Below are 137,819 nucleotides of genomic sequence, written 5' to 3'. Positions count from 1 at the left end.
AATATTATGGTAAGTGAATTAAGACAGACAGCGAAAGACTGGTATTATATGTCCTTCCATTATATGGAATGTAAAAAAAAAAAAAAAAAGAAACTCACTAGTACCAGAGGGTAGGATGGTGGTCATCTGGGGCTGGAAGGTCGGGAAGATGGCGAGATGTTGGTCAAAAGCTACAGACTTTGAGTTGTGAAATGAGTGCGTCCTGGGGAGGTGTGTGCAGCACGCTGACCGTGGTTAATCCTGTTCTGTTACCGCCTGCTGGGAATGTGTCAGGAGAGTACGTCGTCAGTGTTGTCACCACACACAGAACATGGGGATTTGGACGTGATGGACGTGTTGCTTAGTGGTTTGTTATAAATATTTCATGGTGTACACGTGTCACAGGGTGTATGGTATATGTACACATAACCCTTTCATTAGTCGGTTCTCCCCCATCAGACACTCTCCTCCCCCATCAGACACGCTCCTCAGGTTCTTGTGTGGGGCCTCGCCCCAAGAATGTGCACAGGCCCCAGATGATTCCGATCTGGATCCTGCATTGAGCACCAGGGCTCTTAGCCTCCACTTCTGAGACTCAGATCACGCCCTGGGAGATGGGAGGGCGCTCTGCTCTCAATGGGGCTGGACCAGGGCCTGCTGTGTGACCTGAAGGGCATCGTGTGGTCATCGGAGGTGACCCTGCTGCTGTGTGCATGATGCCTCACCAGGAGGGGAGTGTTATCTGAGGGAAAGTGTGGGAAAGTCCCGTGTTGGTCTCTGTGCGGGAGTTGGCTGTCCTGAGTACCTCCTGAGACAGTGGGCACAGAGGACTGTCTGTTCCCCATGGTGGGGGCTTCCCTGTGTGTGTGGTTGGGGCTCAGGAAGGGGATTTGTTGGGTCTAAACATTAAATAGCATGTTTTCCACCTTCTTGATACCCCATTAAGACTCGTGTTACTTGAGGAAGCCCAGAAGAGGAGGAAGAGGAAAGAATAGGAGTCAGGCATGGCTCTTTCTCAGGTAAGGTCATATTCTTAGTGGATTCTCAGTTTGTCCTTCCTGAAATGCCCTTCCCTGGACTCGCTAATCGTGTCTGACTCTGAAGTATCCTGTTTGAGTCCTATATATGCACACTCACCCGGGGCCTTTCCCTCAGGCTTTGTCATCTCCACTTAGATCTCATCTCCCCATGACCCGGTGACCTGGCCCTTGTGAGGAGGCTCCCCTGGGCACCGTCCTGGGCAGGGCTTCACACCCATGGGTTGGAGATGGAGTTTCAGTGCTGTTGGGCAGCAGGGATTGCTTAGGGCCCATCTCGATTCCCTGTCTGCCTTCTGTCAACCAGGATAAGGAAGCTGCACGCTAGACATAAGGTATTAACATGCACAGTACCTGCTAAAATCTGGAAAAGAGGCCAACAAGGGGAAATCAGATCTGAATTTTTATAGGACATTTAAAACTAAATGAGGACCTCCGTGAAAATCTGAAGTGTTTGGAAATGGAATGGAAAGTTCAGAAACAAACCTCAGGTCTAGAGAGTGTTTTATTACAGCGTCTACTTTAAACTATGAAATATAGTTTGCTAATTATTTTTTCTTCTTTTTTGGCCATACGATGCAGGGTCTTAGTTTCCTGAGGAGGCATTAAACCCGAAACCCAGTGGTGGAAGTGTGGGATCTTAACCAGTGAACTGACAGGGAATTCCCCCAACTTTCCCAATCTTCATGCAATATTTGGTCATGGAGTAAAAAGATACACATTGGATTTTGTTAATAACTACATCCCTTACGTTAAGGATAAAATCATATTACTATTTTTTTTAATATATTTAAAAATATATATATCGGCTGTACTGATCTTCAATGCAGCAGTGGCTTTTATCTAGTTCTGGTGTGTGGTGGCCACTCTTTAGCTGCAGTGTATGAGTTTCTCATTACGGTGGCTTTTCTTATCTTGCAACACAGACTGTAGAGCGTGCTGGCTTCAGTAATTTCACCAGCTGGGCTCTACAGCTCTTGCTCAGAAATTGAGGCTCATGGGCTTAGTTGCCCCTCAGCATGTGGGATCTTATCAGATCAGGCGCCACTCATATTATTTTTTAAATCTGTATATTATTTTCTGTTTGTATTAATTTTTTTTTTTTTGAGCTAGTATAAGATAATGTTGAGGACTTCCCTGGTGGTACAGTGACTAAGAATGTGCCTGCCAATGTAGGGTGCATGGGTTCCACCGCAGGGCCAGGAAGATGCCTCAGAGCAACTAAGCCCATGCGCCACAACTACTGACTGTGTTCTACAGCCCGGGAGCCATAACTCCTGAAGCCCACACACTGTAGAGCATGTGCTCAAAAACAAGAGAAGCCACTGCAATGAGAAGTCCGGGCATTGCAGCCGTAAGTACAGAAAGCGTGCTCACAGCAACAAAGACCCAGCAAAACCAAAATAAATAAGCTTTAAAAAAGACAGAGAATGCTGACAAATTACTGAAGTGCAATTGATTCCTTTTTAATGTCCCAAAGATGCTGAAATACACATGAATAAAAGAAGACAGGAGTATCATCCCAGAATGTGTCAAAAGGCATCTTTTTGGAGAAGGGAACGGCCACCCACTCCAGTATTCTTGCCTGAAAATCCCATGAACAGAGGAGCATAGCAGACTACCATGAGGTCGCAAAGAGTCTGAACTGACTGAGTATCTAAACAATAAAAACCTCCACACACTGGAGAGTGAGCTCTGAAAAACAAATCTAAACCTCTGATTTACCTCCTGCAGATTCTTCCAAGTGACTTCCAGGTACTTTTGGAATAAAGTCCTAAATCCAAAGACCTTGTAGAAAGCAGCCTCTACCTGGCATCACCCCTCTTTTTGCCATGTCCCAGTCAGACTGACTGGCTTTCTGTTCACTAAATATCTTCCTGCCTCAGAGCCAGCACTCAGGCTGTACTACCTGGTTGCATCACTCTTCCACTTCCCACCTTGCCAATCCACGTGTTTCTTCTTCACAGATACCTTGTCTGATTTATCAATGTAGGTCAAGACTTTCTGTTGAATCTTCTCTTAGCACCAGGCCTGTTTCAGAGCACATATAACGATAGTGATGTTAAAATTATGGATGTAATTGGCTGGCTGGCTGCTAGATGGTAAGCTCCATCATGTTCACTGCTATATTCCCACTTTGGGGTCCAGAGTTGACGCTCAGTAAATTTTGATTGAAAGAAAAAAGTAAAGACAACTCTTCCTTGTTTCAACCAGTTGTGTGTTTATGTGTGCATGTGTGAGTGCATGGATCTGTAATTCCGTGGTTTTATTACAGAACATCATCTCATAAATACGTTTTATGCTTTGTAGCAGTTGAAATTGTATCTTAAGTGTTTTCCATGGCCTTAAGTTTTTTCTACTTCAGCACATGAGTGATGGAAATAGTGGTAAGATTATTGACATTGTGTGGGTTGGTGGGGAGAGGGGGTGACCCTATACAGTAACCATTTATCTGATAGTCATGTCTGCCTCTTTGTGATCCAGTAGACCATAGCCCTTCAGGCTCCTCTGTCCCTGAAATTCTCCAGGCAAGAATACAGGAGTGGATTGCAATGCCCTCCTCGAGGGGGATCTTCCCCATGCAGATATCAGCCCCATGTCACCTCCATTGCAGGCAGATTCTTTACTGCTGAGCCTCTGGGGAAGCCCAGATACCTACATATTATACTGTATATTATACTCTTCCCTGGCATTCAGAAGGAGGCAGATAGTAAATTAATTTGTGAATATTTTTCTCTCTGTCTATAATGTCCATCATTTCTTGGCTGACAAAAGATCTGGGATTCTACACCTTCATTGCTCTTCAGCTTTCTTGAACTTGTTTCAGGTATTCTCAGAAAACTCTCTGTGGATGCACTTTCCTGCTCTGGTACTTAACTCATTGGTTCCTTAGGTTCAGTTGTCTCTCCCAACCACCTGACCTCAGGTGCTGTTGCCTCATTTCTTAACTGTTTGATCTGAGCAATTCCTTAGAATGGCAAAGTTTTCTCCCCAGTAAGATGGACATGCATCTTTCTCTAATATGCTGTCATGTTGATGATAAGTTCCTCCGTATAAAGTCTTAGAGTAATGCTTCGTGTGTAGGACGTGCTGAAACACTGTCATCAGTGTGATGATGTCATAATCATCACAGTGTGTGTTCTTTTAAAGCCACTGTGGACTTTGTCGTCTCTGAGGACACCAGTCTTGTTATAACTCATCTAGATAGTGAATATCACTTAGTGTGTAGAGTGTAACAATTCTGCCTAGACAACTCACTGATTGAATTTTATTTGTATATTCTTCATGTATTGTCCACACAAGTAACAAATTCATATTGATTGGAAGATGTCATACTCTTATGAAACAACCTGGAGGCCCACAGTTTGTTCCAAATAGCTTTTAATGAATCTGTCATAATATTACAGTACCTGAATTAACCCTTATCCCACTCACCTTTTCTCATTTCATGTGAAAATAAGAATCCTCCTCAGCGCCTGTTAGTGAAATGTGCTTTCATTTCAGACACAGTTGACCATCAAGGATGTGGACATCAAGTTCACTCCAGAGGAGTGGGAATGCCTGGACCCTGCTCAGAGGGCCTTGTACTGGGACGTGATGGTGGAGACCTACAGGAACTTGCTGTCTGTGGGTGAGGATCACATCCCTGTGAAGTTGGAATCTGGTTTGGGGTATCTCTGTATTTTCCCTCTGTGTCTCTTGGGAGCCCCTGTTTTGCTTGACTGAGTTCGTAGCCTTGTTGATTCAGACTTCAAAAAATTTCGTGATTGGCATCAGGAATTTAAGCTTGTCCTTTCTTCAGGTAATCTGCCCACTGTATGATACACAGTTTTCCACAGATTGAGTATTTATAAAGCTGATTTTGATCTTTGAAATATCCAATTCCCTATTTTCTACTCCTGTGTTCTTGGTTCAGTAGTTCTTGGAAAGGAACTAGATACATGGATGCCTGTGTGCTCAGTTGGTACAGTCGTGCCTGACTCTTTGCAACCCAGTGGACTGTAGCCCTCCAGGCTCCTCTGTCCATGAGATTCTCCCAGCAAGAATGCTGGAGTGAGTTGCCATGCCCTCTTCCAGGGAATCTTCCCCACATGGGGATGGAACCCACATCTCCTGCATGGCAGGTGGATACTTTACCTTTGAGCCTCAGGGAAGCCCAGGTATCTGCATATTATACTTTATATTATACTGTTTCCTGTGCATTCAGAAGGACGCCGATAGTAAATTAATTTGTGAATATTTTTCTGTCCATCTGTAATGTCCATCACTTCTTGGCTGATGAAAGAGGTGGGATTTTACACCTGGCAATGCAGGAGGCACAGGGTCTAGGTCCTCTCTAAAGCAGGCCTCTGAGCTTGCTTCTAACCTGGCTGGACACTGCCCTGACTGTGAGTGTCCTGACTGCCTGCTGTGAGTGCAAGGCTTGCAGCACCAGAGATAAGACAGGGGACAAATATTGAGATTGTCGAGCCCTTGGGGGGCCCTGGCCTACTCAGCTGCAGGCTTAACAATATTGTAAGTTTTATAAGACAAACAAATAGCATTAACATGCAACCAGAGCTGCTATTTGCTCACAGGTTCCTGATGATATCAGTTAGCATCCTGGGATTATAAATGGAAACCCAAAACTGCAATCTTTGAAGTCTCACCCATGGCTGTAACAGGCTGCCTGGGATCTTTTCTTCACTTGGTCTCTAGTTGCGCTGTACCGCAGGACTTCCCAGCGCTGTTTGAGTCTGGATGTTGGTCAGAACCCAATTTGGTGTTGTATCTTCTGCTGTTTCTACTTCTCTTTGCTTTTATTGTTAGCATATTGAAAGTTAGCTAGATGATTCTATAATAAGAATTTGTGTTATTTATTTCTACAGAATGAATGGCTTATTTTGTTAACAAATCTTTGAACCTGAGACGAAAGTGACAACTTCTGCAAAACTTTGATTGGCCCTGTGAGCAGTATTTGTGTGACAAAATGCCACTCTGTAAGAATAAAGAGGTTAAGGTTGATGAAGTTTTTGTTCCCTAATGCAAAGATTTGCCTTTCTACTAGTTAGCTAATACATGGGACGTCTTCACTGGATGGTGTGAGAATTGGAACCTTAAATTAAAGAGGGCTGTACCCTTAGAAGTTACTGAATAAACATTCTGCTTTGCTGGATGAGAGGCTAAATCCTTCTCTCTCCTACCATGAGGTACATAAAATGAAAGTGAAAGTCACTCAGTCGTGTTGGACTCCTTGCGACCCCATGGACTATAGAGTCCATGGAATTCTCCAGGCCAGAATACTGGAATGAGTCACCTTTCCCTTCTCTATGGGATCTTCCCAACCCAGGAATCGAACCCAGACTTCCAAATTGCAGGAGGATTCTTCTCCAGCTGAGCCTCTGTCATCCCCTTCTCCTCCTACCTTCAATCTTTCCCAACATCAGGGTCTTTTCCAATGAGTCGGTTGTTTGCATCAGGTGGCCAAAGTATTGGAATTTCAGCTTCGGCATAAGTTATAAGGGCTACTCTCTAGTTGCACATGCGGGCCCCTCATGCCAGTACTTTCTCTTTTTGTGGTATGTAGGCTCTGTGCGTGTGCTCAGGAGTTGTGAATCCTGAACTTGAGAGTACAGGATCTTCAGTTGGGGCCCACAGGCTTAGTTGCTCCGAGGCATGTGGGAACTTCCTGGATCAGGTGTGTGCCTTGCATCAGCAGGCAGATTATTCACCTCTGAGCCACAGGGAGGCCCCAAAACTTGTTCCTTTACATGTATCTTGGAGCCAATGAACTGAGTAAATTAAGGTTACTGTATAGAACGGCAATTGCAATATTGAATGGCCATTATTTAAGCAGAGAATGTTTCATTTATTAATTCTTTGTTATTTAAAGATGAAGGTCTTTATGTTTTACACAGTATAACTGACATAAAACGCTTCTAGTTATAAAATGCCTGTATGTGTATCTACGAATAGATTTATAGGAGGTATTTAGAAAAGTGTTCTTTCTTTCTTTTTTTTTTTTTAATTGGGAATTCCCTGACAGTCCAGTGGATAGGATTCAGCACTTTCACTGCAATGATTTTGGTTTTAATCCATGGTCAGGGAACTAAGATCTCATAAGCCCCATGATGTGGGGGGGCAGGGAGACTTTTTTTTTTTTTAACAAATTCTTTATTTTCACTATGCAGTATTTGTTGAACAGTTGTCAACTGCCATTTATCTTTTACAATATTCATTAGAATACTTCTTTTGGATTATTTACCATTACACTGTATTTCCTCTTTGATCCTTGCTTACTTAGTCCTGTCTGACTCTTTGTGATCTCATGGACTGTAGCCCTCCAGTCTCCCTGTCAATGGATTTTTACTGTTTTTTTTCTCCTCAGTTATGAGACAGAAGAGTATTTACTACCAAGTAGAATGAGCTTTGAGGTCATGGTGGGAAAATAACTTTTTCTATGAGGCCTGACACGAGTTTGCATAAAATGAATGTTTTCCTGATTCTGTCTTTGAAACTTGGCTACCCTAAAATTAATTTGAATTCTATGTGATTGCTGTTTTTTTTTTTTTAGAATTCTATTCCTTTAGTGTTCCTTATATTTTTAAGTTAATAATTGGGAAAATTAATAATTCTGTTCAGGATGGGTATGACTTTTGGTATAATATCATGTGCTCAACATAAAAGAATTTATTTATGAATTGTAATTAATAGGATACCTATGGTTCTTTATATCTTGTAGGTTTGTCTCGTATACATATGACCAAGAAATTACAAGCAAAAGGAAACAGTGGGAAAGGAGAAATTTTGCAAAGAGTGATGTTTGGAAGAGCTGAAACCTATGAAACCAAAGATTATTTCCTCAGGAAGATACAGGAAACTGTGCATGGTTTTGAGAGTCTCTGGACAGCTGCTGAAAGAAATGACAAAGGAATGTCTATATCCCATAACAGAAACCTCACTGGTGGAAGAGATCATCAGAGTAGAAATGATGTAGGAGATAAGCCTATTGAAATGCACAAATCAAGCTTTCATGATGAATTGCAGATGCTTCAGTCTGAAGAGACACTTTTTGAATGTAGTCAAGTTGTGATGAATATCAACAGTAGTGCCTCAGGTTTGCCACCTCAGAGAACATGTAGTGTCCATAAAGGCATTTCTCATAAACATGAGAGTGCTGTTATGCATTCCTCGGAACTGGCACCAGACCAGGAATCACACAAGAAAAAATCTTACAAATGTAATGAGTGTGATATAATGTTTCTTCAGGACTCAGAACTCACTAGACATCAAAGAATCCATACAGGAAGAAAACCATATAAAGGTGACGTGTGTGGCAAGGCCCTTAATGATAATGTGAGCCTTGCAGTTCATCAGAGAAATCATACTGGAGTGAAGCCATATACATGTGATGTGTGTGGAAAGGCCTTTACTCGCAGAGAAAGCTGTGCACTTCATCAGATCCTTCATACTGGAGAGAAACCATATAAATGTGATGTGTGTGGAAAGGCCTTTACTTACAAAAAAAGCCATGCACTTCATCAGACCCTTCATACTGGAGAGAAACCATATAAATGTGATGTGTGTGGAAAGACTTTTACTCGCAAAGAAAGCCGTGCAGTTCATCAGATCCTTCATACTGGAGAGAAACCATATAAATGTGAAGTATGTGGCCGTGGCTATACTTGAAGCACACATCTTGCAATTCATCAGAGGGTTCATACCAGAGAGAAACCATATACGTGTGATGTATGTGGCAAGGCCTTTAGTGTAAATGGAAGCCTTACATCTCATCGGAAAATTCATTCTGGAGAGAAACCATATAAATGTGATGTATGTGGTAAGGCCTTTAAGGTAAATGGAAGCCTTACATCTCATCGGAAAATTCATTCTGGAGAAAAACCATATAAATGTGATGTATGTGGCAAGGCCTTTAGTGTAAATGGAAGCCTTACATATCATCGGAAAATTCATTCTGGACAGAAACCATATAAATGTGATGTATGTGGCAAGGCCTTTAGTGTAAATGGAAGCTTTACATATCATCGGAAAATTCATACTGGAGAGAAACCATATAAATGTGATGTATGTGGTAAGGCCTTTAAGGTAAATGGAAGCCTTACATATCATCGGAAAATTCATTCTGGAGAAAAACCATATAAATGTGATGTATGTGGCAAGGCCTTTAGTGTAAATGGAAGCCTTACATATCATCAGAAAATTCATTCTGGACAGAAACCATATAAATGTGATGTATGTGGCAAGGCCTTTAGTGTAAATGGAAGCTTTACATATCATCGGAAAATTCATTCTGGAGAGAAACCATATAAATGTGATGTATGTGGCAAGGCCTTTAGTGTAAATGGAAGCCTTACATATCATCAAAGAATTCATACTGGAGAGAAACCATATAAATGTGATTGTGGTAAGGCCTTTAGTTTCAGTGCAAGCCTTGCAGTTCATCGAAGAATTCATACTGGAGAGAAACCATATAAATGTGATGTATGTGGTAAGGCCTTTAGTGTAAATGGAAGCTTTACATATCATCAGAAAATTCATACTGGAGAGAAACCATATAAATGTGATGTATGTGGTAAGGCCTTTAGTGTAAATGGAAGACTTAAATCTCATCGGAATATTCATACTGGAGAGAAACCATATAAATGTGATGTATGTGGTAAGGCCTTTAGTGTAAATGGACGCCTTACATATCATCGGAAAATTCATACTGGAGAGAAACCAGATAAATGTGATGTATGTGGTAAGGCCTTTAAGGTAAATGGAAGCCTTACATATCATCGGAAAATTCATTCTGGACAGAAACCATATAAATGTGATGTATGTGGTAAGGGCTTTAGTGTAAATGGAAGCCTTACATATCATCGAAGAATTCATACTGGAGAGAAACCATATAAATGTGATGTATGTGGTAAGGCCTTTAAGGTAAATGGAAGCCTTACATCTCATCGGAAAATTCATTCTGGAGAGAAACCATATAAATGTGATGTATGTGGCAAGGCCTTTAGTTTCAATGCAAGCCTTGCAGTTCATCGAAGAATTCATACTGGAGAGAAACCATATAAGTGTGTTGTGTGTGGAAAGGCCTTTAGACAAACTGCATCCTTTGCAGTTCATCGAAGAATTCATTCTGGAGAGAAGCTGAAAGGGTAACATGCAGGAAGGACAGGGGTCTCCAAACAGAGGAAATAGGCTGCAAGTGTCTCTTAAAATTCTGTGTTGCTATGATGACACCTGGTTCCACCTGAACTTAACTTTTCTCTAACCTCGAGCTAAACCTCAAGCATTTTTCTTACAGAAATGTTTTTCTTAAGCTATGTTAATTAAACTATATATTTGCTTTGGTATTGGCCTTTCTTCAAAATGATTCCTCCTAAGACTATCATCAAACCATGGGCTGATGATAGCTCAACAAAACAGTATTCGTATCAGTTTTATGGCTGGGGGATGACATGTCTCTTGCCATCCTATCTCAAAAATGCATATTGCGGGAGAGGGGCCTGCTGAAACTCCCTCAGCCTTGAGGTGTCTCTCTTATCTGATGAATAACTTTCTAACCGACATAAAACAGCTTGCTAAAACTAGCAGGGGGGCACTCTCCATCCCCCTTCTGATGTATATGTCAGAAGCTTTCTCTGTCCCCTTTTCACTTTAATAAAACTCTGCTACACAAAAGCTCTTGATTGATCAAGCCTGGTCCCTGGTCCCAAAGCTAAATCTTCTTGGGAGATCACGAATCCCACACTATTCATGAAAAGTTATCAGAACCTTACAAATGTAAGAATTGTGACAAAGGTTTTAGTGCACAGCCAGCCTTAACTCACCATCAGGCAGTTCATTCAGGAGAGAAAGCATAGAAATGTGATGTATGGCTGGTGCTTGAAATGACCATCATAGGAAGCATTAGATAATTCATAGTAGAGAAAAACAATTCATCAGAGTATTCATACTGTATAGAAAGCATACAAATGAAATGAATGTGGCAAAGCTTCCATTTCATGTTCAGCCTTAACTGACCATTGGGCCGTTCATACAGGAGAGAAACTGAAGAGGAAAAGTTAAAATTTTACCTCCTCCTTCTGCCTCTGTAATTCAGCTTGCTTCTTGCAAAGTCTAAATCACGTAGGTCTCAGAAAGTGGGGACTCACAATACTAGTAACTGGAGCTTATCCCATTCACCCTTGTCCTGCTGTTTGCAATCACCCTAGCCCCTGCAAACCAGCTTAATCATGCCTGTCCATGTAGAAAAACTAACCTCTTTGTTCGGGGCTCAGAGCTTAGAGTGTTAACTCCTCTGGGCACAGCAGCAAAATAAACCTGAGTTCTCCAACCCCCCAAGTGTGGTGCTTGGTTTCTCGAGTACTGGTTTGTGCAGCATTTCTGGAGGCCCCAGCTAGATTCCACCCACACTGGCCCCTTGAGTTGCTGGACTGGTGGCTTGGTTGAGTCAGAGCAGAGGAGCCCCGAGTCAAATGAGGAGGTGCATCACCTGATAGTATTCCAGGTTCTCTTTCAGACCGTCATTCCGACTCTCCAGATGGCCAAACCCAACCAGACTCACCAGGAATGGCCACAGCATAAGGTAAGGCCCCAGGGCCGGTCCCCAGTTAGGAGGTCCTACCCCAATGGGTAGAAGAGGAGACTGATCACATCCTTGGGAAGGGAGCATCAGATAGGGAGACCTGGAGACTTGGGAAAAGGGACATATTGTGATAAAGTGAGTGATTGTGTATGTATGATTGCTGACTGAAGGAAGTAAAAGTGAGTTTCACTGTCCTCAGAGTACAGAGCCTGAGAGGGTCCAAAACCTGTGGTTCCATGACGACCTCATAAGGCTGAAAGGTGGTGCCAGTCTCTGGGGGATTTGATCCCTCCCTGTGAGGCTGGTCCAGGTCAGGGATTTATACCGACCTGCCAGTGATAAGAGGCGTCTTAAGTCTCCCTCAGGAGAGCGGCCAGGTGGACAAAAAATGAAGGTGAACGACTGTGCGACCTGATTTGCTGGCGCTTCAGGCTCGATTGTGTGGCTTCACGGCCTTCATGGCTATGGAGTCCGAGTTGGCCCTAGCTTGCAGTTCCGTGGCGACCTCATATGGCTCAAGAGTGTGTCAGCCTGCGAGACACATCCAGATCAAGGGTTTATACTGATCTGCCAATGCTATGAGGCACCTAAGTTCCCCCTGGGGACGCAGCCAAATGGGCATCCAAATGGTCTCCTCTTTTGAGAGGGCACCCACCCTTGTTTGTTTCTGTGCCACCAACTCAGGGTGGGATACACAGGGAGGAAAAAATTATTGGTTACCGGTTAGTCTGTCGACTGACTCCTTGAGCCAACATCTAAGAGATTAGGTTTTCCTCAAAACACTGCCAGGTAGATTAGATTTGTCAACATGGATGGAAGTTCCTTGAAGCCAACTGTTTTAGATTGCATGATAAAGAATTTTAAGAAGGGCTTCTTAGGAGATTACGGAGTCAAGATGACCCTCAGGAAGCTCAATAACATGTGAACTTGATTGACCATCCTTTGACATTGGATGGCTGCCAGAGAACACTCTCGACCTGCCCACTGTCTAAGCAGTGCACCAGGTAGTCACTGGGACTCCAGGACATCCAGATCAGTTTCCATACACAGACTCTTGGCTTCTAATAGCACAGACCCTGGCCCCATGGGCAAGATTTTGCATAAACGTACAGGAATAGAGTAGGATATTTGTGGCCCAACCACTCAGAAAAAAGAAGCAGCAAAAACCCCCTATATTCCAGGGAGATCCAGTGGAACACCCACTACTGCCCCCACCATATTTTCCCCTGACTCCACAAGCCCTGGCACAACTAGTGCCGGGCCCATTGCCAGACAGTCCACCTCCCTCCGTGTCCCCCTGCATCACCTCATGAGCAAGACTCCAGCCCCGAGCCAGCAGGGAAGCAGCTCTGCTCAGCCGAACAATCTAACCAGCTGGCCATGGCCCGTCAGATGCTGCTGCGAGAAACTCAAGGTCCTCAACAAGTGAACGAGGATGGCTTAGTCCAGCCTGGCCGCTCCATCTTCTATTACCAGCCCTTCAGCACTACTGATCTCCTAAACTGGAAACACCATAACCCAGTGTACTCTGATAAACCACAGGCTATGGTTGACCTCCTGGAGTCCATTTTCCACACTAATCAGTCTACATGGGATGACTGTTATCAGCTCCTTATGTCTCTCCACCACTGAGGAAAGGTGGTGCATTTTGACAGAAGCCCGAAAATGGCTCCAAAGACAAGCCCCCGCAGAGGGCTTAGATGTAGAAGGATGGGCATAAGAAGTGATGCCAGAGATGAGACTTAATTGGGATTTCAATACCAGGGAAGGACAAGAAACCCTGGGTTGCTACTGTGATGCCCTTCTACATGGACTTCAAGCAGGAGCCAAAAAGCCCACCAATATGTCCAAAATTACAACGATAATCCTAAAAGTGGATGAGACCCCCACAGATTTCTGTGAAAGACTGTGTGAAGTGTTCCAGACATAGACCCCGTTCGACGCTGAGACAGCTGAGAATCAATGAATGATTGACCCTGGCTTTGTGGCTCAATCCTGTGCAGACATCCAACGAAAGCTCCCAAAACTGGAAGGGTTTGGCTGGTATGAATGCCATACAGCTCCTGGAGGTAACAAATAAAGTCTTTGTGAATCGAGACTGTGAAGCCCAACAAGAAGCAGATAAAAGAATGAACCAGAAAGCAGCCCTGCTAGCAGTGGCACTGAGGAGGTCAGATCAAGTGAAACAGTTTCCTCATGGAAAGGGGAAACTAAGAAGGGACTACCTCTATGCCACGACCAGTGTGCCTATTGCAAAGAGACCGGACACTGGAGGAATGAGTGCCCCCATAGCAGAGGGACATCTAAAGGGTCGAAGAAGTTCAGTCGACCCAGCACAGAGAGGTACCAGCCTGAGCCAACTGTCCAAAACCTTTTCGGCCTGACTGGAGCAGAATCAGACCAGGGAAGACCAGGCTGTCTGATCCTGGGCCCCCGGGAGCCCACGGTCACAATGAAATTAGGGGGCCAATCAGTGACTTTTATGGTGGATACTAGAGCTGAACACTGTGGTGATCACACCTGTGGCTCCCCTCACAGGCCAAACAGCAACTATTGTTGGGACCACAGGGAACATAGCAGCCTGCTCATTTTGCAGGGCCCGTTCGTATCAGGTAGGGGGCCATCTGGTGACTCATGAATTTCTCTACTTACCGGAATGCCCCATTCCCCTGCTGGGTAGAGACTTGCTGACAAAACTGAGGGCAGAAATCACCTTTGCCTCCAGAAAGTCTGTAAGCCTGACCTTGGGGAGACAGTCGGCTCTGATGATGGCCGTGACCATGCCCAGGGAAGATGAATGGCATCTCTATTGCTCAGGGAGGGAACAAATAAATCCCCCCAGACTGCTAAAAGAATTCCCTGATGTCTGGGCAGCAGGGGCTCAGGTTTGGCCAGAAAGTATATGCCCATTGTAGTGGACCTGAGGCCAGGAGCCACTCCTGTTAGAAACAATATCCAGTACCACGGGAGGCATGCCTGGGAATTTGGGACCACGTCCAGCGCCTATGAGATGCCAAGATCCTAATCGAATGTCAGTCTCCCTGGAACACTCCGCTCTTACCAATCAAAAAGTCTGGAGGGAACGACTACCACCACCCCCACCACCCCCACTGTTGACCTTTGCGCTGTCAACAATGCAGTCATCACCAAATCGCTACACTCTCCTGAGTCTCTTACAGGCTCAGACAAGCTGGTTCCCCTGCCTGGATCTCAAGGATGCATTCTTCTGCCTCCGACCAACCAACCAACCAGCACTTGTTTGCCTTTGAATGGGAAGATCCACACACTGGGAGAAAGACACAGCTGACTTGGACCCGACTGCCACAAGGCTTCAAAAACTCACCTACCCTATTTGATGAAGCCCTGGCTATGGACCTTGCTGCATTTCTCAGAAAAACTTTCAACTGCACCCCACTCCAATACGTGGATGAGCCGTTGCTAGCCAGTCCCACCCAGGGGACTGCTGGAGGCACCAAAGGCCTGCAGGCTCTACTCTCCACCACAGGGTACAAGGTTTCATGGGAAAAGGGCATCGGGTGCTGGGACATGAGAGGAAGCAAGCCATCTGTTCAATAGCTCAGCCAAACACCAAGAAAGAAATCAGTGAGTTCCTTGGGACTGCTGGATTCTGCCAGGTCTGGATACTGGGTTTCTCTGAAATTGCCAAGCCTTTGTTTAAAGCCACAGCAGGGTCTGATATGGACCCCCTGGAGTGGGGACCTGAACAGGAAAAGGTCTTTAAGAAGATAAAGAGAGTCTTGACCAGTGCTCCAGCATTAGGGCTACTGGATGTGACACAGAACTTTAACCTCTTTGTACATGAAAAAGTCACACTGCACTGGGGGGGTCCTCACACAAACAGTTGGGCCATGGCAGCGCCTAGTCACATACTTGTCCAAACCACTGGATCCAGTGGCTGCAGGATGGCTGCTATGCCTCTGGGCATTAGCTGTCACTGTGGTTTTGATCAGAGAAGCAGATAAGCTTACTCTAGGACAAAATATAAATGTAAAGGTTCCTCATGCTGTTACTGCCCTGATGAATAGCCAGGGGCATAAGTGGCTGACCAACTCCAGGATGACTCACTCTGAAGAACTGCTTTGCAAAAGCCCACAGGTCCAACTCGAGACTGTGCAGACACTGAACCCTGCCACCTTTTAACCTACAGAAGCAGGAATCTCCAATTGTAACTGTGAGGAGCTCATAGATGAAATTTACTCGAGCAGGCCAGACCTGACGGACACTCCCCTCCAGAACCCAGAACTGGAACAGTTCACTGACGGAAGCAGTTTCATCCAAGACGGGCAGCACAAAGCAGGCTCTGCCATAACAACAACTGACGAGGTAGTGAAGGCCAAGGCCTTGCCACAAGGGTGGTCACCACAGCAGGCTGAGCTATGGGCACCCACCCAGGCACTACAGCATGCCAAAGGGAAAGGAGTCAACTTCTATACCGAGGCAAGGTATGCCTTTGCTACTTTACATGTACATGGAGCCATTTATAAAGAAAGGGGACTATTGGCAGTGGGAGGAAAGGAGATTAAAAAACAAAAAAGAAATCCCTCAGCTGTTAGAAATAGTCTGGAAGCCTTCACAAGTGGCAGTCATCCATTGTAAAGGCCATCAGCGAGGAACTGATCCAATCAGCAATGGGAATCGGTTGGCGACCAGGCAGCCAAGGAGGCAGCAACCCATCCGAGCCCCACAGTGGGCCCCGAGTCAATCTTTAAGGTCCTCTTGGCACCAGAATTGCCTCCATCCCCGAGATAAACCAAGGAAGAAGATCAATGGGCTCTAAATGAGGGAGGAATAAAAGAAAAGGAGGGCTGATGGAAGCTCCCACACCAAAGACTGTTTGTCTCCAGCAATACAGAAATTCAGCTGGAAAAACATCATGAGAAAATGCGTTTAGGAGAAACTGCGCTGGAGAGCTTACCGAGCCACTACTATTTCTTTCCAAAGCTCCCAACCCTGTGTGCCCAGATCAGTGCTAGATGTGTGACTTGTGTGCAAAACAACGCCAGGCAACAACACTTCCGTTTGAAGATCTAGAAGTGGACTTTACTGAATCAAGCCCTATAGGGGCCTTAAGTATTTCATTTCCTTGTGGTAGTCTGCACCTACTTGGGATTGGCTGAGGCCTTCCCCACGTGCACTGAACGGGCACGAGAAGTGGCCAAGGCCCTGTGAAGAGACATGATCCCGAGGTATGGGCTGCCTCTCTCCATAGAGTCTGACAATGGGCCAGTTTTTGTGTCTGGGATAATCCGAACTCTATCCAGGACACTGGGAATCAAATGGAAGCTTCACACTGCTTACAGGCCACAAAGCTCAGGGAAAGTTGAACGCATGAATTATACCCTCGGGACTACATTACCTAAACTCTTTCAGGAGACCAGTTATCTTGGATCGACATGTTACCCCCTCAGCCTTACTCCAAGCCCGATGCACCCTGAGTCCTCAGGCTATTCTCCCTTTGAGATCTTATATGGGAGAAAACCCCCAGGGATAGGAAGACTCAAGGGAAACCCCCAACAACTAGCTGACCTGGAAATGTCCCAATACCTCTGGATCCTGGGAAAAGTCTTGCACCGTATTGCCTGAGAAACCTTAGAAAGGACACCCATTCCTTGGGGCAACTGGGTTCATCCCAATCAGCCAGGAGATGAGGTATGGATTAAAGACAGGAAAAAACAACCACGTCAGCAAGTTGGGACAGGCCCTCACACGGTTGTCCTGGCAACCCCTACTGCTGTTAAAGTTACGGGCATCATCCCTTGGATCCACCACATCAGAGTCAAGAAGGCAGTGGCTTCCTGTAATGAGTACACCTAGAAAATAGTTCGGGACCCTGAAAATCCCCTCAAGGTCTGGTTCCAAAAGCAATGGTCCTCACTTATGAAAGATGCTGATCCCTGCTCTAGTCACTCCAGAAGCTGAGTAGTCCACGCAAGGCAGAAGCTTGAGGCTTCTTCAGCCTTGCTCCAGCCACACTCCAGCAGCTGTTTGGTCAACGCATGGCAGAAGCTTAAGGATCTGGCTATCAAAATATCAATGGATATTTATTGTCAACCCTGGCCTCTATCTCTGATTGGTATTATTGCTGTGCTCTTTGCTACAGGACTGGCTTCAGTCACAGCCCAGGACTGGGATTTGGATCAGAAGCTGCAGTTAGCGCTCTGTTATCTCATCATAGTGGGAAGCCTCATTCTTATTAGATGTCTCTTATGATCAATTCTCCAAACTAAATTGCTCCACGGTATAACTGACCCCCCCTTCACAATAGGTTCAGTTGCTATAGCCATGACAACCCAAAGATGCGGAGAAAACCTTTTTCTCATGTTCAGTTATCTGTTATGGGCAGGTTGCTTTGCAGCCTTTTGATGTCCCTTGCTGTAACAGATGGTGCCGTTCCTTATCCATCATGCACCTGTCAACATTACAGACAACCCTTGGAAAATCGCTTACTTAACCATCAGCTAAAACAATGTATAGATAGCCAATCCCATAGGCTGATCACCTACTGCCTTCATAACCATGCGATGTTTATCCAGGGCCCTGGTGCCAAAAATGTTTTCCAGTTATGCCACCGCTGCTGCTACCTTTCCCCCACTAGAGGATCCAAACCCTGGGTGGTATTCTGACACTATGGCATTGCCACCATGCCCCCGCACCTCCATCTACCCCCAAATGCCACTAAGATGTTACACACAGAACAGCTGTCTGTCTCCCAAATAAATGGAAAAACCTACTGGACAGGGACAATAATGCAGACAAATGAAATCACAGACCAACTTTGCCCTAAAAATCAGCCTCTGCCTGTTGGCAGTATGATGCAAGTTACAGAGCTAACTCCCCCTTAGACCCTTGTCTGTACCAGGTTCTCAATGCAACTCATCACCTTCTTAATGACACCAACCCCCAGCTGGCCAGGGATTGCTGGCTTTGCTTGTCCTTAGGAGCTCCACAGTATTTAGCTAAACCAGTACCATTAAATATTGCAACAGCCATGGGAACTCCTATAGATCCACCCTTACAAGGGCCAGTCTTTTTTTTTTTTAATATAAATTTATTTATTTTAATTGGAGGCTAATTACTTTACAATATTGTATTGGTTTTGCCATACATCAACATGAATCCACCACGGGTGTACATGTGTTCCCCATCCTGAACCCCCCACCCACTCCCCTCCCTGTACCATCCCTCTGGGTCATCCCGGTGCACCAGCCCCAAGCATCCTGTATCATGCATCGAACCTGGACTGGTGATTCATTTCATATATGATATTATACATGTTTCAATGCCATTCTCCCAAATCATCCCACCCTCTCCATCTCCCACAGAGTCCAAAAGACTGTTCTATACATCTGTGTCTCTTTTGCTGTCTCGCATACAGGGTTATCATTAAGGGCAATGGAGTTAACTCAAAAGGTTCCAGAATGCTTTAAATGATGGAGGAATTGAACCTGTAGGCAGTTTAGCCACGGACCAATGTAATCATGGATGAGTGGCCAACTGGTCCTCCCACAAACACAATATGGTGCCTCCCCATCAAGGCCTTTTCTTTGTTTGTGGGACAGATGCTTATGTCTACCAATCAACTGGATGGGTATCTGCACCTTAGCTTTCCTCACTCCCCAGATGAATATTGTCCCTAACAACCAGACTCTCATCGTACCTCTGACAGCACATCTGTGGTCAAAAAGAGCCATCCAGTTTATACCCCTACTAGTTGGTTGGGAAATTATGGCTGGGATAGGTATGGGAATAGGAGGAATTGCTTCATCAACCACCTTCTACCATACACTGTCCAAGGACTTCACAGAAGACATTGAGAGAGTGGCCACATCTTTAGTGGCTTTACAAGACCAACTAGATTCCCTGGCTGAGGTGGTTTTACAGAATAGGAGAGGGCTTGACCTACTGACAGCCGAACAGGGAGGACTCTGCTTCTTCTTGAATGAAGAATGCTGCTTTTATGTAAACCAATCAGGAATGATCAGGGACATAGCCCAACAGCTAAGGGAATGAATCATAAAAAGGAGACAGGAACTAGCGAATTCTTAGGCTAACTGGAACAATATCTGGAGCTGGGCCATCGTGGCTTCTCCCTTTACCCAGTCCTCTCTTCATGTTCATTGTGGTGCTCTTGTTTGGCCCTTGTATTCTCAATGCAATTACACAGTTCATAGGCTCTCGGAAAGAATCCATAAAGTTACAAATAGCAATAGCTCAGTATAGCCCCCCTAAACAATGGAGAGCTCTGAATGTCCTACCAAACCTGAGATGATGCTTTGTACAATGAGTTATAGAAGCATCAAGAAGGGGCAATGAAGAGGAAAAGTTAAAATTTTACCCCTTTCTCCTCCTGCCTTTGTAACTCAGCTTGCTCCTTGCAAAATCTACATCATGTAGGTCTCAGAAAGTGGGGACTCACAGTTCTAGGAACTGAAGCTTATCTCTCTCACCCTTGTCCTGCTCTTTGCAATTGCCATAGCCCCTGCAAACCTACTTAATCATGCCTGTCTGTGTAGAAAAACTCTAATCCCTTTGTTCAGGGCTCAGAGCTTAGAGTGTTACAACCTCTGGGCCCGCCAACGTAATAAACTTGAGTTCTCCAACTCTCTGAATGTGGTGCTTGGTATGTTGAGTACTGGCTTCTGCAACAAAACCACACAAATGGAATTTATATGACAAAGCCTGCAGTCACAAAGAATGACTTTGCAGATTATCTGAAAATCAACACTGCAGTGAAAACTTACAAATGTAGTGAATACAGTAAGGTATATGAAGTTTTGGGCCTTCAGAGAAGTCAAACTGGAGGAAAACTGTGGTAGATGTGGCAAAGCCTTGATTCTGTATTCAGACCTAACTAATCCTCAGGTAATTCTGAATTGAAATCTTACCCTCGTAATGCATGTAGTAAGGCTTTTGGAAGGCATTCACTTTTTTACAAAACATGAGAAAATACATACTGGTGAGAATCCATACATTCAGAGCACAGTCAATCACATCAGTGGAGGAAATCATATAATGTGTGTGGCTAGGATTTCAGTAATGGGCTAATCATTCCCATCATCAGAGAATTAATAATGCAAATAAACCTTAAAAATATAAGAGTGTGGCAAATCCTTCAGGTGGCATTCAGGCCTAAAAAGACATCAGGTGACCCATACTCCAGAGACCTTTCAAATGTAATCAATGTGGCCAGATTTCTTGTTTACACCTTAGGCTTCTTGAGAATATTCACACTAGATAAAAATTGTATCAATGTAATAAGCGTGTCAGGGTTTTTAGGCAACAATCTGAAGTCAGGCTTCAGTAAAGAAGTCATTTTGCAGAGAAAGCTTACAAGTGACATGAGTATGTAAAAGCTTTACTCGGGATCACGTCTCACCATCCACCAGATCATCCATCTAGAGAGAACCTTACCAGTGTAGAACATGCGGCAAGGCTTTTAGGTGCCCCCTGCGTCTCAGTGTTCACCAAATGCCTTATACTTAGAAATGCAACTGTTATGGCAGTTGGCACAATTATTGCTCAGTCTTTAGGCTTCTAAGAATAAATATCCTGGAGATAAACCACACTAATACAATATTTGTGGAAAGAATTTTACCCAAACATCAAAGTTGGGGAACATTCTGGAGCAGTGCTTTACAAATGCAATGGAGGTGGAGAAAGTTTCAGCTTGAGTTGAAGTATTAGACAACAAGACTCCACAGTAAAAAGGAGTCTTGGAATTGGGTGGGGAAGGGCTTTCTGCAGGCTTCAGAGTGCACTAGACTTCAGAATGTATGTCTTTCAGACAAACCACACAGAAGTAATATGCACGCTAAAGCTGTAACACAAAGATCAAAATGATGGAACATGAGAGGTTTTATATGGAGGGCAACCTTACACAGATAATGAATTTTTTCATGAGATATTCACGCCTTGGGCATAATGAGGTGATTTATGCAGGTCAGAAATTACAGATACGCTGAATTTGGAAACACATTTAAGAAAATGTATTTCCTCAAGATTCCACCCAAGATTCATATTGGGGAGAATCCTTAGAATTGTAATGACTTTTGTAAAATTTTGGGACAGTTCTTACAACAGATCACACGAGACGATTCATTTAGGAATAAATAAATCTAATTTTCCAACAATTAACCTACTGTGTTCTGGCAGTATAATTATGTTAAGTATGTTGAAACTTCATGACCTGTGGAAATGACCCTTAATCTTTAGTACGTATTTAATTACTTGAGTTTTCTTGAGAAGGCAGCATTATTTTTCATGCCATTTCAACAAGGTTTGAAAACTTAGAGAATTTCATGATGGTTTCTGCAAATAAATCAGTAAAATGAGAGGCAGACTTCATTAGATGTGGATCATTAATATCCATCTTTCATGGGTAAACAGGGACACTAAAATGTCAAATTCAATGGAGTGTGAATTAGGATCAGTGAGGGACAGTGAACCATGTCAAACCATGACATGGCTCAGCATGATCATTATGTTCAGGATGCCCTTCTGTACACGGGCCACCGTGGTTATAGGACTGAGTGCTGTACCATCTGACCATGTAAAGAGCAAACTGTACATTAAGGGAGTTCGGCTTTTCATGGGAGGAGAGTTGACAGCAGAGTGGGGACTGGTTACATGGGAGAAATTGTACCAGGGAAATGTTGGTCATTTTCTCCCTTGACTGGCAATTGCTGTTGCATATAAATAATTAATGGAAACTTATTCTTGGAATCAAGATTGCCGGGAGAAATAGCAATAACCTCAGATATGCAGATGACACCACCCTTATGGCAGAAAATGAAGAGGAACTGAAAAGCCTCTTGATGAAAGTAAAAGTGGAGAGTGAAAAATTGGCTTAAAGCTCAACATTCAGAAAACGAAGATCATGGCATCTGGTCCCATCACTTCATGGGAAATAGATGGGCAAACAGTAGAAACCGTGTCAGACTTTATTTTTGGGGGCTCCAAAATCACTGCAGGTGGTATTGCAGCCATGAAATTAAAAGACGCTTACTACTTGGAAGGAAAGTTATGACCAACCTAGATAGCATATTGAAAAGCAGAGACATTACTTTGCCAACAAAGGTCCATCTAGTCAAGGCTATGGTTTTTCCAGTGGTCATGTATGGATGTGAAAGTTGGACTGTGAAGAAAGCTGAGCGCCGAAGAATTAATGCTTTTGAACTGTGGTGTTGGAGAAGACTCTTGAGAGTCCCTTGGACTGCAAGGAGATCCAACCAGTCCATCCTTAAGGAGATCAGTCCTGGGTGTTCGTTGGAAGGACTGATGCTGAAGCTGAAACTCCAATACTTTGGCCACCTCATGCGAAGTGTTGACACATTGGAAAAGACTCTGATCCTGGGAGGGATTGGGGGCAGGAGGAGAAGGGGACGACAGAAGATGAGATGGCTGGATGGCATCACCAACTCGATGGACATGAGTTTGAGTGAACTCTGGGAGTTGGTGATAGACAGGGAGGCATGGCGTGCTGCAATTCATGGGGTCACAAAGAGTCGGACACGACTGAGCAACTGAACTGAACTAAACTGAACTGATTCTTGGAAATTGAAGAGAGAAGTTTTTTTGAAAAAAATTGAGTCAAAACAAACAGAAAAGTACGAGTGTGTATCTGCTTCAACATTAACTGCTGCCATTTATGTTGTGCCTCTGTTTTGTTCAGAATGTAGCTTAAGTCTTGTGTCCTAATAAAATTTGTATCATTTTTCCATAACCCTGAATAGATTTAAGTGATATCTCTTTTTGAACTTGGAGCATTCTGAAATAAATTATTTATTTTGTATTATTCATTTATTATTGGTTGAATAGTTGTGGCTCATGGGATAATGCCACAGCATGTAGGAATTTCCCAGACCAGGGATCTCTCCCATGCCTCCTTCTTAGCAGGCGGATTCCTTACCACTGAGCCACCAGGGAAGCCCCAGAAATAGTTTAGAATCCACACTATATGATGAGAATTCTTTTTGCTTGATCAACTAGAAATTTCATATATTCAGTCCCCAACATGTTGGTTCTTGTTACTTTACAGTCACCGAAAGAACAAAATGAAACCAAATCCAAAGTTTGGTTTGGATATTGAGACAGATGAAGGCATATGCTGAAATGTTATGAGAAGGTTTATTAACTGCTGAAGCTTTCCAGTGGGAGCACAGTAGACTTCCAAGCTGTTGGGGAAAAAAACTTGACTAATGAGGAATGGTGACATTCTCAGAGTGCTAAGATGATTACTGGATGGCAAGGAGGGGAGGGTTCCTGCTCTGGTGAACTACTGGTTGATATCAAAGGAAGGAGGGCTTAGTCTTTTGTCTCAGCCTGCCCAGAGAGGCAGCACAGGAAGTGGTTGTTTTTGAAGTCTAAAGGAGTCAGGAGTCAAACATGGAAAAACCACAGTGAGACTGTGTAAGAAAGCACTGAATATTTACTCATGCTATGAATTTATAACACTCCCTTATGGTACACATATGTTCCATTGTTCATACAGTTGTTGCAAATGGTAGTGGCTTAATATTTATCTATCTTACTAAATAGATAAATTACTATTTACTATCTATTGCCTAAGGTATTTTTACAGTAGCCTAATGAACATTATATATCTCTATAAAAAAGATCTTCATGACCCATAAAACCACGATGGTGTGCTCACTCACCTACAGCCAGACATCCTGGAATGCAAAGTCAAGTGGGCCTTAGGAAGCATCACTATGAATAAAGCTAGCAGATGTGATGGAATTCCAGTTGACCTGTTTCAAATTCTAAAAGATGATGCTATTAACTCTGTGGGAGAGGGCGAGGGTGGGATGATTTTAGAGAATGGCATTGAAACGTATAATATCATATGTGAAACAGATCACCAGTCCAGGTTCGATGCATGATACAGGATGCTCGGGCCTGGTGCACTGGGATGACCCAGAGGGATGGTATGGAGAGGGAGAAGGGAGGGGGGTTCAAAATGGGGAACACGTGTACACCCGTGGCGGATTCATGTTGATGTATGGCAAAACCAATACAACATTGTAATTAGCCCACAATTAAAATAAATAAATTTATATTAAAAGAAAGACTATGCTGTTATAGTGTTGCACTCAATATGCCAGGAAATTTGGGAAACTCAGCAGTGTTCACAGGACTGGAAAAGGTCAGTTTTTATTCCAACCCCAAAGAAAGGCAATACCAAAGAATGCTCAAAATACCGCAAAATTTCTCTCATCTCACAGGCTAGAAAAGAAATGCTCAAAATTCTTGAAGTCAGGCTTCAACAGTATGTGAATTTCAAGATGTTCAAGCTGGATTTAGCAAAGGCAGAGGTACCAGAGATCAAATTGCCAACATCTGTTGGATCATGGAAAAAGCAAGACAGTTTCAGAAAATCATCTACTTTTGCTTTATTGACAATGAGAAAGCCTTTGACTGTGTGGATCACATCAAAATGGAAAATTCTTCAGGAGATGGGAATACCAAAACACCTGACCTGCCTCCTGAGAAATCTGTATGCAGGTTAAGAAGCAACAGTTAGAACTGGACATGGAACAACAGACTGGTTCCAAATCGGGAAAGAAGTACATCAAGGCTACATATTGTCACCCTGCTTATTTTATGTATATGCAGATACATCATGCAAAATGCCAGGCTGGATGAAGCACAAGCTGGAATCAAGATTGCTGGGAGAAATATCAACAATCTCAGATATACAGATGACACCACCCTTATGACAGAAAGCAAAGAACTAAAGAGTTTCTTGATGAAAGTGAAAGAGGAGAGTGAAAAAGTTGGCTTAAAACTCAACATTCAGAAAACTAAGATCTGGTCCCATCACTTCATGGCAATTAGAAGGGGAAACAATGGAAACAGTGACAGACTTTATTTTTGGCGGTTCCAGAATCACTACATACGGTGATTGCAGCCATCAAATTGAAAGATGCTTGCTCCTTGGAAGAAAAGTTATGACCAACATAGAAAGCATATTAAAGATCAGCGACATTACTTCTCCAACAACAGTCCATCTAGTCAAAGCTATGGTTTTTCCAATGGTCATGTATGGAAGTGAGAGTTGGACTATAAAGAAAGCTGAGCGCCAAAGAATTGATACTTTTGAACTGTGGTGTTGGAAAAGACTCTTGAGAGTCCCTTGGACTGCAAGGAGATCCAACCAATCTATTCTAAAGGAAATCAGTCCTGAATATGCATTGGAAGGACTGATGCTGAAGCTGAAACTCCAATGCTTTGGCCACCTGATGCGAAGAACTGACTCATTTGAAAAGACCCTGATGCTGGGAAAGATTGAAGGCAGGAGGAGAAGGGGACGACAGAGGTCGGATGGCATTACCGACTCTATACACATGAGTTTGAGTGAAACTCTGGGCGTTGATGATGGACAGTGAAGCCTGGCATTCTGCAGTCCATGGGGTCGCAGAAAGTCAGAGGTCATTAAGTGAATGAACTGAACTGAATGAACATTATATGTCTGGAAATGTTTCAGATCAGATCAGATCAGTCACTCAGTTGTGTTTATTAGATAATAAATACTAAATAGAAGTCTAGTTTTCCAGAGGATACTAAAGTGTTGATGTCACATTATAGAAATAAATATGTTCCTTGGTTCATTGTCAGTTGTAATAAATTTTTTCTTTCTTTCTTTTTTTTTTTTTTTAATTTTGTGATGGTTTTGCTGTACAGGAACGTGAATCGGCCATAGGCATACATATGTTCCTTCCCACTGAACCCACCTCCCTCCCCACCCTATCCCTCCAGGTCTTCACAGACCAGTGGCTCTCAGTGCCCTGTGTCATACATCAAACTCCTTCTGGCTATTTTACATACGGTAATATACATGTTCCAGTGCTATTCTCTCAAATCATGCCACCCTATTTCTATTTATTTATTTATTTATTTTTCAATAGTTTTTCTTTCAGTTCAATTCAGTTCAGTTCAGTCACTTAGTCGTGTCCTGCTCTTTGGGATCCCATGAATTGCAGCATGTCAAGCCTCCCTGTCCATCACCAACTGCCAGAGACTGCTCAAACCCATGTCCATTGAGTCGGTGATGCCATCCAACCATCTCATCCTGTCCCCTTCTCCTCCTGCCCTCAATTTTCCCCAGCATCAGGGTCTTCTTAAATGAGTAAGCTCTTTGCATCAGGTGCCCAAAGTATTGCAGTTTCAGCTTCAACATCAGTCCTTCCAATGAACACCCAGGACTGATTTCCTTTAGGATGGACTGGTTGGATCTTCTTTCAGTCCAAGGGAATCTCAAGAGTCTTCTCCAACACCACAGTTCAAAAGCATCAATTCGTCAGTGCTCAGCTTTCTTTATAGTCCAACTCTCACATCCATACATGACTACTGCAAAAACCATAGCCTTGACCAGACGGACCTTTGTTGACAAAGTAATGTCTCTGCTTTTTAATATGCTGTCTAAGGTTGGTCATAACTTTTCTTCCAAGGAGTAAGCATCTTTTAATTTCATGGCTGCAGTCACCATCTGCAATGATTTGGGAGCCCCAAAAAATAAAGTCAGCTGCTGTTTCCACTGTTTCTTCATCTATTTGCCATAAAGTGGTGGGACCAGATGCCATGATCTTAGATTTCTGAATGGTCATAGCAAACACCCTCTTCCAACAACACAAGAGAAGACTCTACACATGGACATCACCAGATGGTCAACATTGAAATCAGTTTGATTATATTCTTTGCAGCCAAAGATGGAGAAGCTCTATACAGTCAGCAAAAACAAGACCAGGATCTGACTGTGGCTCAGATCATGAACTCCTTATTGCCAAATTCAGACTTAAATTGAAGTGTTAGGTAGGTAGACTAGGGAAAAGGAGTCCAAAATGGCGGTGGCTAAAAGACAAGGAAGGTCCGAGGACCAGAGTGAAGACTTCAGGCAGAACAAACAGAACAAACAGCACTCCTGGCTAAGCCCAATTTGCATAGGGCAGGCCCAGGTGGAGGAAAAAACATATAAAAGGAGGAGCCAAAGCGCTTTCTCTCGGACTCTCTCTCCCTCGTGCATGCGCTCTATCTCTCTCTCACTCTCTCTCTCTCTCACTCTCTCTCCCTCCCTCCCCACGCACTCCTCCACTCTCTTCTCTTCAAGTCTTGGATTCTCCTGCTATCTTCTAAATAAAATAGAGCTGTAACACTGATTTGCCTAAGAGCTGTAGCACGATTTGTCCAAGACCCAAGAGTTGTGACGTGCTGAGGGCTTTAATGTCCGTTGCTCCAAATCTTTCTTGTGTCGAGACAAAGAACCAAGGAACATACACTCACGTGACAGAAGAATGTGGGAAAACCACTAGACACCATTCAGGTATGACCTCAATCAAATCCCTTATGACTATACAGTGGAAGTGAGAAATAGATTTAAGGGACTAGATCTGATAGACAGAGTACCTGATGAACTATGGATGGAGGTTCATGACATTGTACAGGAGACAGGAATCAAGACCATCCCCAAGGGAAAAAAATGCAAAAAGCAAAATGGCTGTCTCAGGAGGCCTGACAAATAGCTGTGAAAAGAAGAGAAACAAAAAGCAAAGGAGAAAAGGAAAGATATACCCATTTGAATGCAGAGTTCCAAAGAATAGCAAGGAGAGATAAGGAAGCCTTCCTCAATGATCAATGCAAAGAAATAGAGGAAAACAATAGAATGGGAAAGACTAGAGATATCTTCAAGAAAATTAGATACCAAGGGAAGATTTCATGTAAAGATGGGCTCAATAAAGGACAGAAATGGTCTGGACCTAACAGAAGCAGAAGATATTAAGAAGAGGTGGCAAGAATACACAGAAGAACTGTACAAAAAAAGATTTTCCTGACCCAGATAATCATGATGGTGTGATCACTGACACTCACCTAGAGCCAGACATCCTATAATGTGAAGTCAAGTGGGCCTTAGCAAGCATCACTACGAACAAAGCTAATGGAGGTGATGGAATTCCTGTTGAGCTATTTCAAATCCTGAAAGATGATACTGTGAAAGTGCTGCACTTTATATGTCAGCAAATTTGGAAAACTCAGCAGTGGCAACAGGACTGGAAAAGGTCAGTTTTCATTCCAACCCCAAAGAAAGGCAATGCCAAAGTGTGCTCAAACTACCGCACAATTGCACTCATCTCACACGCTAGTAAAGTAATGCTCAAAATTCTCCAAGCCAGGCTTCAGCAATATGTGAACTGTGAACTTCCAGATGTTCAAGCTGATTTTAGGAAAGACAGAGTAACCAGAGATCAAATTGCCAACGTCCACTGGATCATTGAAAAAGCAAGAGAGTTTCAGAAAAACATCTATTTCTGCTTTATTGACTATGCCAAAGCCTGTGACTGTGTGGGTCACAATAAACTGTGGAAAGTTCTTCAAGAGATGGGAATACCAGACCACCTGACCTGCCTGAGAAACCTGTATGCAGGTCAAGAAGCAACAGTTAGAACCGGACATGGAACAACAGACTGGTTCCAAATAGGAAAAGGAGTACGTCAAGGCTGTATATTGCCACCCTGCTTATTTAACTTATATGCAGCGTATGTCATGAGAAACGCTGGGCTGGAAGAAGCACAAGCTGGAATCAATATTTGCTGGGAGAAATATCAATAACCTCAGATATGCAGATGACACCACCCTTATGGCAGAAAGTGAAGAAGAACTAAAGAGTCTCTTGATGAAAATGAAAGAGGACAGTGAAAAAGTTTTTCCTTACCTTTCTTTTTCTGTCCACATGTTATTGAGAAAGTCAGTTCCTAGGCAGGTTGATAAGAAGTCTGGGGTCCACGAGGAGAAAGGGATTTGGGGTTCTCAACGAGAAGCTAGGGATCTGGAATTCTCAAGGAGGAGGAAAGGACAAACTTTTTTTTTTCCTCTCTGCTTTCCTCAGTCTTAGTCACATAAAACAGTTTTGTTGTTGTTGTTGTTGTTGTTGTTTTTCTTCTTCAAGCCTGGAACTGATGATCATACAACTCAGTTTAAACTCTGTACTAGGGATTATATAACAACAAAGTATCCTGCTTGAGGACAGTTTCTTCTTCCTCAAAACCTTCTGACTAATCCTGATATCTTAGAATGTATATTATGCGAGTGGGTCTGGTAGGATCTTTCTATTGTTAAGTTCTAATCCTATTATCCTAAAATGTAAATTGTGGGTGTGGGTCTGGTGAAATTTTCACAAACTTGGTTTTTTATTTATTGTAATAACTAATTAAAAACACCCAGTTTCCCCATCAGTCATTCTCTCCCATCAGGAATATTCCATAAGCCTCTTATCCTTCTCCATCAGAAGGCAGACAGACTGCAAACCACAATCACAGAAAACTAACCAATCTGATCACACGGACCACAGCCTTGTCTAACTCAATGAAACTATGAGCCATCCTGTGTAGGGCCACCCAAGATGGACGGGTAATGGTGGAGAGTTTTGACAAAACGTGGTCCAATGGATAAAGGAATGGCAAACCACTTCAGTATTCTTGCCTTGAGAACCCCATGAACCATATGAAAAGGCAAAAAGATAGGACACTGAAAGTTGAACTCCCCAGGTCGGTAGGTACCCAATATGCTACTAGAGATCAGTGGAGAACTAACTCCAGAAAGAATGAAGAGATGGAACCAAAGCAAATACAACACTAAGTTGTGGATGTGACTGGCGATGGAAGTAAAGTTCGAGGCTATAAAGAGCAATATTGCAGAGGAACCTGGAATGAATCAAGGAATGAACCTGCAGTGAGTCCATGAATCAAGGCAAATTGGAAGTGGTCAAATGGGAGATGGCCAGAGTGAGCATCGATATTTCAGGTATCAGTGAACTAAAATAGACTGGGATGGGTGAAATTAACTCAGATGACCATTATATCTACTACTGTGGGCGGGAATCCCTTAGAAGAAATGGAGTAGCCATCATAGTCAACAAAAGAGTCCAAAATGCAGTACTTGGATGCAGTCTCAAAAAAGACATAATGATCTGTGTTCGTTTCTAAGGCAACCCTTCAATATCACAGTAATCCAAGTCTGTGCCCTGACGAATAATGTTGAAGAAGCTGAAGATGAACAGTTCTATGAAGACCTAAAAGACCTTCTAGAACTAACACCCCCAAAAGATGTTCTTTTCATTATAAGGGACTGGAATGCAAAAGTAGAAAGTCAAGAAATACCTGGAGTAACAGGCAAATTTGGACTTGGAGTACAGAATAAAGCAGGGCAAAGGCTAACAGAGTTTTGCCAAGAGAACACACTGGTCATAGCAAACACCCTCTTCTAAAAACACAAGAGAAGACTCTAAACATGGACATCACCAGATGGTCAATACTAAAATCAGGTTGATTATATTCTTGTGCAGCCAAAGATGGAGAAGCTCTATACAGTCAGCAAAAACAAGACCGACAGCTGACTGTGGCTCAGATTAAGAATTCCTTATTGCCAAATTCAGACTGAAATGGAAAAAAAGGAGGGAAAACCATTAGAGCCTTCAGGTATGACCTAAATAAAATCCTTTATGATTATACAGTGGAAGTGAGAAATAGTTTTAAGGGACTAGATCTAATAGAGTGCCTGAAGATTTATGGATGGAGGTTCATTACATTGAACTGGAGGCAGGTATCAGGACCATCCCCAAGAAAAAGAAATGCGAAAAGCCAAAATGGTTGTCTGAGGAGGCCTTACAAACAGCTGTTAAAAGAAAAGAAGCAAAAGGCAAAGGAGAAAAGGAAAGATATACCCATTTGAATGCAAGTTTGAAAGAATAACAAGATAAGGAAGCCATCCTCAGTGATCAATGCAAAGAAATAGAGGAAAACAATAGAATGGGAAAGACTAGAGATCTTTTCAAGAAAATTAGAGATACCAAGGAATATTGTCATGCAAAGATGGGCACAATAAAGACAGAAATGATACGGACCTAACAGATGCAGAAGATATTAAGAAGTGGCAAGAATACACAGAAGTATACAAAAAAGATCTTCATGACCCACGATGGTGTGATCACTCACCTAGAGGCAGACATCCTGGAATGTAAAGTCACATGGGCCTTAGGAAGCATCACTACAAACAAAGCTAGTGGAGGTGATGGAGTTCCAGTTGAGCTATTTCAAGTTCTAAAAGACGATGCTGTGAAAGTGCTGCACTCAATATGCCAGCAAATTTGGAAAACTCAGCAGTGGCCACAGGACTGGAAAAGATTTGTTCTCATTCCAATCCCAAAGAAAGGCAATTCCAAAGAATGCTCAAAACTACCGCACAATTTATTTCATCTCACATGCTAGCAAAGTAATGCTCAAAATTCTCCTAGCCAGGCTTCAACAGTATGCGAACCGTGAACTTCCAGACATTCAAGCTGGATTTAGAAAAGGCAGAGGAACCAGAGGTCAAATTGCTAATATCTGTTGGATCATGGAAAAGGCAAGACAGTTCCAGAAAAACACTTATTTTGCTTTATTGACAATGCCAAGGCCTTTGACTGTATGGATCACAACAAACTGGAAAATTCTTCAAGAGATGGGACTACCAACCACCTGACCTGCCTCCTGAGAAATCTGTATGCAGGTTAAGAAGCAACAGTTAGAACTGGACATGGAACAAAAGACTGTTCCAAATTGGGAAAGGAGTACATCAAGGCTGCATATTGTCACCCTGGTCATTTAACGTATGTGCAGAGTACATCATGTGAAATGCCAGGCTGGATGAAACACAAGCTGGAACCAAGATTGCCAGGAGAAATATCAATACCCTCAGATATGCAGATAACACCACCCTTATGGAAAAAAGTGAAGAAGAACTAAAGAGTCTCTTGATGAAAGTGAAAGAGGAGAGTGAAAAAGTTGGCTTAAGGCTCAACATTCAGAAAACTAAGATCATGGCATCCGGTACCATCACTTCATCTCAAATAGATGGGGAAACAATGGAATTAGTGACAGACTTTATGTTTTTGGGCTCCAAAACAACTGCAGATGGTGACTGCAGCCATGAAATTAAAAGACGCTTGCTCCTTGGAAGAAAAGCTGTGTCAACCTAGACAGCTTATTAAAAAGCAGAGACATTATTTTGCCAACAAAAGTCTGTCTAGTCAAAGCTATGGTTTTTGCAGTAGTAATGTATGGATGTGAGCTGAGTGTCAAAGAATTGATGGTTTTGAACTGTGGTGTTGGAGAAGCCTCTTGAGAGTCCCTTGGACTGCAAGGAGATCCAACCAGTCCATCCTAAAGGAAATCAGTCCTGAATATTCATTGGAAGGACTGATGCTGAAGCTGAAACTCCAATACTTTGGCCACCTGTTGAGAATAACTGACTTATTGGAGAATACCCTGATGGTCGGAAAGATTGAAGGCGGGTGGAGAATGGAACGACGGAGGATGAATTGGTTGGATGGCATCACCGACTTGATGCACATGAGTTTGGGTAAGCTCCAGGAGTTGGTGATGGACAGGGAAGCCTGGCGTTCTGCAGTCCACGGGGTTGCAAAGAGTTGGACACAACTGAGCGACTGAACTGTACCGAAAAAGTAAATAATTTCCTTGCTAAAGACTGTCAAGGGGGACACTCTCTACCCCCTTCCGATGTCTATGTCAGAGGCTTTCTCTGTCCCTGTTTATCCTTTAATAAAACTCTGCTACACAAAAGCTCTTGAGTGAATAAGCCTGGTCCCTGTTCTCAAAGCTAAATCTTCTTCAGAGATCGAGAATCCAACACCGTTCACAGTAAGCTATCATCCTGCAGGCTTGTCTGGAATCTTCAGGAAAAGGTAAGAACGTTCAGAGCTTTAGCCTGTCTGCTTATCAATATACACATTTTCTGCCTTACCTTACTAACTCTACGATGTGCTTGTGTGAATGAATGACACACCCTGCACGAAGAGTGATGAGCCCTGCTCTGTGGTTTCGCAGTGCCTCGTAATGACTGAAGGCAGCCCCCAAAAGGGAAGCCTTGTCGGGGGTTTGTATCGACCTGCCAATGCCAAGAGACAACCAACATCCCTGGGAGGGGAGAGGCCAGAGATGGGCAAAGCGTGTGGACTGAACTTTCGTTTCTCAGTCTTTTCCTGGTCTCTTTGACCATTTTGTAATTGCTTGGGGAATTAGAACAACTGTCGGATCATAGACTTTCAAGGGACTTGTGATCCATGCTGTTACTATGTACTTTTACTTAGACCCCAAGTATGGAAGCGCCTAGCCTTGCTAGGAGCCAAAAATTACTAGGAGCACGTATGGAGCAAGGTGGAACTCTAGCTTCAGGAATGTCTCTCAAGCTAGAGGTCTCTCTTGCCTGCCTGCCTAAGGGGCCAGCGACCTGAAAATGAGTCTTTGTCATGGCTGTGCCTCCTATCTATATGGACAGAAGCACTGCTGGTGACCGTGAGGTTTTTGAGGATGCAGATCGGTAATTGCAGGATCTGAACGGATTGGAAGTACAGTGGGCTTCTTCCTTTGGTAGTGTTGACTGTTAGTGGATCAGAGGAGGCTCTCTAGTGGCTTTTGTCTCAACTCCCTAGATATTTCTTTTGTGGAATCTGGGAATGAACTGGAAGGATTGGCCCTAGTAGCTTGAGGACAAAAATCACTTTTTCCTCACTGGCAAACCCTCCACCACCTCTTTTGCTATCACATATACTGGCGTGGTGACACTCAGAAGGGACATCTTGGTTGCTGTTCATCCCTTTATGACTCATGCCTTCTACTGCGGTCAGGACTGTACTCGGGAATGTGCCCAGGCACACGTAAGATGGATGCTTTCCCTAGTAGTCCTAGCTTGGGAAACATTGTGGGAAACTACTCTGGCAAATCAAAGAAAGGTCTTGGTGGTAAGGAACTGAAAAATCAATCTGGGATGCCATCAGGTCTACCCCTGGTGCATCTCCAGTCCATCTCGGTGGTAAAACTGGGAGGGACGAGTAAGACGCCTGTGTCAGTAAGGGACAGACTAAGTCCCACCAGGGAAGGAAAGCTTCAGTGGAGAGTTTGTCTGCACCCCCATCTAGACCAGGGAGGGACGCTTCCGGTGGAAAGAAGCCATGGCTGTGGATGCTGCTTTTTTCTCTCTCACAGATGGGAGCTAACAGTTCCATAACCACTCATTTAAAATGTATTTTTAAAAGTGGGACAAGTTTGATCCCCAGAGTTTAAATAGACATGCCTGATCTTCTTCTGTGATACCGAATGGCCACGGTATCCTTTGGAAGACTGGGGACGCTGGCTTGTTGAAGGGTCTCTTAATTAAGATACTGTTTTACTAGACCAGTTCTGTGGAAAACAAGAGAAATGGGTAGAAGTGCCATATGTGTTGCTTTATTTTTCTGCGAGACATTCCAGACTTGTACCCTAAGGGTGCAGATTTGGGTGTAAAACCTTCAGCTCCCTCCTGTCTTCTTACTTTCCTCCTGTATCTGGGACTCCCAACTGAACAGGCTGAGAGTCAGGGCACCCTTCCAGGAGGGGTTGCCTCAGTCTCGGTAGAAATTCAAATAGTACCAATTGCAATCGAGACTATTGAGAGGATCCAAAAAGTACACAGAAGACTTTAAGGGACTAACTTTACTTTATGAGCTTACTTGGAGAGATGTAATGTATGTCTTGGGACAGATGCTAACTCCTGACTCGAAAACTTGAGTTTTGGAGAAGATGCTACTTTTGGAGATGAATGGCTTGAACATAAAACAAGGGAAAGGGGGAACATGAAATAGCCCTCCTTCCTATTAGGAGCCAAGCAGTTCCTATAACAGAGCCACTTTGTTAGATGTATTCTTGAAGGACTCAAGGGAGCATGTGCTAAGACTGACATATGCTAAGTTGTTTGACATAGAACAGGGAGAGAAAGAACAGGGAGACATAGAACAGGAAGAGAGAGAAAGTCCTGGTAAATTCCTAGATAGACTAACGGGAGGCTCTCCGCAAGTTTACTGATGTTGATCTCAAAATTACAGAGGGGGAAATGATCTTAAAAGATCGATTTCTCAGTCGGCTCCAGATATCTGCCATAATTTATGAAAACAGGGTATGGACCAAATCAGTCTTTAGATAATCTGTTGCAACTGGCTCAGACAGTATATTATGGTAGAGAATACAAGGAGGAAAATAGGAGGAAAAAAAGAACCAGGCAAAATATTGAAGCCCCAACAATGGCTGTTAGACCTGCTCTGAAATAGCCTGAGAAAAATGCCCAGAGGGACCCAGGTGAAAAGGGATGAAATTGTTATTACTGTGGGAAGGAAGGACATCTCAAGCAGAATTGACCCCAGCTCCATGTCCAGTCTGCAAGGGACCACACTGGAGAAGAGACTGCCCTCTGAGGTTTAGGTCCCAGGGGTCAGACTCTCAAGACAACCAGGACCGAAGGTGTCCAGGGGTCCCCACACAAGCTCCCAATCTATTAACTCCTGAGGAACCCCGGGTATTAATAACTGGAGGGCCAATCAGTCGATTTTCTTTTGGACATCAGGGCAACTTCTGCTCCTTAAAGCCCCTGATCTGCTTTCTTCCTGATCTACTACAGTAATGGGGCTGTCTGGACGAGCCAGATCTATTTCAATCATTGATTTGAAGGATGCTTTCTAGAGTTAAAGCTATATTAGATCATCCTCTACCTATGACTTTAAGACAATTGAGAGGATTCTTGGGCATTACAGGCTACTGCCACATTTGGATTCCAGGTTATGGGGACTTACCCGTCCTTTATATAAACTTATAACTGGGATTCAGCAGGCCCAAACCAACAAGCTGGTTTCGTCCTTAAAGACTCCAAAGGCTTTTAAGTCTCTTTAAACTGCTCTCTTGCAGGTCTGACTTTGAGCTTGCCCATAGGATCAGAGTTTGTTACTGAAGAAAACCAGGCTATGGCCACATTAACAGTAATTGTTATTATTGTTTTGCTAATTCATAAAGCTCAAAAGTTTACTAATGGGTGAAATTTTACTGGACTGACTTCTCATGATGTAAGTGGGATCTTAAACTCCAAAGTTCAGAGCAACAATGCTCCGTTTTTAAAGCTTCCATAACTCAAGAGTTGTCAAAAATTCTAGGAATAGAATATCACTTACACAGTTCCTGGAGACCCCAATCTTCAGAAGTTGAAAAGGCTAATGGCATTATTAAGAGGCATCTGTGTAAGCTAACTCAGGAAACACATGACAGTTGGTTTAAAGTTCTACCCGTAGCTTTAATGAGGACTTGAACTGCCACTAAGAAGGTATTCTCTCTATGACAGACTGTTTTCATGCACAGATCCTGAAGCTTTAAAATTAACTATGTGACTTAGCTTTTAGCTTTTCAACAGACATTACCAGGAGGTTAACTCCTGACTTAGCCTTTAAGTGAAACTAGCCACTGTTTGGGAAAATGCAATGGCAACCCATTCCAGTACTCGTGGCTGGAAAATCCCATGGACGGAGGAGCCTGGTGGGCTGCAGTCCATGGGGTCGCTAAGAGTCGGACACGACTGAGCAACTTCACTTTCACTTTTCACTTTCATGCATTGGAGAAGGAAATGGCAACCCATTCCAGTGTTCTTGCTTGGAGAATCCCAGGGGCAGGGGAGCCTGGTGGGCTGCCGTCTCTGGTGTCGCACAGAGTCGGACACAACTGAAGCGACTTAGCAGCAGCAGCAGGAGCAGCCACTGTTTGAGCCAGGAACCAAGATGGGCCTGAGAATCTAGGTGGGCTTGCTTTTGCTGACTCCAAAAATCCTGAGTCTGCCTTTGACCCTCAAGACAACACCTTCCTGTCCTGGACTCATTCTTATGCTGCATTCCACAATCTGTCTAATTGCTGGGTCTGCAGAGCACTTCCCTCTTCATCAATTGAAGATTTCCCATGGTGCGTTTCTCTACTTTAAGGAAAGGACTTTCTTCAACTCTGTGATAACATCTAAGAAGCCTAAGATGGACAGGTATAACATACTGTATCTTAACTATGGAGATAATGTGGCTTTCAACTTTGATTATACATTACCTTGGTTTAATGATTATTTTGCTGCACATAAGAAAGTAAATGGCTCTAGATCTGGTGGTTTTCTACTTCGTGTTTATCAAATATGGAATGAGGTCATATGGCTAACTCCTAAAAAGGGACGCCTACTATCTAATGCTCCCATATGCAGGGAACAAATAGAACCAACCCCAGAAGTTAGCTGATGACTGATTATAATGATTAGAAACAATTGGGATTTTTTTCTCAAGAAATATGCAATGTAATCATTCCTGTGTTTTCCAGTCCCAGTTCAGGTCCTCCTTTTGCCTGGCCAGGCACTGATTGGGACTGGATCCCTCAGCCATGCTGTCTTGCACCAAACAGGACCTACTGGATATGTGGCTCTTACCAATGGGCGTGGCTTCCCCCCAGCTGGATAAGTGTGGTGGTCTCAGAGAGGTTTGGAAAAGAATTTCCAGACATGAGACAGAATGAAAGAAGAATACAGTTTATTAGAGTGGGAGACACTGTTAGAACAGCAGGACAGCTCAAAGGAGAAGCTACGTTGAATGTTGAATGGGGGTCCTTAGTCCACTTTTATACCCAGGGTACAAGGAGTGGGATAGGGGTCTTGCAGGTCATTTGCTGACTGGATGAGGCACATACGCATACTGGGTGGGGGGAGGAATAAGGCAAAATACCTCCTCCCTATGGGGTAGGAGGGGAGACAGTTTATACTGTTCTATTAATACTTACAGTGGAGGAGGGAAGGATGATAAGAGTCTGGTTTCTCCATTCCTGCATTCCAAGACCCTCCTTGGTTATCTGCTCTTTTGTCCTTGGGTCACCACATTCGTCCCTCTCTCTATGTTTAGGGCCAATTCTTTGGCCCCTTTTAGTACCCTGCTCATGTCTAACTGTCTACCTATTTCCCTTCTCAAGCATTTGGGAACCCAGTCTCAGGGTAAAATGGGCCATGATCACTCTGTCTTCTTCAGGCTGTACAGGGGTGTCATGGGGCTCTGGGTTCTCTTTGCCTGCTCTCTGTCAGGGTACATTTACAGTGGAAGATGAGAGTCCATGGAATGATAAGGTGGCTTGTTCCAGCACTGTCTGGGTGTTGGCCAGGGAATGTTCTTGTCAAACTATCACTTGGAGATTTGTTGTATTCTAGAAGAAACAAACTTAACAAGAAATTTAAAGGTACATGGCCCAAAGATTAATAGAAATAGAAAAGCTGCTCAGGGGCTAGTCAGGAGAATCAGGACTAGACATTGGTTTGTGATGTTAATATTTGTCTAGGTTTGAGAAGATGCAAGAATTTGGGCTCATAAAATCTTTACTTGAAAACATCTGACTATCTGAAGGCCGGTTCTTGTGGGTTTTTCCCAGAGCACAGAGTGCTCTGATCTCCACCCTGAACTCCTTTCAGGGATGTTGAAGGTCAGCAGCTTGTAGTGGTCACAATGTAATTCTTGTAGAGGCAGCTGGCAAGTGCCAACTTCCAGTCAGCAGGGGCCGCTTATTTGACCATGCTTTGGGGGCATTTCATGGCCATTGTGTCCCACGGTGCTGGGAAGGCTCATTCCCAGGTCTAATGAAGATTCCTTTGACAGGCCACTCAGTGTGCTATTATTGGACCAGGCCTTGCGAGTAGCAAAAGTCTCTGGACCCTACCTGTCTTACTAGCCTCTTGGTTCAGGAAAATATTCCCTCTTGTTGCTTCTTCCCATATCTAGAGTTACTTTATTACAATCATTGATACCATGTGGAACTGCACATCAACATTTTATCACAGACTCAGTCACACATTTAGTAACGTAAGAAACAATCTTCTGAAACAAGTGACATAGAAAATAATATAGTTATAGCTAGCAGTTATTAGTAAGGCCATAAGTAAGAATTATAAGTCAAGGATTTTCATTAGGTATAGCCCAGTATACTCTAGGTCATCTGACTTCATTTGTTAAATGACTATACCCTGATGTTTAAACTGTGGTGTTGGAGAAGCCTCTTGAGAGTCCCTTGGACTGCAAGGAGATCCAACCAGTCCATCCTAAAGGAAATCAGTTCTGAATGTTCATTGGAAGGACTGAAGCTGAAACTCCAATACTTTGGCCACCTGATGTGAAGAGCTGACTCATTTGAAAAGACCCTGATGATGGAAAAGATTGAGGGCAGGAGGAGAAGGGGACAACAGAGGATGGGATGGTTGGATGGCATCACCGACTCAATGGACATGAGTTTGGGTATGCTCTGGGAGTTGGTGATGGACAGGGAGGGCTGGCGTGCTGCAATTCATGGGGTCACAAAGAGTCGGACACGACTGAGTGACTGAACTGAACTGAACTGGTGTTAATCTCCTGGTTGTACGTCATGGAGCATCGGATCTTTATCTGAAGATTGCTTCCTGAGATAAGCTTTAGAAACATACGTAGAGTGTCCGTTTTAATAACTTAATTAACTCTTTTAGCAATATAACATAACAACAAGGAACTATCTCAGAAGTGTGTCTTAGTAAACACTATACCTTAATTAACAAAACTAGAAACTTAGTTTAACAATTAACAAAGCTTAATATTCAGTGAAACAAAATTTTTTCATTATGAGAGCATTAACCCTGTGGCCAGGGAAGGCTTTAACCCATCAAAAAAAAAAAAAAAAAAAAAAAAAAAAATGAGGTTTGTCAGGGAACTGGAAAAATCCAAGTGGCCATCTTTGGATTTCCCATAGCCCTGACTCTTTGATTATAGCTATTGTTCACCCATTTTTAATGCCCGACTTAGGAGTAGACTGTTGCCATATTTTAAGGACATCAGGATAGCAAAAGTCTAACCATGAGGGTTTATTTTTTTTGTAATTTCTATGATATCTATATAAGTAACATCAGCCATACAATATAACCTGAGAAGATTCATCACTCCTCCAACAATACTTCCCATGTAATTTAACATGTCAAATGAACTCAGGTAGTTTAATATCTCTCTTTGGGATGCTTCAGGGGCCCTCTGAAGCATCCCAAAGTTAGCTAGAAGGAAAATGATTTAGGAAGTGTTTTCAATAAACATCAAAAGGGTTTATAACACTCAGTCAGATAGAATCATAGAGATCACTGTGAAACAATATATTCACTTAGCCAAAGTAACAAAGAAGATTTCAAAGGTAAACATAGAACAGATCACTTCAGAGGTAAAGAAAATTACAACCCATTATCAAAGGCAGCTCAACATCTCAAGAAAACTTGTATTTATGCACAAAACTCTTCCCTTGGGGTACACTTTCTGTCAAACCTTCTTATCACTTTCTGTACCTATGACTTTGTTCTCCCATCTTGAAAGAGCCACCTATAAGTCAGACCTACTTCCTTTTACCTTCATAAAATGTAATTTCATTCCCCATACCTTCTTTACTGAAAACACACATCATATTTTCCTTAAGCAACCAAGAACTGACCTTTATATTAGCATTCTATAGATTGGTGAACATAAATACCAGTGATAATTTCTAAAAAAAAAAAAAAAATTGCTTTCTTATAGAGAACATCTCAGGATGGCATCAAACATTATTCATGAATAGTCCAAAATCTTTAGTTTCTCTGTAAGAGGAAGTTAGTGTTTAGTAATTAATGTTTCAAAACCTTATTTTAATTGGATATGATCTAGCTATTAAACTTCTAATAAACTTTCGTCACCTAGTTTAGCACAACCCTAGAAATTTCAGGTTACCAAAATCTAGAGAGGCTGTTTTAGACAGACATTTCTAAAGTGTAATATTCTTAGTAGAGTTTATCTAAATGCTCATATCTCATTTACATTTTTTTTGAAGTTTCTTCACTCGAGGTACTTTCCTTTCTGACAAACTTGTAACACATATAACAATATAACAGTATTTAACTTATAATAAACCTAGGCACAATGAAAACATTAAGCTTAATGTTAATGACTCTTAGACATGTCTATATTAGATTAGCAAACAAACATTAATACTAGATATTTAATATTGAATATTTCCCAGTTAACATGATATTCATTTAGGTTAATTTCTCTTGTATTTAGAATTGTTTGATTTGTAAGCACTTACTTTTCTTTAGGCCAACTAAATTAGAACTCATTTACAACTTCAGCAATAAAAACAAAAACAAAAACAAAAAACAAAGACACACACTGAGACATACACAAATCCAGACAGACGGACAGATCTTATAGTTTTCCGATTGAGATTTAAAATGTTTGATACACCCCCTCACCTTTTTTTTTGGTTTAAAGTTTTAATCTATCCTAAGCTGAAGTCTCAGACAAAGTGGGCAATGTATTTCAAGGACATGGAAAAGGTTAACATCAAGTTTTTCCCTAGGAAGGCATTTTAACAAGCTATTTGTTTTTAATTGCATATACAAAAAGAACCGGTTTTGCAGTTTCCAAGAAAAAAAAATTTCATTTTAACCAGTTTTCTCCGGAGTCTAAAGAATATCATTGCCATCCTGTGTCAAAGTCATCTTTCATTTCTGTAGTCATAATTTTATAGCTAAAATATAGACCAAATAGTGCTCAAATTTACTCTGATATCAGGAGCAGATCAGCTGATAAAAATCTTGAATTGTCCCTCTGGTGGGAAGTGAGGTCTTTGTCCTATCAGACGAATTTGAAGGGTTAAGGGAATTTGCAGGAGTGCTGCAATCAAGATTGCCGGGAGAAATATCAATAACCTTAGATATGCAGATGACACCACTCTTATGGCAGAAAGTGAAGAGGAACTAAAAAGCCTCTTGATGAAAGTGAAAGTGGAGAGTGAAAAAGTTGGCTTAAAGCTCAACATTCAGAAAATGAAGATCATGGCATCCGGTCCCACCACTTCATGGGAAATAGATGGGGAAACAGTGGAAACAGTGTCAGACTTTGTTTTTTTGGGCTCCAAAATCACTGCAGATGGTGACTGCACCCATGAAATTAAAAGACACTTACTCCTTGGAAGGAAAGTTATGACCAACCTAGGTAGCATATTCAAAAGCAGAGACATTACTTTGCCAACAAAGGTCCGTCTAGTCAAGGCTATGGTTTTTCCTGTGGTCATGTATGGATGTTAGAGTTGGCCTGTGAAGAAGGCTGAGCGCCGAAGAATTGATGCTTTTGAACTGTGGTGTTGGAGAAGCCTCTTGAGAGTCCCTTGGACTGCAAGGAGATCCAACCAGTCCATTCTGAAGATCAGCCCTGGGATTTCTTTGGAGGGAATGATGCTAAAGCTGAAACTCCAGTACTTTGGCCACCTCATGCGACGAGTTGACTCATTGGAAAAGACTCTGATGCAGGGAGGGATTGGGGGCAGGAGGAGAAGCGGACGACAGAGGATGAGATGGCTGGATGGCATGACTGACTCGATGGACGTGAGTCTGAGTGAACTCCGGGAGTTGGTGATGGACAGGGAGGCCTGGCGTGCTGCGATTCATGGGGTCGCAAAGAGTTGGACACGACTGAGAGACTGAACTGAACTGAACTGATGTAAGTTAATACTGCTGCTGCTGCTGCTAAGTCGCTTCAGTCGTGTCTGACTCTGTGCAACCCCAGAGATGGCAGCCCACCAGGATCCCCGTTCCTGGGATTCTCCAGGCAAGAACACTGGAGTGGGTTGCCATTTCCTTCTCCAATGCATGAAAGTGAAAAGAGAAAATGAAGTCGCTCAGTCGTGTTGACTCTTAGCGACTCCGTGGACTGCAGCCCACCAGGCTCCTCCGTTCCTGGGATTTTCCAGGCAAGAATACTGGAGTGGGGTGCCAAAGTTAATACATTGCCATATAAAATTTGGTGTCCTCAACCAATAACTGGGTGATCTAAAAACCAGGAGACAATTCTCTAAACTTATCTGGACCTGCTGAGGAGGAAGATGGGCCCAAGCAGCCCTTCCAGGTCTACCAAGGCCAGAATGTCCAAAGCACAGAATGGTGCCTGCTTTTCTCAATCTTGCATTTCCGTCAGGGTGCACTGTCGCTGGGCCACTGCAGTGACTACTAAACTTGATCCTTGGATAAGTGGTATGTCAAGACATTTTTCTCCCTAGAAGTGTTAGTATGAAGCAGCCAGCCCATTTTAAGAGTTGTGTGGTTTATATTCTAGCTTGTCATTCCCACACAAATCCAGTTCTTCTTTACTTAAACTGCTTACATTAATTCTAATAGCAGGAATATTCCTGGGTCCATCCACCACCCCACATCAACCCCCACCCCACCCCCACAACCGCCTCACATCAACCCTCACGCACCCTCAGCCGTGCGGCCACACCAGGTTTCAGTTCCCTGACCTCTGAATCGCTTCAGCCTCATCCGCAGGAATCCTATTGTTAAGAGACAACCTTCTTCGTTTCAAACGTAATTATCCCACAGAATTTTACGCTTTTACTTTAAAACTGTTACAGTTATTTAAACTAATGAAGAATCTATGGTGCAACCCAAGACGTGTAAAACCCTCTGTGTGCGTGTGTGAGTTCTTAGTCTCTCAGTCGTGCCCACCTCCTTGGGACGCTACGGACTCTAGCCAGCCATGCTCCTGTCTATCGGGATTCTCCAGACAAGAACAGAAGTGGATGACCACGTCCTCCTTCAGGGGATCTTCCCAACCCGGCGATGGAACCCAGGTCTCCCGCATTGCAGCCGGATTCTTTTCCGGTCTGAGCCACCAGGAAGCCCTCAGGTACTTCTCAACACTGATAAGATGCCTCGGGAACCGAATCTACGTAGAAGTGCGCTGGTGTCCTCTAGGCTCCGCTCGGTCCGGCTGGTCGCCGCTCGGTTCATTTCGGGCCACTTCGGCCCCGCTCGGCTCCGCCCTTCGCAACCCCAGACAGAGGCAAGTCCTACGCCACGCCCCTCACACGCCCAGACGCAGGGTGGGGGTCCTGTGCCCCGCCCCTCACTATCTGGACGCAGGCCTGTCCTACTTCCCGTCCCTCACACGCCCAGAGGCAGGCGAGTGTCCTACGCTCCGCCCCTCGCTGAGGCTTTAGTCTTGTACCAAGGCCGGAGGATTTTTTGGCGTCCCTACACGACGCAGGCGAGTTTACAGCAAATTCTGAAGCCAGCTATTGGTAGGTGCGGTCGCCCCAGGAATCGTGAGGTAGTTTTATGTTTTATTTTTCTTAACTTGCGCCTGCGGTATCCCCCTCTCCTCCATATCCGTGGTCTTGGGTCACCTCGGACCTCCTTGTTCCCCCACCGTTCTGTCAGAGATAAGAAATCGTTGAAAATGCTTCCAGCTAATAGAGCTTTGATGGAGTTGAGTAGGAGTGGGTTGTCTTCTAATTAAAATTAATTGGAGAAGGGAGATTGTTTTAGAATTGGGAAGATGGTAACAGGAGTGCTGTACATAGTTGTGCGGGATGTAGATGTAGTTGTGCGGGTTATTAATAGGCTCAGGTCTTGGTGTGCAGCATGTGGGCGGATTGAATAAAAGATCTGTAGAGTAGAAGCCTGTTGAGGAATGGTATTCCTGTTAATGGGAGACTTCATATGAGGGCTGTTGCACGCATTGCTTCCAGCAGTTTATCTGCTCAGAGCGGAGGATACTGATTTTACTGTGGTTAGAGTGGCCAGAAGCTTTGGAATCTAAGGGGGTATGAAGGAGGCCCCCCTGTCCTTAAAGAGCTGGAGTATCTTCCATTTAGGTCTAAGTGGGGGAGGACACTGGGCAGTGACATTGGGGCCTCTCTCTCTTTGTGACTTCTTCACTGAGCTCAATCCAACCAAATCTCAGGGAGCTAAACTTTGAGATATCCCCAGTTGCTGGCAGGTTTTCCCTGGAGGACCAGCTTCTTGGTCTCCATACTGAGTGCCCAGCGTCCTCGGAGTTGCAGCTTGTGTGTTTCTGTTGCAATGCCCATGCCCAGTGGTCTCTGCCGTGTAGCCCTATTGCTCAGCTGTGCATGAAAACTGGTGAAAAATGGGAGAAAGTGGAGGGGAGCGTTGGGGTCTGCAGGAGAGCTGTGGGAAGAAGCAAGTGTGAGCCTCTGGTTGAGCCCCATGCGTGGCAATGGGTATGTTCCAAGATTAGTGGTGTGACCAAGTTCAAGCTGACTCTGTCCCCCGTAAGACAGGCCAGTGCTTCAGAGTGATTGTCATGGTCCGTGCACAGCTTGAAAAAGGATTTCCAGACATGAGGCCGAAAGGGAGGAGAATAAAGTTTATTAGACTGGATGACAATGTTAGCACAGAAGGTCAGCTCAAGGGAGAGTGGAACACTTTCCCAGGCTTGCAGCCAAGTTTTATAGCCCTAAGACAGAGAAAATTCCTACTGGAATGGTAGCAGTAGGTGATTGCTTATGATGCTGTTGTTGTTCAGTTGCTCAGTCATGGCCCACACTTTGCAACCCCATGGAGTGCAACAAGCCAGGTTTCCCTGTCCTCCACCATGACCCAGAACTTGCTCAAACTCTTGTCCATTGAGTCAGTCTTGCCATCCAACCATCTCATCCTCTGTTGTCCCCTTCTCCTCCTGCCTTCAGTCTTTCCCAGCATCAGGGTCTTTCCAAATGAATCAGCTCTTTGCATCAAGTGGCTAAAGTATTGGAGTTTCAGCTTCAGCATCAGTCCTTCCAATGAATATTCAGGACTGATTTCCTTTAGGATGGACTGGTTGGATCTTCTTGCATCCAAGGTACTCTCCAACACACAGTTCAAAAGCATCAATTCCTTGGTGCTTATCTTTCTGTATATTTCAACTCTCACATCTACATATGACTACTGGAAAAACTATATCTGTGACTATACTGACCTTTGTCAGCAATGTAATGACTCTGCTTTTTAATATTCTGTCTAGGTTTGTTACAGCTTTTCTTCAAGTGAGCAAACGTGTTTGAATTTCATGGCTGTGGTCACCATCTACAGTGATTTTGGAGCCAAGCAAATAAAGTCTGTCACTCCACTGTTTCCCCATTTATTTGCCATGAAGTCATGGGACCTGATGCAGTGAAATCAACAAATGTCTTTAAAAAAGAACTCAGAAGTGTTTATTAGACGCTGAGTCTGTGGTTCTTTTGTTCTAACCAATATGTGCTTGAGCCTTTCTCTTGTGTGTCACTGGGTTCTGGGAGACTTCAGCTTTTCTATCAACAAGAGACAGAAGAGAAAGACATATATCACATGGTATCACTTATCTATGGAATCTAAACAAAGGGTACAAATGAACTTCTCTACAAAACAGGAATAGAGTTGCTGACATACAAAACAAGGTATGGTTATCAGGACGTGAGAGGTGAAGGAATAAATTGGGAGATGTGGATTAACATACCTTTCACTTCATCTCGCTACTATGCATTAAGTGAATAAGGAATGAGGACCTACTATATAGCACAGGGAATTCTACTAAATACTCTGTAATGAGCTATATGGAGAAAAAAAAACCTTAAAAAGAATGGATATATGTATATGTGTTCTGTTGTTCCCTTGCTCAGTGGTGTCCAGAGTTTACGACCCGATGGACTGCAGCATGCCAGGCTTCCCTGTCCTTCGCTGTCTCCTGGAGTTTGCTCAAATTCATGTCCATTTTGTCAGTGATGCTATCTAACCATCCTGTGTCACCCCCTTCACCTCTTGCCCTCAGTCTTTCCAGATCATTGTCTTTTCCAATGAGTCCGATATTTGCATCAATTGGCCAAAGTATTGGAGCTTCAGCATCAGCATCAATCCTTCCAGTGAATATTCAGGGTTGATTTACTTTAGGACTGACTGGTTGATCCCCTTGTTGTCCAAGGGACTCTCAAGATTCTTCTCTATCACCACAATCCAAAAGCATCAATTCTTTGGTCAACTTTGTTTATGGACTGACTCGCACATCTCTACCTGTTACTGGAAAAACAACAGCTTTGGCATTAGGGACCTTCGTTGGCAAAGTGATGCCTTTGCTTTAAAATACACTGTCTACTTTTATGATACCTTTCCTTTCAAGGAGCAGGCCGTCTTTTCATTTCCTCACTGCAGCCACCTTCAGCAGTGAGGCCCCGGCCGTCGCCCCCTGGCCGCCTCACCCTCCCACTGTCCCCACACAGGCCTGACTTCTCAACGTCCCGCGCCCCTGACCGCCGGGCTTCGCTCGGCCCCGCCTCCAGGCCGCTCCGCCTTTTCACTGCGCGTGCGCACAACGTCACACACCCGGAAGCGGAGAGCCGCGAGCAGAGGTCTCAGCGCAAAGTGAGTTTCTCTTTTTCTAGTCAAGTCTTCCTCTCGCAGTTGTCTTTCCTCTGTACCGTGGGTTGAGGGTCGCTGCTGCATCTAAATCTCCGCTCCCGTCCCACCACCCCCAGCAAATTCAGATTTCCCTGTGTGGTCAAGAGGCGCCTCCATTTTGCTTTAAACTCGCTCTGAAGCGGATGCCTGCGTTTGTTCCCTGAGACGTCTCATTTCGCAACTCTTGGCTGCTTAAAACCAATTTCTGATCTCAGTGACTCCTCTGCCCTTCCTGCACCGCATGAAATTCTCTTGGGCGATGTGGGTTTATTCGCTCTGCGGTCCCCAGGCTCGCGCTCTCGCTCCCAGGAGGCCGCGCCGGCCCCTGCTCCCGGAGAGGCCGGGTTCTCTCCCATGTCCTGGGATTCTGGAGAGCCCGCCCCGCTCCTGAAACTCCCAGCCGCTCAGTCGTCGCGTCTCAGCTGGCCGGTAGTTCTGTTCCTCAGGCATACGTTTCTTAGACCGTTTCCCCCGACCCTGTGTTGGGGGAGGTGCCTGGGCCAGCCACGTGACACCCATGGTTCTGTGTCCCAAATACAACCCGCTGGAATTTGGCTCTTGCGGGAGGGGGCTTCTTCTTCAGTTGCCATCCCTTTAAATAGGAGGCCAGAAGGGGTCAGGAGAAGCAGACGGCGACCTCGAGAGAAATAGAAAATTGAAAATATCATGAGGGAAAAATGATGGCAATGAAGAGGATTGGTGAGGGACTTGCGAAGAGATAGCAACATGAAAGAGCCTTGACGGTAACGGTGGATAAATGATAGAAATTTAGAGAAAAGCAGGATCTCCAGAAAGTTAAAGGTGAGCAACATATGGAGATGGTGGTGTTGAGTGTGAGTCTTTGCGACCCCTGTATCTCCCAGAGTCTGCTCAAATTCATGTCCAGGGATGCTGTGTAACCATCTGACCCTCTGCCGGCTCCTTCTATAGCCTTCAAGGGAGACGGGCTGTAAATCACGTGTCCTAAAGAGGGCGACAGGGGAGAGGCAGTTCACACAGAGAGCCGGAAAAGGGGATACAAGAGTTGGAACCTTGACCTACAGACAATATCATGCTGGCAGAGTACTAGTGAACAGAAACAGTGACAGACTTTATTTTCCTGGGCTCCAAAATCACTGTAGATGGTGACTGCAACTATGAAATTAAAAGATACTTACTCCTTGATAGAAAAACTATGACCAACCTAGACAGCGTATTAAAAAGCACAGAGATTACTTTGCCGACAAAAGTCTATAGTCAAAGCTGTGGTTTTTCCAGTAGTTACGTGTGCTTATGAGAGTTGGACCATAAGGAAAGCTGAGCGCCGAAGAGTTGATGGTTTTGAACTGTAGTGTTGGAGAAGACTCTCGAGAGCCCCTTAGATTGCAGGGAGACCAAACGGCCCAATCCTAATGGAAATGTGTCCTGAATATTCATTGGAAGGGCTGATGCTCAAGCTGAAGGTTCAATACTTTGGGCTCCTGATGAGAAGAACTGAGTCACTGGAAAAACTGTTGCTGGCTAAGATTGAAGGTGGGAGGAGAAAGGGCTGGCATCACCGACTGGATGGACATGAGTTTGAGCAAACTCCGGGAGTTGGTGATGGACAGGGAAGCCTGGCATGCTGCAGTCCATGGGGTCCCAGAATCCGACTCTACTGAGCAACTGAACTGAGTGATTGGAGGAGCTGAGAAAGAAAGTGAGCTGAAAGGAAGCATTGCACTTGGAGGTGCCAAAGAGTTGGGAGAAACGGAGGGCAGACGTGGAGGAAGAAAGGCAGAAATACAGGGAGATTTTGGATTATCAGGGAGGTTGGAGAGAAAGCATCTTTATGGGGAACAGATGGCAGAGAGAGGCCAGATGGGAGTCAGGGAAGAAGTAGAGAAGAGGACAGGCACAGCAGGAGAACCGAGGAGAAGACAAAAGGAGACAGAGAAAGAAATAGGGAAACAGATAAACCAAATGAAGTGGAAATAAGTAGTGCGCAGGTGGTGGTGCAGACTAAATACAGAAGAGTGCTGAATCAATTGAATAAAGAAATAAGTCATGATATATTGATTTTTAGCTTTACAATGAATAAATTTAAATCTTGCTCCTTTAAATTATACAGAGGAGGATGGGAATTGTAATACTTCTGTCTGTAAGGCTTGTGGTTGTTGTAATTATTTGTATTGAAAGATAATATCCACGTGTAGAGTCTGTTGAATTGGGGAGTAAGGCAGTGACTTGACTCACAGAGGTGGGTCACCTGCTTCCCTTTTCCTGGTGTGGAGTAGAGGTTGTGGGAGAGGAGAAGTGGTTAAAGAATTGACAGACTGTTACTGCATGGTACCTTTTCAAGGAACTTTAAACATGTTCTTAGTGATGGCTTTCCTTTTTGCTTTCTCCTTTGTTTACATTTAATTCTTTTTTAGCTTGGGTTAAAGATTAGTTCATTTCAATATCTACTTTGTTGTAAACAACTATTCACATCTGAAAAGATTTCGTGGTCTCCTGAAATTAGTTCATGTTATTCTTTTGTAAATATGCTGTCTTATCAATTGGTTTTTATTTTTCTCCACTTTGTACCAGAATTTTTCAAAGAAAAAATTTTTAATAAGCTGATTAACTTAGGTTTGCCTCACATTTATTTGAAGCCCATTTCCTGTCTTCTCTTTACATTATATCTTGGAAACATTTTTTTGGTAACTAGTAAATAATTGTAAATTGTTTTGATGAGTACTTAGTAAGGATGTCAGTGATCTTTTTTCTTGAATCAGGACCAAATTTAACCAGTTAGTATGATGGTCTGTTTTCCTCTCTTTCATGTGGTCTGGTGACTAGTGAGCCGTGAGTTAATCTGATATTTACTCAGGCCCAGAAGCTGAGCTAAAGTGACTCCTGAAATGATTGGCCAAATTGGGTGTGTGACTGTGTGTGGCAGTTTTTCTTGGAGGGAGTTCCCACTTGTTATTAGAATTTGAAATGAATCCCAGTTTTCCATGATGCAAAGGACAACTGTAGGATGGAGGTGGGAGCATAAGCTCAGAGTCAGAGAGAATCATGAGCTGTCTTCTGTGAATAAAGGTCGATGTGAAGGGAGGCCTCCCACCTCCACTGGCTTCCCAGTGTCCTCAGAGCAGCATCTTGACTCCTCAGGTGGCTCCACAGCCCTTTGTCATCCTCAGGTCGCTGCCAGGGTCTCTAGCCTCATCCTGAGAGCTGATCCCGTTCTCATGGTCAGTCTGTCCTGGTCACATTTACGTAGTCCTTGTTCATAGACACCAAAACCTTCTCTGTCTCGGATCTTAGGTTTTTCTCCTACCTTTGGTCATTAAATTGTGACCGTGGCTCTCTCTCTTTCTGTTCCTTCAGCTCTAGGCTAGCGAGGTCTCCGCATCTCCTTCTGATATTCGCTGTCAAGTTAGCCATGTTTACTGCCTCTGTATCACCTTCATCAGGCATGCCCTTCTCCTTTAATTATTTGGAGTGGTTCCTGTTTTCCCTTTATGGAGTGTGCACTGTGTTCCTGTTCCTCCCAGGGTGCTTTCAGCATTTCACTCTCGGGGTGAGGACTAGGACTGTGTGATGGGCACTAGGACTGTGGGCTGGGCACACACTTCTTATTCTAGCTCCACCTTACTGCAGCAGGAGTCAAAATAAAGTCAAAATAAAGAAAGTCCCTGAATTTCTCCTTTGGTCTCTTAACTAATGCAGTTGATTAAAGAGCCCAGGTTCCAGGTCAGTAACATACACACAAGTGAACACACAAGTATATAATGACATATTGTGTACCCATAAAACTGACGATTTTTGTCACTTGGGACAATTGGATGAATGTAGAAAACATTGTGTTAAGTGAATTAAGACAGACAGGAAAAGCCTGATTCAATATGTGCTTCCATTATGTGGAATGTGAAAAAGTGAAAATCACTAGTAGCAGACGGTTGGATGGTGGTTATCTGGGGCTGGGAGGTTGGGAAGAAGGGGAGATGTTGGTCAAAAGGTACAGATTAGAGCTGTAAAATGAGTGCATCCTGGGGAGGTGTGTGCAGCATGCTGACCGTAGTTAATCCTGTGTCACTGGAAGTTTGACAGGAGAATAAATCATCAGTGTTGTCACCACACGCAAAGCACGGGAATTTGGAGGTGATGGATGTGCTGGTTAGTGATCTGTGATAAATATTTCAAAGTGTATACATGTGTCACATGGTCACAACATGCATGGAATGTATACACAACACCTTCTTGATAGGCCGTTCTATGTCAGTAAAGCTGGTAAAGAAGAAAGTGGCATGTGGGCTGGACTTGAATCCTTGAGTGGTATTCAACCCAGGCTTCACATGAGATCATGAGGCATTTTGCCTGGGCATGTTTTGTCCCCTCCCCCCATCAGATACGCTCCTCAGGTTCTCCGCGAAAGTTTCCAATCTACATTGAGCCCAGGGCTCTTAGCCTCCACTTATGAGACTGAGATCAGGCCCTGGGGGAGGGGAGGGCTCTCTGCTCTGAGTGGGGCTGGACCAGGGCCTGCTGTGTGACCTGAGGGGATTGTGGGGTCAGCGGAGTTACCCCTTGCTGCTGTGTACATGAGGCCTCACCAGGAGGGGAGTGTGATCCGAGGGAAAGTGTGGGAAAGTCCTGTGTTGGACTCTGTGCGGGAGTTATGGTCCTGAGTCCTCCTGAGACAGTGGGCCCAGAGGACTGTCTGCTCCTCATGGTGAGGGCTTCCCTGTGTGTGGGGTTGGAGCTCAGGAAGGGAGTGTGTTGACTCTAAGCATTAAACACCATGTTTTCCACCTTTTTGATATGCCTTGAAGATTCGTGTTACCTGAGGGTGAAGCCCAGAAGAGGAGGAACATGAAAGAAAACAAGTCAGGCATGACTCTTTCTCAGGTAAGGTCATATTCTCAGTTGATTCTCAATCTGTCCCTCCTGAAATACCTGTCTTTGGACTGGCTAATCTTCTCTGACTCTGAAGTGTCCTGTCTGACTCCTGTACATGCACACTCACCTGGGCCTTCCCTCAGGGCCAGTTGTCTCCACTTAGATCCCATCTCCCCATGACCTGATGACCTGGCCCTTGTGAGGGGGCTCATTGGCCACTGTTCTGGGAAGGACTTCTCACCCACCGGTTGGAGAGAGGGTCTCAGTGCTGTTGGGCAGCAGTGATTGCTTAGAACCCATCCGGATGCCCTGTGATTGCTTAGAACCCATCCGGATGCCCTGTCTGCTCTCTGTCAACCAGGGTAAAGAAGCTGCACATAGATGTGAGGTACTAACATCCACAGTACATGCTGAAATCTGGAAAAGAGGCCAAGGAGGGGGAATCAGTCCTGACTTTTTATAGTACATTTAAAACTAAATTAGGACCTCCTTGAAAATTTTAAGTGTTTGAGAGTGAAATGGAAAGTTCAGAAACAGACCTAAGTGCTAGAGAGTGTTTTTAAACTATGAAATGGAGTTTGCTGATTATTTATTCTTCCTTTTTGGCTGCACGATGCAGCTTGCAGGGTCTTAGTTCCTTGAGGAGGCATTGAACCTGAAACCCTGTGGTGGAAGTGCGAGATCTTAAACCCTGGACCGATAGGGAATTCCTCCAACTTTTCTAATCTTGATGGCAATATTCGCTCATGGAATAAAAAGATAAACTTTGGATTTTGTTAATAACTACATACGTATCACTAACAATAATATCATATTATTATATTTAAATATACTTTTCTGCCGTACTGGCTCTTCATTGCTTCAGTGGCTTTTATCTAGTTCTGGCGTGTGGTGGCCACTCTCTAGTTGTGGTGTGTGGGCCCCTCATTATGGTGGCTTCTCTCATCTTGCAGCACATGCTCTAGAGCGCACTGACTTCAGTAGTTTCACCTACTGGACTCTAGAGCTCTGGCTCAGAAATTGAGGCTCACAGGCTTATTTGCCCCTTGGCATGTGGGATGTTATTGGTCCAGATATCAAACCCGGGTCTCTTGCACTGGCCAGTGGATTCTTTACCACAGAGCCACCATGGAAGCCCTCATATTATTTGTAAATACAGGTATTTTTATTCTGATTAGAATAAATCTTCTGTATATTATTTCCTCCTTGTTTTTCATTTTTTTGAAGTAGTATAAGATAATGTTGAGGATTTCCCTGGTGGTACAGTGGATAACAATATGCCTGCCAATGTACAGTGCACGGGTCCCATCCCGTGTCCAGGAAGATGCCTTAGAGCAACTATGGTCATGTGCCACAACTACTGAGCATGAGCTCTGGAGCCCGGGAACCATAACTACTGAAACCCACACACTTTAGACCCTGTGCTCCAAAACATGAGAACCCCATGCACTGCAGCTGCAAGTACAGAAAGCCTCCTCACAGCAACAAAGGCCCAGCAAAACCAAAATAATTAACTTTTTAAAAAGACATAGAATGTGGACAAATTACAGAAGTACAATTGATTCATTTTTAATGTCCCAAAGATGCTGAAATACAGATGAATAAAAGAAAATGAGAGTGTCATCCCAGAATGTGTCAAAAGGCATCATCTTGGAGTAGGAAATGGCCACTCAGTCCAGAATTCTTTCCTGAAAATCCCATGAACAGAGGAGCATGGCGGGCTACTATGAGGTTGCAAAGATCTGACACAACTGAGCAACTAAGCAACGACAACCTCCACAAACAGCAGAGTGAGCTCTGAAAAACAAATCTAAACCTCTGATTTACCTCCTGCAGATTCTTCGGTGACTTATAGTTACTTTTGGAATAAAGTCCTAAATCCAAAGACCTTGTAGAAAGCAGCCTCTACCTGGCATCACCCCTCTTTGTTCCCTCTGTCCCAGTTAGACTGGCTGACTTTCTGTTCACAAAATACCTTCCTGCCTCAGAGCCAGCACTCAGGCTGTTCTCTCTGCTTGCAACACTCTTTCCCACCTTGCCAATCCTAACTGTTTCCTACTCATGGAGACCTTGTGTGATTTCTTGATGTACGTCAAGACTTTCCAATAAATCTCTTAGCACCAGGCCTGTTTCAGAGCACATGTTGCAATAGTAACTTTAAAATTATGGATGTAATTGGGTGGCTGGCTGCTAGACTGTAAGCTCCATAATGTTCACTGCTGTACTCCCAGTTTGGGGCCCACGTTGACACTCAGTAAATTTGGATTGAAAGAAAAAATAGACAGGTCTTCCTTGTTTCAACCAGTTGTGTGTTTACATTTGCATGTGTGAGTGCATGGATCTGTAATTCCACGGTTTTATTACAGAACATCATCTCATAAACATGTTTTATGCTTTGTAGCAGTTGAAATTGTATCTTAAGTGTTTTCCATTCCCTTAAGTTTTTTTTACCTCTTTACGTGAATGATGGAAACAGTAGTAAGAGTATTGACATTGTGTGGTTGGTGGGAAGAGCGGGTGACCCTGTACAGTGACCATTTATCCTATAGTCGTGTCCGACTCTTTGTGACCCAATGGGCCATACATAACCCTTCAGGCTTCTCTATCCCTGAAATTCTCCAGGCAAGAATACGGGAGTGGGTTGCCATGCCCTCCTCCAGGGGGATCTTCCCCCTGTAGATATCAACACCATGTACCCTGCATTGCAGGCGGATTCTTTATTGCTGAGCCTCAGGGCAACCCAGATACCTACATATGATACTGCATATTATAGTGTTCCCTGTGCATTCAGAAGGAGGTAGATAGTAAATTAATTTGTGAATATTTTTCTGTCCATCTATCATGTCTGTCTTTCCGTGGCTGGCAAAAGATCTGGGATTCTACACCTCCATTGCACTTCAGCTTTCTTGAACTTGTTTCAGGTATTCTCAGGGAACTCTCTCTGGATGCACTTTGCTGCTCTGGTACTTAACTCACTGATTCCTTAGGTTCAGTCGTCAGTCCCAATCACCTGACCTCAGGTGCTGTTGCCTCATTTCTTAACTGTTTGAGCGAATTCTTAGAATGACAGGATTTTTGCTCCAGTAAGATGGACACAGATCTTTCTCTAACGTACTGTCATGCTGATGATAAGTTCATCTGTGTAAAGTCTTTAGAGTAATGCTTAGTGTGTAGGAAGTGCTGAAACACTGTTATCAGTGTGATGACATCATAATCATCACAATGTGTGTTCTTTGAAAGCCCCTGTGGACTTTGTTGTCTCTGAAGACACCGGTCTTGCTGTTACTCATCTAGATAGTGAATGTCACTCCATGTGTAGAGTGTAACACTTTTGCATAGACAACTCACAGATTGAATTTTATCTGTATATTCTTCATGTATTGTTCACACAAGTGACAAATTCATATTGATTGGAAGATGTCATAGTCTTATGAATCAACAGGAAATTAGAGACCCACAGTTTGTCCAAATAGCTTTTAATGGATCTATCAGAATGTTACATTACCTGAATTGATCCTTACCTCTCTTACCTTTTCTCATTTTGTGTGAAAATAAGAATCCTCCTGAGCGCCTGTTAGTGAAATGTGCTTTCATTTCAGACACAGTTGACTGTTGAGGATGTGGACATCAAGTTCACTCCAGAGGAGTGGGAATGCCTGGACCCTGCTCAGAGGGCCTTGTACTGGGATGTGATGGAGGAGACCTACAGGAACCTGCTGTTTGTGGGTGAGGATCGCTTCCCTGTGAAGTTGGAATTTGGTTTGGGGGGTATCTCCATGTTTTCCCTCTGTGTCTCTTGGCAGCCCATGTTTTGCTTGACTGAGTTCATAGCCTTGTTGACTCAGACTTGAAAAAACTTTGTGACTGGCATGAGGTGTTTAAGCTCGTCCTTTCTTCAGGTGATCTGTGCGCTGTGTGATACACAAGTTTCTCCACATCTTGAGTATTTATAAAGCTGATTTCCAACTTTGAAATATTGAATTCCCTGTTTTCTACCCCTTTGTTCTTAGTTCAGTAGTTCTTGGAAAGGAACTAGATACACGGATGCCTGTGTGCTCAGTTGGTACAGTCGTACCTGACTCTTTGCGACCCAGTGGACCATAACCCTCCAGGCTTCTCTGTCCATGGGATTCTCCTGGCAAGAATACTGGAGTAGGTTCCCATGCCCTCATCCAGGGGGATCTTCCCTCTCAGGGGTCTAACCCACGTCTCCTGCGTGGCAGGCGGATACTTTACCTTTGAGCCCTGTGGAAGCCCAGTTATCTGTATTATACTGTATATTATACTGTTTCCTGTGCATTCAGAAAGACGCTGATAGTAAGTTAATTTGTGAATATTTTTCTGTCCATCTGTAATGTCCATCACTTCTTGGCTGACAAAAGAGGTGGGATTCTACACCTAGCAATGCAGGAGGCACAGGGTCTAGGTCCTCTCTAAAGCAGGCCTCTGAGCTTGCTTCTAACCTGGCTGGACACTGCCCTGACTGCCTGCTGTGAGTGCAAGGCTTGCAGCACCAGAGATAAGACAGGGGACAAATCTTGAGATTGTTGAGGCCTTGGAGGGGCCCTGGCCTACTCATCCCCAGGCTTAGCAACATTATAGATTTTGTAAGACAAACAAATAGCACTAACAGAAAAACAGAGGTGCTATTTGCTCACAAATTGCTGATGATAACAGCATCCTGGGATTATAAGGGGGAACCTGAAACTGCAACCTTTGAAGTCTCACCCACGAGACCGTAACATGCTGCCTGGGACCTTTTCCCCACTGGGTCTCCAGATGGGCTGTGTCCCAGGACTTCCCAACGCTGTTTGAGTTTGGATGTTGGTCAGAACCTAATTTGGTGATGTATCTTCTGCTCTTTCTACTTCTCTTTGCTTTTATTGTTAGCATATTGAAAGTCAGCTTGATAATTCTATAAGTATGTGTATTATTTATTTGTACAGAACAAGTCACTAATTTTGTTAACAAATCTTTGAACCTGAGACGAAAGTGACAACTTTTGGCAAAACTTTAATTGGCCCTGTGAGCAGTATTTGTGAGACAGAATGCCACTCTGTAGGAAAAAGGAGATTAAGGTTGATGACGTTTTTATTCCCTAATGTGAAAGTTCGCCTTACTACTAGTTAGCTCATACATGGGACGTCTACACTGGATGGTGTGAGAATTGGAACCTTAAATAAAGAGGGCTGTACCCTTAGAAGTTACTAAATGTTTGTGACTCTTGCCCATTGAGAAAGGATAAGAATCTGCCCTGCTGGCTGAGAGTCTGAATCCTCCTCTCCTATCATAAGGTACATAAAATGAAAGTGAAAGTCACTCAGTCCTGTTGGACTCTTTGCAACCCCATGGAATATAGAGTCCATGGAATTCTGCAGGCCAGAATATTGGAGTGGGTAACCTTTCCCTCCTCAGGGGATCTTCCCAACCCAGGGATCAAACCCAGGTCTCCCCTTCATTGCAGGAGAATTCTTTACCAGCTGAGCCACCAGTGAAGTAATGTGAGGTACATAAAGGTAAATTATAAAATTGTCGGAAAAGAAGTTACACCTGGAAACAGAATTGTGCAATTAGTGAGGATGATTGTCCATATTACAATGTCAAATTATATTTCAGCTGATCAGCTCCTCACTTTTTAAGTGGGCTCTCTCTTGAGCTGACCCACAGCTTTAACAGTGTCCACCACTGCCCTTTCTGTCTCTGTTAAAAATCTTTGTCCTGTTGTGGCCTTTCACCCCTCTCAATCCCTCTGTCTCCCTCTCCATCAGCTAGTCCCCTGATGAAGCTAACTTCCCCTGTGTCTCAGTGGGGGGATGGGGGGGGGGGGCAGCTTCCCCCACTGCTGTCCCCACTCTGGCAAATTTCTTTACCCCTTCAGATTGTTCTGATCAAGTGAAGACCCACATCTACCCAGAGGGACAATCCAAGATTTTCATCATCCATGTGTCCCTGTTACCAGTCAATTTGAGAACTATTTGATCTGTATTTTAGATATAAAACTATGACTATAGAAAGGGATGATAACGTTTTTGACACAGGGATTGCTGTGATATTCTTTAGACTCTGGAGAATACTGGTTAAAATGATTTTTCTTTTTTCTTTGAGAGTACAAAACAATTTCTTTTTGCATATGGAATAAAAACAGCTGGCTTCTTAAAAAGCCCTGCCTACAGAAAAGCTTGAAGTTAACCTTTACCAGGGATCCCAGATGACTCTAGTGGTAAAGAAGCTGCCTGCCAGTGTGCGAGACGCAGGAGATGTGGGTTCAATCCCTGGCTAGGGAAGATCCCCTGGAGGAGGCAATTGCAATCAACTCCAGTAGCGTTAGAGAGACGTTTTAAATCTGTCTGGATTTATGTATGTCTCAGTGTGTGTCTTTGATTTTGGATAATATTGCTGAGGTTTATTTGTAAATGAGCTCTTACTCAATTGGCTTTAAAAGAAAGTCAGCACTTGGCTCAATGGTAAAGCATCCACCTACCAGTGCAGAAGATGGATTCGATCCCTGGTCTGGGAAGATTGCACATGCTACAGAGCAACTAAGCCTGTGCAGCACCACTACTGAACCCCCGGTGCTCTAGCGCTTGTGGTCCACAAGAGAAGTAACTACAATGAGAAGCTTATGCACCACAACTAGAGAGAGTAGTCCCCACTCGACACAAGGAGAGAAAGATGGAGCAGCGACAATGATCCATTGAAGCCAAAAATAATAAATAAATTTTTTAAAAAAACAGTAAGTGCATACAAATCAGGTTCACGTGAACTGAGAAATATTCGATATTAAATATGTAGTATTAATGTTTGCTCATCTAATAAAGACATATCTTGAGTCATCCACATTGTGTAATACTTCTATTGTATTACACCGAGAGATTTTGGACTATTGATGACTATTCTGAGATGCTGTCTATAATAAAGCAAATGTTTTTAGAAGCTATCACTGGTATTTTTGTTCACCAATCTAGAAAATGCTAATAGAAAGCATAGTTCATGATTGCTTAAGGAAACTAAGATGGGTGTTTTCAGTAAAAAAGGTATGAGAAATGAAATTGAGTTTGGATGCTCATAGCAGTGAGCGGAAGCTGGAAGCAATGTCTTTGTTTCTCAGACTGAGAGTCCTGATCATTGGACCACAGCAGCCAACAGTTAGGGCTAAGGTCCCTAGTCTTGCCTGCCTAGTCAAGAAAGAATTCAGATGAAGAGGCACAAGGTAAAGAGTAAAGGAAAAAGTTTATTGAAAGGAAAAGTACATGCAGAAAGACACATGGGCTAGCTCAGAGAGAGAGCCCCACCTTTGGGAAGTGTTAATTCTTTAGAAAGGTACAGTTTTCCAGGTCTTCGTGTCCCCTCAGGCCAGTCACCTTCCTTTGTCCCCTCTGGTTAATTTGTCTCAGCACTCTCCCCTGGGGTGCAGACGCATACCCTAGCCAAGATGAATCTCAAAGTGGAGGCTTCTGGGAGGACCAAGACTCATTATGGCCTGGAATTATCCTCTGACTTGACCTCAACGAACTTTTGTGCACATATGTAGTGTCTCCCTTAATAGAAAGGTTTTTTTCCCTTTCTTTGTCCTTGCCATGATTATTCCCTTGAGGTAAGAGACAAAGACTGGCCATTTACCCTGTTTTTGTTATAGATTCCTATAGATTCCTCAGCTGGAGGCCAGCTATGTCTTATCTCAGCAAGTGCAGAGATGAAGAGACTGATTGTAGATATTCAACCTGTAGCCCATCTGTCTCCTATGTGAAAATTATATTTTATTAGGGAAAAACAAATTAAGTCTGATTTACAAGTGGCTGTTTATAAATGAAAAAAGTCATTTAAGGAAAAAAAGAGTGAGAGGTTTATGGAAATTGGATTCCAAAGAAAGAAGTCCCAAAGGGTAGGTCTTTATATGATCTTTACAGTGTGTCATTTGACTCCTGTTAATGTTGTTGCTTCACTTTGGGGAGCAGGTAATAAGGTGTTTCAAAGGGGTCTGTTTCCTCTTTGTCCCCTTTCTGTGCTGGATTCCATGGGATGTCCACTTTTGGTCCATGTAGAACAACGGTAACACCTCCAGAGCCATAATCCTTGGAGCCAGCCTGGTTCTCTTCCTATTTGCTGCACTTGGGAGACCTCATTGGAAGAAGGGGAAAGACTGGCAGCTCTTCAATTGCATTTGGTGTCTCAGATCCTACACAGAGCTGCCTTCAACCTGTCTTCCTGTTCGGAGCCCTCAGCTAGTCCTGTTGTTACTGCATTTACTACAACCTTCAGGGGTGTAAGTAACAGGAATGTGGTTTGGATCTTCTGTGATTGTAACTCAGGAAACCTGTAAGGACAGTGGACATTGAGGTCCTGTCTTGGATCCCCAGTGATGCATATATGAATCAGGTGGCATGTTCCCTCCTTGCTCATACTGTACAAAATGACCCGTGCTCATCCACGGAACCACATTTTCAGGACACGACCTGAATTGAAATGTGGGGGGTGGTACCTCGGAAACCATTTCTAGGTGAGATGGCTGAGTAAGGCTGTTAGTTACGCAGATCAGTTCTTGTGTCTCACTTGACCTTATCTTTTTAAACTCCTGGAGTTTGTTGTAACCTTTTGTAATCTGCTTTGCACAAGTGGGCCCTGGTGGTTAAGAACATGTATGAGTCTGTAGGTCTGGGTTTCAGCCCTGCTTTGCTCATTCCTTTCCTGTACCATGGGTTGTGTACATGAACCCTGTGTATCCACTACCTTTATTTGAAAAATTGAGTTAATTCATGCTCTTAGTTATCATAGAATTTTGACTGTTTTACTGAAAAGGTCAGAAGTTACTTTTTTTTTTTTTTTCCTGAACCATGTGGCAGATGTGATCATAGTTCTCCATTCAGGGATGGAATCTGTAACCCTACAGTGTAATCATGTAATGCTATCCACTGGACCATCAGGAAATTTGCCTCAAAGGTTACTTTTACATAAAATGTCTATTTACTTCATGTCATGGTTATTGTAGCATGTCTCTTTGTCTGCATTACATATTGTATATTGTTAGTTTATATTTCCCTTCCAAGAGTTTGCCTCTGACTCTAGTTAATAAGTTTTCAAATAATATTCCTTTTTTTTATAGCAGGTTCTTTATCTCTGAGCCATAAGGAAGTCCCCAAAGCTTGTTCTTTTACATGTATCTTGGAGCTCATGAACTGAGTAAGTTAAGGATTCTGTATAGATAGGCAATTGCTGTATTGAATGGCTGTTATTTAAGTAAAGAATGTTTCATATTTTTAATTCTTTGTCATTAAAAGATGATGGTCTTTATGTTTTACACAGTATAACTGACATGAACCACTTCTTGTTATAAAATGTCTATATGTCTGTTTGCTTATAGATTTATAGGAGGTATTTAGAAAAGTGTTCTTTCTTTTGTTTTTAAAATTATTTTAGGGAATTCCCTGACAGTCCAGTGGACAGGATTCAGCATTTTCACTGCAGAGATCCTGGGTTTAATCCATGGTCAGGGAAGTAAGATGTCATGAGCTTTGTGATGGGGAGTGGGGGGCGGGGGGTGGAGCTGTTTTAACAGATTCTTTATTTTCACTATGCAGTGCTTGTTGAACAGTTGTCAACTGCCATTTATGTTTTACAATATTCGTTAGAATGCTTCCTTTGGATTATTTACCATTACAGGGTATTGCCTTTTTGATCCTTGCTTGGTCAGTCCCTCAGTCCTGTCTGACTCTTTGTGATATGGAGTGTAGCCTGCCAATCTCCTTGTCCACGGAATTTTTAGTGTTTTTTCTCCTCAGTTATGAGACAGAAGCGTGTTTACTGCCAAGTAGAATGAGCTTTGAGGTCATGGTGGGAAAATACCTTTTTCTTTGAGACTTGACATGAGTTTGCATAAAATGAATATTTTCCTGATTGCATCTTTGAAACTTGGGTATGCTAAAATTAATTTGAATTATGCGTGATGACTTTTTTTTGTTAACAAATTCTATTTCTTTGTAAATGTTGCTTATATTTCTAAGTTCATCATCGGAAAGTTTCTTAATTCTGTTCAGGATGGGTATGACTTTTGGTATAATATGTGTTCAATATGAAAGAATTTATTTATGAATTGTAATTAATAGGATACCTATGTTCTTTATATCTTGTAGATGTGTCTCATATACATATGACCAAGAAATTACAAGCAAAAGGAAACAGTGGAAAAGGAAAAAATTTTCAAACAATGATGTTTGGAAGAGCTGAAACCCATGAAATCAAAGATTTTTTCCTCAGGAAGATAGAGGAAACTGTGCATGGTTTTGAGTGTCTGTGGACAGATGATGAAAGAAGTGACAATGGAATATCTATATCCCATAACAAAAATCTCACTGATGGAAAAGATCATCAGAGTAGAAATGATGCAGCAGATAAGCCTGTTGAAAGGCTCGGATCAAGCTTTCATGATGAATCTGAAGGGACAATTTTTGAATGTAGTCGAGTTGTGACGAATATCAACAGTAGCACCTCAGTTTTGCCAATTCAGAGAACTTGTAGTGTCCGCAAAAGCATTTCTTATAAACATGAGAGTCCTGTTGTGCATCCCTCAGAACAGGCCCCAGACTGGGAAGCATACAAGAAAAAATCTTACAAAACTCGTGATTGTGGCATAACCTTTCTTCAGCACTCAGAACTCACTAGACATCAAAGAATCCTTACAGGAAGAAAACCATATAAAGCTGACATAGGTGGCAAGGCCTTTAATGATAATGAGAGCCTTGCAGTTCATCAGAGAAATCATACTGGAGAGAAACTGTATAAATGTGATGTATGTGGCCACAGCTTTAAACAGAACACAGCCCTTCAAATTCATCTGAGAGTACATACTGGAGAGAGACCATATAAATGTGATATATGTGGCCACTCCTTTAAGCACAAGACACACCTTCAAAATCATGGGAGAACTCATACTGGAGAGAAGCCATATAAATGTGATGTGTGTGGAAAGGCCTTTACTCGCAAAGAAAGCTGTGCACTTCATCAGATCCTTCATACTGGAGAGAAACCATATAAATGTGATGTATGTGGCCGTGGCTATACTCGAAAGTCACAACTTAGAATTCATCGAAGAGTTCATACTGGAGAGAAGCCATATACATGTGATGTGTGTGGAAAGACCTTTTCTCGCAAGGAAGGCTGTGCACTTCATCAGATCCTTCATACTGGAGAGAAACCATATAAATGTGATGTGTGTGGCCGTGGCTATATTCGAAAGTCACAACTTGGAATTCATCAGAGAATTCATACTGGAGAGAAACCATATAAATGTGATGTCTGTGGAAAGGCTTTTACTCGTAAAGAAAGCCATGCACTTCATCAGATCCTTCATACTGGAGAAAAACCATATAAATGTGATGTGTGTGGACAGGCGTTTACTCGCAAAGAAAGCCATGCACTTCATAAGATCCTTCATACTGGAGAGAAACCATATAAATGTGATGTATGTGGCCGTGGCTATACTCGAAGCACACAACTTGCAGTTCATTGGAGACTTCATACTGGAGAGAAACCATATCAATGTGATGTATGTGGCCATGGCTATCATCGAAAGTCACAACTTGTCATTCATCAGAGAATTCATACAAGAGAGAATCCTTATAAATGTAATGTATGTGGCTGTAGCTTTACTGGAAAAAGACAACTTAGAATTCATTGGAGAATTCATACTGAAGTGAAATCTTACACATGTAACAATTGTGGTAAACATTTTTTTTCACTGTTTTCCTTAAATAAACATCAAGCAGTTCAAACAGATGAGAAAGCATGTAAATGTAATTTGTGTGGCAAAATGTTCAGTTCCAGGTGTTATTTAGCAGTTCACCAGAGAACTCATACTGGAGAAAAACCATATAAATGTGATGTGTGTGGAAAGGCATTTACTCGCAAACAAAGCCATTCACTTCATCAGATCCTTCATACTGGAGAGAAACCGTATAAATGTGATAGGTGTGGCCATGGATATACTCGAAAGTCACGACTTGTAATTCATCACAGAGTTCATACTGGAGAGAACCCTTATAAATGTGATGTATGTGGCTGTGACTTGAATGAAAAGAGACAACTTAGAACTCATCATAGAAGTCATACTGAAGTGAAATCTTACAAATGTAATACCTGTGGCAAAAGTTTTTTTGCACTGTCATCCTTAAATAAACATCAGGCAGTTCAAACAGATGAGAAAGCATGTAAATGTAATTTGTGTGGCAAAATATTCAGTTCCAGGTGTTATTTAGCAGTTCATCAGAGAACTCATACTGGAGAGAAACCATATAAATGTGATTTATGTGGCTGTGGCTATCCTCGAAAGTCACAACTTGTAATTCATCAGAGAATCCATGCTGGAGAGAATCCTTATAAATGTGATGTTTGTGGCTGTGGTTTTACTGGAAACAGACAACTTAGAACTCATCAGAGAATTCATACTGAGGTGAAATCTTACAAGTGTAACAACTGTGGCAAACGTTTTTTTGCACTATCATCCTTAAGTAAACATCAGGCAGTTCAAATAGATGAGAAAGCATGTAAATGTAATTTGTGTGGCAAAATATTCAGTTCTAGGTGTTCCTTAGCAGTTCATCAGAGAATTCATATTGGAGAGAAACCATATAAATGTATTGTGTGTGGCTGTGGCTATGCTCGAAAGTCACAACTTGGAATTCATCAGAAAGTTCATACTGGAGAGAAGCCATATAAATGTGATGTATGTGGCTGTGACTTTACTGGAAGGAGACAACTTAGAAATCATCAGAGAATTCATACTGAAGTGAAATCTTACAAGTGTAACAACTGTGGCAAACTTTTTTTTGCACTGTCATCCTTAAATAAACATCAGGCAGTTCAGTCAGATGAGAAAGCATGTAAATGTAATTTGTGTGGCAAAATGTTCAGTTCCAAGTGTTGTTTAGCAGTTCATCAGAGAACTCATACTGGAGAGAAACCATATAAATGTGATGTATGTGGAAAGGCCTTTACTCGCAAAGAAAGCCATGCACTTCATCAGATCCTTCATACTGGAGAGAAACCATATAAATGTGAAGTCTGTGGCCATGGCTATACTCGAAAGTCACAACTTGAAATTCATCAGAGAGTTCATACTGGAGAGAAGCCATATAAATGTGATGTGTGTGGAAAGGCCTTTACTCGCAAAGAAAGCCATGCACTTCATCAGATCCTTCATACTGGAGAGAAACCATATAAATGTGATGTATGTGGCCGTGGCTATATTCGAAAGTCAAAGCTTGGAATTCATCAGAGAATTCATACTGGAGAGAATTCATATAAATGTGATGTATGTGGCCGTGGCTTTACCGGAAACAGACAACTTGGAATTCATCGGAGAATTCATACTGAAGTGAAACCCTTCCAATGTAACAGCTGTGACAAACGTTTTTTCACTCGGGCGTCCTTAAAAATACATGAAGTAGTTCATACAGATGAGAAAGCACGTAAATGTACTTTATGTGGCAAAGTCTTCAGTTCCAGGTGTTACCTCGCAGTTCATCAGAGAACTCATACTGGAGAGAAACCATATAAATGTGATGTGTGTGGAAAGGCCTTTACGCGCAAAGAAAGCCATGCAGTTCATCAGATCCTTCATACTGGAGAGAAACCATATAAATGTGATGTATGTGGCCGTGGCTATACTCGAAGCACACAACTTGCAGTTCATCACAGGGTTCATACTGGAGAGAAACCATATAAATGTGATGTATGTGGCAAAGCCTTTAGAGTAAATGGCAGCCTTACATCTCATCGGAAAATTCATTGCCGAGAGAAACCATATAAATGTGATGTATGTGGCAAGGCCTTTAGTGTAAATGGAAGCCTTAGAACGCATCAGAAAATTCATACTGGAGAGAAACCATATAAATGTGATGTGTGTGGCAAGGCCTTTAGAGTAAACGGAACCCTTACATCGCATCAGAAAATTCATACTGGAGAGAAACCATATAAGTGTGATGTATGTGGTAAGGCGTTTACTATAAATGGAAGCCTTGCAACTCATCGGAAAATTCATACTGGAGAGAAACCATATAAATGTGATATATGTGGCAAGGCCTTTAGTTTAAATGGAAGCCTCACATATCATCAGAAAATTCATTCCGACGAGAAACCATACAAATGTGATGTATGTGGCAAGGCCTTTAGAGTAAAAGGAAGCCTTACATCTCATCAGAAAATTCATACTGGATAGAAAGCATATAGATGTGATGTACGTGGCAAGGTCTTTAGTTTCAAATCAACCCTTGCATTTCATCACAGAATTCATATTGCAGGGAAATGTTACAAATTAACAATGGTGACAGAGGTTTTAGTGCACAGTCATCCTTATCTCTCCATCAGGCAGTTCATACAAGAGAAAAGCATAGAAATGTACCTATGTTCTCCCATTCTGAAGGCTGTCTTTTCACCTTGCTAATAGTTTCCTTTGATGTGCAGAAGCTTTTACGGTTAATTAGGTCCCATTTGTTTATTTTTGCTTTTATTTCCAATATTCTGGGAGGTGGGTCATAGAGGATCCTGCTGTGATGTATGTCAGAGAGTGTTTTGCCTATGTTCTCCCCTAGGAGTTTTATAGTTTCTGGTCTTATGTTTAGATCTTTAATCCATTTTGAGTTTATTTTTGTGTATGGTGTTAGAAAGTGTTCTAGTTTCATTCTTTTACAAGTGGTTGACCAGTTTTCCCAGCACCACTTGTTAAAGAGATTGTCTTTAATCCATTGTATATTCTTGCCTCCTTTGTCAAAGATAAGGTGTCCATATGTGCGTGGATTTATCTCTGGGCTTTCTATTTTGTTCCATTGATCTATATTTCTGTCTTTGTGCCAGTACCATACTGTCTTGATAACTGTGGCTTTGTAGTAGAGCCTGAAGTCAGGTAGGTTGATTCCTCCAGTTCCATTCTTCTTTCTCAAGATCGCTTTGGCTATTTGAGGTTTTTTGTATTTCCATACAAATTGTGAAATTATTTGTTCTAGCTCTGTGAAGAATACTGTTGGTAGCTTGATAGGGATTGCATTGAATCTATAAATTGCTTTGGGTAGTATACTCATTTTCACTATATGGATTCTTCCAATCCATGAACATGGTATATTTTTCCATCTGTTAGTGTCCTCTTTGATTTCTTTCACCAGTGTTTTATAGTTTTCTATATATAGGTCTTTAGTTTCTTTAGGTAGATATATTCCTAAGTATTTTATTCTTTCCGTTGCAATGGTGAATGGAATTGTTTCCTTAATTTCTCTTTCTGTTTTCTCATTATTAGTGTATAGGAATGCAAGTGATTTCTGTGTGTTGATTTTATATCCTGCAACTTTACTATAGTCATTGATTAGTTCTAGTAATTTTCTGGTGGAGTCTTTAGGGTTTTCTATGTAGAGGATCATGTCATCTGCAAACGGTGAGAGCTTTACTTCTTCTTTTCCAATTTGGATTCCTTTTATTTCTTTTTCTGCTCTGATTGCTGTGGCCAAAACTTCCAAAACTAGGTTGAATAGTAATGGTGAAAGTGGGCACCCTTGTCTTGTTCCTGACTTTAGAGGAAATGCTTTCAATTTTTCACCATTGAGGGTAATGTTTGCTGTGGGTTTGTCATATATAGCTTTTATTATGTTGAGGTATGTTCCTTAAAGACAGCCTTCAGAATGGGAGAAGATAATAGCAAATGAAGCAACTGACAAACAACTAATCTCGAGAATATACAAGCAACTCCTACAGCTCAACTCCAGAAAAATAAATGACCCAATCAAAAAATGGGCCAAAGAGCTAAATAGACATTTCTCCAAAGAAGACATCCAGATGGCTAACAAACACATGAAAAGATGCTCAACATCACTCATTATCAGAGAAATGCAAATCAAAACCACTATGAGGTACCATTTCACACCAGTCAGAATGGCTGCGATCCAAAAGTCTACAAGTAATAAATGCTGGAGAGGGTGTGGAGAAAAGGGAACCCTCTTACACTGTTGGTGGGAATGCAAACTAGTACAGCCACTATGGAGAACAGTGTGGAGATTCCTTAAAAAACTGGAAATAGAACTGCCTTATGATCCAGCAGTCCCACTGCTGGGCATACACACTGAGGAAACCAGAAGGGAAAGAGACACATGTACCCCAATGTTCATCTCAGCACTGTTTATAATAGCCAGGACATGGAAGCAAGCTAGATGTCCATCAGCAGATGAATGGATAAGAAAGCGGTGGTACATATACACAATGGAGTATTACTCAGCCATTAAAAAGAATACATTTGAATCAGTTCTAATGAGGTGGATGAAACTGGAGCCTATTATACAGAGTGAAGTAAGCCAGAAAGAAAAATACCAGTACAGTATACTAACGCATATATATGGAATTTAGAAAGATGGTAATAATAACCCTGTGTACGAGACAGCAAAAGAGACACTGATGTATAGAACAGTCTTATGGACTCTGAGAGAGAGGGAGAGGGTGGGAAGATTTGGGAGAATGGCATTGAAACATGTAAAATATCATGTATGAAACGAGTTGCCAGTCCAGGTTCGATGCACGATACTGGATGCTTGGGGCTGGTGCACTGGGACGACCCAGAGGGATGGAATGGGGAGGGAGGAGGGAGGAGGGTTCAGGATGGGGAACACATGTATACCTGTGGCAGATTCATTTTGATATTTGGCAAAACTAATACAATTATGTAAAGTTTAAAAAAAAAAAAAAAAGAAATGTATCTATGGGGCAGAGTCTTCAATTCCAGCTGTTACTTTGCAGTTCATTGGAGAACTGATATTTGAGTGAAACCATATAAATGTGATGTATGTCGGAAGGCCTTTAGTCAAACTGTAAACCATGCAGTTCACTGGAGAATTCACATTGGAGAGAAAGCATATGAATGTGTTGTCTTTGGCAAGGCCTTTAGTCATATTGGTAAGCTTGCAGTTTATCCAAAATTCATACTGGAGAGAAACCATATAAATGTTTGTGGCTGATGCTTTACTTGATGTGCACAACTTTGAATTCATCTGGAAATGAAATCATACTGGAGAGAAAACACATAAATATGATCTCAAGGTCAAGGCTTGTAATCTAAATGCAGACCTTATGGTTCATTGAGAATTCATGTTGGAGAGAAACCTTAAAATTGAAACAATGGTGGCAAACGTTTTAGTGGACAGTCAGTCTTAGCTCACCATCAGGGAGTTCATACAGGAGAGAAAGCATAGAAATGTGATGTGTGTGCTTTACTTGAAATGACCATCATAAGAAGCATCAGGTAATTCGTAGTTGGGAAAACTGTTACAAATGGAACAACTGTGAGAGACATTTTAGTGCAAATGTAATGAGTATGGCAAAGCCTTTAATCTTAGTTCAGGCCTTATAATTCACCAGGGAATTCATACTGTATAGAAGGCATAAAAATGAATATGGCAAAGTTTCTAGTTCATGTTCAGCTGTAACTGACCATTCGGCAGTTCATACAGGAGAGAAGCCACATAAATGGGATTTGTATGACAAAGCCTGCAGTCACAAGGAATGACTTTGCAGATCATCTGAGAGTCAGTAGTGCAGTGAAAACTTACAAATGTAGTGAATGAAGTAAAGTATATGAAGTTTTGGGCCTTCAGAAAAGTCAGTCTGGAGGAAAACTGCATGAATGTGGTAGATGTGTAAAGCTTTGATTTTGTATTTAGACCTAACTGATCCTCAGGTAATTAATGTGAATTGAAACCTTATCCACGTAGTGCATGTGGTAAGTCTTTTGGAAGGTGTTCAGTTTTTTACAAAACATGAGAAAATTCCTACTGGCAAGAATCCATACATTCAGAGCACAATCAATCCCTCCAGTGGAAGAAATCATATAAAGATAATGTCAGTGGCCAGGATTTCAGTAATGGGCAGATCATTCCCTTCATCAGGAAAATTCATTATTCCTTCAGGTGCCATTCAGGCCTAAAGACATCAGGTGATGCCTACTTGAGGGACCTTCCAAATGTTACCAATGTGGCCGGGCTTTTTGTTTATACCTTAAGCTTCTTGAGAATATTCACACTAGATAAAAACTGTATCAGTGTAATAATAAATGTGTCAGGGGTTTTAGGCAACAATCTGAAGTCAGGCTTCAGTAAAGAACTAATTTTATAGATAACACTTAGAAGTGACATGAGTATGTAAACCTTAACTTAGGATCACATCTCACGATCCATCAGATCATCCATACTAGAGGGAACCTACCAGTGTAGAATACGTGGCAAGGCTTTTAGGTATCCCCTGTATCTCATTGTTCACCAAATACTTTGTACTTAGAAATGCAAATTTTATGGCAGTTGTGACAATTACTGCTCACTCTTTAGGTATCTAAGAACATATATCCTGGAGATAAACCACTAATACAATATTTGTGCAAAGTTATTGTGAAGAAACTTGAGTCAAAAGAACCAGAAAAGTATGCATGTGTATCTGTTTCATCATTGATTGCTGCCATTTCTGTTGTACTGTTGTTTTCTTCAGAATGTATCATAAGTCTTGTGCTCTAATAAAATTTGTGTAATTTTCCCCATAACCCTGAATGGATCATGTTTCTTCCAACAACACACAGTTTTTGCCATCTCAGTACTTCATAACAGAAACTAGCAACGCACCAAAGGCTCTCAAGGTTGAAAAAACATATGAGAATTTCTTTTCATGATTAAATCAAACAATAGACAATTTTGGGATTATATTCTAATAATTTGCACTTGAGTTATTCTTTCCACACTCTGTACGTAACAGTGCAGTTATATTTCCTGAGTCCTCTTGTGCCAAAATGAAACTAATAGCACGTGCCTAATTTACATGAAATGAAAATAGGAATAATAACTGCAAAAATTAGGAAATAAAAAACTTTGGAAATGAGGTTAAAAGTGAACTGGGAGCATTCTGAAATAAATTATTTTTTATTATTCACTTGTTATTAGTCATATAGTTGTGGCTCATGGGATATCTGCAAAACATGTAGGAATTTCCCAGACCAGGGATCTGTCCCATTTCTCCTCCTTGGCAGGCGGATTCCTTACCACTGACCACCAAGGAAGACCCGGAAATAGTTTACAATCCACACTATATGATGGGAGTCTTTATTGTTTGATAAACTAGAGATTTCATATATTCAGTTCCCAGCATGTTGGTTCTTGTTTACTTTGCAGTCACTGAAAGAAGGTGGAACCACACCCAAAGTTTGGTTTGGATATTGAGACAGATGAAGCCATACGTTGAAGTCTTATGAGAATGTTTAACTGCTGAAGCTTTCTAGTTGAATCATGGTAGACTTCCACGTTGTTCAGTTTAGTCACTTAGTAGTGTCCGACTCTTTGCGACCCCATGGACTGCAGCATGCCAGGCTTCCCTGTCCATCACCAACTCTTGGAGCTTGTCAAACTCATGGCCATCAAGTCGGTGGTGCCGTCCAACCATCTCGTCCTCTGACATCCCCTCCTCCTCCTGCTTTCAATCGTTCCCAGCATCAGAGTCTCTTCAAATGAGTCAGTTCTCATCAGGTAGCCACCAGTATTGCAGTTTCAGCTTCAGCATCAATCCTTCCAATGAGTATTCAGGTCTGATTTCCTTTAGGATGGACTCGTTGGATCTCCTTGAATTCCAAGGGACTCACAAGAGTCTTCTTCAACACCACATTTAAAAGCATCAATTCTTTGGTGCTCAGGGTTCTTTATAGTCCAAATCTCATATCCATACATGACTACTGGAAAAACCATAGCTTTGACTAGCCAGATTTTTGTTGGCAAAGTAATGTCTCTGCTTTTTAATATGCTGTTTAGGTTAGTCATAACTTTTTCTTCCAGGAAGCAAGTGTCTGTTAATTTCATGGCTGCAGTCACTATCTGCAGTAATTTTGGAGACCAGGAAAATAAAGTCTGCCACTGTTTGCGATATTTCCCCATCTATTTGCCATGAATTGATGGGACCGGATGCCATGATCTTAGTTTTTGGAATGTTGAGTTTAAGCCAACTTTTTCACTCTCTTTCACTTTCATCAAAAGGCTCTTTAGTTCTTTGCTTTCTGACATAAGGCTGGTGTCATCTGCATATCTGAGAGTATTGATATTTCTCCTGGCAATCGGAGAAGGCAATGGCAACGCACTCCAGTACTCTTGCCTGGAAAATCCTATGGACGGAGGAGCCTGGTAGGCTGCAATCCATGGGGTCGCGAAGTGTCGGACACGACTGAGCAACTTCCCTTTCACTTTTCACTTTCATGCATTGGAGAAGGAAATGGCTACCCACTCCAGTGTTCTTGCCTGGAGAATCCCAGGGACGGCGGAGCCTGGTGGGTCGCCGTCTGTGGGGTCACACAGAGTCGGACACGACTGAAGCTACTTAGCAGCAGCAGCAGTTCCTGGCAATCTTGATTCCAGGTTGTGTTTCATCCAGCCCAGGATTTCTTATGATGTAGTCTTCATATAAGTTAAGTAAGCAGGGTGACAATATACAGTCTTCATGTCCTCCTTTCCCTATTTGCAACCAGTCTGGTGTTCCATGTCCAGTTCTAACTGTTGCTTCCTGACCTGCATACAGATTTCTCAAGAGGCAGGTCAAGTGGTCTGGTATTCCCAACTCTTGAAGAATTTTCCTGAGATTGTTGTGATCCACACAATCAAAGGCTTTGGCATAGTCAATAAAGCAGAAGTAGATATTTTTCTGAAACACTCTTGCTTTTACAACGAGCCAACAGTTAGGTTCAGTCGCTCAGTCATGTGTGACTCTTTGTGACCCCATGAACCGCAGCAAGCAAGGCCTCCCTTTCCATCACCAACTCCCAGAGTCTACCCAAACTGATGTCTATGAGTCGGTGATGCCATCCAACCATTTCATCCTCTGTCGTCCACTTCTCCTCCTGTCCTCAATCTTTCCCAGCACAGAGTCTTTTCAAATGAGTCTGCTCTTCGCATCAGATGGCCAAAGTATTGGGAGTTTCAGCTTCAACATCAATCCTTCCAATGAACACCCAGGACTGAACTCCTTGCAGTCCAAGGGACTAAGATTCTTCTCTATCACCACAATCCAAAAGCACCATTTCTTTGGTCAACTCTGTTTATGGACCGACTGTCACATCTCTACCTGCTACTGGAAAAACAATAGCTTTGACATTAGGGACCTTCGTTTGCAAAGTGATGCCTTTGCTTTAAAATACACTCTCTACTTTTATGATACCTTTTCTCTCAAAGAGCAGGCTGTCTTTTAATTTCCTGACTGCAGCCACGTTCAGTGAGGCTCCAGCCGCCTCACCCTCCCACTGTCCCCACGCAAGCCTGACTTCTCTCCAGCCCGCGCCCCTGACCGCTGGCTCCACTCGGGCCCCGCCTCCAGGCTGCCACGCCTTTTCACTGAGCGTGCGCACAGCGTCACACACCCGGAATCGGAGAGGGGAGAGCGGAGGTGTCAGCCCAAAGTGAGTTTTCTGTCTTTCCTGTCAAATTTTCTTCTGGTAGTTAGTTTTCCTCTGTAATGTGAGTTGAGGGTCGCTACTGAACCTAAATTCCCGCGGCCGTCCCACCACCCCCAGCAAATTCAGATGTCCTTGTGTGGCGAAGAGGCGCCTCCATTTTGTTTTAAACTCGCTCTGAAGCGGATGCCTGCGTTTGGTCTGAGACGCTTCTTTTCGTACCTCTTTCCTGCTTAAAACCAATTTCTGAGCTCAGTGACCCCTTTGCCCTTCCTGCACCACGTGAAATTCTTTTGGGCGACGTGGGTTTATTCGCTCCGCGGTCCCCAGGCTCGCCCTCTCGACCCCTGGAGGCCGCGCCGGCCCCCGCTCCCGGAGAGGCTCGGTTCTCTCCCTGGTCCTGGGATTCTAGAGCGCCCGTCCCGCTCCTGAGACCCTCAGGCTCCCAGCCGTTCAGTCGTCGCGTCTCATCAGGCCGGTAATTCTGCCTCTCAGGCATTCCTTTCTTAGAGCGTTACCCGGACTCCGTGTGGGGGGAGGTGGCCTGGGCCAGCCACGTGACACCAATGGTTCTGTGTCCCAAATACAACCCGCTGGAATGTGTATCTTGCGGGTGGGGGCTTCTTATTCGGTCGCCATCCCTCCCTGCAAATAGGAGGCCAGGAGGGTTAGGAGAAGCAGAGAGAGCGACTCCGAGAGAATTAGAAATTGAAGAAAGCATGATGGAGAAACGATAGCAACGAAGAGGATTGGTGAGGAACTTGGGAAGAGATAGCAACATGAAAGAGCATAAGCCTTGAAGGTAACGGTGGGTAAAGTAGAGAAGTTTAGAGAACAGCAGGGTCTCCAGTAAGTTAAAAGTGTGCAACATAGGGAGGTGGTGTTGAGTCCAGGGATGCTGTCTAACCATCTAATCCTCTGTCGCCCTATTCTATATCCTTCAAGGGAGAAGGGCTGTAAATCAGCGGTCCCAAAGAGGGCGACAGTGGAGAGACAGTTCACACAGAGACCCCGCAAAGGGGATACAAGATTTGGAACCTTGACCTACAGACAATATCCCGCTGGCAAAGAAAGGGGACTACTAGTGAATGGAATCAGCGATGCACTTTATGTTCCTGGGCTCCAAAATCACTGCAGACGGTGACTGCAGCCATGAAATTAAAAGACACTTGCTCCTTGAAAGAAAAGCTATGGCCAACCTGCTGCTAAGTCGCTTCAGTCGTGTCCGACTCTGTGTGACCCCATAGACGGCAGCCCACCAGGCTCCGCCGACCCTGGGATTCTCCAGGCAAGAACACTGGAGTGGGTTTTCATTTCCTTCTCCAGTGCATGGAAGTGAAAAGTGAAAGGGAAGTCGCTCAGTTGTGTCTGACTCTTAGCGACCCCATGGACTGCAGCCTACTAGGCTCCTCCATCCATGGGGTTTTCCAGGCAAGAGTTCTGGCGTGGGGTGTCATTGCCTTATGAGCAACCTAGACAGCATATTAAAACATGGAGACATTAATTTATTTGCAGATGAAGTTTTATATAGTCAAAGCTATAGTTTTTCCAGTAGTTATGTATGGATGTGAGAGTTGGATCATAAGGAAAGCTGAGCACAAAAGAATTGGTGCTTTTGAACTGTGGTGTTGGAGAAGACTCTTGAGAGTCCCTTGGACTGCATGGAGATAAAACCACTCAATCCTAAGGGCAATCAGTCCTGAATATTCATTTGAAGAATTAATTGATTCTGAAGCTGAAGCTCCAATACTTTAGCCAGTTGTTGCGAAGAGCTGACTCTTTAGAAAAGACCCTGATGCTGGGAAAGACTGAAGGCAGAAGGAGAAGGGGATTACAGAGGATGCGATGGTGGAATGGCATCACCAAGTGGGTGCATGTTCAGCAAACTCTGGGAGTTGGTGAAGTGAAGTCGCTCAGTCGTATCCGACTCTTTGCGACCCCATGGACTGTAGCCTACCAGGCTTCTCTGTCCATGGGATTTTCCAGGCAAGGGTACTGGAGTGGGTTGCCATTTCCTTCTCCAGGGGATCTTCCTGACCCAGGAATTGAACCCCAGGTCTCTTGCATTGCAGGCAGGGGATTTACCCTCTGAGCCACCAGAGAAGCCCAGGGAGTTGATGGACAGGGAAGCCTGGCATGCTGCAGTCCATGGGGTCACAAAAAGTCCAACGCAACTGAGCAATTGAACTGAACTGAATGATTTGAGGAGCTGAGAAAGAAATTGAGCTGAAATGAAGCATTGCACTTGGAGGTACCAGAGAGTTCAGAGGAAGGGAGGGCAGAGATCGAGGAAGAAAGGCAGAAATACAGGGAGATTTTGGATTATCAGGGAGGTTGGAGAGTAAGCATCTTTATGGGGAACAAATGGCAGAGAGAGGCAGGATGGGAGTCAGGGAAGAAGTAAAGAGGAGGACAGGCACAGCCGGAGAGCAGAGGGAAAGAGGAAAGGAGACAGAGAAAGAAATAGGGAAACAGATAAACCAAATGAAGTGGAAACAACTAGTGTGCAGGTGGGGGAGGGGACTAGATCCAGAAGAGTGCTGAATCAATTGGATAAAGAATTAGGACGTGATACATTGATTTTTAGCTTTACAGTCTAATAAATTTAAATCTTCTTCCTTTAAATTAAACAGAGGAGGATGAGAATTTCTAAACTGTCTGTAAGGCTTCTGGGTGTTGTAATTATTTGTATCGAAGGATAGCATCCATGTGCAGCGCCTGTTGAAGTGGGAGCTAAGGCAGTGACTTGACTCTCAGAGGTGGGTCACCCGCTTCCCTTTTCCTGGTGTGGAGTAGAGGTTGTGGGAGAGAAGTGGTCCAAGAATTGGCAGACTCTGTTACTACATGGTACCTTTTCAAGGAACTTTAAACATGTTCTTAGTGATGGTTTTCCTTTTTGCTTTCTCCTTTTTTTACATTTAATTCTTTTTGTAGCTTGGGTTAAAGATTAGTTCACTTGGTACCTACTTTCTTTTCAACAACTATTTGCTTCTGACAAGATTTCGTGGTCTCCTATAATTAGGTTGAGGCATTCTTTTCTAAATATGCTATATTAACAATTTTTTCTTTCACTTTGCACCAGAATTATTCAGTGAAAAATTTTTAATAAGCTGATTAACTTTAGGTTTGTTTGATATTTATTTGAGGCCCTTTTGCTGTCTTCTCTTTACGTTATATCTTGGAAATGTTTTTTGGTAACTAATAAATATTTATAGACTATTTTGATGAGCACTTAGTAAGGATGTCAGTGATAATTTTTATTGAATCAAGACCTAATTTAAGCAGGCAGTATTATGGTCCATTTTCTTCTCTTTTATATGGTCTGCTGACTAGTGAGCTATGAGTTGATCTGATGATGTTTCCTCAAGTCCAGAAGGTGAGCAGCAGTGACCCCTGAAATGATGGCCAAATTGGGTGTGTGACTGTGTGTGGCAGTTCTTGGAGGGAGTTGCCACTTGTCCTTAGAATTTGAAGTGCATCAGTTTTCCACAATGCAACAAGGACAAAAGTAGGATGGATGCGGGAACATAGGCTTAGAGTCAGAGACAATCATGAGCCGTCTTCTGTGAATAAAGGTCAATATGAAGCGATGCCTGCCACCTCCACTGGCTTCCCCGTGTCTTCAGGGCAGCATCCTGACTCCTCAGGTGGCTCTACAGCCCTTTGTCATCCTCAGGTCTCTGCCAGTGTCTCCAGCCTCATCCTGGAAGCTGACCCTATTCTCATGGTCTGTCTGTCCTGGTCACATTCACTTAGTCCTTGTTCATAGACACCAAAACCTTCTCTGTCTCGGATCTTAGTTTTTCTTCTACCTTTGATCATTACATCACCGTGGCTCTTGCTCTTTCTGTTCCTTCAGGTCTAGGTCAGAGAGGTCTCCCCATGTCCCTCTGATATTTGCTGTCACATTAACCAGATTTACTGCTTCTATATTAATCACATTCATCAGAGATGCCCTTCTTCCTTAATTATTTGTAATCTTTCCTCTTTTCCCTTCACTGAAGGATGCCCCATATTCCTTTTCCTCCCAGGATGCTTGCAGCATCTCACTCTGGGGGTGAGGACTGGGAATGTGGGTTCAGCTGAAGAATTCTCAGAGGAGACAGAGGGCAAGGGGTAGGTGATGATGGTTGCTATATCTGTTCTAGACATTTCAAGTCTAATTGATCCTTACCCCATGTTCACTTAATTACTCAATAACAAAAAGATGTGAGGAATCCTGAAAAGCCCGATAGATCTATTGTCTTGAAGTGCCACCTTGTTTTAGTCTGCTGTGTCTGCTCACTGCAGCCCCCAGGTCTTCTAACCTCTGTCCATCCAGGGACTGTTTGCCATCTTGGACGGCAGCTTTGCCTTCTAGCAGTTCATCTACTCAGAGCAGGGGATGCTGAGTTTACTGTGGTTAGAGTGTCCAGAAGGTATGGAAGTTAAATGCATATGAAGGAGACATCTCCCCATCGGACAAGCGCACACCCCCTTAATGACCTGAGGTATCTGGCAGTGAGCTGTGAGCACAGAGAAGAGGAACCAGTGAGATGGGACCTCTCTTTTGTGACTTCTTTACCAACCATCCCTCAACTGCATAAAGTCTGCCATTGCTGATAGGTTTTCCCAAGAGGATCAGGTTCTTGGTCTCCGTTCTGAATGCTCAGTGTTCTTGGATTTACAGCTTGGGCGCGTTTCTTTTGTGATGCCCATGCCCAGTAGTCTCTGCTCTTTAGCCCTCTTGTTCAGCTGTGCCTGGAGAAGAGGCAGTGAAAAGGGTTTCAGGTCAGCTGAGGTGCCCCCTGCTGCTGTGTACATGAGGCTTCACCAGGAGGAGAGTGTGATGCCAGGGAACGTGTGGAAAAGTGCCTGTGTTGGACTCTGTGCTGGAGTTGACTGTCCTGCATCCTTCCTGAGGCAGCGTGTGACAGAGAACTGTCTGTTCCACATGGTGAGGTCCTCCCTGTGTGTGTGGTTGGGACACAGGAAGGGGCTGTGTTAACTCTAAGCATTAAACTGCATGTTTTCCACTTTCTTGATACCCCTCTGAAGCCTCCTGTTGCCTGAGGATGCCCAGAAGAGAAAGAAGAGGAAAAAACAGTTAGGAATGGCTCTTTCTCAAGTAAGATTGTATTCTCAGTGGATTCTCAGTCTGTCCTTCCTGAAATACCCATCTTTGGGCTCGCTAATCTTGTCTGACTCTGGAGTATCCTGTCTCACACCTTTACATGCACACTCAACCAGACACCTTCTGTCAGGGTCTGTCGTCCTCACTTAGATCCTGTCTCCCCATACCCAGTGACCTGGACCTTGTGAGGAGGTTCCCCTGGGAACCATCCTGGGCAGGGCTTCTCACCCACGGGTTGGAGACAGGGTCTCAGTGCTGTTGGGCAGCAGGGATTGCTTAGGGCCCATCTGGATGTGCTGTCTGCTCTCTGTCAACCAGGGTAAGGAAACTGCAGGTGGACGTCAGGTATTAACATGCACTGTACGTTGTAAAATATGGATAGAGGCCACTAAGGGGAAATCAGTCCTGACTTTGTGTAGTACATTTAAAAGTAATTGAGCCTCCTTGAAAATCTTAAGGATTTGGGGATGGAATGGAAAGCTTAGAAAGAGACTTCGGGGCTAGGGTATGTTTCATTATAATATATAATTGAAACTATGAGATCAACATTTTTAAAAAAATTTATTTTCTGGCCACATGATGCAGCTAGTGGAGTCTTAGTTCCCTGAGTAGGAATTGAACCTGAAACCCTGCAATAAAATATGAGTACTTAACCACTTGACCTCCAGGAAATTCCCCAACTTTCCTAATTTCAATGCAATATTTTGTTCATGGAATAAAAAGATAAGCTTTGGCTTTTGTTAATAACTGGATACCTAACATTAGGGATTAAATCATATTACTGTTTTTTAAATATATTTATTTGTTGTACTGGCTCTTCATTTTTGCAGTGGCTTTTATCCAATTCTGTGTGATGGCCACTCTCTAGTTGCAGTGTGTGGGCATTGTTGGGGCTTCTCTTTTCTTGCAGCATAGGCTCTAGAGGAGGCTGGCTTCAGTGGTTTCACCTTCTGGGTTCTGGGGCCTGGCTCAGAAATTGAGGCTCATGGGCTTAGTTACCCCTTGGCATATGGAATTGTGCCAGAGCAGGAATCAACGCCATGTCTCTTACACTGACCAATGGGTCCTTTACCACTTTGCTACCAGGGAAGCCCTCATATTATTTTTAAATATAGATTTTATAGAGATTGTAGTTAAAGTCTTTTGTATGTTACTTTATGCTTACAGTACTTTTTTTTTTTTTTTTGAACTAGTATAAAATAATGTTGAGGACTCCTCCTAGTACAGTGGAGAAGAATGTGCCTGCCAATGTAAGGTGCACGGTTCCACCCCAGGTCCAAGAAGATCCCTCAAAGCAACTAAGCCCATGCGGCTCAACTACTGAGCCTGTGCTTCAAAACAAGAGAAGGCACTGCAGTGAGAAGCCTGTGCACTGCAGCCTCAACTGGAGAAAATCCGCTCATAGCAATGTTCTGTGTGGCAAGGGCTTTAATCAAACTGCAGAGCTTGCAGTTCATCAGAGATATCATACTAGGGAGAAACTTTGTAAATGTGTGTGTGGAAAGGACTTCAGGCAAACTTCAAGCTGTGCGGTTCATGGAAGAATTCATACTGGAGAGAAACCTGACAAATGTAACAATTGTGACAAACGTTTTATTGCACAGTCATCCTTAACTTGCCATCAGGTAGTTCCTATAGGAGAGAAAGCATAGAAATGTAATTTGGTGGAGGAGTCTTCAGTTCCCGCTCTTACTTTGCAGTTCATCAGAGAATTCTTACCGGAGAGAAACCATGTAAATGTGATATCTGTTGCAAGGGTTTTAGTCATATTGGAAAACTTGTAGTTTATTGAGGAAGTCATACTGGAGAGAAAGCATATAAATGAGATCTCAGCAGCAAGTCCTTTAATCTAAATGCAAACCTTGAAGTTCATTGTAGAATTCATACTGGGGAGAAACCTTAGAAAGGTAACAATTGTGCCAAACATATTAGTGAACAGTCAGCTTTAACTCACTGCCATGCAGTTCATGTAGGAGAGAAAGCGTAGAGATGTGATGTATGTGGCCAGTGCTATATTTAAAATGACCATGTTAGAAATCACGGATAATTGATAGTGGAGAAAAATGTTAAGAATGAAACAATTGTGAGACACATTTAGTGCAAATGTAATGAGTATGGCAAAGCCTTTAATCTGAATTCAGGCCTTATAATTCATCAGAGAATTCATACTGTATAGAAAGCATTCAAATTTGGCAGAGCTTCTAGTGCTTGCGCAGCCTTAACTGACCGTTAGGCGGTTCCTAGAGGGGAGAAACCACATAAATGTAATTTATGTGACAAACCCTTTGGTCACAAGGAATGACTTTGCCGATCATCTGAGAATCCATATGGCAATGAAAACTTACAAGTATAGTAAATGCAGTAAAGTATATCCACTTTTTGACTCTCAGAAAAGTCAAACTGGAGGAAAACCACATGAAATGTGCTAGGTGTGGCAAAGCTTTGATTCTGTGTTCAGATGTAACTAACCATCAGATAATTAATTAGAATTGAAATCTTACCCATGTAGTGCATGTGTTATGTGTTTCGGAAGCCATTTGGTTTTTACAAAATTCATACTGGTGAGAAGCCATACATTTAGAGCGCAGTCAATCCCTCCAGTCTAGAGTGGAGGGAATCATAAATTTAATGTATGTGGTCACAGCTTCAGTAACAGGCTGATCATTCCCATCATCAGATTATTCATAATATAGAGAGACCTTACAAGTGTACGAGGGTGGCAAATCCTTCAGTTGGCATTCAGGCCTGAAAAGATATCAGGTGATTCCATACTGGAGAGACCATCCAAATGCAATCAATGTGGCCAGGCTTTTCAGGTGTTTACACATTTGGCTTCTTGAGAATATTCTCTAGGTAGAAGCTATATCAATGAAATGAGTGCATCAGGGGTTTTAGACAACAGTCTGAAGTCAGGATTCATTAAAGAACTCATCTTGGAGAGAAAGCTTACAAGTGACATGAGTGTGTAGAACCTTTACCTCAGGGTCACACCTTACCAACCATCAGATTCTAGTGAGAACCTTGCTAGTGTGCAGAATGTGGCAAGGCCTTCAGGTACTGCTTCAAACTCGTGGTTCACCAAACACTTTATAATTAGAAATGCAGTGACTATTATAGCTTTCAAAATTGCGTCTCGCTCTTTAGGGATTCTGGAATTATATATGTCTTTTCTTTTTAATACAATGTCTGGTTTTATCATAACTTTGCTTGCAAGGAGCTGCTGCTACTAAGTCACTACCATCGTGTCCGACTCTGTGCGACCCCATAGACAGAAGCCCACCAAGCTCCCCCGTCCCTGGGATTCTCCAGGCAAGAACACTGGAGTGGGTTGCCATTTCCTTCTCCAATGCGTGAAAGTGAAAAGTGAAAGGGAAGTCGCTCAGTCGTGTCGGACTCTTTGCAACCCCATGAATCGCAGCACGCCAGGCCTCCCTGTCCATCACCAACTCCCGGAGTTCACTCAGACTCACGTCCATCGAGTCAGTCATGCCATCCAGCCATCTCATCCTCTGTCGTCCCCTTCTCCTCCTGCCCCCCAATCCCTCCCAGCATCAGAGTCTTTTCCAATGAGTCAACTCGTCGCATGAGGTGGCCAAAGTACTGGAGTTTCAGCTTTAGCATCATTCCTTCCAAAGAAATCCCAGGGCTGATCTTCAGAATGGACTGGTTGGATCTCCTTGCAGTCCAAGGGACTCTCAAGAGGCTTCTCCAACACCACAGTTCAAAAGCATCAATTCTTCGGCGCTCAGCCTTCTTCACAGTCCAACTCTCACATCCATACATGACCACAGGAAAAACCATAGCCTTGACTAGACGGACCTTTGTTGGCAAAGTAGTGTCCCTGCTTTTGAATATGCTACCTAGGTTGGTCATAACTTTCCTTCCAAGGAGTAAGTGTCTTTTAATTTCATGGCTGCAGTCACCATCTGCAGTGATTTTGGAGCCCCCAAAAATAAAGTCTGACACTGTTTCTGTTTCCTCAACTATTTCCCACGAAGTGATGGGACCAGATGCCATGATCTTCGTTTTCTGAATGTTGAGCTTTAAGTCAACTTTTTCACTCTCCACTTTCACTTTCATCAAGAGGCTTTTAGTTCCTCTTCAGTTTTTGCCATAAGGTAGTGTTATCTGCATATCTGAGGTTATTGGTATTTCTCCCCGCAGTCTTGATTCCAGCTTGTTTCTTCCAGTCCAGCATTTCTCATGATGTACTCTGCATATAAGTTAAATAAGCAGGGTGATAATATACAGCCTTGACGTGCTCCTTTTCCTATTTGGAACCAGTCTGTTGTTCCATGTCCAGTTCTAACTGTTGCTTCCTGACCTGCATACAGATTTCTCAAGAGGCAGGTCTGGTGGTCTGGTATTTCCATCTCTTTCAGAATTTTCCAGTTTATTGTGATTCACACAGAGGTGATTACAGTAATGAATTGTTTCTCCCCGCCGCCCACCCCGCCCACTGCGCCCGGAGTCCCGGCCCCCTACGCCCCGAAGTCCTCCTAACACTTCCGCTGTCCCCACGCGGGTTCGGCTTCGCTCAACACTCCGCCCCCCGGCGGCTAGGCTCCGCTGAGTCCCCGCCCCAAGGCCGCTCCGCCCTTTCACTGCGCGTGCGCGCAGCGTCCCACAAACCAGGAAGCGGAGCCGGGCGAGTGGAGGTCTCAGCTCAGCGTGAGTTTTTCTCTTTCTAATCAAACCTGCGGCCTGCTGCCTCATTTCCTCGGTACCACGAGCCTCAGGTTCGCTAGTGACTCTAAATCCCTGCGCTCGTCCCCTCAACCCCAGCAAGTTCAGACGTCTTGGTGAGCGGCAAAGGGGCGCCTCCATTTTGCTTTAAAGTCGCTCTGAAGCCGCTTCCAGCTTTTAGTCCACAGCGACGCTGCTCTTTCCTGCTTCAAACCATTTACTGACCTCACTGACCCCTCTGCCCTTCCTACACCATATACAATTCTCTTCGGCGAGGTGGGTTTATTAACTCCGCGGCCCCCATCCTCGTCCTCTCGGCCCCTAGCCGCGCTGACCACCTCGCTCCCCGGTCCTGGGATTCTGGAGAGCCCGCCCCACTGCTGAGACCCCTTCCCTCCCAGTCCTCAACTCAAGCCTCCTCAGGCGGGTCCTTCCGCCCTACAGGCCTTGCCTTCATAGTGACGTTGCCCTGACCCGTGTCTTGGAGGTGACCTGCGCTAGCCACGTGACACCCGAGGTTCTTCCATTACAGATTCCACCCATTGCACTTTGGCTCTTGCGGGAACTGGGCTTCTTATTCAGTCGCCATCACTGCAAATAGGAGGCCGGGGGGGGGGGGGGGGGGGCAGAAACAGCGACTCCTAGAGAAATATTTAATTGAGATAAGCATGAGGGAGAAGCGATGGCAATGAACAAGATTGTGAGGAACTTGTGAAGGGACAATAGCCTGAAAAAAAAATCGGCCTTGAAGGTAGCGGTTAGGGAAAAAGTTTAGAGAAAAGCAGAATTTCCTGAGAATTAAAGGTGAGCAGGATAGGGAGGTAGTGGTGTTCATTCCGAGGCTTTACGACCCCCCTATTTCCCAGAGTTTGCTCAGATTCATGTCTGTTGAGTCCAGGGATGTTATCTAACTATCTCATCCTCTTCGGCCCCCTTCTATAGCCTTCAAGGGAGAGGGGCTGTAAATCACGGGTCCCAAAGAGGGCAACAGTGGAGAGGCAGTTCACACAGAGAGCCCGCAAAGGGGATACTAGAGTTGGGATCTTGACCTACAGAGCAATATCCTGCTGGGAGAGAAAAGGGACTCCTAGTGATTGGAGGAGCTGAGAAAGGAAGCTGAGAGGAAGCATAGCCACTTGGGGGTGCCAGAGAGGGGAGGAAGGGAGGCAGAAATTCATGGAGGTTTAGGATCATCAAGGAAGTTGGATTAGAAGCATTTTACAGGGAACAGATGGCAGAGAGGCCGGATGGGAGTCAGGGAAGAAGTAGAGAGGAGGACAGGCACAGCAGGAGCGCAGAGGGGAAGAGAAAGGGAGACGGGGAAAAAAGTAGGGAAACATAAACTAAATGAAGTGGAAACAACTAGTGTGCAGGTGGGGGAGGGGACTAGATCTAGATGAGTGCTGAATCGATTTGATCAGGATTTTTAAGTCGTGATACATTGATTTTTGGCTTTAGAATCTACTAAGTTTAAAACTTTCTCTTTTAAATTATACAGATGAAAATGAGAATTGCAAAACTTCTATCTGTAAGGCTTGTGCTTCTGTATTAAAAGATAACATCCATGTGCAGAGGCTATAGAGGTGGGGGCTGCGGCAGTGACTTGATTCTCTCAGAGGTGAGTCACCCCCTTCCCTTTTCCTGGTGCAGAGTAGAGGTTATGGAGAGGAGAAGTGGGGCAAGAACTGACTCTCTTACTACATGATGCCTTTTCCAGGCACATTAAAAATATTGTTTGTGATGGTTTTACTTTTTGCTTTCTCCTTTATATTTCATTATTCTGTATCTTGGGATAAAGATTAGTTCATTGAATACCTACCTTCTTGTAAACAATTATTCACTTGTGAAATAAGATTTGGTGAACTCCTGTAATTAATTCATGTCATTCTTTTCTAAATACTCTATATTCTGAATTTTTTTTTTTTTTACTTTTATACCAGAATTCTTCAATGAAAAAAATTTTAATAAGCTGATTCACTTTAGGTTTGTTTCACATTTATTAGAGGCCCATATGCTGTTTCTTGTTTATGTTATATCTTGAAAACATTTTTTGGTATCTAATAAATAGTTATAGACCACTTTGATGAATGTTTGGTAAGGGTGTCAGTGATCTTTTATATTAAGAGTCACAACCTAATTTAAGCAGTTAGTCTGATACTCCATTTTCCTCTCTTTTATGTGATCTAGTAACTAGTGAGCTATGATTTGGTCTGATGATGCTTTCTCAGGTCCAGAAGCTGAGCAACACTGACCCCTGAAATGATTGGCCAAATTGTGTGTGTGACTGTGTGTGTGGCAGTTCTGCTTTTGTAGGGAGAGCCTACGTGTTATTAGAATTTGAAATAGGTCCCAGTCTTCCAAAAGGAAAAGACAACAGTAGGATGGAGGCGGGAACATAAGCTCAGACCCTGAGAGGAAATCATGAGCCATCTTCTGTGAATAAAGCTCAGTCTGTAGGGAGGCCTCCCACTTCTTGCCAGGGTCTCCAGCCTCATCCTGGGAGCTGACCCCGTTCTCATGGTCAGTCTGTCCTGGTCACATTCACTTAGTCCTTGTTCATAAACACCAAAACCTTCTTGTCTCGGATCTTAGTTTCTACTCCTACCTTTGGTCATTATATCACTGTTGCCCTAGCTTTTTCTGTTCCTTCAGGTCTGGGCCAGAGAGGTCTCCCCATCTCCTTCTGATATTCTCTGTCATGTTAACCAGGTTTACTGCTTCTGTATTAATTACCCTCGTCAGATATGCCCTTCTCCTTTAATTATTTGGAGTCTTTCCTCTTTTCCCTTCGTTGAAGTGTTCACCGTATTCCTCTTCCTCCCAGGATGCTTGCAGCATCTCACTCTGGGGGTGAGGACTGGGACTGTGGGCTGGGCTGAAGAATCCTCAGGGATGATAGAGGTTATAGGCTTGGTGATGATGGCTCCCATATTTGTTCTGGACATGTCAACTCTGATTGATCCTTACCCTATGTGGAGACTTAATTACTCAAAAGCAAAAGGATGTTGGAGTCCTAAAAGGCCTGGCAGATCCAGTGTCTTGAGGTGTCCCCATGTTTTAGTCTGCAGTGTCACTGCTCACTGCAGCCCCCAGGCCTTCTAAGCTCTGTCCATGCAGGGACCAGTTGCCATCTTGGACAGCAGCTTTGCCTTCAGTTCATCTGCTCAGCAGCAGATGCTTAGTTTCTTGTGATTAGACTGGTCAGTATCTTAAGGGAGTATGTAGGAGAGGACACCTCCCTATCCCCAAACCACCCTTCCCCCGTTAATGAGCTGACTTATCTTCCAGTTAGCTATGAGCAGGGAGAACAGGAGCCAGTGAGATTGGGGTCTCTCTCTCTTTGTGACTTATTTACTGAACGCAGTCCAACCATCCCTCAACACATAACGTCCTTGTTACTGAGTGGTTTTCCCAAGAGGACCAGCTTCTTGGTCTCCATACTGAGTGTCCAGTGTCCTTGGATTTGCAGCTAGGGCACATTTCTTTTGCAACGCCCACGCCTAGAGGTCTCTGCTCTTGTTCAGCTGTGCACGGAGAAGGCGTAGAAAAATAGGAGAAAGTGAGGGGGAGCGTGTTGGGGTTTCCAGGAGGGTTGTGGGAGCAGGAGTGTGCCTTTTAATGAACCCAATGAATGGTGTGTGTGTGTGTGTGAGAGAGAGAGCATAGTTGTGGGATCACGGGGCGTGTGGACCTGTTGACAAAGGCGGTCCCAGTTCTGGCTGGAGGTCCTGGACTTGGGCTCATGGCTAATTGTGGGCTGCGTGGAATGGTGGGTGTGCCAGTGTCTTAGCTCAGTTTTCCTGGGACACAGATGCTGTGACTGAGGTTTGCATGATTGGGTTTAATTGGGAATCTTGTGATCACACCTGTCGAGGAAGGAAGGCTGTGGGTGTTGGGGGCCAGAGTGAGGCACTTGGCTCATGGCAAAGGTCATGAGGAAGGAGGCTCGACATACACAAAGGCGGGATCGATCCTCAGGAGTCCCCCTGGAAATCCTCAAGCATCTACCCTCATAACCAGAGCCTGCCTGCTTTACTACTTTGTGCTCTCACCTACACCTCTGACTTTACGGGGGGCTGTCCCCCACCACCTCTTTCGGAGAAGGAGTTAACCTAGAGCTCCAGTTAATAAAAACTCCTGGGTGTGACAAGGGTGTTTTAACCTACAAACTCCTCTGAAGGTTCTCTATCCTGCCTGACAGGCTTGTCCGGCCACATGTGATTGCCCACAGCCTCCCAACCGTGAGAGGCACGAGATGCTTTAAACCTTCTAAAAACAGGTTCCTTAGAAAAGTTAGAAAACTATTAGCATAAGTATAGTGGGCTGATTAGAAATTGTATTGGTGAAGGGTTTTTCATTTGTTGTGCCAATGTTTGTTGCTAAGTCTCCATATCTCCTGCCCTTACACACATTAATGAATATATAGAAGAAATAAGTATTAAAATTTGATATTAATCACATTAGACCTTAGGCTAAGTAAATTCTTTACTTAACTAAAACCCACCACAACCTCACCCTATAGGAGTGTAACTTTATTTGGGTGGCGTCTGTTTTAAGAATAATCACCCCTGGAGAAATAAGTGTCCTGGTTGACTGACCGCTGTCACAAGGAGAGGGTCATAAATTGTCAGCAGGCCCCCTGGCCAGAAGATGATGTAACACCCCTAAGACCTCTGTATACATTTGTATGAAGCACCTGACTTTGATAAAAGTCAGGACTGTTGACCCCGCGTGACTTTTGCATAACATCTCAGTGTATAAAAGTAGACCATGGAAAATAAAGAATTGGGATCAGTTTCTCGAAATACTGGTCTCCCCATGTCTCTCTCTCTCTCACTCTGGCTGAGTCTCCATCTGGAGCGCGGAACCTGCCATGCTTACTAATTATGCCTGGGCTTCTAAGATCCGACCGGGGAGGCCTCAGTGTCTCCTCTCCTTTGGGAGAACGGAAGGACACCTGCGGCCTCCGTAAGTGGTGCAAACTTCTTGTCTTGAAGTTTTATTGGTCTCCCGCGTAAACCAAGATACTCAGCCTCTTTTCTCCACTGAATTTTCCTACTGAGCTATCCTTATTCTATTACTCTTTATATCTTTAATTAATATCTAATTGAAGCTATTGTATCCTGATCCTCGCCGACACCGTCCCTGCTTTGAATACCCTGAATCAGCCGGGGCTGGACCTCGGCATGTGGGATTGGGAAGAAGAATGTTATCCTGCAGTGTGTTAGAAGCAAGGCTTGAGCTGAGCCCACAGGGAGGTCTGGGTGCAGGAGGATGGGCACAGTGGTCCCAGAGAAGGGGGATGTGATCCAGGAGGTGCCCCACAGCACCCCCTCCACACAGTGGATTTTTTGTGGTCTTTAGGGAAGGCGAGAATTAAGTATGCAACCCATAGAATAACTGTCAGTAAAACCCCAGAGACACTTTGTGGGTTACCTTTGGTATTTCTGTTATTTTGAGTTGCTCATGAAGAAAGTTTCAGATGCAATTTGGAAGTTAAAAAAAACCACAAAACTTGGAGTGTTTCTGTGGAAGATGTTGAAGTCACATTGAGATATGTGCATCAGCCTACGTATCTGATGTACATATCTCAATGTGATATCTCAAAAAACTTTGTCTTTTATTATTAGAGTTTGGAGATAACAGTTTGGGGACTGGCTGGTGTCACTCGTGTCTGACTTTTGCAACCCCATGGCCTGTAGCCTGTGAGGCTCCTCTCCATGGAATTCTCCAGGCAGGAATACTGGAGTGAGGTGCCATTCTCTTCTCCAGGGCGTCTTCCCAACCGAGGGATCAAACCCGGCTCTCCAACATTGACAGTGGATTCTTTACCGCTTGAGCTACCAGAGAAGTCCTGGTTGGTAGCATACACTCAGAGAAACACAAACACATATATAATGACGTGCACCCATAAAAATGGCGATTTTTGTCACTTGGGACCACTTGGATGAATGTAGAGAATATTATGGTAAGTGAATTAAGGCAGGTAGGAAAAGACTGATTGTATGTGCTCGCTTATATGTGGAATGTAAAAATCTGAAACCACTAGTAGCAGACAGTGGGATGGTGGTCATCTGGGGCTGGGAGGTGGGGAAGATGGGGCGATGTTGGTCAAAAGGTAGAGACTTTGAGTTGTGAAATGAGTGTGTCCTGGGGAGGTGCGTGCAGCACGCTGACCGTGGTTAATCCTGTTCTGTTACTGCCTGCTGGGAATGTGTCAGGAGAGTAGTCATGAGTGTTGTCACCACACACGGAACATGGGGATTTGGAGGTGATGGATGTGTTGGTTCATAGATTGTGATAAATATTTCACAGTGTAGATGGTGTGTCACATGGTCACATCGTGCATGGTATGTATACACATCCCTTCTTGTTAGTCCGTTCTATGTCAGTCAGGCTGGAAAAGAAGAAAGTGGGAGGTAGGCTGGACTTGACCCCTTGAGTGGTGTTCAAACCAGGCTTCACATGAGATCATGAGGCATTTTGCCCGGGCATGTATTGTACCCCTCCCCCAACACGCTCCTCAGGTTCTCGTATGGGGCCTCGCCCCAGGAATGTGCAGAGGCCGCAGATGATTCTGATCTGGACACTGCATTGAGCACCAGGGCTCTTAGTCTCCACTTCTGAGACAGATCAAGCCCTGGGAGAGGGGAGGGCACTCTGCTCTGAGTGGGGCTGGACCAGGGCCTGCTGCATGATCTGAAGGGCATCGGGTGAACCCTGAAGGGCATTGGGTGAACGGAGGTGCTCCCTCCTGCTGTGTACATGAGGCCTCACCAGGAGGGGAGTGTGATCCGAGGGAAAGTGTGGAAAAGTCCCGTGTTGGACTCTGTGCGGGAGTTGACTGTCCTGAGTCCCTCCTGAGACTGTGGCCATAGAGGTCTGTCCGTTCCACACGGTGAGGGCTTCCCTGTATGTGTGGTTGGGGCTCAAGAAGGGGATGTGTTCGCTCTAAGCATTAAATACCATGTTTTCCACCTTCTTGACACTCCTTTGAAGACTCCTGTTACCTGAGGAATAAGCCCAGAAGAGGAGGAAAGTGAAAGAAAAAGTGTCAGGAATGGCTCTTTCTCAGGTTAGGTCATATTCTCAGTGGATTCTCAATCTGTCCTGCCTGAAATACCCATTTTTGGACTCGCTAATCTTGTCTGATTCTGCCGTGCCTTGTCTGACTCCTGTACATTCACACTCACCTGGGGCCTTCCATCAGGGTCTGTCGTCTTCACTTAGATCCCATCTCCCCATGACCCGGTGACCTGGCCCTTGTGAGGAGGCTCCTCTGTGCACCGAACGGCTTGGCTTCTTACCCACCGGTTGGAGACAGGGTGTCTCAGTGCTGTTGGGCAGCAGGGATTGCTTAGGGCCCATCTGGATGTGTTGTCTGCTCTCTGTCAACCAGGCTAAAGAAGCTGCATATAGATGTGAGGTATTAAAATGCTTAATACATGCCAAAATCTGAAAAAGAGTCCAATGAGGGAAAATCAGGCCTACTTTTTATAGTACATTTAAAACTAAGTGAGGATCTTCTTGAAAATCTTAAATGTTTGGGAGTGAAATGAAAAGTTCAGAAAGAGACCTCAGGGCTAGAGAGTGTTTCATTACAGCATCTAATTTAAACTATGAAATATAGTTTGCTAATTATTTATTCTTCCTTTTTGACCACACGATGCAGCTTGCAGGGTCTTAGTTCCTTGAGGAGGACTTGAACCTCAAACCCTGTGGTGTAAGTGCAAGATCTTAAACCCTGGTCCGATAAGGAATTCCCCCAGCTTTGCTAACCTTGATGCAATATTTGGTCATGGAATGAAAAGATAAACTTTGGATTTTGTTAATAACTACATACCTAACATTAAGAATAAGATAATATTACTATATTTAAATATACTTTTCTGCTGTACTGGCTCTTCATTGCTTCACTGGCTTTATCTAGTTCTGGCGAGTGATGGCCACTCTCTAGTTGTGGTGTGTGGGCTCCTCATTACAGTGGCTTCTCTTTTCTTGCAGCCCAGGCTCTAGAGCATGCTGGCTTCAGTAGTTTCACCTGCTGGGCTCTAGAGCTCTGGCTCAGAAATTGAGGCTCACAGGCTTAGATGCCCCTTTGCATGTGAAATCTTACCTACCAGGGATCAAACCTGTGTCTCTTGCACTGCCCGGTGGTTTCTTTACCACTGAGCCTCCAGGAAAGCCCTCATATTTTTAAATACAGCTATTATATACAGATTAGAATGCATGTTCTGTATGTTACTTTCTGCTTGTATTTTCATTTTTTTAAACTAGTATACTGAGTGACTGAACTGAACTGAACTGAAGATAATGTTGAGGACTTCCCTGGTAATACAGTGGATAAGAATGTACCTGCCAATGTATGGTGCACGGGTCCCATCCCAAGTCCAGGAAGATGCCTCAGAGCAACGACGCCCAGGTGCCACAGCTACTGAGCGTGAGCTCTGGAGCCCGGGAGCCATAACTACTGAAACCCACACACTCCAGAGTCTGTGCTCCAAAACAAGAGAAGCCACTGTGATGAGAAGCCCGTACACTGCAGCTGCAGATACAGAAAGCCTGCTCACAGCAACAAAGACTCAGCAAAACCCAAGTAAATAACTTAAAAAAGACATAGAATGAAGATAAATTACTGAAGTACAAATTGATGCATTTTTAATGTCCCAAAGATGCGGAAATACAGATGAATAAAAGAAAATGAGAGTATCATCCCAGAATGTGTCAAAAGGCCTCACCTTAGAGTAGGAAATGGCCACCCACTCTAGTATTCTTGCCTGAAAATCCCATGAACAGAGGAGCATGGCGGGCTACCATGAGGTCGCAAAGATCTGACACGACTAAGTGACTAAGGAGCAGCAACCTCCACACACAGCAGAGTGAGCGCTGAAAAACAAATCTAAACCTCTGGTTTACCTCCTGCAGATTCTTCAGTGACTTCCAGTTACTTTTGGAATAAAGTCCTAAATCCAAAGACCTTGTAGAAAGCAGCCTCTATCTGGCATCACCCCTCTTTGTTCCCTGTGTCCCAGATAGACTGGCTGACTTTCTGTTCACTAAATATCTTCGTGCCTCAGAGCTGGCACTCAGGCTGTTCTGCTTGCAATACTCTTCCATTTCCCACCTTGCCAATTCTAAGTGTTTCCTCCTCATGGAGACCTTGTGTGATTTCTTGATGTACGTCAAGACTTTCCGATAAATCTTCTCTTAGCACCAGGCCTGTTTCAGAGCACATGTTGCAATAGTAACTTTAAAACTATGGATGTAATTGGGTGGCTGGCTGCTAGACTGCAAGCTCCATTATGTTCACTGCTGTATTCCCAGTTTGGGGCCCACGTTGACACTCAGTAAATTTGGATTGAAAGAAAAAATAGACAGGTCTTCCTTGTTTCAACCAGTTGTGTGTTTACATTTGCATGTGTGAGTGCATGGATCTGTAATTCCATGGCTTTATTACAGAACATCATCTCATAAACATGTTTTATGCTTTGTAGCAGTTGAAATTATATCTTAAGTGTTTTCCATTCCTTTAAGTTTTTTCTACCTCATCACGTGAATGATGGAAACAGTAGTAAGAGTATTGACATTGTGTGGTTGGTGGGAAGAGCAGGTGACCCTGTACAGTGACCATTTGTCCTATAGTCGTGTCCGACTCTTTGTGACCCAATGGGCCATAACCCTTCAGGCTCCTCTGTCCCTGGAATTCTCCAGGCAAGAATATGGGAGTGGGTTGCCATGCCCTCCTCCAGGGGGATCTTCCCACTGTAGATATCAACACCATGTCCCCTGCATTGCAGGTGGATTCTTTACCACTGAGCCTCAGGGCAACCCAGATACCTACATATGATACTGCATATTATAGTGTTCCCTGTGCATTCAGAAGGAGGTAGATAGTAAATTAATTTGTGAATATTTTTCTGTCCATCTATCATGTCTGTCTTTCCGTGGCTGACAAAAGATCTGGGATTCTACACCTCCATTGCACTTCAGCTTTCTTGTATTTGTTTCAGGTATTCTCAGGAAACTCTGTCATGCACTTTGCTGCTCTGGTACTTAAGTTGTCAGTCCCAACCACCTGACCTCAGGTGCTGTTGCCTCATTTCTTAACTGTTTGATGTGCATGAATTCTTAGAATGACAGAGTTTTCTCTCCAGTCAGAGGGACACAGATCTTCCTCTAATGTGCTGTTATGTTGACGATAAGTTCATCTGTGTAAAGTCTTAGAGTAATGCTTCATGTGTAGGAAGTGTTGAGACACCTGTCATCAGTGTGATGATGTCATAATCAAAACAATGTGTGTTCTTTAAAGCCGCTGTGGACTTTGTCGTCTCTGAAGACACCAGTCTTGTAACTCATCTAGATAGTGAATGTCCCTCGGTGTGTATAGTGTAACACCTCTGCATAAAGAACTCACTGATTGAATTTATTTGTATATTCTGCATGTATTGTCCATACAGGTGACAAGTTCATGTTGATTGGAAGATGTCATAGTCTTATGAAACAACAGGAAAATTACCTGAATTGATCATTACCCCTCTAACCTCTTCTCATTTCATGTGAAAATAAGAATCCTCCCGAGCGCCTGTTAGTGAAATGTGCTTTCATTTCAGACACAGTTGACCATCGAGGATGTGGACATCAAGTTCACTCCAGAGGAGTGGGAATGCCTTGACCCTGCTCAGAGGGCCTTGTACTGGGACGTGATGGTGGAGACCTACAGGAACCTGCTGTCTGTGGGTGAGGATGACTTCCCTGTGAAGTTGGATTCTGGTTTGGGGATATCTCTGCATTTTCCCTCTGTGTCTCTTGGGATCCTCTGTTTTGCTTGACTGAGTTCATCGCCTTGTCCTTTCTTCAGGTGATCTGCCCACTGTATGATACACAAGTTTCTACACAGCTTAAGTATTTATAAAGCTGATTTCAAACTTTAAAATATCCAATTCCCTGTTTTCTACCCCTGTGTTCTTGGTTCAGTAGTTCTTGGAAAGGAACTAGATACATGGATGCCTGTGTGCTCAGTTGGTACAGTTGTGCCTGACTCTGCGACCCAGTAGACCGTAGCCCTCCAGGCTCCTCTATCCATGGGATTCTCCCAGCAAGAGTACTGGAGTAGGTTCCCATGCCCTCGTCCAGGGGGCTCTTGCCCCGCAGGAGTTGAAGCCACATCTCCTGCATGGCAGGTGGATACTTTACCTTTGAGTCCTGGGGAAGCCCAGATATCTGCATATTATACTGTATATTTTACTGTTTCCTGTGCATTCAGAAGGACGCAGATAGTAAATTAATTTGTGAATATTTTCTGTCCGTCTATATTGCCCATCACTTCTTGGCTGACAAAAGAAGTGAGATTCTATACCTGGCAATGCAGGAGGCACAGGGTCTAGGTCCTCTCTAAAGCAGGCCTGTGAGCTTGCTTCTAACCTGGCTGGACACTGCCCTGACTGTGAGTGCCCTGACTGCCTGCTGTGAGTGCAAGGCTTGCAGCACCAGAGATAAGATAGGGGACAACTCTTGAGGTTGTTGAGCCCTTGGAGGGCCCCTGGCCTACTCAGCTGCAGGCTTAGCAACATTATAAGTTTTGTAAGACAAAGAATAGTATTAACATGCAACCAGAGCTGCTATTTGCTCACAGATTACTGATGATATCAATTAGCATCCTGGGATTATAAGGGGGAACCCGAAACTGCAATCTTTGAAGTCTCACCCATGACCGTAACATGCTGCCTGGGACCTTTTCCCCACTGGGTCTCCAGATGGGCTGTGTCCCAGGACTTCCCAGCACTGTTTGAGTCTGGATGTTGGTCAGAACCCAATTTGGTGATGTATCTTCTGCTGTTTCTACTTTTCTTTTATTGTTAGTATATCGAAAGTCAGCTTGACAATTCTATAATAAGTATTTGTATTATTTATTTCTACAGAACGAGTGACTTATTTTGTTAACAAATCTTTGAACTTGAGACGAAAGTGACAACGTTTGGCAAAACTTTAATTGGCCCTGTGAGCAGTATTTGTGAGACAAAATACCACTCTGTAAGAAAAAAGAGGTTAAGGTTGATGAAGTTTTTATTCCCTAATAGGAAGATTTGCATTACTACTAGTTAGCTGATACACAGGACGTCGTCACTGGATGGTGTGAGAATTGGAACCTTAAATTAAAGAGGGCTGTACCCTTAGAAGTTACTGAATATTTGTGACTCTCACCATTTGAAAAAGGATAAGAATGTAATGCTGGATGAGAGGCTGGATCCTTCTCTCTCCTACTGTGAGGTACATAAAATGAAAGGGAAACTCACTCAGTCATGTCGGAGTCTTTGCGACCCCATGGACTATAGAGTCCATGGAATTCTCCAGGCCAGAATTCTGCAGTGAGTAGCCTTTCCCTTCTTCAGGGGATCTTCCCAACCCAGGGATCGAACCCAGGTCTCCCATTCATTGCTGGAGGATTCTTTACCAGCTGAGCCACCAGGGAAGTACAGGAGATACATAAAGCGATCTTAAAATTGTTTGAATAGAAGTTACAACTGGAAACAGAATTATGCGATTAGTGATGATGGTTGTCCATATTACAATGTCAAATTATATATTAGCTGATCAAATTCTCACATTTTAAGTGGGCTCTCTCCTGTGCTGGCCCACATCTCTTAACAGTGTCCCCCACTGCTTTTCTGTCTCCATTATGTCCTGTTGTGGCCTTTCACCCCTCCCACCCCTCTGTCTCCCTCTCTATCAGCTAGTCCCCTTCTAACTTCTCCTGTCTCTCAGTGGGGAGGGGGAGCCCAGCTTCCCCCACTCCTGCCCTGACTCTAGCAAATTTCATTTCCCTTTCAGATTCTTCTAATCAAGTGAAGACCTCCATTTCCCCAGATAGACAATCTATGATTTTCATCATCCATCTGCCCTGGTTAATCACAGTCAATTTGAGCACTGTTTGCTCTGTATTTTAGATATAAGACTGTGACTATTGAAAGGGAAGATTTTTTTGACACAGGGATTGCTGTGATATTCTTTAAACTCTGGAGAAAACTGGTTAAAATGATTTTTCCTTTATTTTTTTGAAAGTACAAAACCATTTCTTTTTGCATATGGAATAGAAACAGCTAGCTTCTTAAAAGCCCTGCCTACAGAAAAGCTTGAAGTTAACCTTTACCAGGAATCCCAGATTACTCTAGTGGTAAAGAAGCTGCCTGCCAGTATGGGAGACGCAGGAGATGTGGCTTCAATCGCTGGCTTCTGAAGATCCCCTGGAGGAGGATAACAACTCCAGTAGAGTCAGAGAGACATTTTAAATCTGTCTGATTTATGCATGTCTCAGTGTGTGTCTTTGATTTTGGATAATATTGCTGAGGTTTATTTGTAAATGAGCTCTTACTCAATTGGCTTTAAAAGAAAGGAAGCACTTGGGCTTCCCTGGTGGCTCAATGGTAAAGAATCCACCTACCAGTGCAAAGGACAGGTTCTATCCCTGGTTCAGGGAGACGCCACGTGCCGCAGAGCAGCTAAGCCCATACACCACCACCACTGAAGCCCACGTGCTCTAGAGCTCATGGTCCACAAGAGAAGTAGCTACAATGAGAAGCTCATTCACCACAACTAAAGAGTAGTCCCCGCTTGACACAATGAGAGAAAGACAGAGCAGTGATGATGACCCAGTGAAGCCAAAAATAATAAATGAATTAAAAAAAAAAAACAAAACAGTAAGTGCATACAAATCAATTAGAAGGGAAATTAACCTAAATGAATTTCAGGTTCATGTGAACTTGGAAATATTCAATATTAAATATCTAGTATTAATGTTTGCTCATCTAATTAAGACTTATCTTGAGTCATCCACATTGTGTAATACTTCTATTGTATTACATTGAGAGATTTAGGACTATTGATGAATATGTTTGGTGCTACCTTGAGATGCTGTCTATAAGAAAGCAAATGTTTTTAGAAGTTATCAGTAGTATTTATGTTCACTAATCTAGAAAATGCAATATAAAGCACAGTTCATGGTTGCTTAAGGAAAGTAAGATGTGTGTTTTCAGTGAAAGAGGTGTGAGAAATGAAATTGAGTTTGGATGCTCATAGAAATGAGTGGAAGTAAGTGGAAGCTGGAAACAAGGTCTTCGTTTCCCAGGCCAAGAGTCCTGACCATTGGACCACAGCAGCCAATAATTAGGGCTAAGGTCCCTGGTCTTGCCTGCCTAGTCAAGAAAGAATTCAGATGAAGAGGCACAAGGTAAAGAATAAAGGAAAATGTTTATTGAAAGGAAAAGTACATGCAGAAAGGTGCATGGGGCTAGCCCAGAGAGAGAGCCCCACCTTTGGGAAGTGTCAATTCTTTTTAAAGGTACAGTTTTCCAGGTCTTTGTCTCCCCTTGGGTCAGTCACCTTCTTTTGTCCCCTCTGGTTAATTTGTCTCAGGCCCCTCCCCTGGGGTGTGAATGCACACCCTAACCAAGCTGTATCTCTAAGTTAAGGAAGGCTTCTGGGAGAAGCAAGACTCGTTATGGCCTGAATTACCCTCTGACTTGACTTTAAGCAACCTTTCTGCACATGTGTAGTGTCTCTGTTAATAGACAGGGTTTTTTCCTTTCTTTGTCCTTGCCATGATTATTCCCTTTAAATAAGAGACAAAGACTGGCTATTAACCCTGTATTTGTTGGCTATAGATTCCTCAACTGGAACCCAGCTATCTCTTATCTCAGGGAATGCAGAGAGAAGGGTGACATATTGTAGATATCCAATCTGGAGCCCATTTGTCTCCTACGTAAAAATTACATTTTACTAGGGAAAAAGAAATTCGGTCTGACTTACAGGTGGCTGTTTACAAATGAAAAAAGTGATTTAAAAAAAAAAGAGAGGTTTATGGAAAGTGGGCCCCAAGAAAAGAGGTCCCAAAGGGTAGGTCTTTCTATGATCTGTAATTTGACTCTTGTCAATGTTGTTGCTTGACGTTGGGGAGCATGTGATGAGGTGTTTCAAAGGGATCTAATTCCTCTTTGTCCCCCTTCTGTGCTGGATTCTGTGGGATATCCACTTTTTGGTCCACGTCGAGCAATGGTAACACCTCCAGAGCTGTAATCCCTGGAGCCAGCCTGGTTCTCTTCCTGTTTGCTGCACTTGGGAGACCTCATTGGAAGAAGGGAAGAAAATGGCCAATCTTTGATTGCATTTGGTGTCTCAGATCCTACACAGAGCTGCCTTCAACCTGTCTTCCTGTTCAGAACCCTCAGCTATTCCTGTTGTTACTGCTTTTACCACAACCTTCAGGGGTGTGTGTAACAGGAATGTGGTTTGGATCTTCTGTGATTGTAACTCAGGAAGCCTGTAAGGACAGTGGACTCTGAGATCTTCTCTTCGACCCCGTCTTGCATATATGAATCAGGCTCCAGGTTCCTTCCGTCCATGCTCATACTGTACAAAATGACCCGTGCTCATCCACTGAACCACATTTTCAGGACACGACTTGATATGTGGGGGGATGGTACTTGGGAAACTATTTATAGGTGAGATGGCTGAGTAAGGCTGTTAGTTACACAGATCAGTTCTTGTGACTCACTTGACCTTATGTTTTTAAAGTCCTGAAGTTTGTTGTAACCTTTTGTAATCTGTTCTGCCCAAGTGGGCCCTGGTGGTTAAGAGCATGTATGAATCTGTAGGTCTGGGTTTGACTCCTGCTTTGCTCTTTACTTTCATGTGCCATGGAGTTGTGTTCATGAACCCTGGGAATCTACTACCTTTATTTGAAAAATTGAGGTAATTCATGCTTTTAGGTGTCATAGAATTTTGACTGTTTTATTGAAAAGGTCAAAAGTTAACTTTTTTTTTTTTTTTCCCCTGAACCATGTGGGAGGCGGGATCTTAGTTCTCCACTCAGGGATGGAATCTGTACCCCCTACAGTGTAATCATTTAATGCTATCCACTAGACCATCAGGAAATTTGCCTCAAAGGTTACTTTTGCTTAAAATGCATATTTACTTCATGTTATGGTTATTGTGACATGTCTCTTTGTTTGCATTACATCCTGTATATTGTTAGTTTACATTTCGTTCTGAAGAGTTTGTCTCTGACTCTAATTAGTAAGTTTTCAAATAATATTTCTCTTCTATAGCAGATTCTTTACCTCTCAGATGTAAGAAACGCCCCAAAGCTTGTTCCTTTACATGTATCTTAGAGCTGATGAACCGAGTAAGTGAAGGATACTGTTTTGATAGGCAATTGCTGTATTGAGTGGCTGCTATTTAAGTAGAGATTTCATTTATTAATTCTTTGTCATTTAAAGATGATGGTCTTTATGTTTTACACAGTATAACTCACATGAACCACTTGTTATAAAATGCCTGTATGTCTATCTACTTATAGATTTATAAAAGGTATTTAGAAAAGTGTTCTATCATTTTTGTAAAAATTATTTTAGGGAATTCCCGGACAGTCCAGTGGATAGGATTCAGCACTTTCACTGCAGTGATCCTGGGTTTAATCCATGGTTAGAGAACTAAGATCTCATAAGCCCTGATGGGTAGGGGGACTGTTTTAACAAATTGTTTATTTTCACTATGCAGGGTTTGTTGAACAGTTGTCAACTGCCATTTATGTTTTACAATTTTCGTTAGAATGCTTCCTTTGGATTATTTACCATTACAGTGTATTGCCTTGTTGAGCCTTTCTTGCTCAGTCACTCAGTACTGTCTGACACTTTGTGGTGTCATGGACTGTAGCCCGCCAAGCTCCCCATCCATGGAATTTTTACTATTTTTTTGTCCTCAATTATGAGACAGAAGTGTGTTTACTACCAAGTAGAATGAGCTTTGAGATCATGGTGGGAAAAAATCTTTTTTGTTGAGAATTGACATGGGTTTGCATAAAATGAATGTTTTCCTGATTGTATCTTTCAAACTTGGGTACCCTAAAATTAATTTGAGTTCTGTGTGATCGCTCTTTTCTTTTTTAAAGAGTTGTTTTCCAATAGTGTTCCTTATGTTTTTAAGTTCATCATTGGGGAGATTCATAATACTGTTCAGGATGGGTATGACTTTTGGTATATCTTGTGTTCAACAGGAAAAAATTTATTTATGAATTGTAATTAATAGGATACCTATGGTTCTTTATTGGAGAAGGCCCTGGCACCCCACTCCAGTACTCTTGCTTGGAAACTCCCATGGACGGGGGAGCCTGGTGGGCTGCAGTCCATGGGGTCGCTAAGAGTTGGATACGACTGAGCGACTTCACTTTCACTTTTCACTTTCATGCATTGGAGAGGGAAATGGCAACCCACTCCAGTGTTCTTGCCTGGAGAATCCCAGGGACGGTGGAGCCTGGTGGGCTGCCGTCTATGGGGTCGCACAGAGTCAGACACGACTGAAGCGACTTAGCAGCAGCAGCAGCATGGTTCTTTATATCTTGTAGATGTGTCTTGTATAGATATGACCATGAAATTACAAGCAAAAGGGAACAGTGGAAAAGGAGAACTTTTTCAAAGAGTGATATTTAGGAGAGTAGAAACTTGTGAAATTAAAGATTTTTTCCTCAGGAAGATACAGGAAAATGTGGATGTTTGGGACAGTCTGTGGACAGATAGTGAAAGAAGAGACAACGGAATATCTATATCTCATAACAAAAATCTCACGGATGGAAGAGATCATCAGAGTAGAAATGATGCAGGAGATAAGCCTGTTGAAAGGCTCGGATCAAGCTTTCATGATGAATTGCAGATGCTTCAGTCTGAAGGGACAATTTTTGAATGTAGTCAAGTTGTGACGAATATCAACAGTAGCACCTCAATTTTGCCAATTCAGAGAACTCATAGTGTCCGCAAAGGCAATTCTCATAAAAATGAGTGTGCTGTTATGCATCCCTCAGAACAGGCCCCAGACCCAGAAGTACACAAGAAAAAATCTTACAAAAGTAATGAGTGTGGCATAACCATTCTTCAGGACTCAGAACTCACTAGACATCAAAGAATCCATACAGGAAGATTACCATATAAAGCTGACGTATGTGGCAAGGCGTTTAATGATAATGTGAGCTTTGAAGTTCATCAGAGAAATCGTACTGGAGAGAAAGCATATAAATGTGATGTATGTAGCCACAGCTTTAAACAGAACACAGCCCTTCAAATTCATCTGAGAGTTCATACTGGAGAGAGAGCATATAAATGTAATGTATTTGGCTACTGCTTTAAGCACAATGCACACCTTCAAAATCATGGGAGAACTCATACAGGATAGAAACCATATAAATGTGATGTGTGTGCAAAGGCCTTTACTTGCGAAGAAAGCCGGGCACTTCATCTGCTCCTTCATACTGGAGAGAAACCATATAAATGTGATGTACATGGTAAGGCCTTTAGTGTAAATGGAGGCCTTGCATCTCATCAAAAAATTCATACCAAAAATAAACCATAAAAATGTGATGTATGTGGCAAGGCCTTTAGAGTAAAAGGAAGCCTTACATCTCATCAGAAAATTCATACTGGATAGAAAGCATATAGATGTGATGTATGTGACAAGGTCTTTAATTTCAAATGAGCCTTAACTCTCCATCAGGCAGTTCATACAGGAGAGAAAGCACATAAATGTATCTATGGGGCAAAGTCTTCAATTCCAGCTGTTACTTTGCAGTTCATTGGAGAACTCATATTCTAGAGATGTTTGTGGCAAGGCCTTTAGTCAAACTGCAAACCTTGAGGTTCATCGGAAAATTCATTCTGGAGAGAAAGCATATGAATGTGTTGTCTGTGGCAAGGCCTTTAGTCATATTGGTAAGCTTGCAGTTTATCCAGAATTCATACTGGAGAGAAACATATAAATGTGTTGCATGTAGCTGATCCTTTACTTGAAGTGCACAACATGGAATTCATCAGAGAACTAATACTGGAGAGAAAACATAAATGTGATCTCAAAAATCTAAACACAAACCTTGTGGTTCATCAGAGAATTTATATTAGAGAGAAACCTTACAGTTGAAACAATGGTTACAAACTTTAGTGCTCAGTCAGCCTTAATGGAGAGAAAGCACGGAAATGTGATGTATGTGGCCAGTGTTTTACTTGAAATGACCATCATAGGAAGCATCAGATAATTCATAGTGGAGAAAACTGTTACAAATGGAACAATTGTGAGAAGCATTTTATTGCAACTGTAATGAGTGTGGCAAAGCCTTTAATCTGAGTTCAGGCCTTATAATTCATCAGAGAATTCATACTGTATAGAAAGCGTACAAATGAAATGAATGTGGCAAAGCTTCTAGTTCACGTTCAGCCTTAACTGACCATTCAACAGTTTATACAGGAGAGAGCCACATAAGTGGAATTTATATGACAAAGCCTCCAGTCACAAGGATCATCTGAGAATCAGTACTGCAGTGAAAACATACAAATGTAGTGACTGAAGTAAAGTACGGAAAATTTTTGACCTTCCGAAAAGTCAAACTGGAGGAAACTGCACAAATGTGGTCGATGTGGGCAAAGGCTTGATTCTGTATTCAAATCTAACTAATCCTCAGGTAATTAATTCTGAATTGAATCTTACCCACGTAGTACATGTGGTAAGTCTTTTGGACGGCATTCAGTTTTTTAGAAAAACAAGAAAAAGTGCCTACTGGCAAGATTCCATACATTCAGAGCACAGTCAATCCCTCCAGTGGAGGGAATCATGTAAATGTGTGCAGCCAGGATTTCAATAACAGGCTGATCATTCCCATCATCAGAGAATTCATAATGCAAAGAAATCTTTGCAAATATGAGTGTGGCAAATCCTTCAGGTGGCATACTGGCCTAAAAAGTCATCAGGTGACCCATACTAGAGAGGATTTCCAAAGATAATCAATGTGGCCAGGCTTTTTGTTTACACCTTAGGCTTCTTGAGAATATTCACACTAGATAAAAATTGTATCAATGTAATAAGTGTGTCGGGTTTTTAGGCAGCAATCCAAATTCAGGCTTCAGTAAAGAAGTCATTTTGCAGAGAAAGCTTACAAGTGACATGAGTATGTAAAACCTTTACTCGGGGTCACATCTCACCAACCATCAGATCATCCATACTACAGAGAAGCTTACTAGTGCAGAATATGTGGCAAGGCTCTTAGGTGCTCCCTGTATCTCAGTGTTCAGCAAATACTTTATACTTAGAAATGCAACTTTTATGGCAGTTGTCACAATTACTGCTCCCTCTTTAGGTATCTAAGAACATATATCCTGTAGATAAACCACACAAATACAATATCTGTGGAAAGAATTTTACCCAAACATCAAAGTTGGGAAAGATTCTGGAGCAATGCTTTACAAATACAATGGAGGTGGAGAAAGTTTCAGCTTGAGTTGAAGTATTAGACAACAAGACTCCATAGTAAAGAGGAGTCTTGGAATTGGATGGCAAAGGCCTTTCTGCAGGCTTCAGAGTACACTAGGCTTCAGAATATATGTTTCAGAGAAACCACACAGAAGTAATGTGCTCACTAAAGCCTTAAGGCAAAGATCAAAATGATGGAACCTGAGAGGGCAAGCTTACAGAAGTAATGAATTTTTTCATGAGATATTCACACCTTGGGTGTGATTTATGCAGGCCAGAAACTACAGATACACTGAATTTGGAAATACATTTAAGAAAACATATTTCCTCAAGATTCCCCCCAAGATTCATATCGGGGAGAATCCTTAGAATTGTAATGACTTTCGTAAAATTTTGGGACAGTTCTTACAACAGATCACATGAGATGATTCATTTTAGGAATAAATAAATCTTTAGTTTTCCAACAATTAACCTCCTGTGTTATGGCAATATAATTATGTTAAGTATGTTGAAACTTCATGACCTGTGGAAATAATCGCTAATCTTCAGTGTATATTTAATTACTTAAGTTTTCTTGAGAAGGTGACGTTATTTTTTATGACATTTCCGCAAGGTTTGAAAACTTTTATAGCTTTCTTAGGGATTTTCATGATGGCCTCTGCAAAGAAATCAGTAAGATGAAGGGGCAGACTTCATTAGGTGTGTTTCATTAATATCCATCTTTCATGGGTAAACAGGGATACTAAAATATCGAATTCAATGGTGTGTGAAGTAGGATCAGTGAGGGACAGGGAACCATGTCAAACCATGACATGAGTCAGCATGCTCATTATGTTCAGGATGCCCTTCTGTACACAGGCCACCGTGATTATAGGACTGAATGATGTACCATCTGCCTATGCAAAGAGCATATGCAAAGAGCAACCTGGACATTAAGGGACTTGGGCTTTTCATGGGAGGGGAGTTGACAGGTTATTGAAGACTGATTATGTGGAGAAATTATAGCAGGAAAATGCTGGTCATTTTCTCCCTTAACTGGCAGTTGCCATTGCATATAAATGATTAATGGAAACTTCTTGGAAGTTGAAGAGAAATGGGATCAAAAGAACCAGAGAAGTATGCGTGTGTATCTGTTTCATCACTGATTGCTGCCATTTATGTTGTACTTCTGTTTTCTTCAGAATGTATCCTAAGTCTTGTGATCTAATAAAATTTGTATCATTTTCCCCATAACCCTGAATGGATCATGTTTCTTCCAACAACACAGTTTTTCACCACCTCAACTTCATAACAGAAACTAGAAATGTACCAAAGGCTCTTCAGGTAGAAAGAATGTAGAATTTCTTTTCATGACAACATCAAACAATAGACAATTTTGGGATTATATACTAATAATTTGCACTTCAGTTATTATACCACACTCTGTCCATAACAGAACAATTATATTTCCAATGTCCGCTTGTGCCAAAATGAAACTAATAGCATGTGCCTAATTTACATGAAGTGAAAATAGGAATAATAAATGTGCAAAAATTAGGAAATAAAAAAACTTCGGAAATAAGGTTAAAAGTGATAGCTCTTTTTGAGCTGGGAGGATTCTGAAATAAATTATATTTTGTTATTCATTTGTTTTTGGTTGTATAGTTGTGGCTTAGGCATATCTCCAAAGCATGTAGGAATTTTCCAGACCAGGGATCTGTCCCATGTCTCCTATTTGGCAGGCGGATTCCTTACCACTGAGCACCAGGGAAGACCCAGAAATACTTTAGAATCCACACTATATGATGGAATTTTTTTTTGTTTGATAAACTAGAAATTTCATATATTCAGTCCCCAATATGTTGGATCTTGTTACTTTGCATTCACAGAAAGAACAAGATGGAACCAAACCCAAAATTTGGTTTGAATTTTGAGACAAATCAAGCCATATGTTAAACTCTTATGAGAATGTTTGTTAACTGCTGAAGCTTTCTAGTAGAAGCATGGTAGCCTACCAAGCTGTTTGGTTCAGTTCAGTAGCTCAGTGGTGTCTGACTCTTTGTGACCTCATGGACTGCAGCATGCCAGGCTTCCCTGTCCAGCTTTCAAAATTGCTTCTCACTCTTTAGGTATCTGAGAATATATATTCTGGAATTAAATCACACAAATACAGTATTTGTGAAAAGGATTTTACTCAAATGTCTAAGTTGGGGAACATAACTGGAGCAGTGCTTTACAAATGCAGCAGGACTGGAAAAAGTTTCACCTTGGATTGAAGTATTAGGTAAGAGTCCATAGTGAAGAGGAGTCTTGGAAATGGATGGTCAGGGGCTTTCTGTAGGGTTCCGAGTGCACTAGACTTCAGAATATATGTCTTTCAGAGAAACCACACAAATTGTGCACACTGAAGCTTTAACCCATTGATCAAAACTGAAACGTGGGAGGATTTATATGGAGAGCAAGCTTGCACAGGTAATGAATATTGTGTGGTTTTTTACATCAAATATTCACCTTGGATATAATGAAGTGATTTGTGCAGGTCAGAAACTGTACAGATATACCGAATTTGGAAACACATTGAAGAAAACCATATTTCCTCAAGATTCCTCCCAAAATTCATATTGGGGAGAATCCGTATAGCGGTAATGAATTTGGTAAAATTTTGGACTTAACAACAGATCATATAAGAGATAATTCATTTTAGGAATAAATAAGTCTTTAGTTTTCTAACAATTAACCTATTATATTAAGGCAGTATAATTATGTCAGGTGTGTTGAAACTTAATAACGTGTGGAAATGACCCATTATCTTCAGTGTGTATTTAGTTACTTGAGTTTTCTTGAGAAGGTGACATTGTTTTTCATGACATTTCCACAAGGTTTGAAAACTTTTATAGCTTTCTTTGAGACTTTCATGATGGTCTCTGCAAAGAAATGAGTAAGAGGAAGGGGCAGACTTCCTTAGCTGTGGTTCATTCATATCCATTTTTCGTGGGTAAACAGGGCCACTAAAATATGAAATTCAATGGTGTGTGAATTAGAATCAGTGAGGGACAGAGAATCATGTAAAAAGTTAAGACATCATTCATATTAGGGTGCCTTTCCATAGACAGGCCACCTTGGGTTATAGGACTGAATGCTGTACCATCTGACCATGAAAAGAGCAGGCTAGACATTATGGGACTTGGGCTTTTCTTGGGAGGAGAGTTGACAGGTTACTGGGGACTGACTGTGTGGGAGAAGTTATACCAGGGAAATGCTGGTCATTTTCTCCCTTAACTGGGAACTGCTGTTGTATATAAATGAACTGGGAATTCCTGTTGTATATAAATGATTAATGGAAACTTATTCTTTGAAATTGAAGAGACCAGTTTTCTTGAAAATTTAGTCAAAAGAACCAGAAAAGTATGTATGTGTATCTGCTTCAAAATAATTGCTGTCATTTATATTGTGGCTGTGTTTTATTCAGAATGTATCATAAGTCTTGTGTTCTAATAAAGTTTGTATCATTTGTTCCATAACTCTGAATGGATCTTGTTTTTTCCAGCTACACAGCTTTATGCCACCTCAGTTCTTCATAACAAACTAGGAATGTGCCAAAGGCTCTCAAGGTTGAAAGAAGGTAGAAGAATTTCTTTTCATGATGAAATCAAAGAATAGACAAATTTGGGATTATATACTAATAATTTGCACTTGAGTTATTCTCTCCACACTGTCCATAGTGGAGCAATTATATTTCCTGATGCCTTTTTTTGTGCCTGAATGAAACTAATAGCATGTGCCTAATTTACATGAAGTGAAAATAGGAATAATAAATGGGCAAAAATTAGGAAATAAAAAACTTTGGAAATAAGGTTAAAATGATAGCTCTTTTTGAGCTTGGAACATTCTGAAAGTATTATTATTATTATTATTATTATTTATTAGCCCAATAGTTGTGGCTCATGGGGTCAGTAACTCCACAGCATGTGGGAATTTCCCCAACCAGGGATGTGTCCCATGTCTCCTGCATTGGCACGTGGATTCCTTATCACTGAGCCACCAGGGCAGCTGCGGAAATAATTTAGAACCCACACTATATGATGGAATTTTTTTTTTGTTTGATAGAGTAGAAATTTCTTATATTCAGTTGACAACGTATTGGTTCTTGTTACTTTGCAGTCACCCACTGGAACAGGATGGAATCAAACCCAAAGTTTGGTTTCAATATTGAGACAGATGTAGCCATATGCTAAAATGTTATGAGAATGTTAACTGCTGAAACTTTGTAGTGGGAGCAGGGTAGACTTAGAAGCTGTTGGGGGAAAAAGCTTGACTAACAAGGAATGGTGACATTCGTGGAGTGTTAAGATGATTACTGATGGCAAGGAGGAGAAGCTATCTGCTTTGGTGAGTTACCAGTTGGTATCAAAGAAAGGAAGCCTTAGTCTTTTGTCTCAGTCTGCCCAGAGAGGCAGCACAGGAAGTGGTTGTTTTTAAAGTCTAAAGAAGTCAGTAGTCAAACATGGAAAAACCACAGTGAGACTGTGTAAGAAAACACTGAATGTTTACTGATGCTATGAATTTATAACATTCCTTTTACTGCAGTACCAATATGTTCCATTGTTCTATACGGTTTTTGAAGATGGTAGTAGCTTACTATTTGTCTATCTTACTAAACAGATAAATTACTATTTACTGTCTCTTGCCTAAGGAACTTTTACAGTAGCCTAATGAACATTAATGTTTGGAAATATTTATTAGGTAATAAATACTAAACAGAAGTCCAGTTTTCCAGAGGATATTAGTGTTAATGTCACATTATAGAAATAAGTAATATGCTCCATGGTTCTTGTCAGCTGTAGTAAAATTTCTTTTCTTTTTTTTTTTTTTTTTTTTAACAATATTGTGATGGTGTTTGCCGCACATTAACATGAATCAGCTGTAGGCATACATAGCTTCCCTCCTTCCTAAACCCACCTCCCTCCCCAGCCTATCTCACCAGGTTGTCACAGAGCAGTGGCTCTGGTGCTCTGTCATACATCAAACTCCCACTGTCTGTCTATTCTACGTATGGTAATATACATGTTTGAATGCTATTCTCTCAAATCATGCCACCTTATTTCTTTTGTTTTCTCAATGGTTTTTCCTTAGCATTCTTGTCTGTCCACATGTTGTGAGCTAGGTTTAATGTTTAATTTCTATTTCTTCCATGCCTTACACTAACAAATACATTAGTCTATAGGTTATTTTGAGACTTGTAAGATTAAAATGCACATAAGACAATGAAAGGGGACATAGTACATGCCTTATAAATATGAAGAAAGTTCCTTTAGGACTTGAGTTCAGTCTGTTAATAAATGTAGAAGTATTTATAAATAGTGCAAAGTTGATAATTTTGGTGAAAATAAACTTTTCTCAAGACTTTATATTTTACAGTCTTTGTTGTCCACATCTGACAGCTTTCTGTAACAACAAAGAAAAGAAAGAAAATATATTACAATGTTTAAACAAAAAGTAACTGATATTCCCTTTCATTGAAGAAGTATTGACTGAAGTATTATATATTATGATGTATACAAGTTTTTCTCAAAAGTATTTGAAGCTATGTCATCACAAGCATGGAACAGAAACATTTTTTATAAAGAAGGCAGTTCTCGGTGAAGGGCTTTTTTTTTCTCTTTAATAATTATAAAATGTATTTCTGGCTGTGGTGGGTCATCATTGCTGCACTGGCTTTTCTCTCCTTGCAGTGAGCAGGGGCTATGAATTTTGTACATAAAATACATAAACCTGGCTGGGGCTTGCTTGGACACAGGAGGCCTGATGCCCCTTGTTTGGGTCAGTGCACAGCACTCAATGTCTTCTCTGTTTCCAGCTGTGCTGATTTGGTTTTGCTGCACGTGGACTTTCTCTAGTTGCAGCCAGCAGGAGCTACTCTCTAGTTGCTGTGTGAAGGCTTCTCACTGCTGTCGCTACTCTTGTTGCAGAACACAAGCTTTAGAGGACAAGCTCAGTACTTGTGTTGCACAGGCTTGTTGCTCCTAGACACGTGGTATCCTCACAGACCAGGGACCAAACCCATGTCCAGTGCATTGGCAGGTGGATTCTTTACCACTGGACCACCAGGGACGTGCCACTAAGTGTCCTTCAACTGAGGAAATCCCAGTATCTTTCAACCAGGATCCTCATGCACCTTTTAACTGGGGGGCTATGTATGTTAATATAGTGCCAAATAAAATTTGGTGTCCTTAAGCAATAACTACGTGATCTGAAACCAGGAGAGAATCCCCCAAACTTATCTGGACTGCCTGAGGGGGAGGATGGGCCCAAGGGCCCTTCCTGGTCTACCAAGGCCGGAATGTCCAAAGCACAGAACAGTGCCTGCTTTTCTCCATCCTGCATTCCCCTCAGGGTGCACTGTCGCTGGGCCACTGCAGTGACTACTAAGCTTGATCCTTGAAGAAGTGGAATGTTAAGACATTTTTCTCCTTAGAACCGTTAGTATGAAGTAGACCATTCTAAGAGTTGTGTGTTTTATATTCTAGCTTGTCATTCCCACACAAAGTTAGTTCTTATTTACTTAAACTGCTAAATAATTCTAATTCCTGGAATATTCCTGGGTCCAGCCACTGCCCTACATTAATCCCCACCCCACTCCCACCTACCCCCAGCCCTGTGGCCACGCCTGGTTTTAGTTCCCAGGCCTCTGAATCACTTCAGCCTCATTCGCAGGAAACTTTACTTTTGGCAGTTATTATCCCACAGAATTTCCAGCTTTTATTTTGAAACTGTTACCGATATTTACTTAAACTAATGATGAATCAGTGGTGCAACTCAAGACGTGAAACACTGTGTGGGTGCTTAGTCTCTCAGTCATGTTAACTCTTTGGGTCCACATGAACTGTAGCCTGCCAGGTTCCTCTGTTGATGGGGTTCTCCAGGCGAGAAGACTGGAGTGGGTTGCCATGCCCTCCTCAAGGGGATGTTCCCACCCCAGGGAGCGAACCCAGACTCCTGCATTCTGGGTGGATTCCTTTACCATCTGAGCCACCAGTAAAGCACCAAGTACTTCTAAAGGCTGACAAAAGGCCTTGACAACTAAAGGATGGAACATGCCAGTATCTGCTCTGGCCCACTTGGGCCCGCCCCTCATGCCCAGAAGCGGCGTTCAAAGCAAATGGTAGGTGTAGTCACTGTTGGAAACATGTGGTACTGTTTTTGTTCTTTTTTTCTTGTTAAACTGCGCCTCTGCTCCCTATCTGTGGTCTCGGGTCACCGGACTTTCCTACTCATCCACCCATTCCTCCACCCCAAGTAAATTCAATTGTGGACATGAGAGGTTTGATTCCTTTCCATGTAAAATCCTGACACACATAGTGCATAAAATATACAGTAAATTTTGGGGAAAATCATTTTAATTAAGACATGACACTTAATAATTTTACAAATATCCTGAAATAAGTGTTCAGGAACTAGTTTAGAATTTCAACTTTCGGGACCGGTGATGGAGCTGGAGTTTTTTCTCCAGCGTTAGGGAGGCTTATTACTGTCCTTTTCTGGTTTATATGACCAGAGTAATAAATTGACTACAAAGACTCTTCATTTTAGGAGATTATTTTTAGTGATGCTAGGTACTTGTATCAGCACTAGAATCATTGTATCAGCACTAGAGTCCAAGAGAAATATAGAATGGTTGCTGTGCTCTGTCGCCTCTGACTCTTTGAAACCCCATGGAGTGTAGCCCACCAGGCTCTGCTGTCCATGGGATTTTCCAAGCAAGAATACTGGGGTGGGTTGCATTTCCTAATCCTGGGGATCCTTGACTCAGGGATTGAAGCCCCATCTCTTGTAGCTCCTTCATTGGCCGGCAAATTCCCAACTGAGCCACCTGGGTAGCCCATATGGTCTGACACTAGTGTAGAAAATTTTCTATGAATTAAAGAAGTGGGTTTTTGTTGGATGTTTTCCAGTCAATGAAACCCAGTGGGGATAGGGCTGAATTTTGGATTGCTGACATGTGCGGTGGGTTGTGCTGTGTAATAGTGGGGAAAGATCCTAAGAGATTGGAGAATGTGAAGACATTTGAGGGGTAATTTTACATGTTGTGCATTAAGGTTGATTGCCAGTGCTGGACTCAAGCCTGAGATGATTTTATGGGATGGGTGGGGCGAGGAGCAGTTATTGTTCAGTACCTCAGTCGTGTTTGGCTCTTAGCGACCCCATGGACTAAAGCAGCCAGGCTTCCCATCCTGCATCTCCTGGAGCGTGCTGAAACTTGTCCACCCAGTCGGTGATGCCATCCAACCATCTCGTCCTCTGTTGTCCCCTTCTGCCTTCAGTCTTTCCCAGCATTCGGGACTTTTCTAAGAGTAAGGTTTTCCCATCAAGTGGCCAAAGTACTGGAGCTTCAGCTTCAGCCTCACTCCTTCCAATGAACATTCAGGACTGATTTCCTTTAGGATTGACTGGTTTGATCTCCGTGCATTCCAAGGGACCCTCAAGACTCTTCTTCAGCACCACAATTCAAAAGCATCAGTTCTGCGATGCTGAACTGTTGGGGGCCGGCGTGAGGCACTCCGCCCATGGCAAAGGTCATGAGGAAGGAGGCTTGACATACGCAAAGGCGGGATCGAGCCTCAGGAGTCCCCCTGGAAATCCTCAAGCATCTACCCCCATAACCAGAGCCTGCCTACTTTACTACTTTGTGCTCTCACCTACACCTCTGACTTTACGGGGGGCTGTCCCCCACCACCTCTTTCGGAGAAGGAGTTAACCTAGAGCTCCAGTTGATAAAATCCCCTGGGCGTGACAAGAGTGTTTTAACCTACAAACTCCTCTGAAGGTTCTCTAGCCTGCCTGACAGGCTTGTCCGGCCACATGTGATTGCTCACAGCCTCCCAACTGTGAGAGGCACGAGATGCTTTAAACCTTCTAAAAACAGGTTCTTTAGAAAAGTTAGAAAATTATTAGTATAAGTGTAATGGGCTGATTAGAAATTGTATTGGTGAAGGGTTTTTCATTTGTTGAGTCAATGTTTGTTGCTAAGTCTCCATATCCCCTGCCCTTACACACATTAATGAATATATAGAAGAAATAGGTATTAACGTTTGATATAAATCACGTTAGACCTTAGGCTAAGTAAATTCTTTCCTTAACTAAAACCCACTACACCCTCACCCTATAGGAATGTAACTTTATTTGGGTGGCGTCTGTTTTAAGAATAATCACCCCTGGAGAAATAAGTGTCCTGGTTGACTGACCGCTGTCACAAGGAGAGGGTCGTAAATTGTCAGCAGGCCCCCCGGCCAGAAGATGATGTAACACCCCTAAGACCTCTGTATACATTTGTATGAAGCACCTGACTTTGATAAAAGTCAGGACTGCTGACCCCGCGTGACTTTTGCATAACATCTCAGTGTATAAAAGTAGACCATGGAAAATAAAGAATTGGGATCAGTTCCTCGAAAGACTGGTCTCCCCATGTCTCTCTCTCTCTCTCACTCTGGTTGAGTCTCCATCTGGAGCGCGGAACCCACCATGCTTACTAATTATGCCTGGGCTTCTAAGATCCGACCGGGGAGGCCTCAGTGTCTCCTCTCCTTCGGGAGAACGGAAGGACGCCTGCGGCCTACGTAAGCGGTGCAAACTTCTTGTCTTGAAGTTTTATTGGTCCCCCGCGTAAACCAAGCTACTCAGCCTCTTTTCTCCACTGAATTTTCCTACTGAGCTATCCTTATTCTATTACTCTTTGTATCCTTAATTAACGTTTAATTAAGCAGTTGTTCCCTGACCCTCGCCTAGGCCATCTCTCCTTCGAATACCCTGGATCAGCTGGGGCTGGACCCCGGCACTGAACCTTCTTTATGGACCAAGTCTCAGATCCCTGACTACTGCAAGAACCATAGCTTTGAGTATAGGGACCTTTGTTGGCAAAGTGATGTCTTTTCTTTTTAATACAATGTCTGGTTTTATCATAACTTTCCTTGCAAGGAGCAGGCCTGTTTTAATATTCTGGCTGCAGCAGCAGCAGCAGCAGTCACCTTAAGAGGTGATTACAGTAATGAATTGTTTCTCCCTGCCCACCGCACCCCAAGGGCCTGCCGGCTTAGACCTGTGCGCCCCGCCCCGCCCCCGCCGCGCCGTGCCGCCCCGCCAACTGCGCCCTGAGGCTCGGCCCCCTACGCCTTGAAGCCCCTCCTTACACTTCCGCCGTACACCCGCGTGCTTGTCCTCGCTCAACGCCCCGCTCCCCGACGACCATGCTCCACTGAGTCCCCGCCCCCAGGCCGCTCCGCCCTTTCACTGCGCGTGCGCGCAGCGTCCCACAAACCCGGAAGCGGAGCGAGGGGAGTGGAGGTGTCCCAGCTCAGCGTGAGTTTCTTTCTTTCTAATCGAACCTGAGTTCAGTCTCCTTTCCTCTGTACCCCGAGCCTCAGGTTCGCTAGTGACTCTAAATCCCTGCGCCCGTCCTACCATCCCCAGCAAGCTCAGACCTCTTGGTGAGCGGCAAAGGGGCGCCTCCATTTTGCTTTAAAGTCGCTCTGAACCTGCTTCCAGTTTTTGGTTCATAGAGACGCTTCGTTTCGCAACTCTTTACTGCTTCAAACCATTTACTGACCTCACTGACTCCTCTGCCTTCGTACACCGCATAGGATTCTCTTCGGCAAGGTGGGTTTATTAGCTCCGCGGCCCCCACCCTCCTCTTCTCAGCCCCTGGCCACGCCGACTCCCCCCCTCCCGGAGAGGTCGCGCCGGCTCCCTGTTCCTGGGATTCTGGAGAGCCCGTCCCGCTGCTGATACCCCTTCCCTCCCAGTTCCTCTAACCTCAAGCCTCCTCAGGCGGGTCCTTTCGCCCCGCAGGCCTTGCCTTCATAGTGACGTTGCCCTGACCCGTGTCGGGGGAAGTGAGCTACTCCAGCCACGTGACACCCGAGGTTCTCCGTCCCAAATTCCACCCGTTGCAGTTTGGCTCTTGCGGGTGGGGGGCTTCTTACTCAGTCGCCATCCCTGCAATTAGGAGGCCAGGAGGGGTCAGAAGCAGCAGAGACAGCGACTCCTAGAGAAATAGATATTTGAGAAAAGCATGAGGGAGAAGCGATAGCAGCGAAGAGGATTGTGAGGAACTTGCGAAGAAACAATAGCATGAACAAGAATCGGCCTTGAAGGTAGCGGTTAGGGAAAAAGTTTAGAGAAAAGCAGGATTTCCTGAGAGTTAAAGGTGAGCAAGAAAGGGAGGTGGTGGTGTTCATTCCGAGTCTTTACGACCCCTTTATTTCCCAGAGTTTGCTCAAATTCTTGATCGTTGACTCGGTGATGGTATCTAACCATCTCATCCTCTGCGGCCCCCTTCTATAGCCTTCAGGGGAGAGGGGCTGTAAATCAGGGGTCCCAAAGAGAGCAACAGTGGAGGGGCAGTTCACACACAGAGCCCGCAAAGGGGATACTAGAGTTGGGACCTTGGCTTACAGAGTAATATCCTGCTGGGAGAGAAAGGGGACTCCTAGTGATTGGAGGAGCTGAGAAAGGAAACTGAGAGGAAGCATAGCCACTTGGGGGTGCCAGAGAGGGGAGGAAGGGAAGGCAGATATGGAGGAAGAAAGGCTGAAATACAGAGATTGAGGATCACCAGGGAGGTTGGAGAGAAAGCATCTTGACGGGGAACAGATGGCAAAGAGAGGCAGAATGGTAGGTAGGGAAGAAGTAGAGGAGGACAAGCACAGCAGGAGAGCCGAGGGGTAGAGGAAGGGAGACGGAGAAAGAAGTAGGGAAACAGATAAACCAAATGAAGTGAAAACAACTAGTGTGCAGGTGGGGGAGGGGACTAGATCCAGACGAGTGCCGAATCGATTTGATCAGGATTATTAAGTCGTGATACATTGATTTTTGGCTTTAGAATCTACTAAGTTTAAAACATTCCTTTTTAAATTATACAGATGAAAATGAGAATTGCAAAACTTCTGTCTGTAAGGCTTGTGCATTTTGTAATTATCTGTATTAAAAGATAACATCCATGTGCAGAGGCTATAGAGGTGGGGGCTGCGGCAGTGACTTGATTCTCTCAGAGGTGAGTCACCCCCTTCCCTTTTCCTGGTGCAGAGTAGAGGTTATGGAGAGGAGAAGTGGGGCAAGAACTGACTCTTACTACGTGATGCCTTTTCCAGGCACATTAAAAATATTCTTTGTGATGGTTTTAACTTTTTTCTTTCTCTTTATATTTCATTTTTTGTATCTTGGGATAAACACTGAACACCTACTTTCTTGTAAACAATTATTCCCTTGTGAAATAAGATTTGGTGGACTCCTGTAATTAATTCATGTCTTTCTTTTCTAAATATTCTGTATTCTCAATTTTTTACTTGGCACCAGAATTCATAAGTGAAAAAAAATTTTTAATTAGCTGATTCACTTTAGGTTTGTTTTACATTTATTAGAGACCCATTTGCTGTTTCTTGTTTATGTTATATCTTGAAAACATATTTTGGTAACTAATAAATAGTTATAGACCATTGTGATGAATACTTTGAATGTCAGTGATCTTTTATATTAAGAGTCAGGACCTTATTTAAGCAGTTAGTCTAATACCTCATTTTCCTTTCTTTTATGTGATTTGATAACTAGTGAGCTATGAAGTGATCTGATGATGCTTCCTCAGGACCAGAAGCTGAGCAACACTGACCCCTGAAATGATTGGCCAAATTGGGTGTGTGACTGTGTGTGTGGCAGTTCTTCTTGTAGGGAGAGCCCATTTGTTATGAGAACTTGAAATGGGTCCCAGTCTTCCAAAATGAAAAATGACAATAATAGGATGGAGGTGGGAGCATAGGCTCAGAGTCAGAGAGAATCATGAGCCGTCTCCTGTGAATAAAGGTCGATGTGAAGGGAGGCCTCCCACCTCCACTGGCTTCCCTGGGACTTCAGGGCAGCATCCTGACTCCTCAGGTGGCTCCACAGCCATTTGTCATCCTCAGGTTGCTGCCAGAGTCTCCAGCCTCATCCTGGGAGCCAACCCCCATTCTCTTGGTCAGTCCGTCCTGGTCACATTCAGTTAGTCCGTGCTCATAAACACCAAAACCTTCTCTGTCTTGGCAGATCTTAGTTGCTACATCTACCTTTGATCATTATATCACTGTTGCTCTTGCTCTTTTTGTTCCTTCAGCTCTAGGCCAGAGAGGTCTCCCCATCTCCTTCTGATATTCTTTGTCATGTTAACCAGGTTTATCGCCTCTATATTAATCACCCTCATCAAAAATGCCCTTTAATTATTTGGAGTCTTTTCTCCTTTCCTTTAATTGAAAGATGCCCCTCCTCCTCCCAGGATACTTGCAGCATCTCACTTTGGGGGTGAGGACTGGGAATGTGGGTTGGGCTGAACAATCCTCAGGGGAGACAGAGCATACAGGGTCGGTGATGATGGTTCTTGTATCTGTTCTGGACATTTCAAGTCTAATTGATCCTTACCCCATGTGGACACTTCATTACTCAAAACCAAAAAGATGTGAGGAATCCTGAAAAGCCCGAAAGATCTAGTGTCTTGAGGTGTCCCCATGTTTTAGTCTGCTGTGCCACTGCTCACTGCAGCCCCCAGGTCTTCTAAGCTCTGTCCATCCAGGAACCAGGTGCCATCTTGGACAGCAGCTTTGCCTTCCAGCAGATCAGCTGCTCAGCGGCGGATGTTAAGTTTACTCCGATTAGACTGGTCAGTATCTTAAGGGAGTATGTAGGAGACAACACCTCCCTATCCCCAAACCACCCTCTCCTCTTTAATGAGCTGGGATATCTTCCAGTTAGTATGAGCAGAGAGAACAGGAGCCAGTGAGACTAGGGCCTCTCTCTCCTTCTGACTTCTTTACTGAACTCAGTCCAACCATCCCTCAACTACTTAACATCCCCGTTGCTGACAGGTTTTTGCAAGATGACCGGCTTCTTGGTCTCCATTCTGAGTGTCCAGTGTCCTTGGATTTGCAGCTAGGGCGCATTTCTTTTGCAATGCCCACGCCTAGAGGTCTCTGCTCTTGTTCAGCTGTGCATGGAGAAGAGGTAGAAAAATGGGAGAAAGTGAGTGGGAGCTTGTCGGGGTTTCTAGGAGGGTTGGAGCAGGAGTGTGCCTTTTAATGAACCCGATGAATCGTGTGTATGTGTGAGAGAGGGAGAGACAAGCATTGTTGAGATCACGTGGTGTATGGACCTGTTGACACAACCGGTCTCAGTTCTGGCTGGAGGCCCTGGACGTGGGCTCATGGCTAATTGTGGGCTGCGTGGAATTGTGGGCATGCCAGTGTCTTAGCTCAGTTTTCCTGGGACACAGATGCTATGACTGAGGTTTGCATGACTGGGATTAATTGGGAATCTTGTGATCACACCTGTGGAGGAAGGAAGGCTGTAGGATTGGGAAGAATGTTATCCTGCAGTGTGTTAGAAGCAAGGCCTGAGCTGAGCCCACAGGGAGGTCTGGGTGCAGGAGGATGGGCACAGTGGTCTCAGAAGGGGGGCGTGATCCAGGAGGTGCCCCACAGCACCCCCTCCACACAGTGGATTTTTTGTGGTCTTTAGGGAAGGTGAGAATTAAGTATGCAACCCATAGAATAACTCAATAAAACCGCAGAGATCATTTCGTGGGTTACCTTTGATATTTTCTGTTATTTTGAGTTGCTTATGGAGAAAGTTTCAGATGCATTTGTAAGGTAAAAAACAAAAACAAAAACAGAGCTTGGAGTGTTTCTGTGGAAGATATTGAGGTTGCATTGAAATATGTGCATCAGCCTACACATCTGTCTTTTATTATTAGAGTTTGGAGATAACAGTTTGGGGACTGGCTGGGGTCACTGACTAAAATGAAGATGCCTTGAGTCTGGTCGGTGTTTGGCTGTCTTCTTGAGTATTATTCCATCATAAGTGCAGGAGTTGTTAAGACTTTGAACTTTCTGGGGTTTGCATAGCAGGGTCGATTATTACTAGGTGTCTGGGGAGTGTGTTGGAACAGATGGAGGTTTGAAAGTTTCTTTCAGCCTTGAAGGGAATTGATTGGCCCTGGGCGTTGATGGCAGAAGGATTCTGTCAGGGTGGGGCCTTCAAATTGCCTGATGTCGGGAAGGAGTGTTCCTAGAATCCAGAGACCTCAACTCTACAGCAGCTTATACTACAAAGGCTTGTTCTGGACGTTCAGTGCGGAGGTTCCCCAATGATTAAAAACAGAACATACATAGGATCTCACATTCTCACTCCTGATTCTATTTCCAAAGGAAGAAAAATCAGAATTTTTAAAAATGGTTATGTATTTGGCTTTGCCTGCGTCCTGCAGAGTCTTTAGTTTCGGTGCACGGACTCTCTAGTTGTGGTGCTCGGGCTTAGTTGCTCCACCGCATGTGGGATCTCAGTACCCCCACCAGCGTTTAAACCCACATCCCCTGTGTAGCTTGGCAGGTTCTTAACTACTGGGCAACCGGGGAAGTCCTGTGCAAAACCAGTGTTATGAAGGAGTTACCTGCTCTCTCATAACCAATACTGCATGATTTACAACAGCCATTTGTTAGAGAAACAACCTGAATGTCTGTTGTAGTCAAACTGGATAATGAAAACATGTTGTGTGTATGACACAGTCTGTGTCCTGGGGCCCTTTACTGCACTGCTTGCACCTGGACGAACCCTTTGACAACAGACCACAACGAAAGTGTAACAAAACGAAGAAACCATAACCACACTCCTGTGGGGTCAGCAATTCTGAACAATAAGGAGGAAAAGGGCCAAAACCAACTGTGATCTGAGTCTTCAGAAGCAAAAGAGGTCACTGCCTGTTACCCCTGCCCACAGCACTACCAGAGGATCTGGGGGACAGATCACCTCAGCTTCTGACCTTAACCACCAATGCACACCTACCTGCACCCTCACTTAAGGGACCAGCTTGCCCCCTTTTGGGGAGGAGCAAGGACACTCACTTCTTGTTCTCACTTCCCCTTACTGCAGCAGGAGTCCCAGTAAAGCCTTCCCTGAATTTCTCCTCTGATGTCTTATCTATTTCTATTGATTAAAGAGCCCAATCATCCAGGTTGGTAACCTGTAAGTGCAAGTAAGTGTAACTTAGTCATTCAGTTGTGTCTGACTCTTGCAGCCCCATGGAGTGGAGCCTGCGAGGCTCCTCTCCATAGGATTCTCCAGGCAGGGATACTGGAGTGAGCTGCCATTCTCTTCTCCAGGGCATGTTCCCAACCGAGGGATCGAACCCGGCTCTCCAACACTGACAGTGGATTCTTTACCGTTTGAGCTACCAGAGAAGTCCTGGTTGGTAGCATACACTCAGAGAAACACAAACACGTATATAATGACATGCACCCATAAAAAGGGCGATTTTTGTCACTTGGGATCACTTGGATGAATGTAGAGAATATTATGCTAAGTGAATTAAGGCAGGTAACAAAAGACTGATTGTATGTGCTCGCTTATATGTGGAATGTAAAAATCTGAAACCACTAGTAGCAGACAGTGGGATGGTGGTCATCTGGGGCTGGAAGGTGGGGAAGATGGGGAGATGTTGGTCAAAAGGTAGAGACTTTGAGTTGTGAAATGAGTGCGTCCTGGGGAGGTGCGTGCAGCACGCTGACCGTGGTTAATCCCGTTCTGTTACTGCCTGCTGGGAATGTGTCAGGAGAGTAGTCACGAGTGTTGTCACCACACACGGAACATGGGGATTTGGAGGTGATGGACGTGTTGCTTCGTGGATTGTGATAAATATTTCACAGTGTAGATGGTGTGTCACATGGTCACATCGTGCATGGTATGTATACACATCCCTTTTTGTTAGTCCATTCTATGTCAGTAAGACTGGAAAAGAAGAAAGTGGGAGGTAGGCTGGACTTGACCCCTTGAGTGATGTTCAAACCAGGCTTCACATGAGATCATGAGGCATTTTGCCCGGGCATGTTTTGTACCCCTCCCCCAACAGACACACTCTTCAGGTTGTTGTGTGGGGCCTCGCCCCAGGAATGTGCACAGGCCACAGATGATTCTGATCTGGACCCTGCATTGAGCACCAGGGCTCTTAGTCTCTACTTCTGAGACTGAGATCAAGCCCTGGGAGAGGGAAGGGCACTCTGCTCTGAGTGGGGCTGGACCAGGGCCTGCTGTGTGACCTGAAGGGCATCGTGGGGTAAGCGGAGGTGCCCCCTGCTGCTGTGTACATGAGGCCTCACCAGGAGGGGAGTGTGATCCGAGAGAAAGTGTGGAAAAGTCCCGTGTTGGACTCTGTATGGGAGTTGAGTGTCGTGAGTCCCTCCTGAGACTGTGGGCACAAAGGACTGTCTATTCCACGTGGTGAGGGCATCCCTGTATGTGTGGTTGGAGCTCAGGAAGGGGGTCTGTTGACCCTAAGCATTAAACAGCATGTTTTCCACTTTTCGTAATAGACCTCTAAAGACTCGTGTTACATGAGGAAGAAGCCCAGAAGAGGAGGAAAGTGAAAGAAAACGTGTCAGGAATGGCTCTTTCTCAGGTAAGGTCATATTCTCAGTGGATTCTCAGTCTGTCCTGCCTGAAATACCCATCTTTGGACTCGCTAATCGTGTCTGACTCTGGAGTATCCTGTCTCACTCCTGTACATGCACACTCGCCTGGGGCCTTCCCTCAGGGCCTGTCGTCTCCACTTAGATCCCATCTCCCCATGACCTGGTGACCTGGCCTTTATGAGGAGTCTCCCCTGGGCACCGTCCTGGGCAGGGCTTCTCACCCACAGGTTGGAGACGGGGTCTCAGTGCTGTTGGACAGCAGGGATTGCTTAGGGCCCATCTGGATGTGCTATCTGCTTTCTGTCAACCTGGATAAAGGAGCTGGACATAGACGTGAGGTATTAACATGCACAGTACATGCCAAAATTTGGAAAAGAGACCAATGAGGGGGAATCAGTCCTGACTTTTTATAGTACATTTAAAACTAAATGAGGACTCCTTGAAAATCCTGAGTATTTGGGAGTGAAATGGAAAGTTCAGAAAGAGATGTCAGTGCTAGGCAGTGTTTCATTATACCATCTAATTTAAACTATGAAATATAGTTTGTGAATTATTTATTCTTCCTTTTTGGCCACATGATGCATCTCGCAAGGTCTTAGTTCCCTGAGGAGGCATTGAACCTGAAAATCTGTGGTGGAAGTACGAGATCTTAAACCCTGGACTGACAGGGAATTCCCCCAACTTTCCTAATCTTGATGGAATATTTGGTCATGGAATGAAAAGATAAACTTTGGATTCTGTTAATAACTACATACCTAACATTAGTCAGGAAGCAACAGTTAGAACTGGACATGGAACAACAGACTGGTTCCAAATAGGAAAAGGAGTACGTCAAGGCTGTATATTGTTACCCTGCTTATTTGAGTTATATGCAGAGTACGTCATGAGAAACGCTGGGCTGGAAGAAGCACAAGCTGGAATCAAGATTGCCGGGAGAAATATCAATAACCTCAGATATGCAGATGACACCACCCTTATGGCAGAAAGTGAAGAGGAACTAAAGAGCCTCTTGATGAAAGTGAAAGAAGAGAGTGAAAAAGTTCGCTTAAAGCTCAACATTCAGAAAACTAAGATCATGGCATCCAGTCCCATCACTTCATGAAAAATAGATGGGGAAACAGTGGAAACAGTGTCAGGCTTTATTTTTCTGGGCTCCAAAATCACTGCAGATGGTGATTGCAGCCATGAAATTAAAAGATGCTTACTCCTTGGAAGGAAAGTTATGACCAACCTTGACACCATATTAAAAAGCAGAGACATTACTTTGCCAACAAAGGTTCGTCTAGTCAAGGCTATGGTTTTTCCAGTGGTCATGTATGGATGTGAGAGTTGGACTGTGAAGAAGGCTGAGTGCCGAAGAATTGATGCTTTTGAACTGTGGTGTTGGAGAAGCCTCTTGAGAGTCCCTTGGACTGCAAGGAGATCCAACCAGTCCATCCTAAAGGAAATCAGTCCTGAGTGTTCATTGGAAGGACTGATGTTGAAGCTGAAACTCCAATACTTTGACCACCTGATGGGAAGAGCTGACTCATTTGAAAAGACCCTGATGCTGGGAAAGATTGGGGGCAGGAGGAGAAGGGGACAACAGGGGATGAGATGGTTGGATGGCATCACCCACTCAATGGACATGGGTTTGGGTGGACTCCGGGAGTTGATGATCGACAGGGAGGCCTGGCATGCTGCAGTTCATGGGGTCGCAAAGAGTCAGACATGGCTAAGCGACTGAAGTGAACCTTACATTAAGAATAAGATCATATTACTCTATTTAAATTTATTTTTTTGCTGTACTGGCTCTTCATTGCTTCAGTGGCTTTTATCTAGTTCTGGCGAATGGTGGCCACTCTCGAGTTGCAATGTGTGGACTTCTCATTGTGGTGGCTTCTCTCATCTTACAGCACAGGCTCTAGAGCCCACTGGCTTCAGTAGTTTCACCTGCTGGGCTCTAGAGCTCTGGCTCAGAAATTGAGGCTCATGGGCTTAGTTGCTCCTTGGCATGTGGGATCTTACCGGATCAGGGATCAAACCTGTGTCTCTTGGATTGGCCAGTGAATTCTTTACCACTGAGCCACCAGGGAAGCCCTCATATTATTTGTAAATACAGTTATTTTTATACTAAGTAGAATAAATCGACGGTATATTATTTTCTGATTGTATTTTCATTTTTTTGAGGTACTATAAGATAATGTTTAGGAGTTCCCTGGTAGTACAGTGGATAAGAATGTACCTGCCAATGTACGGTGCATGGGTCCCATCCCAGGTCCAGGAAGATGCCTCAGAGCAAGTACGCCCATGTACCACAACTACTGAGCATGAGCTCTGGAGCCTGGCGGCCATAAGTAATGAAACCCACATACTCAGGAGCCTGTGCTCCAAAACAAGAGAAGCCACTGCAATGAGAAGCCTGTACACTGCAGCTGCAAATACAGAAAGCCTGCTTACAGCAACAAAGACCCAGAAAAACCAAAATAAAGAACTTTAAAATACATTAAATGAAGACAAATTACTGAAGTACAAATTGATGCATTTTTAATGTCCCAAAGATGCTGAAATACACATGAATAAAAGAAAACGGGAGTATCATCCCAGAATGTGTCCAAAGGCATCTCATTGGTGTAGGAAATGGCCACCCACTCTAGTATTCTTGCCTGAAAGTCCCATGAACAGAGGAGCATGGTGGGCTACCATGAGGTCGCAAAGATCTGACACGACTTGGAGAAGGAAATGGCAACCCACTCCAGTGTTCTTGCCTGGAGAATCTCAGGGATGGAGGAGCCTGGTGGGCTGCCGTCTGTGGGGTCGCACAGAGTTGGACACAACTGAAGCGACTTAGCATCAGCAGCAGCATTACCCATTAAAAGAGACATACACACACGAAGAAAGGAAAATTTGTACTTTGTACCAATAGGAAAATGAACCAATAATAAAGTTTTCAGACTAGGGAAATGATGTTAAACAAGAAGCAAATTTGAGTTCAAAATGAGTCGTAAAGCAGTGGAGACAACTCGCAACATCAGCAACACATCTGGCGCAGGAAGTGCTAACCAATGTACAGTGCAGTGGTGGTTCCAGACGTCTTGCAAAGGAAATGCGAGCCTTGAAGCTGAGCGTAGTGACTGGCCGTTGGAAGCTGACAATTACCAATTGAGAGCCGTCATCGAAGTTGATCCTCTTACAACTACAGGAGAAGTTGCTGAAGAACTCAACGCTGACCATTCTACAGTCATTCAGCATTTGAAGCAAATTGGAAAGGTGAAAAAGCTTGATAAGTGGATGCCTCATTGCATATAAAAAAATTGTCGTTTTGAAGTGTCACCTTTTATTCTACCCAGCAACAGTGAAACATTTATTGATTAGATTGTGATGTGAGATGAACAGTGGATTTTATATAACAACCAGTGATGACCAGCTCAGTGGCTGGACCAAGAAGCAGCTCCAAAGCACCTTCCAAAGCCAAACTTGTACCAAAAAAAAAAAAAAAAAAAAGGTCCTTTGTCACCGTTTGGTGGTCTGCTGCCAGTCTGACCGCAGCTTTCTGAATCCTAGCAGAAGCATTACATCTGAGAAGCAGGCTCGGCAAATCAGATGCACTGAAAACTGCAGCACTTGCAGCCAGCATTGGTGAGCAGAGTGGCCCGTTCTCCACACCACCACCCGACGGCACCACCTCACATCCAGCTTTTCACAAGTTGGACGAATTGGGCTATGAAGTTATGCCTCATCCACCACATTCACCTGACCTCTTGCCAACCACCCACCACTTCAAGGATCTCGAAGCTGTTTGCAGGGAAAATGCTTTCATAACCAGCAGGATGCAGAAAACGCTTTCCAAGAGTTCGTTGAATCCTGAAGCACGGATTTTTATGCTATGGGAATAAACAAACATTTCTCATTGGCAAAAAATGTGTTGACTGTAATGGTTCTTATTTTGATTAATAAAGATGTATTTTAGCTTGAAAAGAAAAAAAAAGATCTGACACGACTAAGGGACTAAGGAGCAGCAACCTTCTTACACAGCAGAATGAGCTCTGAAAAGCAAATCTAAACCTCTGATTTACCTCTTGAAGATTCTTCAGTAACTTTCAGTTACTTTTGGAATAAAGTCCTAAATCCAAAGACCTTGTAGAAAGCAGCCTCTACCTGGCATCACCCCTCTTTGTTCCCTGTGTCCCAGTTAGACTGGCTGGCTTCCTGTTCACTAAATATCTTCGTGCCTCAGAGCCGGCATTCAGGCTGTTCTCTCTGCTTGCAATTCTTCCATTTCCCACCTTGCCAATGCTAAGTGTTTCCTCCTCACGGAGACCTTGTCTGATTTGTCGATGTATGTCAAGACTTTCCAATAAATCTTCTCTTAGCACCAGGCCTGTTTCAGAGCACATGTTGCAATAGTAATGTTAAAATTATGGATGTAATTGGGTGGCTGGCTGCTAGACCGTAAGCTCCATTATGTTCACTGCTGTGTTCCCAGTTTGGGGCCCACGTTGACACTCAGTGTATTTGGATTGAAAGAAAAAATAAAGACAGGTCTTCCTTGTTTCAACCAGTTGTGTGTTTACATTTGCATGTGTGAGTGCATGAATCTGTAATTCCATGGATTTATTACAGAACATCATCTCATAAACATGTTTTATGCTTTGTAGCAGTTGAAATTGTATCTTAAGTGTTTTCCATTTCCTTAAGTTTTTTCTTCCTCATCACATGAATGATAGAAATAGTAAGATTATTGACATTGTGTGGTTGGTTCGAAGAGGGGGTGACCCTATACAGTGACCATTTATCCTATAGTTGTGTTCAACTCTTTGTGACCCAATGGGCCATAGCCCTTCAGGCTCCTCTGTCCCTGGAATAATCTCCAGGCAAGAATACAGGAGTGGGTTGCCATGCCCTTCTCCAGGGGGATCTTCCCCACGCGGATATCAACACTATGTCATCTGCATTGCAGGCAGATTCTTTACTGCTGAACCTCCGCAGAAGACCAGATACATATGTATTATACTATATATTATAGTGTTCCCTGTGCATTCAGAGGGAGGTAGATAGCAAATTAATTTGTGAAACTTTTCTGTCCATCTATCATGTCCATCATTTCTTGGCTGACAAAGATCTGGGGTTCTTCACCTCCATTGCACATCAACTTTCTTGAAGTTATTTCAGGTATTCTCAGAGAATTCTTTGTGGATACACTTTCCTGCTCTGTTACTTAACTCGTTGATTCCTTAGGTTCAGTTGTCAGTCCTAACCACCTGATCTCAGATGCTGTTGCCTCATTTCTTAACTGTTTGATCTGAGCGATTTCTTAGAATGTTGACAAGAGTTTTCTCCCCAGTCAAATGGACACAGATCTTTCTCTAACGTGCTGTTATGTTGCTTCTAAGTTCGTCTGTGTAAAGTCTTAGAGTAATGCTTAGTGTGTCAGAAGTGTTGAACACCTGTCATCAGTGTGATGATGTCATCATCACCACAATGTGTGTTCTTTTAACACCGATGTGGACTTTGTTGTCTGAAGACACCAGTCTTTGCTGTAAGTCATCTAGATAGTGAATGTCACTTAGTTTGTAGAGTGTAACACTTCTGCATAGACAACTCACTGATTGAATTTATTTGTATATTTTTCATGTATTCTCCACAGAAGTGACAAATTCATGTTGATTGGAAGATGTCATAGTCTTATGAAACAACAGGAAATTAGAGACTGACAGTTTGTTCCAAGTAGCTTTTAATGGATCTGTCATAATATTACATTACCTGAATTGATCCTTATCTCTCTAACCTCTTCTCATTTCGTGTGAAAATAAAAATCCTCCTCAGTGCCTGTTAGTGAAATGTGCTTTCATTTCAGACACAGTTGACCGTCGAGGATGTGGACATCAAGTTCACTCCAGAGGAGTGGGAATGCCTGGACCCTGCTCAGAGGGCCTTGTACCAGGATGTGATGGTGGAGACCTACAGGAACCTGCTGTCTGTGGGTGAGGATGACTTCCCTGTGAAGTTGGAATCTGGTTTGGGGTTATCTCTGCATTTTCCCTCTGTGTTTCTTGGCAGCCCCTGTTTTGCTTGACTGAGTTTACAGCCTTGTTGATTCAGAGATAAAAAAGCTTCATGATTGGCATCAGGACTATAAGCTTGTCCTTTCTTCAGGTGCTCTGCCCAGTGTGTGATACACAAGTTTCTCTATAGCTTGAGTATTTTTAAAGCTGATTTCCAACTTTAAAATATCCAATTCCCTGTTTTCTACACCTGTGTTCTTGGTTCAGTAGTTCTTGGAAAGGATCTATACATGCATGTCTGTGTGCTCAGTTGCTACAATCGTGCCTGACTCTTTGCAACCCAGTGGACCATAGCCCTCCAGGCTCCTCTATCCATGAGATTCTCCCGGCCAGAGTACTAGAGTGGGTTCCCATGCCCTCGTCCAGGGGGATCTTCCCCATGCAGGGGTTGAACCCGCATCTCCTGTGTGGCAGGTGGATACTTTACCTTTGAACCACCGGGGAAGCCCAGGTGTCCGCATATTATACTGTGTATTATACTGTTTCTTGTGCATTCAGTAGGATGCAGATAGTAAATTGTGAATATTTTTCATTCCGTCTATAATTTAAATCACTTCTTGGCTGACAGAAGAGGTGGGATTCTACACTTGGCAAAGCAGGACGCACAAGGTCTAGGTCCTCACTAAAGCAGGCCTCTGAGCTTGCTTCTAACCTGGCTGGACAGTGCCATGACTGTAAGTGCCCTGACTGCCTGCTGTGAGTGCAAGGCTTACAGCACGAGGGATAAGATAAGGGACAAATCTTGAGATTGTCGAGCCCTTGGAGGTGCCCTGGCCTACTCATCCCCAGGCTTAGCAACGTTATAGGTTTTGTAAGACAAACAAAGAGCATTAACAAAAAGCAGAAGTGCTATTTGCTCACAGATTGCTGATGATAACAGTTAGCATCCTGGGAATATAAACGGAAACCCCAAACTGCAATCTTTTAGTCTCACCCATGACCCTAACATGCTGCCTGGGACCTTTTCCCCACTGGGTCTTCCGATGGGCTGTGTCCCGGGACTTCCCAGCACTGTTTGAATCTGGATGTTGGTCAGAACCCAATTTGGTGATGTATTTTCTGCTGTTTCTGCTTACCTTTTCTTTTAATGTTAGCATATTGAAAGTCAGCTTGATAATTCTTTAAGTATTTGTATTATTTATTTCTACAGAACGAGTGGCTTATTTTGTTAACAAATCTTTGAACCTGAGACGAAAGTGACAACTTCTGGCAAAACTTTAATTGGCCCTGTGAGCAGTATTTGTGAGACAAAAATGCCACTCTGTAAGAAGAAAGAGGTTAAGGTTGAAGTTTTTATTTCCTAATGGGATGATTCACCTTTCTACTAGTTAGCTAATACATGGGACATCTTCACTGGATGGTGTGAGAATTGGAACCTTAAATTAAAGAGGGCTGTACCCTTAGAAGTTACTGAATATTTGTGACTCTTGCCCGTTGAGAAAGGATAAGAATGCCATGCCGGATGAGAGGCTGGATCCTCCTCTCTCCTATCATGAGGTACATAAATTGAAAGGGAAAGTCGCTCAGTCATGTCGGACTCCTTGCGACCCCATGGACTATAGAGTCCATGGAATTTTCCAGGCCAGAATACTGGAGTGGGTAGCCTTTGCTTTCTCCAGGGGATCGTCCCAACCCAGGGATCGAACCCAGGTCTTCCACATTGCATGGGGATTCTTTACCAGCTGTGCCACCAGGGAAGTACATGAGGTACATAAAGCAAGCTTAAAATTGTCTGGAGAGAAGTTATAACTGGAAACAGAATTATGTGATTAGTGAGGACGATTGTGGATATTACAATATCAAATTATGTATTAGCTGATCAGCTCCTCACTTTATAAGTTGGCTCTCTCTTGAGCTGGCCCACATCTCTAACAGTGTTCCCTACTGCCTTTTCTGTCTCCGTTATCTTTGTTCTGTTGTGGCCTTTCACCCCTCCTACCCCTCTGTCTCTCTCTCTATCAGCTAGTCCCCTTCTAACTTCCCCTGTCTCTCAGTGGGGAGGGGGTGCCCAGTTTCCCCCAATCCTGCCCCAACTCTAGCAAGTTTCTTTACCCCTTCAGATTTTTCTGATCAAGTGAAGGCCCACATCTCTCCAGATGGACAATCTATGATTTTTATCATCCATTTGCCCCAGTTCAGTTCAGTTCAGTCACTCAGTCGTGTCCGACTCTTTGTGACCCCATGAATTGCAGCACACCAGGCCTCCCAGTCTATCACCATCCTGGAGTTCACTCAGACTCACGTCCATCGAGTCAGTGATGCCATCCAGCCATCTCATCCTCTGTCATCCCCTTCTCCTCCTGCCCCCAATCCCTCCCAGCATCAGAGTCTTTTCCAATGAGTCAATTCTTCGCATGAGGTGGCCAAAGTACTGGAGTTTCAGCTTTAGCATCACTCCTTCCAAAGAAATCCCAGGGCTGATCTCCTTCAGAATGGACTGATTGGATCTCCTTGCAGTCTAAGGGACTCTCAAGAGTCTTCTCCAACACCACAGTTCAAAAGCATCTGCCCCGTTTAATCACAGTCAATTTGAGCACTGTTTGCTCTGTATTTTAGATATAAAACTGTGACTATTGAAAGGGAAGATAAGTTTTTTGACACAGGGATTGCTGTAATATTCTTTAGATTCTGGAGAAAACTGGTTAAAATGATTTTTCCTTTATTTTTTTGAAAGTACAAAACCATTTCTTTCTGCATATGGAATAAAAACAGCTAGCTTCTTAAAAGCCCTGCCTACAGAAAAGCTTGAAGTTAACCTTTACCAGGGATCCCAGATGACTCTAGTGGTAAAGAAGCTGCCTGCCAGTGTGGGAGACGCAGGAGATGTGGCTTCAGTTGCTGGCTTGGCACGATCCCCTGGGAGAGGGAATGATACCAACTTCAGAAGAGTCAGAGAGACATTTTAAATCTGTCTGATTTATGCATGTCTCAGTGTGTGTCTTTGATTTTGGATAATATTGCTGAGGTTTATTTGTAAATAAGCTCTTACTTAATTGGCTTTAAAAGAAAGGAAGCACTTGGGCTTTGCTGGTGTCTCAATGGTAAAGAATCTGCCTGCCAGTGCAGAAGACGGGTTTGATCCCTGGTCCAGGGAGACTCCACATGCTGCAGAGTAGCTAAGCCCATGCACCAGCACTACTGAAGCCCACGTGCTCTAGAGCTCATGGTCCACAAGAGAAGTAGCTACAATGAGAAGCTCATTCACCACAACTAGAGGGTAGTCCCCACTTGACACAAGAGAAAGCCAGAGCAGTGATGATGACCCAGTGAAGTCAATAATAATAAATTAATTTAAAAAAAATTAAGTGTGTACAAATCAATTACAAGAGATATTAACCTAAATGAATTTCAGGTTCACATGACTTGGGAAATATTCAACGTTAAAAATCTAGTATTAATGTTTGCTTATCTAATTAAGACATGTCTTGAATCATGCACATTGTGTAATACTTCTATTGTATTGCACTCAGATTTAGGACTATTGATGAATATATTTGGTGCTACCCTGAGATGCTGTCTATAAGACAGCAAATGTTTTTAGAAGTGATCACTGGTATTTATGCTCACCAATCTAGAAAATGCTAATAGAAAGCTCAGTTCATGGTTGCTTAAGGAAAGTAAGATGTGTGTTTTCAGTAAAGGTGTGAGAAATGAAATTGAGTTTGGATGCTCATAGCAATGAGTGGAAGCGAGTGGAAGCTGGAAGCAAGGTCTTTGTTTCCCAGACCAAGAGTCTTGACCATTGGACCACAGCAGCCAACAGATAGGGCTAAGGTCCGTAGTCTTGCCTGCCTAGTCAAGAAAGAATTCAGATGAATAGGCACAAGGTAAAGAGTAAAGGAAAATGTTTATTGAAAGGAAAAGTACATGCAGAAAGGCACATGGGCTAGCTCAGAGAGAGAGCCCACCTTTGGTAAGTGTCTATTCTTTTTAAAGGTACAGTTTTCCAGGTCTTTGTCTCCCCTCGGGCCAGTCACCTTCCTTTGTCTCCTCTGGTTAATTTGTCTCAGGCCCCTCCCCTGGGGTGTGAATGCACACCCTAACCAAGCTGTATCTCGAAGTGAAGGCTTCTGGGAGAAGTAAGACTCCTTATGGCCTGAATTTTCCTCTGATTTGATCTCAAGCAACCTTTCTGCACATGTGTAGTGTCTCAGTTAATAGACAGGTTTTTTTCCTTTCTTTGTCCTTGGCATGATTATTCCCTTGAAGTAAGAGACAAAGACTGGCTATTTACCATGTATTTGTTGGCTATAGATTCCTCAACTGGAGCCCAGCTATCTCTTATCTCAGGGAATGCAGAGAGAAGGGTGACATATTGTAGATATCCATTGTGGAGCCCATCTGTCTCCTATGTGAAAATTACATTTTACTAGGGAAAAAAAATTCTGACTTACAGGTGGCTGTTTACAAATGAAAAACGTGATTTAAAAAGAAAAAGGAGAGAGGCTTATGGAAAGTGGGCCCCAAGAAAAGAGGTCCCAAAGAGTAGGTCTTTCTATGATCTGTAGCAGTGTGTCATTTCACTCCTGTCAATGTTGTTGCTTGACTTTGGGGAGCATGTGATGAGGTGTTTCAAAGGGATCTAATTCCTCTCTGTCCCCCTTCTGTGCTGGATACCGTGGGATGTCTACTTTTTGGTCCATGTCCAGCAATGGTAACACCTCCAGAGCTGTAATACCTGGAGCCAGCCTGGTTCTTTTCCTATTTGGTGCACTTGGGAGACCTCATTGGAAGAAGGGAAGAGAATGGCCAATCTTGGATTGCATTTGGTGTCTCAGATCCTACACAGAGCTGCCTTCAACCTGTCTTCCTGTTCAGAACCCTCAGCTATTCCTGTTGTTACTGCTTTTACCACAACCTTCAGGGGTGTGTGTAACAGGAATGTGGTTTGGATCTTCTGTGATTGTAACTCAGGAAGCCTGTAAGGACAGTGGACTCTGAGATCTTCTCTTCGACCCCGTCTTGCATATATGAATCAGACTCCAGGTTCCTTCCGTCCATGCTCATACTGTACAAAATGACCCGTGCTCATCCACTGAACCACATTTTCAGGACACGACTTGATATGTGGGGGGGGGGGGTGGTACTTGGGAAACCATTTATAGGTGAGATGACTGAATAAGGCTGTTAGTTACACAGATCAGTTCTTGTGACTCACTTGACCTTATGTTTTTAAAGTCCTGAAGTTTGTTGTAACCTTTTGTAATCTGTTCTGCCCAAGTGGGCCCTGGTGGTTAAGAGCATGTATGAATCTGTAGGTCTGGGTTTCAGTCCTGCTTTGCTCATTACTTTCATATGCCACGGAGTTGTGTACATGAACCCTGTGAATCCACCTTTGAAAAATTGAGGTAATTAGTGCTCTTAGGTGTCATAGAATTTTGACTGTTTTACCGAAAGGGCAGAAGTGACTTTTTTTTTTTATTTTACTGAGCCATGTAGCAGAAACAGTATCAGACTGTATTTTTTGGGGCTTCAAAAATCATTGCAGATGGTAATTGCAGCCAAGAAATTAAAAGACGCTTACTCCTTGGAAGGAATGTTATGACCAACCTAGATAGCATATTCAAAAGCAGAGACATTACTTTGCCAACAAGGGTGTGTGTAGTCAGGGCTATGGTTTTTCCTGTGGTCATGTATGGATGTGAAAGTTGGACTGTGAAGAAAGCTGAGCGCCGAAGAATTGATGTTTTTGAACTGTGGTGTTGGAGAAGCCTCTTGAGAGTCCCTTGGACTGCAAGAAGATCCAACCAGTCTGTTCTAAAGGAGATCAGCCTTGGGATTTCTTTGGAAGGAATGATGCTAAAGCTGAAACTCCAGTACTTTGGCCACCTCATGCAAAGAGTTGACTCATTGGAAAAGACTCTGATGCTGGGAGGGATTGGGGGCAGGAGGAGAAGGGGATGACAGAGGATTAGATGGCTGGATTGCATCACCGACTTGATGCACATGAGTTTGGGTGAACTCCGGGAGTTGGTGATGGACAGGGAGGCCTGGTGTGCTGCAATTCATGGGGTTGCAAAGAGTCGGACACGACTGAGTGACTGAACTGAATGAACTAAACTGTGGCAGGCGGGATCTTCTGTCTGCATTAGGTATGGAATCTGTACCCCCTACAGTGTAAGCGTATAATGCTGTCCACTGGGCCATCAGGAAATTTGCCTCAAATGTTACTTTTGCTTAAAATACGTATTTACTTCCTGTCTCTTTCTTATTGTGACATGTCTCTGTCTACATTACATCTTGTTTATTGTTAGTTTACTTTTCGTTCTGAAGAGTGTCTCTGACTGTATTTAATAAGTTTTCAAATAATATTGCTTCTTTATCGCAGATTCTTTACCTCTCAGCATAAGAAACACCCCAAAGCTTGTTCCTTTACATGTATCTTGCAGCTGATGAACCGAGAAGTGAAGGATACTGTATAGATAGGCAATTGCTGTAGTGAATGGCTGCTATTTAAGTAGAGAATGTTTCATTTATTAATTCTTTGTCATTTAAAGATGACAGTCTTTATGTTTTACACAGTATAACGGACATGAACTGCTTCTCATAAAATGCTTGAATGTCTATGTACTGATAGGTTTATAAGAGGTATTTATAAATGTGTTTTTATTTTTTATTTTTTTTTAAATTATTTTAGGGAATTCCCTGACAGTCCAGTGGATAGGATTCAGTACTTTCACTGCAGTGATCCTGGGTTTAATCCATGGTCAGGGAACTAAGATCTCATAAGCCTTGTGATGGGGGTGGAGAGGGGACTATTTCAACAAATTGTTTATTTTCACTATGCAGTATTTGTTGAACAGTTGTCAACTGCCATTTATGTTTTACAGTTTTCGTTAGAATGCTTCCTTTGGATTATTTACCATTACAGTGTAGTGCCTTGTTGATCCTTGCTTGCTCAGTTGCTTAGTCCTGTCTGACTCTTTGTGATGTCATGCACTGTAGCCCACCAATCTCCCCAATCCATGGAATTTTTAATATTTTTTTTATCCTCAATTATGAGACAGAAGTGTGTGTAGTACCAAGTAGAATGAGCTTTGAGATCATGATGGGAAAGATCTTTTTCTTTGAGACGTGACATGGGTTTGCATAAAATGAATGTTTTCTGATTGTGTCTTTGAAACTTGGCTACCCTAAAATTAATTTGTCTATGTAATCACTCTTTTTTTTTTTTTTTTTTTTTTTTTAAAGAGTTCTGTTCCTTTAGTGTTCCTTATATTTTTAGTTCATCATTGGGAAGATTCATAGTACTGTTCAGGATGGGTATGACTTTTGGTATAATATCATGTGTTCAACATGAAAGAATTTATTTATGAATTGTTATTAATCAGATACCTGTGGTTCTTTATATCTTGTAGATGTGTCTTGTATAGATATGACCATGAAATTACAAGCAAAAGAAAACAGTGGAAACGGAGAACTTTTTCAAAGAGTGATGTTTGGAAGAGCCAAAACCCATGAAATTAAAGATTATTTCCTGAGGAATATACAGGAAACTGTGCATGGTTTTGAGAATCTGTGGACAGATGATGAAAGAAGAGACAATGGAATATTTATATCCTATATCAAAAATTTCACTGATGGAAGAGATCATCAGAGTAGAAATGATGCAGGAGATAAGCCTATTGAAAGGCTCGGATCAAGCTTTCATGATGAATTGCAGATGCTTCAGTCTGAAGGGACAATTTTTGAATGTAGTCAAGTTGTGATGAATATCAACAGTAGCCCCTCAGGTTTGCCAACTCAGAGAACTCGTAGTGTCCACAAAGGCATTTGTCATAAACGTGAGAGTGCTGTTATGCATCCCTCAGAACAGGCCCCAGACCCAGAAGTACACAAGAAAAAATCTTACAAAAGTAATGAGTGTGGCATAACCATTCTTCAGGACTCAGAACACACTAGACATCAAAAAATCCATACAGGAAGAAAACCATATAAAGCTGACATATATGGCAAGGCCTTTAATGAAAATAATAGCCTTGCAGTTCATCGGACAAATCATACTGGAGAGAAACCATATAAATGTGATGTATGTGGCCACAGCTTTAAACGGAACGCAGCCCTTCAAATTCATCTGAGAGTTCATACTGGAGAGAGACCATATAAATGTGATGTATGTGGTCACAGCTTTAAGCACCAGACACACCTTCAAAATCATGGGAGAACTCATACTGGAGAGAAACCGTATAAATGTGATATATGTGGCCGTGGCTATCCTCGAAAGGCACAACTTGGAATTCATCAGAGAGTTCATACTGGAGAGAAGCCATATAAGTGTGATGTGTGTGGAAAGGCCTTTACTCGAAAAGAAAGCCATGCACTTCATCAGATCCTTCATACTGGAGAGAAACCATATAAATGTGATCTCTGTGGACAGGCCTTTACTCGCAAAGAAAGCCACACACTTCATCAGATCCTTCATACTGGAGAGAAACCATATAAATGTGATGTATGTGGCCGTGGCTATACTCGAAGCAGACAACTTGCAATTCATCAGAGAGTTCATACTGGGGAGAAACCATATAAATGTGATGTGTGTGGCCATGGCTATTCTCAACAGTCACAACTTGTAATTCATCAGATAGTTCATACTGGAGAGAATCCTTATAAATGTGATATATGTGGCTGTGGCTTTACTGGAAAGAGACAACTTAGAATTCATCGGAGAATTCATCCTGAAGTGAAATCTTACAAATGTAACAGCTGTGGCAAACTTTTTTTTGCACTGTCATCATTAAATAAACATCAGGAAGTTCAAACAGATGAGAAAACATCCAAATGTAATTTGTGTGGCAAAATGTTCACTTCCAGATGTTACCTTGCAGTTCATCGGAGAAGTCATACTGGAGAGAAACCATATAAATGTGATGTGTGTGGAAAGGCCTTTACTTGGAAACAAAGCCATGCACTTCATCAGATTCTTCATTCTGGAGAGAAACCCTATAAATGTGATGTATGTGGCTGTGGCTATACTCGAAAATCACACCTTGAAATTCATTGTAGAGTTCATACTGGAGAGAAGCCGTATAAATGTGATGTATGTGGAAAGGCCTTTACTCGCAAAGATAGCTGTACACTTCATCAAATCATTCATACTGGAGAGAAGCCGTATAAATGTGATATATGTGGACGTGGTTATACTCGAAAGTCACAGCTTGGAATTCATCGGAGAATTCATACAGGAGAGAATTCTTATAAGTGTGCTGTATGTGACCGTGGTTTTACTGAAAAGAGACAACTTGGATCTCATTGGAGAATTCATACTGAAGAGAAACCTTTTAAATGTAACAGCTGTGACAAACGTTTCCTTGCATGGTCGTCCTTAAATACACATCAAGCAGTTCATACAGATGAGAAAGCACATAAATGTACTTTCTGTGGCAAAGTCTTCAGTTCCAGGTGTTATCTTGCAGTTCATCAGAGAACTCATACTGGAGAGAAACCATATAAATGTGATGTATGTGGCCGTGGCTATACTCGAAGCAGACAACTTGCAATTCATCAGAGGGTTCATACTGGAGAGAAACACTATAAATGTGATGTATGTGGCAAGGCCTTTAGAGGAAATGGAAGCCTTACATCGCATCAGAAAATTCATTCTGGAGAGAAACTGCCGGGACCCAGCACGGGAGTCCCCACCCATGACAAGGTCATGTGGGAGAGTTCTGGTGGGCAAGGCGAGCCAGAACTCAAGGGGTGCCCCTCTGGGCCTGCCTGAGTGTCTACCCCAAAACCAGAGTCTGTCTGTTTTACTGCTTCATGACTTTCACCAACTCCTCTGACATTAATGGGTGGCTATCCCCGACCACCTTTTCTCTGAAGGAAATCAACTTAGAGCTCTAGCTAATTAGCCTCCTGGGCATAATAAAGAGTGTTTCAATCCAAACCCCTCAGACGGCTCTCTAACTTGCCTGACAGGTTTACCTGGACTCCTACAGCTACGCATACGATTGTTTACAGTCTCCCAACTGCCAGAGGCATGGGAAGTTTAAGATATTCAAATAGTATAGAGCCTCTCGGAGAGTTAGAAATTGTTAAAATAAAACTAGTAGATTTCATTGTTGAGCCACTGCTTGCTGCCAAGTTTCCACATCCCCTGTATTGTATTTTTGGAAGTGTATTAATTAATGTAGTTGATATATAGAAAAAATAAGTAGTGGCCTTGGTGTTAACAACTTCAGATCCTTAAGGTAATAAATTCTTTCCTTTGTTGTAAGCCCACTGCACCTTTTCCCTATAGGAACGCAACTTTATCTAAC

General features: G+C 43.2%; 2 protein-coding genes and 1 pseudogene across 20 annotated transcripts; all 3 read left to right on the top strand.

Annotated features, from left to right (window-relative positions):
* The window catches only part of LOC102413367, a 12,505-nt pseudogene extending 2,147 nt beyond the window's left edge, over window positions 1-10,358 (top strand).
* A 37,129-nt stretch (window positions 10,359-47,487) lies between these two features.
* On the top strand, window positions 47,488-67,069 carry LOC102413681 (zinc finger protein 616). The gene is made up of 4 exons (XM_045163284.1): window positions 47,488-47,673; window positions 52,488-52,563; window positions 56,154-56,280; window positions 62,682-67,069. The coding sequence occupies exons 2-4, from the start codon at window positions 52,528-52,530 to the stop codon at window positions 66,761-66,763; spliced, it is 4,245 nt and encodes a 1,414-aa protein (XP_045019219.1). The 5' UTR covers window positions 47,488-47,673; window positions 52,488-52,527; the 3' UTR covers window positions 66,764-67,069.
* Window positions 67,070-83,691: 16,622 nt separating this feature from the next.
* On the top strand, window positions 83,692-137,318 carry LOC102414331 (zinc finger protein 665-like). Of its 19 annotated transcripts, XM_045163315.1 has the most exons (8): window positions 83,704-83,768; window positions 85,282-85,401; window positions 89,556-89,751; window positions 90,783-90,858; window positions 94,394-94,520; window positions 121,418-121,503; window positions 127,353-127,479; window positions 134,919-137,318. In XM_045163315.1, the coding sequence occupies exons 6-8, from the start codon at window positions 121,489-121,491 to the stop codon at window positions 137,276-137,278; spliced, it is 2,502 nt and encodes an 833-aa protein (XP_045019250.1). In that variant the 5' UTR covers window positions 83,704-83,768; window positions 85,282-85,401; window positions 89,556-89,751; window positions 90,783-90,858; window positions 94,394-94,520; window positions 121,418-121,488; the 3' UTR covers window positions 137,279-137,318. The 19 variants fall into 19 exon arrangements, 16 of the variants coding, with proteins under 16 accessions (XP_045019253.1, XP_045019250.1, XP_045019245.1 ...); XM_045163310.1 differs by lacking the exon at window positions 90,783-90,858; XM_045163313.1 differs by lacking the exon at window positions 90,783-90,858 and having other exon boundaries at window positions 83,719-83,836.
* Window positions 137,319-137,819: the final 501 nt, after the last annotated feature.

Source organism: Bubalus bubalis, chromosome 18 (genome assembly GCF_019923935.1).
Source record: "Bubalus bubalis isolate 160015118507 breed Murrah chromosome 18, NDDB_SH_1, whole genome shotgun sequence".
Classification (NCBI taxonomy): domain Eukaryota; kingdom Metazoa; phylum Chordata; class Mammalia; order Artiodactyla; family Bovidae; genus Bubalus; species Bubalus bubalis.
This window is presented reverse-complemented; position numbering and strand designations above follow the sequence as displayed.

Excerpts from the sequence above, each read along its gene's own strand:
- LOC102413681 (XM_045163284.1), top strand. The coding sequence starts at position 52,528 with ATGAAAGAAAACAAGTCAGGCATGACTCTTTCTCAG. Across the intron at positions 52,564-56,153 it reads CAGGCATGACTCTTTCTCAG|ACACAGTTGACTGTTGAGGA; the intron begins GTAAGGTCATAT and ends CTTTCATTTCAG. Across the intron at positions 56,281-62,681 it reads CAGGAACCTGCTGTTTGTGG|ATGTGTCTCATATACATATG; the intron begins GTGAGGATCGCT and ends TATATCTTGTAG.
- LOC102414331 (XM_045163318.1), top strand. Across the intron at positions 127,480-134,918 it reads CAGGAACCTGCTGTCTGTGG|ATGTGTCTTGTATAGATATG; the intron begins GTGAGGATGACT and ends TATATCTTGTAG.